Source organism: Gymnodraco acuticeps, unplaced genomic scaffold (genome assembly GCF_902827175.1).
Source record: "Gymnodraco acuticeps unplaced genomic scaffold, fGymAcu1.1, whole genome shotgun sequence".
NCBI classification, from domain to species: domain Eukaryota; kingdom Metazoa; phylum Chordata; class Actinopteri; order Perciformes; family Bathydraconidae; genus Gymnodraco; species Gymnodraco acuticeps.
In genome coordinates, this window is record NW_022991219.1 from 1 (window position 1) to 144179 (window position 144179).

At 40.9% G+C, this 144179-nt stretch overlaps 3 protein-coding genes, 23 non-coding genes and 1 pseudogene across 29 annotated transcripts; 5 read left to right on the forward strand and 22 right to left on the reverse strand.

Moving 5' to 3' along the window:
• Nucleotides 1-67: 67 nt before the first annotated feature.
• On the reverse strand, nt 68-282 carry LOC117561799. The gene has a single exon (XR_004571450.1). It is a non-coding gene; the product is annotated as a small nucleolar RNA U3 (small nucleolar RNA).
• A 718-nt stretch (nt 283-1000) lies between these two features.
• LOC117561800 lies at nt 1001-1215 on the reverse strand. The gene has a single exon (XR_004571451.1). It is a non-coding gene; the product is annotated as a small nucleolar RNA U3 (small nucleolar RNA).
• Nucleotides 1216-1937: 722 nt separating this feature from the next.
• LOC117561798 lies at nt 1938-2151 on the reverse strand. Its single transcript, XR_004571449.1, has one exon. It is a non-coding gene; the product is annotated as a small nucleolar RNA U3 (small nucleolar RNA).
• Nucleotides 2152-2869: 718 nt separating this feature from the next.
• On the reverse strand, nt 2870-3084 carry LOC117561801. The gene has a single exon (XR_004571452.1). It is a non-coding gene; the product is annotated as a small nucleolar RNA U3 (small nucleolar RNA).
• Nucleotides 3085-3802: 718 nt separating this feature from the next.
• On the reverse strand, nt 3803-4017 carry LOC117561779. Its single transcript, XR_004571431.1, has one exon. It is a non-coding gene; the product is annotated as a small nucleolar RNA U3 (small nucleolar RNA).
• A 718-nt stretch (nt 4018-4735) lies between these two features.
• On the reverse strand, nt 4736-4950 carry LOC117561778. Its single transcript, XR_004571430.1, has one exon. It is a non-coding gene; the product is annotated as a small nucleolar RNA U3 (small nucleolar RNA).
• Nucleotides 4951-5668: 718 nt separating this feature from the next.
• Nucleotides 5669-5883, reverse strand: LOC117561780. The gene has a single exon (XR_004571432.1). It is a non-coding gene; the product is annotated as a small nucleolar RNA U3 (small nucleolar RNA).
• A 719-nt stretch (nt 5884-6602) lies between these two features.
• On the reverse strand, nt 6603-6817 carry LOC117561781. Its single transcript, XR_004571433.1, has one exon. It is a non-coding gene; the product is annotated as a small nucleolar RNA U3 (small nucleolar RNA).
• A 718-nt stretch (nt 6818-7535) lies between these two features.
• LOC117561793 lies at nt 7536-7750 on the reverse strand. Its single transcript, XR_004571444.1, has one exon. It is a non-coding gene; the product is annotated as a small nucleolar RNA U3 (small nucleolar RNA).
• A 1176-nt stretch (nt 7751-8926) lies between these two features.
• Nucleotides 8927-9140, reverse strand: LOC117561790. The gene has a single exon (XR_004571441.1). It is a non-coding gene; the product is annotated as a small nucleolar RNA U3 (small nucleolar RNA).
• Nucleotides 9141-9936: 796 nt separating this feature from the next.
• LOC117561797 lies at nt 9937-10151 on the reverse strand. Its single transcript, XR_004571448.1, has one exon. It is a non-coding gene; the product is annotated as a small nucleolar RNA U3 (small nucleolar RNA).
• A 718-nt stretch (nt 10152-10869) lies between these two features.
• On the reverse strand, nt 10870-11084 carry LOC117561782. Its single transcript, XR_004571434.1, has one exon. It is a non-coding gene; the product is annotated as a small nucleolar RNA U3 (small nucleolar RNA).
• A 1186-nt stretch (nt 11085-12270) lies between these two features.
• Nucleotides 12271-12485, reverse strand: LOC117561783. Its single transcript, XR_004571435.1, has one exon. It is a non-coding gene; the product is annotated as a small nucleolar RNA U3 (small nucleolar RNA).
• Nucleotides 12486-13203: 718 nt separating this feature from the next.
• On the reverse strand, nt 13204-13418 carry LOC117561784. The gene has a single exon (XR_004571436.1). It is a non-coding gene; the product is annotated as a small nucleolar RNA U3 (small nucleolar RNA).
• Nucleotides 13419-14136: 718 nt separating this feature from the next.
• On the reverse strand, nt 14137-14351 carry LOC117561785. Its single transcript, XR_004571437.1, has one exon. It is a non-coding gene; the product is annotated as a small nucleolar RNA U3 (small nucleolar RNA).
• Nucleotides 14352-15069: 718 nt separating this feature from the next.
• Nucleotides 15070-15284, reverse strand: LOC117561786. The gene has a single exon (XR_004571438.1). It is a non-coding gene; the product is annotated as a small nucleolar RNA U3 (small nucleolar RNA).
• Nucleotides 15285-16003: 719 nt separating this feature from the next.
• On the reverse strand, nt 16004-16218 carry LOC117561787. The gene has a single exon (XR_004571439.1). It is a non-coding gene; the product is annotated as a small nucleolar RNA U3 (small nucleolar RNA).
• Nucleotides 16219-16937: 719 nt separating this feature from the next.
• On the reverse strand, nt 16938-17152 carry LOC117561789. Its single transcript, XR_004571440.1, has one exon. It is a non-coding gene; the product is annotated as a small nucleolar RNA U3 (small nucleolar RNA).
• A 718-nt stretch (nt 17153-17870) lies between these two features.
• Nucleotides 17871-18085, reverse strand: LOC117561791. Its single transcript, XR_004571442.1, has one exon. It is a non-coding gene; the product is annotated as a small nucleolar RNA U3 (small nucleolar RNA).
• Nucleotides 18086-27396: 9311 nt separating this feature from the next.
• On the reverse strand, nt 27397-27611 carry LOC117561795. Its single transcript, XR_004571446.1, has one exon. It is a non-coding gene; the product is annotated as a small nucleolar RNA U3 (small nucleolar RNA).
• A 723-nt stretch (nt 27612-28334) lies between these two features.
• Nucleotides 28335-28549, reverse strand: LOC117561794. The gene has a single exon (XR_004571445.1). It is a non-coding gene; the product is annotated as a small nucleolar RNA U3 (small nucleolar RNA).
• A 1005-nt stretch (nt 28550-29554) lies between these two features.
• LOC117561792 lies at nt 29555-29769 on the forward strand. Its single transcript, XR_004571443.1, has one exon. It is a non-coding gene; the product is annotated as a small nucleolar RNA U3 (small nucleolar RNA).
• A 1747-nt stretch (nt 29770-31516) lies between these two features.
• Nucleotides 31517-31731, forward strand: LOC117561796. The gene has a single exon (XR_004571447.1). It is a non-coding gene; the product is annotated as a small nucleolar RNA U3 (small nucleolar RNA).
• Nucleotides 31732-40780: 9049 nt separating this feature from the next.
• vps37a (VPS37A subunit of ESCRT-I) lies at nt 40781-49920 on the forward strand. The gene is made up of 12 exons (XM_034239371.1): nt 40781-41226; nt 42526-42600; nt 43024-43141; nt 43879-43982; nt 44320-44533; nt 44845-44915; nt 45096-45223; nt 45332-45390; nt 47611-47679; nt 48073-48216; nt 48333-48421; nt 48641-49920. Exons 1-11 carry the CDS (start codon nt 41120-41122, stop codon nt 48411-48413), a joined length of 1170 nt encoding a protein of 389 aa, XP_034095262.1. The 5' UTR covers nt 40781-41119; the 3' UTR covers nt 48414-48421; nt 48641-49920.
• A 476-nt stretch (nt 49921-50396) lies between these two features.
• Nucleotides 50397-57030, forward strand: nsmce1 (NSE1 homolog, SMC5-SMC6 complex component). The gene is made up of 8 exons (XM_034239109.1): nt 50397-50574; nt 52080-52211; nt 54085-54206; nt 54566-54643; nt 54863-55009; nt 55732-55848; nt 56278-56404; nt 56862-57030. Exons 2-8 carry the CDS (start codon nt 52094-52096, stop codon nt 56894-56896), a joined length of 744 nt encoding a protein of 247 aa, XP_034095000.1. The 5' UTR covers nt 50397-50574; nt 52080-52093; the 3' UTR covers nt 56897-57030.
• Nucleotides 57031-57784: 754 nt separating this feature from the next.
• Nucleotides 57785-58755, reverse strand: LOC117561585 (annotated as a pseudogene).
• An 8792-nt stretch (nt 58756-67547) lies between these two features.
• Nucleotides 67548-74903, forward strand: caly (calcyon neuron-specific vesicular protein). Of its 4 annotated transcripts, none has more exons than XM_034239099.1 (5): nt 67548-67756; nt 70674-70836; nt 71501-71620; nt 72358-72471; nt 74240-74903. In XM_034239099.1, exons 2-5 carry the CDS (start codon nt 70708-70710, stop codon nt 74477-74479), a joined length of 603 nt encoding a protein of 200 aa, XP_034094990.1. In that variant the 5' UTR covers nt 67548-67756; nt 70674-70707; the 3' UTR covers nt 74480-74903. The 4 variants fall into 4 exon arrangements, with proteins under 4 accessions (XP_034094990.1, XP_034094993.1, XP_034094992.1 ...); XM_034239102.1 differs by having other exon boundaries at nt 74243-74903; XM_034239101.1 differs by having other exon boundaries at nt 67565-67756; nt 70567-70836.
• Nucleotides 74904-144179: the final 69276 nt, after the last annotated feature.

Here is a 144179-nt window from a genome sequence, read left to right on the forward strand (position 1 = left end):
TCGAGACATAAAACATGTCACAGTATTTACCTATTTAAGAAGTTTTTATATTGTACTGATACTGACTACCACTCTGATCATATCCCCTTCCTCAATACTCCCGAAGAAGCAAAGAACGATCATCAATGACAGAGAGCATATGAACTGAATCATTACTCTGTGTCCGCTTCACGCTCAGAAGGGAATATCACGTCTCATCATCGTGGGTAGCGAGACCAATCACTTTAGAAACACATTTCTCAAGTCAGAAACTATAGAAATGATCCCTGAAAGTATAGTCTTAGTTTGTTGAAGGGTGAAAACTGCATCTCATTCACAGGAAACGTACTATCACTGAGGGTTCCTGCCTAACAATAATAAACGTGTCCATTTCGTCAAGTCATGTGATTGATGTTATTAACAGCAATGCAAGTTAGCTTGTGGCAAAGCATCAATTATCCTTATGATAAACAGTAAGACCTTTAACGTAAGTTAAACTCTGCCTGTATCAGATTCAAGTTAAAGCCCAGAAACAGTGACCTCTATAGGTGAACACAGCAAATAGCTGCAGGGAAAAACAATCACAGTTCATTCCGCAGCTGCTGAGGACACAGCAACGAGGTGAAATTGACCATGTGACTCTGACTTGAACAACACTGATTTTAGCCTGTATCAAAACTTAAATTACAGCTAAAACATTGGCTTTAAACAGAGCTGACAGAGCTTTAAAGTTGAACATTTGGACAAACAAAAGGCGTACTGACTATGTGTGCTGTGGAGTCTGGAGCTCAAACAATGACTTTTCCTCACAACACTGTTTAAGTGTACCTGTTTTCTAGAATAAGGGCTGCGTTAAGTCAAAGACCAAATCACTAGCGACAACGAGGGCTCCCGCTGACTGGATTAAATAATGTCTGATGAAAATTTTACGAGCTGACGAAATATTTGAACCTATCGAGACATAAAACATGTCACAGTATTTACCTATTTAAGAAGTTTTTATATTGTACTGATACTGACTACCACTCTGATCATATCCCCTTCCTCAATACTCCCGAAGAAGCAAAGAACGATCATCAATGACAGAGAGCATATGAACTGAATCATTACTCTGTGTCCGCTTCACGCTCAGAAGGGAATATCACGTCTCATCATCGTGGGTAGCGAGACCAATCACTTTAGAAACACATTTCTCAAGTCAGAAACTATAGAAATGATCCCTGAAAGTATAGTCTTAGTTTGTTGAAGGGTGAAAACTGCATCTCATTCACAGGAAACGTACTATCACTGAGGGTTCCTGCCTAACAATAATAAACGTGTCCATTTCGTCAAGTCATGTGATTGATGTTATTAACAGCAATGCAAGTTAGCTTGTGGCAAAGCATCAATTATCCTCTTATGATAAACAGTAAGACCTTTAACGTAAGTTAAACTATGCCTGTATCAGATTCAAGTTAAAGCCCAGAAACAGTGACCTCTATAGGTGAACACAGCAAATAGCTGCAGGGAGAAAACAATCACAGTTCATTCCGCAGCTGCTGAGGACACAGCAACGAGGTGAAATTGACCATGTGACTCTGACTTGAACAACACTGATTTTAGCCTGTATCAAAACTTAAATTACAGCTAAAACACTGGCTTTAAACAGAGCTGACAGAGCTTTAAAGTTGAACATTTGGACAAACAAAAGGCGTACTGACTATGTGTGCTGTGGAGTCTGGAGCTCAAACAATGACTTTTCCTCACAACACTGTTTAAGTGTACCTGTTTTCTAGAATAAGGGCTGCGTTAAGTCAAAGACCAAATCACTAGCGACAACGAGGGCTCCCGCTGACTGGATTAAATAATGTCTGATGAAAATTTTACGAGCTGACGAAATATTTGAACCTATCGAGACATAAAACATGTCACAGTATTTAACTATTTAAGAAGTTTTTAATATTGTACTGATACTGACTACCACTCTGATCATATTCCCTTCCTCAATACTCCCGAAGAAGCAAAGAACGATCATCAATGACAGAGAGCATATGAACTGAATCATTACTCTGTGTCCGCTTCACGCTCAGAAGGGAATATCACGTCTCATCATCGTGGGTAGCGAGACCAATCACTTTAGAAACACATTTCTCAAGTCAGAAATATAGAAATGATCCCTGAAAGTATAGTCTTAGTTTGTTGAAGGGTGAAAACTGCATCTCATTCACAGGAAACGTACTATCACTGAGGGTTCCTGCCTAACAATAATAACGTGTCCATTTCGTCAAGTCATGTGATTGATGTTATTAACAGCAATGCAAGTTAGCTTGTGGCAAAGCATCAATTATCCTTATGATAAACAGTAAGACCTTTAACGTAAGTTAAACTATGCCTGTATCAGATTCAAGTTAAAGCCCAGAAACAGTGACCTCTATAGGTGAACACAGCAAATAGCTGCAGGGAAAAACAAGCACAGTTCATTCCGCAGCTGCCTGAGGACACAGCAACAAGGTGAAATTGACCATGTGACTCTGACTTGAACAACACTGATTTTAGCCTGTATCAAAACTTAAATTACAGCTAAAACACTGGCTTTAAACAGAGCTGACAGAGCTTTAAAGTTGAACATTTGGACAAACAAAAGGCGTACTGACTATGTGTGCTGTGGAGTCTGGAGCTCAAACAATGACTTTTCCTCACAACACTGTTTAAGTGTACCTGTTTTCTAGAATAAGGGCTGCGTTAAGTCAAAGACCAAATCACTAGCGACAACGAGGGCTCCCGCTGACTGGATTAAATAATGTCTGATGAAAATCTTACGAGCTGACGAAATATTTGAACCTATCGAGACATAAAACATGTCACAGTATTTACCTATTTAAGAAGTCTTTATATTGTACTGATACTGACTACCACTCTGATCATATCCCCTTCCTCAATACTCCCGAAGAAGCAAAGAACGATCATCAATGACAGAGAGCATATGAACTGAATCATTACTCTGTGTCCGCTTCACGCTCAGAAGGGAATATCACGTCTCATCATCGTGGGTAGCGAGACCAATCACTTTAGAAACACATTTCTCAAGTCAGAAACTATAGAAATGATCCCTGAAAGTATAGTCTTAGTTTGTTGAAGGGTGAAAACTGCATCTCATTCACAGGAAACGTACTATCACTGAGGGTTCCTGCCTAACAATAATAAACGTGTCCATTTCGTCAAGTCATGTGATTGATGTTATTAACAGCAATGCAAGTTAGCTTGTGGCAAAGCATCAATTATCCTTATGATAAACAGTAAGACCTTTAACGTAAGTTAAACTATGCCTGTATCAGATTCAAGTTAAAGCCCAGAAACAGTGACCTCTATAGGTGAACACAGCAAATAGCTGCAGGGAAAAACAATCACAGTTCATTCCGCAGCTGCTGAGGACACAGCAACGAGGTGAAATTGACCATGTGACTCTGACTTGAACAACACTGATTTTAGCCTGTATCAAAACTTAAATTACAGCTAAAACACTGGCTTTAAACAGAGCTGACAGAGCTTTAAAGTTGAACATTTGGACAAACAAAAGGCGTACTGACTATGTGTGCTGTGGAGTCTGGAGCTCAAACAATGACTTTTCCTCACAACACTGTTTAAGTGTACCTGTTTTCTAGAATAAGGGCTGCGTTAAGTCAAAGACCAAATCACTAGCGACAACGAGGGCTCCCGCTGACTGGATTAAATAATGTCTGATGAAATTTTACGAGCTGACGAAATATTTGAACCTATCGAGACATAAAACATGTCACAGTATTTAACTATTTAAGAAGTTTTTAATATTGTACTGATACTGACTACCACTCTGATCATATCCCCTTCCTCAATACTCCCGAAGAAGCAAAGAACGATCATCAATGACAGAGAGCATATGAACTGAATCATTACTCTGTGTCCGCTTCACGCTCAGAAGGGAATATCACGTCTCATCATCGTGGGTAGCGAGACCAATCACTTTAGAAACACATTTCTCAAGTCAGAAACTATAGAAATGATCCCTGAAAGTATAGTCTTAGTTTGTTGAAGGGTGAAAACTGCATCTCATTCACAGGAAACGTACTATCACTGAGGGTTCCTGCCTAACAATAATAAACGTGTCCATTTCGTCAAGTCATGTGATTGATGTTATTAACAGCAATGCAAGTTAGCTTGTGGCAAAGCATCAATTATCCTTATGATAAACAGTAAGACCTTTAACGTAAGTTAAACTATGCCTGTATCAGATTCAAGTTAAAGCCCAGAAACAGTGACCTCTATAGGTGAACACAGCAAATAGCTGCAGGGAAAAACAATCACAGTTCATTCCGCAGCTGCTGAGGACACAGCAACGAGGTGAAATTGACCATGTGACTCTGACTTGAACAACACTGATTTTAGCCTGTATCAAAACTTAAATTACAGCTAAAACACTGGCTTTAAACAGAGCTGACAGAGCTTTAAAGTTGAACATTTGGACAAACAAAAGGCGTACTGACTATGTGTGCTGTGGAGTCTGGAGCTCAAACAATGACTTTTCCTCACAACACTGTTTAAGTGTACCTGTTTTCTAGAATAAGGGCTGCGTTAAGTCAAAGACCAAATCACTAGCGACAACGAGGGCTCCCGCTGACTGGATTAAATAATGTCTGATGAAATTGTTACGAGCTGACGAAATATTTGAACCTATCGAGACATAAAACATGTCACAGTATTTACCTATTTAAGAAGTTTTTATATTGTACTGATACTGACTACCACTCTGATCATATTCCCTTCCTCAATACTCCCGAAGAAGCAAAGAACGATCATCAATGACAGAGAGCATATGAACTGAATCATTACTCTGTGTCCGCTTCACGCTCAGAAGGGAATATCACGTCTCATCATCGTGGGTAGCGAGACCAATCACTTTAGAAACACATTTCTCAAGTCAGAAACTATAGAAATGATCCCTGAAAGTATAGTCTTAGTTTGTTGAAGGGTGAAAACTGCATCTCATTCACAGGAAACGTACTATCACTGAGGGTTCCTGCCTAACAATAATAAACGTGTCCATTTCGTCAAGTCATGTGATTGATGTTATTAACAGCAATGCAAGTTAGCTTGTGGCAAAGCATCAATTATCCTTATGATAAACAGTAAGACCTTTAACGTAAGTTAAACTATGCCTGTATCAGATTCAAGTTAAAGCCCAGAAACAGTGACCTCTATAGGTGAACACAGCAAATAGCTGCAGGGAAAAACAATCACAGTTCATTCCGCAGCTGCTGAGGACACAGCAACGAGGTGAAATTGACCATGTGACTCTGACTTGAACAACACTGATTTTAGCCTGTATCAAAACTTAAATTACAGCTAAAACACTGGCTTTAAACAGAGCTGACAGAGCTTTAAAGTTGAACATTTGGACAAACAAAAGGCGTACTGACTATGTGTGCTGTGGAGTCTGGAGCTCAAACAATGACTTTTCCTCACAACACTGTTTAAGTGTACCTGTTTTCTAGAATAAGGGCTGCGTTAAGTCAAAGACCAAATCACTAGCGACAACGAGGGCTCCCGCTGACTGGATTAAATAATGTTTGATGAAAATGTTACGAGCTGACGAAATATTTGAACCTATCGAGACATAAAACATGTCACAGTATTTACCTATTTAAGAAGTTTTTATATTGTACTGATACTGACTACCACTCTGATCATATCCCCTTCCTCAATACTCCCGAAGAAGCAAAGAACGATCATCAATGACAGAGAGCATATGAACTGAATCATTACTCTGTGTCCGCTTCACGCTCAGAAGGGAATATCACGTCTCATCATCGTGGGTAGCGAGACCAATCACTTTAGAAACACATTTCTCAAGTCAGAAACTATAGAAATGATCCCTGAAAGTATAGTCTTAGTTTGTTGAAGGATGAAAACTGCATCTTATTCACAGGAAACGTACTATCACTGAGGGTTCCTGCCTAACAATAATAAACGTGTCCATTTCGTCAAGTCATGTGATTGATGTTATTAACAGCAATGCAAGTTAGCTTGTGGCAAAGCATCAATTATCCTTATGATAAACAGTAAGACCTTTAACGTAAGTTAAACTCTGCCTGTATCAGATTCAAGTTAAAGCCCAGAAACAGTGACCTCTATAGGTGAACACAGCAAATAGCTGCAGGGAAAAACAAGCACAGTTCATTCCGCAGCTGCTGAGGACACAGCAACGAGGTGAAATTGACCATGTGACTCTGACTTGAACAACACTGATTTTAGCCTGTATCAAAACTTAAATTACAGCTAAAACACTGGCTTTAAACAGAGCTGACAGAGCTTTAAAGTTGAACATTTGGACAAACAAAAGGCGTACTGACTATGTGTGCTGTGGAGTCTGGAGCTCAAACAATGACTTTTCCTCACAACACTGTTTAAGTGTACCTGTTTTCTAGAATAAGGGCTGCGTTAAGTCAAAGACCAAATCACTAGCGACAACGAGGGCTCCCGCTGACTGGATTAAATAATGTCTGATGAAAATTGTTACGAGCTGACGAAATATTTGAACCTATCGAGACATAAAACATGTCACAGTATTTACCTATTTAAGAAGTTTTTATATTGTACTGATACTGACTACCACTCTGATCATATCCCCTTCCTCAATACTCCCGAAGAAGCAAAGAACGATCATCAATGACAGAGAGCATATGAACTGAATCATTACTCTGTGTCCGCTTCACGCTCAGAAGGGAATATCACGTCTCATCATCGTGGGTAGCGAGACCAATCACTTTAGAAACACATTTCTCAAGTCAGAAACTATAGAAATGATCCCTGAAAGTATAGTCTTAGTTTGTTGAAGGGTGAAAACTGCATCTCATTCACAGGAAACGTACTATCACTGAGGGTTCCTGCCTAACAATAATAAACGTGTCCATTTCGTCAAGTCATGTGATTGATGTTATTAACAGCAATGCAAGTTAGCTTGTGGCAAAGCATCAATTATCCTTATGATAAACAGTAAGACCTTTAACGTAAGTTAAACTATGCCTGTATCAGATTCAAGTTAAAGCCCAGAAACAGTGACCTCTATAGGTGAACACAGCAAATAGCTGCAGGGAGAAACAATCACAGTTCATTCCGCAGCTGCTGAGGACACAGCAACGAGGTGAAATTGACCATGTGACTCTGACTTGAACAACACTGATTTTAGCCTGTATCAAAACTTAAATTACAGCTAAAACACTGGCTTTAAACAGAGCTGACAGAGCTTTAAAGTTGAACATTTGGACAAACAAAAGGCGTACTGACTATGTGTGCTGTGGAGTCTGGAGCTCAAACAATGACTTTTCCTCACAACACTGTTTAAGTGTACCTGTTTTCTAGAATAAGGGCTGCGTTAAGTCAAAGACCAAATCACTAGCGACAACGAGGGCTCCCGCTGACTGGATTAAATAATGTCTGATGAAAATGTTACGAGCTGACGAAATATTTGAACCTATCGAGACATAAAACATGTCACAGTATTTACCTATTTAAGAAGTCTTTATATTGTACTGATACTGACTACCACTCTGATCATATCCCCTTCCTCAATACTCCCGAAGAAGCAAAGAACGATCATCAATGACAGCGAGCATATGACCTGAATCATTGCTCTGTGTCCGCTTCACGCTCAGAAGGGAATATCACGTCTCATCATCGTGGGTAGCGAGACCAATCACTTTAGAAACATATTTCTCAAGTCAGAAACTATAGAAATGATCCCTGAAAGTATAGTCTTAGTTTGTTGAAGGATGAAAACTGCATCTCATTCACAGGAAACGTACTATCACTGAGGGTTCCTGCCTAACAATAATAAACGTGTCCATTTCGTCAAGTCATGTGATTGATGTTATTAACAGCAATGCAAGTTAGCTTGTGGCAAAGCATCAATTATCCTTATTACCTTCTTTAAGGACACAGGCTGCTTAGCCAATAATGTTATTGTTCCCATTCTGTGACCGGTCAATACTGGGTCACAGATGGTCTGTGTTGTGGGTACAGTGGGACACTTCCTTCTCTGTATTTGTTGGACTCCAAGGTGAATCTTCGAGGTCATAAGTGTCCGACGCAAGTAGCTCAGTGTTCCCACACTGTTAGGCTATCTTCTCAAATATGTTGTTTACTCTCTGATAAACCAGTTAGATGGCTGGCAAGAGAGAGGCTCCCCAGAATTGACGTGGCAACTCTACCGTGAGTCAGAACCTCTGACTCTTGGACTTGTGATGTGAATCCTCCGGCCGTAACTCCAAATAAACCATCATGTGTTAACATCAAAGCTACTGCTCCTACCGTGTCTCCTTCCTGAGTCGGTGACTCCCACTGCATAGCTACACAGAAGTTTCCTCTACACTTATGATAAACAGTAAGACCTTTAACGTAAGTTAAACTATGCCTGTATCAGATTCAAGTTAAAGCCCAGAAACAGTGACCTCTATAGGTGAACACAGCAAATAGCTGCAGGGAAAAACAATCACAGTTCATTCCGCAGCTGCTGAGGACACAGCAACGAGGTGAAATTGACCATGTGACTCTGACTTGAACAACACTGATTTTAGCCTGTATCAAAACTTAAATTACAGCTAAAACACTGGCTTTAAACAGAGCTGACAGAGCTTTAAAGTTGAACATTTGGACAAACAAAAGGCGTACTGACTATGTGTGCTGTGGAGTCTGGAGCTCAAACAATGACTTTTCCTCACAACACTGTTTAAGTGTACCTGTTTTCTAGAATAAGGGCTGCGTTAAGTCAAAGACCAAATCACTAGCGACAACGAGGGCTCCCGCTGACTGGATTAAATAATGTCTGATGAAATGTTACGAGCTGACGAAATATTTGAACCTATCGAGACATAAACATGTCACAGTACTCAGTATTTACCTATTTAAGAAGTTTTATATTGTACTGATACTGACTACCACTCTGATCATATCCCCTTCCTCAATACTCCCGAAGAAGCAAAGAACGATCATCAATGACAGAGAGCATATGAACTGAATCATTACTCTGTGTCCGCTTCACGCTCAGAAGGGAATATCACGTCTCATCATCGTGGGTAGCGAGACCAATCACTTTAGAAACACATTTCTCAAGTCAGAAACTATAGAAATGATCCTGAAAGTATAGTCTTAGTTTGTTGAAGGGTGAAACTGCATCTCATTCACAGGAAACGTACTATCACTGAGGGTTCCTGCCTAACAATAATAAACGTGTCCATTTCGTCAAGTCATGTGATTGATGTTATTAACAGCAATGCAAGTTAGCTTGTGGCAAAGCATCAATTATCCTTCGTAAAACTCCCAAAAAGTTTTGTGAAGCCGCCATTTTATTATCCTCGCATTAGCATTATTAGCATTAGCCCAGCGCAGAAACGCAGAGAGACTAACTTATGGCAACACAAAATAAAACATGGGAGCGGTGGAGATCAGGAGGTGTCGGCGTTCTGGCGATTTACTCGGATCGGGACAGCAGCTTCTACTGAAGCCAGTCCCCAACTCCGGGGACTTCCGACCGGGGACTTTGGGCGGCAGTATACGCCGTGAAGTGGTTTGCGGCCTGCCAGTAAACCCAAAGCAGAAGAAGAAGAAGTGACGTCAGCGGCTTCATTTGCCTAATCCACCCCCAGGTTCAAAGAGTTCTCATGAACTAAGTTCTCATGAACCTTTGTGGGAAAAGTACTGCGGTGTGAATGCGCCTAATGGTATACTAAAATCCATGTGAAAAAAATTGCTTCTCACTGTTCTTAGGTCAAATATTTATATGTGATTAAAAATGCGATTAATTTCGATTAATTAATTACAAAGCCACTAATTAATTAGATTAATTTTTTTAATCGAGTCCCGGCCCTAATTTGAACCTATCGAGACATAAAACATGTCACAGTATTCACCTATTTAAGAAGTTTTTATATTGTACTGATACTGACTACCACTCTGATCATATCCCCTTCCTCAATACTCCCGAAGAAGCAAAGAACGATCATCAATGACAGAGAGCATATGAACTGAATCATTACTCTGTGTCCGCTTCACGCTCAGAAGGGAATATCACGTCTCATCATCGTGTGTAGCGAGACCAATCACTTTAGAAACACATTTCTCAAGTCAGAAACTATAGAAATGATCCCTGAAAGTATAGTCTTAGTTTGTTGAAGGATGAAAACTGCATCTCATTCACAGGAAACGTACTATCACTGAGGGTTCCTGCCTAACAATAATAAACGTGTCCATTTCGTCAAGTCATGTGATTGATGTTATTAACAGCAATGCAAGTTAGCTTGTGGCAAAGCATCAATTATCCTTATGATAAACAGTAAGACCTTTAACGTAAGTTAAACTATGCCTGTATCAGATTCAAGTTAAAGCCCAGAAACAGTGACCTCTATAGGTGAACACAGCAAATAGCTGCAGGGAAAAACAAGCACAGTTCATTCCGCAGCTGCTGAGGACACAGCAACGAGGTGAAATTGACCATGTGACTCTGACTTGAACAACACTGATTTTAGCCTGTATCAAAACTTAAATTACAGCTAAAACACTGGCTTTAAACAGAGCTGACAGAGCTTTAAAGTTGAACATTTGGACAAACAAAAGGCGTACTGACTATGTGTGCTGTGGAGTCTGGAGCTCAAACAATGACTTTTCCTCACAACACTGTTTAAGTGTACCTGTTTTCTAGAATAAGGGCTGCGTTAAGTCAAAGACCAAACCACTAGCGACAACGAGGGCTCCCGCTGACTGGATTAAATAATGTCTGATGAAAATGTTACGAGCTGACGAAATATTTGAACCTATCGAGACATAAAACATGTCACAGTATTTACCTATTTAAGAAGTTTTTATATTGTACTGATACTGACTACCACTCTGATCATATCCCCTTCCTCAATACTCCCGAAGAAGCAAAGAACGATCATCAATGACAGAGAGCATATGAACTGAATCATTACTCTGTGTCCGCTTCACGCTCAGAAGGGAATATCACGTCTCATCATCGTGGGTAGCGAGACCAATCACTTTAGAAACACATTTCTCAAGTCAGAAACTATAGAAATGATCCCTGAAAGTATAGTCTTAGTTTGTTGAAGGGTGAAAACTGCATCTCATTCACAGGAAACGTACTATCACTGAGGGTTCCTGCCTAACAATAATAAACGTGTCCATTTCGTCAAGTCATGTGATTGATGTTATTAACAGCAATGCAAGTTAGCTTGTGGCAAAGCATCAATTATCCTCTTGATGTCTGTTTACCTTCTTTAAGGACACAGGCTGCTTAGCCAATAATGTTATTGTTCCCATTCTGTGACCGGTCAATACTGGGTCACAGATGGTCTGTGTTGTGGGTACAGTGGGACACTTCCTTCTCTGTATTTGTGGACTCCAAGGTGAAATCTTCGAGGTCATAAGTGTCCGACGCAAGTAGCTCAGTGTTCCCACACTGTTTAGGCTATCTTCTCAAATATGTTGTTTACTCTCTGATAAACCAGTTAGATGGGCTGGCAAGAGAGAGGCTCCCCAGAATTGACGTGGCAACTCTACCGTGAAGTCAGAACCTCTGACTCTTGGACTTGTGATGTGAATCCTCCGGCCGTAACTCCAAATAAACCATCATGTGTTTAACATCAAAGCTACTGCTCCTACCGTGTCTCCTTCCTGAGTCGGTGACTCCCAGTGCATAGCTACACAGAAGTTTCCTCTACACTTATGATAAACAGTAAGACCTTTAACGTAAGTTAAACTATGCCTGTATCAGATTCAAGTTAAAGCCCAGAAACAGTGACCTCTATAGGTGAACACAGCAAATAGCTGCAGGGAAAAACAATCACAGTTCATTCCGCAGCTGCTGAGGACACAGCAACGAGGTGAAATTGACCATGTGACTCTGACTTGAACAACACTGATTTTAGCCTGTATCAAAACTTAAATTACAGCTAAAACACTGGCTTTAAACAGAGCTGACAGAGCTTTAAAGTTGAACATTTGGACAAACAAAAGGCGTACTGACTATGTGTGCTGTGGAGTCTGGAGCTCAAACAATGACTTTTCCTCACAACACTGTTTAAGTGTACCTGTTTTCTAGAATAAGGGCTGCGTTAAGTCAAAGACCAAATCACTAGCGACAACGAGGGCTCCCGCTGACTGGATTAAATAATGTCTGATGAAAATGTTACGAGCTGACGAAATATTTGAACCTATCGAGACATAAAACATGTCACAGTATTTACCTATTTAAGAAGTTTTTATATTGTACTGATACTGACTACCACTCTGATCATATCCCCTTCCTCAATACTCCCGAAGAAGCAAAGAACGATCATCAATGACAGAGAGCATATGAACTGAATCATTACTCTGTGTCCGCTTCACGCTCAGAAGGGAATATCACGTCTCATCATCGTGGGTAGCGAGACCAATCACTTTAGAAACACATTTCTCAAGTCAGAAACTATAGAAATGATCCCTGAAAGTATAGTCTTAGTTTGTTGAAGGATGAAAACTGCATCTCATTCACAGGAAACGTACTATCACTGAGGGTTCCTGCCTAACAATAATAAACGTGTCCATTTCGTCAAGTCATGTGATTGATGTTATTAACAGCAATGCAAGTTAGCTTGTGGCAAAGCATCAATTATCCTTATGATAAACAGTAAGACCTTTAACGTAAGTTAAACTATGCCTGTATCAGATTCAAGTTAAAGCCCAGAAACAGTGACCTCTATAGGTGAACACAGCAAATAGCTGCAGGGAGAAACAATCACAGTTCATTCCGCAGCTGCTGAGGACACAGCAACGAGGTGAAATTGACCATGTGACTCTGACTTGAACAACACTGATTTTAGCCTGTATCAAAACTTAAATTACAGCTAAAACACTGGCTTTAAACAGAGCTGACAGAGCTTTAAAGTTGAACATTTGGACAAACAAAAGGCGTACTGACTATGTGTGCTGTGGAGTCTGGAGCTCAAACAATGACTTTTCCTCACAACACTGTTTAAGTGTACCTGTTTTCTAGAATAAGGGCTGCGTTAAGTCAAAGACCAAATCACTAGCGACAACGAGGGCTCCCACTGACTGGATTAAATAATGTCTGATGAAAATGTTACGAGCTGACGAAATATTTGAACCTATCGAGACATAAAACATGTCACAGTATTTACCTATTTAAGAAGTTTTTATATTGTACTGATACTGACTACCACTCTGATCATATCCCCTTCCTCAATACTCCCGAAGAAGCAAAGAACGATCATCAATGACAGAGAGCATATGAACTGAATCATTACTCTGTGTCCGCTTCACGCTCAGAAGGGAATATCACGTCTCATCATCGTGGGTAGCGAGACCAATCACTTTAGAAACACATTTCTCAAGTCAGAAACTATAGAAATGATCCCTGAAAGTATAGTCTTAGTTTGTTGAAGGGTGAAAACTGCATCTCATTCACAGGAAACGTACTATCACTGAGGGTTCCTGCCTAACAATAATAAACGTGTCCATTTCGTCAAGTCATGTGATTGATGTTATTAACAGCAATGCAAGTTAGCTTGTGGCAAAGCATCAATTATCCTTATGATAAACAGTAAGACCTTTAACGTAAGTTAAACTATGCCTGTATCAGATTCAAGTTAAAGCCCAGAAACAGTGACCTCTATAGGTGAACACAGCAAATAGCTGCAGGGAAAAACAAGCACAGTTCATTCCGCAGCTGCTGAGGACACAGCAACGAGGTGAAATTGACCATGTGACTCTGACTTGAACAACACTGATTTTAGCCTGTATCAAAACTTAAATTACAGCTAAAACACTGGCTTTAAACAGAGCTGACAGAGCTTTAAAGTTGAACATTTGGACAAACAAAAGGCGTACTGACTATGTGTGCTGTGGAGTCTGGAGCTCAAACAATGACTTTTCCTCACAACACTGTTTAAGTGTACCTGTTTTCTAGAATAAGGGCTGCGTTAAGTCAAAGACCAAATCACTAGCGACAACGAGGGCTCCCGCTGACTGGATTAAATAATGTTTGATGAAAATGTTACGAGCTGACGAAATATTTGAACCTATCGAGACATAAAACATGTCACAGTATTTACCTATTTAAGAAGTTTTTATATTGTACTGATACTGACTACCACTCTGATCATATCCCCTTCCTCAATACTCCCGAAGAAGCAAAGAACGATCATCAATGACAGAGAGCATATGAACTGAATCATTACTCTGTGTCCGCTTCACGCTCAGAAGGGAATATCACGTCTCATCATCGTGGGTAGCGAGACCAATCACTTTAGAAACACATTTCTCAAGTCAGAAACTATAGAAATGATCCCTGAAAGTATAGTCTTAGTTTGTTGAAGGGTGAAAACTGCATCTCATTCACAGGAAACGTACTATCACTGAGGGTTCCTGCCTAACAATAATAAACGTGTCCATTTCGTCAAGTCATGTGATTGATGTTATTAACAGCAATGCAAGTTAGCTTGTGGCAAAGCATCAATTATCCTTATGATAAACAGTAAGACCTTTAACGTAAGTTAAACTATGCCTGTATCAGATTCAAGTTAAAGCCCAGAAACAGTGACCTCTATAGGTGAACACAGCAAATAGCTGCAGGGAAAAACAAGCACAGTTCATTCCGCAGCTGCTGAGGACACAGCAACGAGGTGAAATTGACCATGTGACTCTGACTTGAACAACACTGATTTTAGCCTGTATCAAAACTTAAATTACAGCTAAAACACTGGCTTTAAACAGAGCTGACAGAGCTTTAAAGTTGAACATTTGGACAAACAAAAGGCGTACTGACTATGTGTGCTGTGGAGTCTGGAGCTCAAACAATGACTTTTCCTCACAACACTGTTTAAGTGTACCTGTTTTCTAGAATAAGGGCTGCGTTAAGTCAAAGACCAAATCACTAGCGACAACGAGGGCTCCCGCTGACTGGATTAAATAATGTCTGATGAAAATGTTACGAGCTGACGAAATATTTGAACCTATCGAGACATAAAACATGTCACAGTATTCACCTATTTAAGAAGTTTTTATATTGTACTGATACTGACTACCACTCTGATCATATCCCCTTCCTCAATACTCCCGAAGAAGCAAAGAACGATCATCAATGACAGAGAGCATATGAACTGAATCATTACTCTGTGTCCGCTTCACGCTCAGAAGGGAATATCACGTCTCATCATCGTGGGTAGCGAGACCAATCACTTTAGAAACACATTTCTCAAGTCAGAAACTATAGAAATGATCCCTGAAAGTATAGTCTTAGTTTGTTGAAGGATGAAAACTGCATCTCATTCACAGGAAACGTACTATCACTGAGGGTTCCTGCCTAACAATAATAAACGTGTCCATTTCGTCAAGTCATGTGATTGATGTTATTAACAGCAATGCAAGTTAGCTTGTGGCAAAGCATCAATTATCCTTATAGATAAACAGTAAGACCTTTAACGTAAGTTAAACTATGCCTGTATCAGATTCAAGTTAAAGCCCAGAAACAGTGACCTCTATAGGTGAACACAGCAAATAGCTGCAGGGAAAAACAAGCACAGTTCATTCCGCAGCTGCTGAGGACACAGCAACGAGGTGAAATTGACCATGTGACTCTGACTTGAACAACACTGATTTTAGCCTGTATCAAAACTTAAATTACAGCTAAAACACTGGCTTTAAACAGAGCTGACAGAGCTTTAAAGTTGAACATTTGGACAAACAAAAGGCGTACTGACTATGTGTGCTGTGGAGTCTGGAGCTCAAACAATGACTTTTCCTCACAACACTGTTTAAGTGTACCTGTTTTCTAGAATAAGGGCTGCGTTAAGTCAAAGACCAAATCACTAGCGACAACGAGGGCTCCCGCTGACTGGATTAAATAATGTCTGATGAAATTGTTACGAGCTGACGAAATATTTGAACCTATCGAGACATAAAACATGTCACAGTATTTACCTATTTAAGAAGTTTTTATATTGTACTGATACTGACTACCACTCTGATCATATCCCCTTCCTCAATACTCCCGAAGAAGCAAAGAACGATCATCAATGACAGAGAGCATATGAACTGAATCATTACTCTGTGTCCGCTTCACGCTCAGAAGGGAATATCACGTCTCATCATCGTGGGTAGCGAGACCAATCACTTTAGAAACACATTTCTCAAGTCAGAAACTATAGAAATGATCCCTGAAAGTATAGTCTTAGTTTGTTGAAGGGTGAAAACTGCATCTCATTCACAGGAAACGTACTATCACTGAGGGTTCCTGCCTAACAATAATAAACGTGTCCATTTCGTCAAGTCATGTGATTGATGTTATTAACAGCAATGCAAGTTAGCTTGTGGCAAAGCATCAATTATCCTTATGATAAACAGTAAGACCTTTAACGTAAGTTAAACTATGCCTGTATCAGATTCAAGTTAAAGCCCAGAAACAGTGACCTCTATAGGTGAACACAGCAAATAGCTGCAGGGAGAAAACAATCACAGTTCATTCCGCAGCTGCTGAGGACACAGCAACGAGGTGAAATTGACCATGTGACTCTGACTTGAACAACACTGATTTTAGCCTGTATCAAAACTTAAATTACAGCTAAAACACTGGCTTTAAACAGAGCTGACAGAGCTTTAAAGTTGAACATTTGGACAAACAAAAGGCGTACTGACTATGTGTGCTGTGGAGTCTGGAGCTCAAACAATGACTTTTCCTCACAACACTGTTTAAGTGTACCTGTTTTCTAGAATAAGGGCTGCGTTAAGTCAAAGACCAAACCACTAGCGACAACGAGGGCTCCCGCTGACTGGATTAAATAATGTCTGATGAAAATGTTACGAGCTGACGAAATATTTGAACCTATCGAGACATAAAACATGTCACAGTATTTACCTATTTAAGAAGTTTTTATATTGTACTGATACTGACTACCACTCTGATCATATCCCCTTCCTCAATACTCCCGAAGAAGCAAAGAACGATCATCAATGACAGAGAGCATATGAACTGAATCATTACTCTGTGTCCGCTTCACGCTCAGAAGGGAATATCACGTCTCATCATCGTGGGTAGCGAGACCAATCACTTTAGAAACACATTTCTCAAGTCAGAAACTATAGAAATGATCCCTGAAAGTATAGTCTTAGTTTGTTGAAGGGTGAAAACTGCATCTCATTCACAGGAAACGTACTATCACTGAGGGTTCCTGCCTAACAATAATAAACGTGTCCATTTCGTCAAGTCATGTGATTGATGTTATTAACAGCAATGCAAGTTAGCTTGTGGCAAAGCATCAATTATCCTTATGATAAACAGTAAGACCTTTAACGTAAGTTAAACTCTGCCTGTATCAGATTCAAGTTAAAGCCCAGAAACAGTGACCTCTATAGGTGAACACAGCAAATAGCTGCAGGGAAAAACAAGCACAGTTCATTCCGCAGCTGCTGAGGACACAGCAACGAGGTGAAATTGACCATGTGACTCTGACTTGAACAACACTGATTTTAGCCTGTATCAAAACTTAAATTACAGCTAAAACACTGGCTTTAAACAGAGCTGACAGAGCTTTAAAGTTGAACATTTGGACAAACAAAAGGCGTACTGACTATGTGTGCTGTGGAGTCTGGAGCTCAAACAATGACTTTTCCTCACAACACTGTTTAAGTGTACCTGTTTTCTAGAATAAGGGCTGCGTTAAGTCAAAGACCAAATCACTAGCGACAACGAGGGCTCCCGCTGACTGGATTAAATAATGTCTGATGAAAATGTTACGAGCTGACGAAATATTTGAACCTATCGAGACATAAAACATGTCACAGTATTTACCTATTTAAGAAGTTTTTATATTGTACTGATACTGACTACCACTCTGATCATATCCCCTTCCTCAATACTCCCGAAGAAGCAAAGAACGATCATCAATGACAGAGAGCATATGAACTGAATCATTACTCTGTGTCCGCTTCACGCTCAGAAGGGAATATCACGTCTCATCATCGTGGGTAGCGAGACCAATCACTTTAGAAACACATTTCTCAAGTCAGAAACTATAGAAATGATCCCTGAAAGTATAGTCTTAGTTTGTTGAAGGGTGAAAACTGCATCTCATTCACAGGAAACGTACTATCACTGAGGGTTCCTGCCTAACAATAATAAACGTGTCCATTTCGTCAAGTCATGTGATTGATGTTATTAACAGCAATGCAAGTTAGCTTGTGGCAAAGCATCAATTATCCTTATTGTTATGGAAATAATGATCATAGACGCCAATTTGTAACATACAATACTTAAAATCAATAGGCGTCTTCAGAGTTGGGTGGGCTCAGATACATTCATTACATTAAAAATAGAACAAGATTGAAAAACACTTCAATCACCATGATTGAACACAGTCAATCATAATAAAAATCATCTCTCTTCAGTGCTTGGCATCTTTTGTCAAAAGGCACAATAATAAACACATGGGATACAAAATATTATAGGAAAATATATGTTTCAAAAATAAGATATTTTATCATTTATCACTCAGTTAATCTCATTCATCAAACACAAATTCTAAATCAGCTTACATCTCAAAGATTTACTTTAAGGCAATTACTTATTAAAACACAATTAGAATTTAGGATTTATAATAAATCCAATTGAGGTATAAATCAGAATCATGAGAGATCCAGCTAAGGTTCCTAGTTAAGGTATAAATTCACAGTGATGAATCGATCAATCTGTAATCTGTAAAGTCACAGTGTCCTCAATCTTTAACATTACTTTACGTTTACTTCATTACGCTTTATTCAAGAGTAAGGCATGATATTTAATTAATTACATCACTTCAACTATCAATCATTATGTCATTTCAAAATCTGAAGGGAAAGCTAAACAATTCTCAAGATGTTTAACAATCTGAAGAATCAAACATTTTATTGTATAACAACCTGAAAAAGAAAAATCAAAACATCTGTTCTTTTTTCAGAGCATCAACTGTAATCAATATCAAAACATCTGTTCTTTATTCAGAGCATCAACTGTAATCAATATCAAAACATCTGTTTTACCTGGTAATGATTAAGGATAGTAACATTGTCTGTTATAATATTAGAAATATCTTATTGTTCAATACCTTATAAATCTGAAAATATCAATTAATTAATTAGTTTAGTGTGAAAGTGTAATCTGATAAAATATATTTATCACCACTATTTAACACATATCTGTTCATTGGGAATACAAAAACAATCATTAATTGTACATCTGTAATCATCTGGTCATTCAATTCAAATGTTATCTTTGTACGAGAGCTAGAAGACATGTTTTCCTCCTCTCTTTATGACACAGAATGTCTGGTGTGTAAAGGCATCCTGATACTGTAGATTAGCACTGAGGTGCTGATTGGCTCAAAACTCTTCTTCATCAGAGCGCCATATCTCAATCCCCCCCAATTGCTCTGCTTTTGTGGCTCAATTCAGTGAGCACTTTATGATCTCCCAGTGAAACAGAGGCTCATCTGCCTGCATTCCTTCTGCTATCTGCTTGAGAGCAGTGCACCTGCCTATTCCAAGTGGCACATCCAGATGCCCCCCCCGTGATGGGAGAGGTTATGAAAACATCTGCTCCTCCAAGAAACATAGAAACCTTGTATGAAGCCATCGCTCGTCCTGCGAGCGAAAATGAAGAAGCATCCCATCTCATCAGAAAGTTGAAGATTAGAATCCTCTCATCTCGAACGACCTCCTTGCCCGTGGATAAGTTGCTCTCTGCAGCCGCAGAGTGTGATCCTCTCTCCCTGACCCTTGGCCTTCAGAGCTGTCCTAGTTATTGGGTTAACACTTGATAGGGATGTTTTCCTGAGTGCAGACAACTCAAGGTAATGGATTAGCACATTATCATTCAATTACAAAAATAGGATAGGCCCCCTCAGAATGATTTGGGAGCCTTCCTGAGACATGCACATTATAAATGTAAGGTTTGTGTTAGTCATTTAACATGCAAGAATCATATACTCATCAGTCCAAAGCAGAGAAATGTTATTTTAAGTTAAATGTGAGCTAGTCCCTGTGGAATAACCCTTTCTCAATGATTATAAATGTTATATTAATTCACCATTTACCGTTTGATCAAGGATTAGTTTATCAGAAGTACATTTCCTCTTCCATAAAACATAGGTTTGAGAAATGAATGTTCCAATATGAAATCAATTTCTCAATTTCTTAATATAATTTGACTCTTCCCCTCTTTTCTTACATATTGTCACATATGAAATAATAACTCAGGAGTCTATTTAAGCATGGTATTGTCTATATAAGCTATTAATCGAGAAAACTCAGAGTGAGTATGCAACTCGCAAATATCTCTCCTCCTTCCTATCCCTCTTTACTCACTTTCCCATCTCTTTATCTCTTATTTCTGTTAGATATGAAGGAAAAACATACAAGTCCATGTAAGCATCTGAGTTACCACCGTTACCAAACGGTGTGCCGCGGCACACTGGTGTGCCGTGAGGCAAATCCGGGTGTGCCGTGGGATTTTGTGACAACCATACATTATTTTTTCAATATACAACTACACAAAAATAATCATTTATTTTTCAATTTACTATATCAGTACTTTGTAGGTTTATGTACGTAATCTGCGCGACTTGCGCGTCCACATCTCCACGTGCAGTGCTGCATAAACATGGCTGAGTCAGCGATAACTATCGAGGGGTGGAGGTATGCCCATTATTTTTATATCACGCAGTCTATTCTTCTTCTCTGTCTTCCGGTTGTTGCCTGTATTAAATGACAAATACACACTACCGCCATGGATTTGATATGAACGAGGCTGCAGTTAGCAGCTAGCGGCTAGCTAGTAATGATGTAGTGATATCGGTAATATTAACTCCATTTAATACAACATTTACGGTACAAGATTCAATCATACAGCCCATGTAATATGACAATGAATTACAGCAAACATGTGCAATATATCCATTATTACAGCTCCGTGGGATGGCAGTAAGACGATATGGATCCGTTCCCATTGTGCATCCATGGGTAAAGATAAACGCAACTCACATTGGTTCCTCATACAGCATCTCTGTAAACTACGTGTATTCACTGAATTTCACTCTCTGCCTTTAACGCTCGTTGTAGCTCCAAAAGCTCCAGCCAGAGCCTGGCTCCAGCACCCTCCCTGTGAGCACAGTGTGCTCTGATTGGTCGGGACACGTAACATGAACGTGCCGGGCTGCGCGGTCCCGTGGATTAGATGCGCGTTCATAATGCAGAGGGAAATAACTCTCAGAATAACGTTATTAGCAAATGTTTTACAACTTGAGGAACGAATGTTTTTTAATAAGGGCTATACAAGTGTTCATACTGGGTAGTTTATTTAGTTAAAACAATTATCCAACGAGTTACAGACCACTCTTTCCCCATGTAAGTCAATGGGAAAAGTGTTTCCGGGCCTGGCAACCAAACCGGAAGTGTAGTACCGCCGTTTGGCCAGCACGAATATTTTCATCTGAGTCCGGCGCACTACCTGGGGGCTTGACTACCGCCGCCTGCTGGTAAGGAAAGTTATTGCCACTCACGCATGCGCAGTTTGTACGTGCTCGGCGAGGAAAGTAACGAGTAAAGTACCGAGTTACTTTATGTAGATAGTAACGAAGTAGTGTAATATATTACATTTTTTTTTAAAGTAATACATTTATAATTTGTAGTTCCGGACCATGGACAATGCAGCTTCCTTGCATTGACAGTTGTCTGTGCTGAATTTCTGCTGAGTTTCCTTTGCCTCATTTTCTATTTTGTGACCTGTCTGGTGTAAATGAGTGTGTTGCTGCTTTGATGAAGCCTAATTTGATAACGTTTCAAATTAATTTCGGAAATATTTCGTAATATAGTTGTCTTTGTCACATTTTATTTGGCATTAGTAAATAATTATGCACATTTACAGATACTTTACATAATATGAGTGATAACACGTGTTATAAGGGCTATCTTTTCACAATAGGTGTGCCTTGAGATTTTTTTTACTTGTCCTTTGGTGTGCCTTGGGCACAACAAAGTTTGGGAACCACTGGCATAAATGATAGTGGGCGTCTGAGGGTGTCATTACTGAGAAATGTCAAAGAAATTCAAAACCTTACATTTTAAAACAGGTTTGCATTCCTCCACTTAAGGTGACGTTATCATTGGAAACAATAAAAACGAACTATTTTGATGTAGAATTTATAAATTGAATCGTTAGAGCAGAACAAAATGGTTGTATTGTAGCCTGAGTTCCGTGCAGCCCTAGTTTCAACAGGTGTAAACATGGTCCATATAATGTGAATACATGCAGAAGTAGACAGTAAGAGGCCCCTGACATCAGGTCTATTTGTTAAAATAGTAGGGGCTCTTCACTCTGCATAGCAGTATGAATAGCCTTAAAAAAAAAAAAAACCCACTACGAGAGTCATATTTCTGACCCATATGCCCTAAGTGAAGCCGTTAGTCTCATCTAACTGACCCAAGGGTTGGTGCTGGTGTGACAGTTCCGAGAGCAGAATTCCAACTTCCGGTTCATGGCTCGGTGGGGGGGAGCAGACCCACGTGAGACAGTGTCAATGGCTGTATTGTTCAGTGTGAGGAGCGTCATTCTCTCTGGGAGCAGGAAATGGTGTCCATTCTCGGACCAAACCATTAATGTCATGTAGAGCAGCCATAGCATCTCTGTGACTGCACTCAGCCGGACTGTAGCAGGGTAGAACTGGGTGACTCTTAGTGAAGCTGTCCAACGCCATTAGACAAAATGGAACCACGTGCTAACAAAAAGGACACAGGGTCATAAATGTCTCTCTTTACCATTGGCCTAATCATAAACAAATTAGTGGGAAAAATGTGGAACACTAATCCATCATGTGGAATGTTGAGTTAATTTAAATAATTACTTATGGGTTGAAATCAAATTAACATTAACATTAGAACCAAAGTCAGTTAACAAATTTGACTTGCACAGATCAGTAATCAATACACCATTTTTTTTAGCTCCGTGATGAAAACGATAACAGGCAGGGATGCAAACTTGTCATCAATAAAATATTATTGGGGTATGGACAGGGTTGCTAACTTTGGGTACCTGGCTGGAGTGAGATTTTGATATCATGGGTTTAATTACACACATGCGCACGAAGTGACTGCTATCGTGTCCGTAGCGGGACCTTAGCATATATTTAGGATATATATATATAATATATATATACAAATACACAATATTGGACACAGACTATAAAGGGCACACAGTTTCATTAAATAATGAAAGTCAAACACATGTTTGTTTCCACTGTTTTATTGTGTGCCTGTCGCGAAAAGCAATTTATTGACTTATCGGCTCCCGAGTATTTGTGTTAGATAATCTATGGTAGGGCTAACCCATACAGTGGTGGGGCTCAAATCAGTATTTGAAATGTAATTACATACACGCTATATCGCCCCCTTGTCAGTGAAACGCCACGCGTGAGGTTTAGAATATTTCCCTGTCTCAATCCAAATTGAACTGTATGAAATTAAAATAAAATAAAAACATTTGTCTTGTAGTAAATAAAAAGGCGACCTGGAGCCAATCCTGCCATTTCCTCACAAGTGAAAGAGTTCACATGCTGAAAACCCAACCCCCGCAGGGGGTCTGGGGGGATTCTCCCCCAGGAGATTTTTGAAATACTAACATAAAATACACATTCTCTCTTGAGATGAAAAAAATAAATCCATCTATTACTGCACGACATATTTAAATGAAGCTGAACCTGCTGCTCCTCCCATAGGGAAGAGGCTGTGTGAATTACTTCGAATTACTTTGAAATTACCCCATTGTTCTTTGTGTCAAAATGGAAGGTTTCTGGCTAACGTTAGCTTAGGTACTCAGATCTTGTTCTTGAGTACAAGTAGAAGTACCAGAGTGTAGGAATACTAAGTTACAGTAAAAGTACTGCATTCAAAATGTTACTCAAGTAAAAGTATAAAAGTATTGTCATCAAAATATAGTGAAAATAGCGACAGTAAAAGTAGTCGTTGTGCAGATTGGTTTATTCCAGAATACTATATATGATATGTTTTATAATGATTGATCATGAAAGTGTTCTCAAAGCTGGTAAAGGTGCAGCTAGTTTGAATGACTTTGTATACTGCATACGGTAGCTGGTGGATTCACTCCAGGTGGAACTAAAGTCTGATTAAACACTTGATTAGATTTCACATCATTCATCCACATCTGAAAGTAACTAAAGGTATTAAATACATGTAGTGGAGTAAAAGTACACCATTTACCACTGAACTGTAGTGGAGTAGAAAAATAAAGCAGCAAAACATTTTAGATACTCAAATAAAGTACCAGTATCAACAGTACTGGCAAAATTATAAACTGACTGCTGCAATTAGATGTTCCTCTTTGTGCTGTGGTCATAAAACCCCCAATGGGTTGCGCTGTGGTCTGCTTCAGATTATCTTCTCCTTCCAGAGGTCACGCCTGTCTCTGACCCCGTGTCTTGCGTTTTATTTTATTTTCTTCTTCTGCAGCACCAAGCAGAGTATAGAAAAGGATGTTGAACTATATTTAAAACTGTAATTGAAGTTCAACTCATATCCATTATCTGATTCCAGTGGCCAGTTGGAAACAGATAATGACAAAGTTTTCATTTTGCATCAATCGTGCAAAAAGGTTCAATCACCATTGTGTTTAAGTCTTGTCTTATCTGCTTTGTTTCGGAATGTGTTCAATACATTAGGTTATTTTATTTTCATTATTACCATACAATACATAGATTAAGAATAAATGAAACAAATAATACAACATTGACCTATTTGAGCAGACAGATGACCCGCAGTTATGCCTCTGAGGTTCCCGGGTGTAAAACAGAGGCTTTTTTTTTTTTTTAAATGTATTTTCCTTTTGCGGAAATTTAGATACATTTTACCTTGGCTGTGGACTGATTAATTATTAGTTGTTAAAAAACATGCACAAGACGGCAGGTATACAAACAAACACGAAACAATTATACAAACAAACACGAACCCGCAACAAATATCAGGTGACAGCTAAACTCATCCAGTTTAATTTTAATCCGAATTAGGGAAACTTCAGCGGGGGTAGGGAAATATCAGTACTTATTTTTACTTATTGTTTTTTATTTTTATTTTATTTTTTTATTTTTTTATTTTTTTAAACAAAATCCAATTCAATAATCCGTAAGTTTATTAAACACAGTGTGAATGTAATATTCTGCCACCACCCTTCCCATTTAATAGCTCAATTTAGTTCTTGAGCTTATGGTGTGATTAACAGAAAATACAAGTCTGTGTTGTTAAACATTAATTCAGTTGATGAGCAATAAACTACCTTATTCTCAATCAAAACCACTATGCAAATGTAGTGGTAAAACTGCTCAACCGACCGAGAGCAGAGATATTAATTAATTAAATTAATTCTAAGAACGGAATCTGCTGAAGAGTAATAACCACATTATTCTCAATCAACAACCACTATGCTAATTTAGTGGTGCTCTGCCCTCCCCGATCCGGAGAGGCAGAGACTTTTAATGAATTCAGTACCCTTTATTTTAACAACAGCCAAATTCAACAACCCCTCAGTTTATGAAACACAGCGTGACGTAATATTTCGTATCACGTTTCCCGTTAATAAGAGTTCTGTTTAGTTCCAAAACTCATAATGGTGCGATTTAAAAATAATACGACACTATGCTTTGTTTCGTGTGCTGCTCCCCACAGGGGGGGGGGGGGGAATTACCCACACCCTCTTCCTGCAGCAGCAACAGGGTGATTTCGAGGCGAGTTGATTTAACTAGTTAAACCGTTGAAATCTCCAGAATTCGGCGATTCGTTTCAGTACAAATCTTTACATTGCTTTTAAACCGAAGTTCCACATTACTGATGCCCTCTTTAAGGTCTCTCCGAATGTTTGCCGTGCACACACACAGAGGAAACCAAAAATATTGCATCTATCTGTTCCACAGGTAATTTTATACCGTCAATCACAGAGTCTGGCGAGGCAATGTCAAAATATAGATTTGAAATTACACTCACCAGCTCGACGATTTGTTGGTAACCGTTCGCGACGCCAATTGTGAAGTTAAAACTTCTTTGCAGCAATGTTGAGCGCATCATCAAATGAGGGAAACTGGATTCGCCTGTCAATACACTGATATTTATTGAGAGACAGACAATTACATACGGCCGGGAAATCATCCTAGTTTCACACTGTCCTTGTGCTCCACCAAGGTAATCTCTGAACCAAAAGACACAAAACATCTAACCAACACGAGGAGAGGCGGGCTTCCAGAAAGCCCGCGTATAATCAATAGCCGATGCGAGACAATGGTCTGCTTGTCTCAAAGAGATGCTGCTAGGTCAACCCTCGGACATAGGAGAAGCGTTTGACCTGTGACCTCAACCTACAGAGAAGTCTCTGACTGACTACAAGCAGATGTTTGCAGTATCACAGACTCTAAGGAACCATAAAAGACTCTATAAACAGATCAGATGAAAATATTCTCTTACAATAAGTGTCCGACGCAAGTAGCTCAGTGTTCCCACACTGTTTAGGCTATCTTCTCAAATATGTTGTTTACTCTCTGCGAAACCAGTTAGATGGGCTGGCAAGAGAGAGGCTCCCCAGAATTGACGTGGCAACTCTACCGTGAAGTCAGAACCTCTGACTCTTGGACTTGTGATGTGAATCCTCCGGCCGTAACTCCAAATAAACCATCATGTGTTTAACATCAAAGCTACTGCTCCTACCGTGTCTCCTTCCTGAGTCGGTGACTCCCACTGCATAGCTACACAGAAGTTTCCTCTACACTTATGATAAACAGTAAGACCTTTAACATAAGTTAAACTATGCCTGTATCAGATTCAAGTTAAAGCCCAGAAACAGTGACCTCTATAGGTGAACACAGCAAATAGCTGCAGGGAAAAACAAGCACAGTTCATTCCGCAGCTGCTGAGGACACAGCAACGAGGTGAAATTGACCATGTGACTCTGACTTGAACAACACTGATTTTAGCCTGTATCAAAACTTAAATTACAGCTAAAACACTGGCTTTAAACAGAGCTGACAGAGCTTTAAAGTTGAACATTTGGACAAACAAAAGGCGTACTGACTATGTGTGCTGTGGAGTCTGGAGCTCAAACAATGACTTTTCCTCACAACACTGTTTAAGTGTACCTGTTTTCTAGAATGAGGGCTGCGTTAAGTCAAAGACCAAATCACTAGCGACAACGAGGGCTCCCGCTGACTGGATTAAATAATGTCAGATGAAAATGTTACGAGCTGACGAAATATTTGAACCTATCGAGACATAAAACATGTCACAGTATTTACCTATTTAAGAAGTTTTTATATTGTACTGATACTGACTACCACTCTGATCATATCCTCTTCCTCAATACTCCCGAAGAAGCAAAGAACGATCATCAATGACAGAGAGCATATGAACTGAATCATTACTCTGTGTCCGCTTCACGCTCAGAAGGGAATATCACTTCTCATCATCGTGGGTAGCGAGACCAATCACTTTAGAAACACATTTCTCAAGTCAGAAACTATAGAAATGATCCCTGAAAGTATAGTCTTAGTTTGTTGAAGGATGAAAACGGCATCTCATTCACAGGAAACGTACTATCACTGAGGGTTCCTGCCTAACAATAATAAACGTGTCCATTTCGTCAAGTCATGTGATTGATGTTATTAACAGCAATGCAAGTTAGCTTGTGGCAAAGCATCAATTATCCTTATGATAAACAGTAAGACCTTTAACGTAAGTTAAACTATGCCTGTATCAGATTCAAGTTAAAGCCCAGAAACAGTGACCTCTATAGGTGAACACAGCAAATAGCTGCAGGGAGAAACAATCACAGTTCATTCCGCAGCTGCTGAGGACACAGCAACGAGGTGAAATTGACCATGTGACTCTGACTTGAACAACACTGATTTTAGCCTGTATCAAAACTTAAATTACAGCTAAAACACTGGCTTTAAACAGAGCTGACAGAGCTTTAAAGTTGAACATTTGGACAAACAAAAGGCGTACTGACTATGTGTGCTGTGGAGTCTGGAGCTCAAACAATGACTTTTCCTCACAACACTGTTTAAGTGTAGGCTACCTGTTTTCTAGAATAAGGGCTGCGTTAAGTCAAAGACCAAATCACTAGCGACAACGAGGGCTCCCGCTAACTGGATTAAATAATGTTTGATGAAAATTTTACGAGCTGACGAAATATTTGAACCTATCGAGACATAAAACATGTCACAGTATTTACCTATTTAAGAAGTTTTTATATTGTACTGATACTGACTACCACTCTGATCATATTCCCTTCCTCAATACTCCCGAAGAAGCAAAGAACGATCATCAATGACAGAGAGCATATGAACTGAATCATTACTCTGTGTCCGCTTCACGCTCAGAAGGGAATATCACTTCTCATCATCGTGGGTAGCGAGACCAATCACTTTAGAAACACATTTCTCAAGTCAGAAACTATAGAAATTATCCCTGAAAGTATAGTCTTAGTTTGTTGAAGGGTGAAAACTGAATCTCATTCACAGGAAACGTACTATCACTGAGGGGTCCTGCCTAACAATAATAAACGTGTCCATTTCGTCAAGTCATGTGATTGATGTTATTAACAGCAATGCAAGTTAGCTTGTGGGCTCGAACAAATAAGGACGTAATGGTCCATCGTCTGGCTCAATATTGTCACCATCGTCGCTTACTGAACCGGATTCAGATTCAGTTCCTAAAACGACATTTTCGTAGGAAAGCCGAGAGGATGTTTCTGACTCGCTATCATCACTGGATACCTTGTACAATCCTTCTTCTTTGTCTGGTATATTTGCCCTTCCACGTTCATTCTGCATAGACACCATGGTTTGTTATCGTATCGTCTTCCTAAGTTTTCGTCACTTCCGGTTTGGCTGAGTCGAACATTTCGTTTCTAAAAAACTTCGGGGAAGCTGCAATAAAGTGCTTCTAACATGCGTAAGGCAATTATTATATATTTTTAATCAGGTGTGATTGTTTTGGTACGTAATTATGCTTGTATATAAGTTAAAACGAAACTATTTGAGGTTCCATTTCCACTATCCCTTTAAAGCTCTGTCAGCTCTGTTTAAAGCCAGTATTTTAGCTGTAATTTAAGTTTTGATACAGGCTAAAATCAGTGTTGTTCAAGTCAGAGTCACATGGTCAATTTCACCTCGTTGCTGTGTCCTCAGCAGCTGCGGAATGAACTGTGCTTGTTTTTCCCTGCAGCTATTTGCTGTGTTCACCTATAGAGGTCACTGTTTCTGGGCTTTAACTTGAATCTGATACAGGCATAGTTTAACTTACGTTAAAGGTCTTACTGTTTATCATAAGGATAATTGATGCTTTGCCACAAGCTAACTTGCATTGCTGTTAATAACATCAATCACATGACTTGACGAAATGGACACGTTTATTATTGTTAGGCAGGAACCCTCAGTGATAGTACGTTTCCTGTGAATGAGATGCAGTTTTCACCCTTCAACAAACTAAGACTATACTTTCAGGGATCATTTCTATAGTTTCTGACTTGAGAAATGTGTTTCTAAAGTGATTGGTCTCGCTACCCACGATGATGAGACGTGATATTCCCTTCTGAGCGTGAAGCGGACACAGAGTAATGATTCAGTTCATATGCTCTCTGTCATTGATGATCGTTCTTTGCTTCTTCGGGAGTATTGAGGAAGGGGATATGATCAGAGTGGTAGTCAGTATCAGTACAATATAAAAACTTATAGGTGCAACATGCTAAAATACTGTGACATGTTTTATGTCTCGATAGGTTCACATATTTCGTCAGCTCGTAACATTTTCATCAGACATTATTTAATCCAGTCAGTGGGAGCCCTCGTTGTCGCTAGTGATTTGGTCTTTGACTTAATGCAGCCCTTATTCTAGAAAACAGGTACACTTAAACAGTGTTGTGAGGAAAAGTCATTGTTTGAGCTCCAGACTCCACAGCACACATAGTCAGTACGCCTTTTGTTTGTCCAAATGTTCAACTTTAAAGCTCTGTCAGCTCTGTTTAAAGCCAGTGTTTTAGCTGTAATTTAAGTTTTGATCCAGGCTAAAATCAGTGTTGTTCAAGTCAGAGGGTCCTTCTCACTTCGGTTAAATGGATTCCTTGCGTCCCTCACTTGCGTCGTTTCCCTGCGACTAGTCCCTCCCACCAGGGAAGCATGGAGAGACGCAAGGAAACCACGAGAAGCAGGGAAATGAGTTTTAAGAGCAATGGGACGTCCTTTCCTCCGGAGCGTCGCGTGAAGCGACGTCCGTTTGATGACGCCGCACAGTTGTTCGTCTGACAGCAGCTCTGTCCCCGTTATATGTTCACAAACACCCCCGCCTCTGTTAGTACACATTTACTGACAAAAACATATGTATCATCTGTTGTAGACCCCAATAAATAAAATCAAATAAGAACTCATTCTCAAAAAAGATAAACGCCATTCTTAAAATGTATAAACGAACATTAGTTGGATTAATATTGATTAGAGTGCACAATAGAAATAAAATAATTGAGAGAAGAAAAAGAGATTATCTATCAAAACCCAGTTAGATTAACATTCATTGGATTGCACACTTTGTTTGTTTGTGTGGATATGTAGCACATTAACATTTTAATAGCACTTAATGACTGACTGAATGGAAATGACAATAAATGAAAATGTAAAACGAAAAAAGCGATCATGAAAATGTTTCAAATAAATGAATAAAATGATTTTTGACCACTTTGTTGTTCAGATATATCACATATTTGTAACTAAATGAAACATTAATTGAAACAAAACACGGTATAAACTGAGGAGTGACTCCCGTGAGGTTCATGTATTTTCTTCACTCCGCTGGGAAACTGCTCTCATGTCAAGAAGCATCAGATCAGTGCATGCGCTGCATCGTCCAATCAGTGAGCGATACACAGTAAGGGGGCGGGGCGAGTGTCTGAGGATTTCATCGAAGGATGGTCTGGTGGTTCCTCGATTATCGCTCCTCCATTCTCGCTCCTCCGGCAGAAATAAGGCCATTGGGACGCTACTCAAGATGGCGCAGACAAATCAACTTCCGGTGAGACCGAGACCGAGAAGCGAGGAAATGAAAAATAAGAGAAGTGAGAAGGGCCCATGGTCAATTTCACCTCGTTGCTGTGTCCTCAGCAGCTGCGGAATGAACTGTGCTTGTTTTTCCCTGCAGCTATTTGCTGTGTTCACCTATAGAGGTCACTATTTCTGGGCTTTAACTTGAATCTGATACAGGCAGAGTTTAACTTACGTTAAAGGTCTTACTGTTTATCATAAGGATAATTGATGCTTTGCCACAAGCTAACTTGCATTGCTGTCAATAACATCAATCACATGACTTGACGAAATGAACACGTTTATTATTGTTAGGCAGGAACCCTCAGTGATAGTACGTTTCCTGTGAATGAGATGCCGTTTTCACCCTTCAACAAACTAAGACTATACTTTCAGGGATAATTTCTATAGTTTCTGACTTGAGAAATGTGTTTCTAAAGTGATTGGTCTCGCTACCCACGATGATGAGACGTGATATTCCCTTCTGAGCGTGAAGCGGACACAGAGTAATGATTCAGTTCATATGCTCTCTGTCATTGATGATCGTTCTTTGCTTCTTCTGGAGTATTGAGGAAGGGGATATGATCAGAGTGGTAGTCAGTACAATATAAAAACTTCTTAAATATGTAAATACTGTGACATGTTTTATGTCTCAATAGGTTCAAATATTTTGTCCGCTCGTAACATTTTCATCAGACATGATTTAATCCAGTCAGTGGGATCCCTCGTTGTCGCTAGTGATTTGGTCTTTGACTTAACACAGCCCTTATTCTAGAAAACAGGTACACTTAAACAGTGTTGTGAGGAAAAGTCATTGTTTGAGCTCCAGACTCCACAGCACACATAGTCAGTACGCCTTTTGTTTGTCCAAATGTTCAACTTTAAAGACCAGGAAGTTTGTACGAGGTTTCGCTTGCACTGCTGCACCCCTGTTCCAGCTGCTACAGAAGGACAGTGATTTCCTTTGGTCTGAGCAATGTCAAGCAGGGTTTGACAGCCTTCGGCGTGCCTTGAGTGAGGCCCCGGTTCTCGCCCCAGCCAACCCCAGTCTGCCATTCACCCTGGACACAGACGCTAGCTGCGTGGGTGTAGGCGGAGTGCTCTACCAGACTACACCAGAGGGGGAGCGGGTGGTGGCATACTTCAGCCGGGCTTTCAACAAAGCAGAGCGACGATACTGTGTCACTCGCAGTGAACTCTTGGCAGTGGTGCTTTCCATCAGGCACTTTAAATACTACCTGTGTGGCCAGGCGTTCACGGTGAGGACTGATCACTCTGCACTACAGTGGCTCATGACATTCAAGGAGCCAGAAGGGCAGGTCGCCAGGTGGTTAGAAGAGCTCCAAGCTTTCGACTTCAGGGTGGAGCACCGGGCTGGGGTAAGTCACACCAATGCAGACGCTCTCTGCCGCCGCCCGTGTGCCACCGGCGAATGCCACTACTGTGAGAGGAGAGAGACCCGTGAAAAGGAGCTGCTGGAGGAGGACACCGTCTGTGCTGCAGCTCAACAAGTTGAAGAGGTTATTTGCCGGGAGCTCCAGACAGTGGACGTGGCAGAGTGGAAGCAACAGCAAGAGCTGGACACAGACCTACAGCCTGTACTGCAGTGGGTCGAGGCGCAGCAGTGGCCACTGTGGGAGGAAGTGGCAGTGTTCTCCAAAGCAACCAAGGGGCTGTGGTCTCAGTTTGAGGCTCTGCGCCTGTGTCAGGGCGTACTACAGCGTGCGTAGAAGGAGCCAGTAACGGGGGAGACGAGATGGCAGGTGGTGGTCCCGAAGGGTCTGCAGAGGCTGTACTCAAGGCCATGCATGGAACGGCAGGCTCTGGGCACTTTGGCGTCACTAAGACTCTCCGCCGCCTTCGCCAGGGCTGCTACTGGGGGCAGTGCCGGAGGGATGTCGAAGACTTCTGTCGCCGCTGTGACCCTTGTATGGCTCGTAAGGGCCCCGCTGGTCGTTCCCATGCTCTGCTGCAACAGTTTACCGTGGGGGTCCCAATTGAGAGAGTAGCAGTTGATGTGGTGGGAATGCTACTTCTGTCAAACAGGGGTAACCGCTAGACTATTTCACAAAATGGCCAGAGGCGTATGCCCTCCCTGATCAGGAAGCAGTGACAGTCGCAGATGCCCTGGTGGCCGGCATGTTCAACCGGTTTGGAGTGCCGGAGTCCCTGCATAGTGACCAGGGGAGGAACTTCAAGTCCCGGGTGTTCACCTCCAAGTGCACACAACTGGGCATGCACAAAACATGCACCTCCCCCTTGCGGCCTCAGAGCGACGGACTAGTCGAGAGATTCCATCACACCATGGGCCAGCAGCTGGCCATCCTCACGTCTCAGCACCAGCGTGACTGGGACGAGCATCTGCCCCTTGTGCTCATGGCATGTCGCTCTGCAGTCCAGGAGTCCTCAGCCTGTTCTCCTGCTTCGCACCCCTGCCGTTTTGGGGTTTGGTCAGCCGCCGGATTGCCTGGACACTCCTCCAGATTACGCCAGGAGACTTCAGGACCGCCTTGATTCCGCTCACGCCTTTGCCCGCGATCAGCAGAAAAGTGCTGGTGTGAGACAGAAACTGAACTATGCTACCAGGACAAGAGGGCAGCACTTCCGGGCCGGGGAGCTGGTCTGGGTCTACAGCCCACAACGAAAAAAAAGGCCGGTGCCCAAAACTTGACAGCCAGTGGGTTGGTCCCTACAGAGTACTGGAGATGGTGGGGGAAGTTGTCTACAGGGTGCTTCACAAGTTGTGCTTCACAGAGACAGGTTGGCCCCTTACAGAGGAGTCGCTTCTCCACATGCCCAAGGGACACCGGGGTCCACAGCCTCCCCCTTGAAACCCCCACCCAGGTCCCCCGGCGAGCAGAGCAGCAGCCCCCCGTCAGTGACTGAGTCCCCCCCCACTTTCTTCCCCTTTTCCCCGCCTGGACCAGAACCGGCACCCCCTGTTCCCCTGACCCCCCTGCCGAGAAGGCAGACACGACCCCCGAGTCGGTTCAGAGACTTTGTGTGGTAGATAAAGTTAGTAGTGAGACCCCTCGGTTCCTGTAGAGGGCAAGAATGTGCCCTGGTCTCACTGGAAGGGATGGTAGTCCACCCAGACCTTCCTAGTTCAACTACAGGTTTTTGTTCTAGGTTTTATTTGTTCCTCGTGAACTTTTTCCCACACCACGCCGCTCCTCCGCTCCCTTTACTGGCTTCCGGTAACTGCTAGAATCCACTTCAAGACAATGGTACTTGCGTACCATGCTGCGAATGGATCTGGCCCTTCCTACATCCAGGACATGGTTAAACTGTACACCCCAGCACGTGCACTCCGCTCTGCATCAGCCAAACAGCTCGCTGCACCCGCACTGCGAGGGGGACCCAAGTTCCCATCAGCAAAAACACGTGGGTTTGCTATCCTGGCTCCAAAATGGTGGAATGAGCTCCCCATTGAAATCAGGTCAGCAGATAGCTTGCACATCTTCCGGGGGAGACTGAAAACTCATCTCTTTCGACTCCACTTCGATCGATAGAATTACTAACAAAGAATTGCTAAAAAAGCACTTATATAATAATAAAGGGCTGACTTATCTAAAACCTGTTGAGTAGCACTTGAAATGTTTTAGCTCTATGAAACCTGATGTACTTATATGATTCTGTTTTCTTCAAGTGTGTATCTTGTTGGTCGAATGCACTTATTGTAAGTCGCTTTGGATAAAAGCGTCAGCTAAATGCAATGTAATGTAATGTAGGGGGGTAGTGTAGCGACCCTGTATAGGGTGCTGGGTGTGTCACTCAAGCATCCCCCGTCTCTCTGCTAATCACTGAGCTGCAAAATAATGCTGGTCGGTGTGTGGGCCTGTGGTTGGAGGAGTAGAGGGGGAGGGCTGGGAAGTTGTGACGTTGACCCTGTTAGTGTGTGTGAGTTAGGGAGTGGAGTACTGAGTGATGATGAACCTGCGACCTGTAACCTGTGACCTGTAACCTGTGTTACAACCCGGCTCCTGGGCTGCAACAAAAAGCAGGGAGGTGAGACGAGGGGTAAGAATAACACAATAGTTTATTCTTAATAAACAAATAACTCCAATGAACCAGCAACAGGTCCCCGAGGCTGGCATTGCCGGCCCCACAGCACCGGATCCTGTAACAGAGAGACCACGGAACGCCTAGTGGTGTGGAGGGGTCGTCACACTCCCCCCCATAAAGAAAGGAGTTCCATCCGGAACACTGTTAACTACCCAACAGGATCCTCTTCACACCAATACAATACATCTACCGCGGCCTGTCCCTCTAACTGCCTCACAGAAACTAGCTAAACTCCCCAACTAGTCTTCAGGTGCTAGTTACGGCGGCTACTTACGCACTTAATACCGTAAGCTCGGCGAAGTGACCAGCAAACCGGCAACTCCACCTACAGCCTCTGCGTGCTCCCAAGCTAATAGCTCTAACCACTTTCACACCACACTAACAGCCCCCCCTACGACCTCCAAGGAAGTCCATACTAAACCTAACAGGGACAGAAACCACGGTAACTAACATGACTGTGTTCATACTCGCTGCCACACATTCCCCCTGCAATCAAAACTGCAAAACACTTACCCCCGTAACGCTACTCTCAAAAAATCAGCCGCACTCAGCGACAACAGCTGTGCGAAATCCGTCCCCACAACGGACATCCATTATCAAACGTTCCCAGGTTCAAAGCAACGAGCCCCCATATGTTACAACCCGGCTCCTGAGCTGCAACATAATGATCTACTTCCGGTCAATGGAGAGAGAAAACTTATCTTTCAATCCCGTTTGAATTGTGCCATGAATTACACATATGTTTGTCAATCTTAAAAAATATGAAAAATACGCAACTAGAAAGACCACAAATCCCAGAGTCGCGTAAGTGATGTCATAACTGTTCACTTTAACGGCGTGAGAGGACGCTGGCGCTGACTGTTCGCCGCTTCTCTGTCCGAAAGTCTCGTCTATCTTTGTGTTAATCTAAGAGTTTTCTGACCACTTTCTACTGCTATAGTTTTCTAACTATTCTGTGGCTTTTGTGTTCTGATCTGGACATATTTGTTACACCCGATTGCCATTTTTGACGCACGATTTGGTTTTCTACCCTGCTACACCTGCCATTGTAGCCCACCTGCTAACGCTGCTCCATCCATCAAATAACCAGCCCCACTCTTCGTCCTGCCCCTCCCCGTGGGCCCTGACTCCGGTTCTTTAATCCTCCCGCTCCTGCCGGTCCCCCCATCTGCTGTAAAGGACAGCCTGCAACTGACCTCTCATCCTGTCTGACGGCTGCCAACAGCTCCACTTTCACCTTCCGTAATCTACACTCCCTTGACCATAACCATCTCTCCGAACTGCTATCGTCTAATCTCCCCCTGGACGCAACCCTCAGCTCACCTGATGATCTGCTCAACCACCTCAACTCCACCCTACTCACCTCCCTCAACACTTTAGCCCCCCTCAAAAATAAAACTGTTACTTTCAAGACCTCCTCACCCTGGTTCACACCCGCACTGCGTAAAATGAAGCAGCGAGGCCGCCAACTTGAACGTCTTTCAAAGAAATCATCCCTCACAGTCCATTACATAAGCTACAAAATCCATCTCAATGCATACAAAGATGCTCTTATTGCCGCTAAATCTGCCTACCTCTCCAACATCTTCACTGACCCCTCCCGTAACCCCAGGACCCTCTTCTCCACAGTTAACAAGCTCTTCAAAGCATGTGCTGATAACCTCCCTACTTCTACTTCCGCTACTTGCAGCTCATTCCTCCAGTTTTTCGCAGACAAAATGAACGCCATTAACCACTCCTTCTCAGCTCCATCTGATATACAAGCATCTCCCCCAACCTCCACCGCTACCATTTCTCCCCCCATCTCCCTTGACCTCCTGACTCCTCCTCCCCAGCGCCGCCTCTCCCAGTTCAACCTGGTTACCCCACTTGAAATAGTCCATCTGATCGGTTCCTCAAATCCCACAACCTGCTCCCTTGACCCTCTACCCACTCCTCTCCTGAAGTCCTACCTCCCCGTCCTCTGCCCCTATCTTGCTAACCTTTTCAACTCCTCGCTGTCCCATGGAACCGTCCCCTCTGCTTTCAAAACTGCTGCCGTTACTCCAATCCTCAAAAAACCTGGTCTTGATCCCTCCTCCCTCACTAATTACCGCCCCATCTCCAACCTACCATTCCTCTCAAAAACTCTTGAACGCATTGTAGCCAAACAAATTCACTGCCATCTCCAAACCAACCAGCTTTATGAACCCCTTCAGTCTGGATTTCGTCCTCACCACAGTACAGAAACTGCACTCGTCAAAGTCCTCAATGACCTCCTCACCTCTGCTGACACTGGTTCCCTCAATATTCTCATCCTCCTCGACCTGAGTGCAGCCTTCGATACCGTGAGCCACAACATCCTGCTCACCCGACTCAGGGACATTGGTATTGAAGGTATTGCACTCAGATGGCTCCAGTCCTACCTCACTGAACGATCCCACTTCATCTCCCTCCCAAACCACTCCTCTGCCACAGCTTCAGTCACCCAAGGCGTTCCTCAAGGATCAGTACTTGGCCCCCTCCTCTTCATCATTTACATCCTCCCCCTCGGTCAGATACTCCGCCACTTCAACCTCGACTTCCACTGCTATGCTGATGACACTCAGATCTACCTCAGCACCAAATCCCTCCATAACCCACCCCTTACCCACATCGATTCCTGTCGGACAGCTATTAAAACTTGGATGCAACATAACCTCCTCAAACTGAACAGCAACAAAACAGAACTCCTCCTAATCGGCTCCAAATCCACCCTCAGCAAGGTCACTAACATAACTCTCACCATCGATGGCACCATTGTTTCCCCCTCCAATCAGGCACGCAACCTTGGCGTAATCTTTGACCCCACCCTCTCCCTCGAACCTCACATCCGCCAAACAGTCAAAACCTCATTTTTCCACCTCCGCAATATTGCAAAAATCCTACCCTCTCTCACCCGCCCCGCAGCCGAACGACTAATCCATGCCTTAATTTCCTCCCGCCTTGACTACTGCAACTCACTTCTTTATGGGATCAGCACTACATCCCTCAACAGACTCCAACGGGTTCAAAATGCAGCTGCACGTCTCCTCACGCATACCAAATCATGGCATCACATCACCCCAGTCCTCAAAGACCTCCACTGGCTTCCTGTCTCCCATCGCATCAACTACAAAATTCTGGTCCTCACCTACAAAGCACTCCACCATCTGGCCCCCCCTTATCTCACAAACCTTCTCACTCCTTATCAACCCCCACGGTCCCTCAGATCCACCGCAGCCGGACTCATATCCATTCCCACATCCACACTCTGCCGCTTTGGGGACAGAGCCTTCTCAGTGGCAGCTCCTAGGCTCTGGAATTCCCTACCCCAAGATCTCCGTGACTCTGAGTCCCTCACAGTCTTTCAGTCCCGCCTCAAAACACATCCTTTCAACTCTGTCTACCCATAAGCCCCCCCCCTCTCAATCAACTTCCTCTTGACTGCCTTTTTATTTTTTACATACTTGTTTGCCTGTCCTTGTTTGTCTACCCTCCCTCATACTGTAAAGCGTCTTTGAGTTGTGAAAAGCGCTATATAAATAAAATGCATCATCATCATCATCATAACTGATGTCACAATTGTTTTCCTCCATTAAATAAGAGATAGCTAAGATAAGATAACTTTAACAAGATGCCTGTGTGCTTAGTACCAGGTTGTTATCATACCAGCAATGAGTCTTGCTCGTTATTTCGCTTCCCGTCTGATGAAAGGACCAGGAGTGGCTGGATCAAGTTAGCTACCTAGCTAGTAGCAAGCACGTTAGTTAGCATTACAGCCGTGTAATTTGTATTAGCCTTAACATGAAGTAACATTAAGTAATCCAAAATGTTAAACAGTAAGAGTAGTAGTCATATTTCGTGAACCCTTTGAAGAGTACTGTCACACCGGTGTGATAATTCTATAATACACCATTTAAGCCCGGGGGAGAAATGCTCACGCTAGCATCGGCGATCGCCGATCTTTTCTACTTCATGCTATCTGCACAAATGGTTGACATTAAACATTAAAAAGACTAGGCAGTTCAGAGAGAATCAAAGGAAGGCAGGCAGGCAGCTTTGCATGACATTCTTCTGGACGTGTTTCATTGTGGTGATAGTGAGGGTAGTCAATCGTTTTGTTGACAAGACAGTAGTGACAGCCATCTTGGTGGCGTGTGTTGTTCTGCGAGACCAGAGATGTAGTTCATTGAGCATTTCACACAAACAAATGTGTTACTTCACAGTTTTACGACACTTTTTTTTTTTTTTTACTTGCAAAATTATCTTTTAAATTGACAAACATCATATGTGTAATTCGTGGCACAATTCAAACGGGATCGAAAGATAATCTTTCTCTCTCCATTGACTTCAATACATATGTTTTTCGAAATAAGGTCCCATGGAGGTCCACCGGAAGGGGAGGGACTTCGCCACTCTATAGAGCTCCCCCCGGAAAGGGAGGGACTTCGCCACTAAGAGAAGCGAAGTCCCTCCCCTTCCGGTGGGACTCATGGGACCTTATTTCGGAAAAAGTTTGTATTGAAGTCAATGGAGAGAGAAAGATTATCTTTCGATCCCGTTTGAATTGTGCCACGAATTACACATATGACGTTTGTCAATCTTTAAATAATAATTTCCATATTAAAAAAAGTCACAGTTTGTCGTAAAACTGTTGAAATAAAAGACTATGAAAAATACGCAACGAGAAAGACTACAAATCCCAGAATCCCGGTCCCGCATGCTGGCTCTTACGGAACCGACTAACTCCCCTTTTGTGTGCAGCTCTCAACATGCCCAGACTTGTAGTGATTGTAACCTCTTTTAATACTTTTCGCCTCATTCTGAAAGAAAGAAGTGAAATATGCCAACGTGACGGCTGTCTTGGTGTGTGTGGTGCGAGACGGGAGATGTAGTTCATTGAGCGGTTTCACACAAAAAAAGTGTTACTTCACAGTTTTACGACATTTTTTTTTTTTTTTGACTTGTAAAATTATCTTTTAAATTGACAAACATCATATGTGTAATTCGTGGCACAATTCAAACGGGATCGAAAGATAATCTTTCTCTCTCCATTGACTTCAATGCATAACTTTTTCTGAAATAAGGTCCCATGGAGCTCAACCGGAAGGGGAGGGACTTCGCCTCTGAGCTCCCCCGGAGAGGGAGGGATATCGCCTCTCTATATTTTGATTTAGGTCAAAATATAATATTAGTAAACCTGAAGAGACAGTGCCAGTGCCTCGCCAGACATAAACCTCACTGCACGTCGCTGCAGAAGCTTTTATAAACATCTACGTTTTTTGTGCCCCACCACTTTTGTACATATAAAAACGCCACTGATTCTCTTAACAAATAACGTTATCTGCACTATATTTCTGCTGTTGTAATAATGTAAACTTCCCCGTTGCGGGAAAAATAAAGGAATTCAGATTTGTATTATAATAAAACTCCAGAAAGGAATGATTAATAGGGAAACGCTCTTTTAAAATGATGCTCTTTTCGTTTTGAATCATTACATTACGTCATTAAAAAAATGTCAATTTAAATCATGAAAACAGGAAGTGGCGTTTTACGCAGAATTGCTGCGTCACGTAATACGTAAATAAGTTGAACAAGCTTCTGCTACCCGAAGGTTGTTGTCTTCCTTCAGCTTTATTTATCTCTCACCTCAGTACTACTAATGACAACGCTGAACGTATATGAAAACGCTTGGAAATAACACGGAATTGACGTTTTAATCGACAAAAATAAGGACATGCCATCAGACTTTGTAGCGTAACTACAAAGTAAACTCCATTTGGACAACAAACAGAGTCGCCAGTCAGACAGCTAACAGGGGTTAGCGCCACAGATCACCACACTCTCACTTTCTCTTCATCTGTAGCCGGCCTTTACATCCTGTCACCGAGATCAGTCCGTGGTTTCTCCAGAAGAGGATGAACTGGCTCTTCCCCCTGTCCAAAGGCTCCGGACCTCTCCCTCTGAACAGCCTACAGCAACAGAGACAGCGGCAGATCGAGTCTCTCAAAGCCGCTCACCCCAGGTGAAGTGAATGTTACCCTGTCACAACAGACCCCAGTGCTGCTGGTTAGCTTGTTGACTGTGTCGTTATATATGGTCAATATAAGGTTTCCTAGTCACTTTAATAACATTAAAGTTGGTTGATTAAACATGTTAACTAGGTTTACTGCCAGTAGTTGTTTACTTAGCATAGCTAGCCACCGAGCTCATAGTTGAATCGTAAGAAAGACGTTATGCTAACAAATAATAAAGTTTGTAGTCTCGTATTACCCTAAATGTGTCATTGTGAGTATGTTAATGTATCATTATTATACCCAAGAATGTACGTGAAACCACAACCACGGCTTTGACATGCACCGGTGTGGTCTTTGAGCGGCTAATGTTTGCTAACTCAAAGCTAACTAACTAGCTGCAATAGTTCGCTAGCTAATCAAGTCAGGCTGTCACAGTTCCAGTGTCTATATTTAGGGATGATGACACGTGTTGTGGCTCGCTGGTCCTGTGATCATTCCGGTGTTTACAGCGCATGCAGTTTTAGGAGGAGCTCGCTTGTTAGACGTGAAGATTAAAGTCTTAAAGCCTTTGTGTACTCCATATCTTGGTGACAAATAGCTGTGTCTTTCTACTCAGTTGGACAACAACTGCCAGCAAACACTTCTGAGTGCATTTCTTCATCTCAATGTAATCTCACTTCTGATGTAGAGTATGTGTGTGAAATTCATAAATTAGATTAGACACACTTTGTGATGGCTATGTTTCTCATGGCTGTGAGGCTCATGGGATTTCAGAGGCCTTAACAGCTAATGTGTTATTTTAAGTAATACATTGAAAGGTACAGTCTTTTAATCCTTAAAATACAGTGTACTGGTGTGGGTGTAAAGCCACGGCTTCTTAACATACATTTGTCTTATTTCGGGCTAGATTATTTGCTGTAAAGTAGACTATGATGTATAGAATGTTGAAAAATCTGATAGTTATCCTGATACGGATATCAATTTACTAGTCATGATTGCAGTAAACATTAAATCAATAACATAACAGACACTAACAGTGGTTGACTGTTACAGGTGGAACATCCTGTGGTGGTAATACAATGAGACAAATTAATTCTGTGATGAACATTACAATACATTTGATTCTACATTTTGTTACTATGTTGTTTTCCCCAGAAGTAAGTGTTATTGGGGGAGAATGGGCGTTGAAGCCCTCTCTTTATGTATCTATTTGTCACCAAACCAGAGTAATGTTCATAAAAATTGATGGAGGACGTCAATTTTTTATGTACTGATCATGATTACTGATTATTTATTTTTCCCAATAGCCTCGCAGAGATCCAGAAGGATGTGGAGTACAGAATACCATTCACCGTCAACAACTCGACCATTAGTGTCAATGTGTAAGTATAAGTTTTAGATACGTACGACAGGCTTCGGTTAGAGAACTAATCAACAAACTCATCTGTAAATTGAATGGAATATTGAAATAAGCTATGGTTAAAAGTTGTATTACCTTTTATAATAATTGCCCTACTTCGCAACAACCATCTACACTTGCATGCATTGCAACTAATACACATAATGATTTAAGAATGTTGTTTGACAACTCAGTTCTCTTGAGTGGTAGAAGCGAAGGCGAATAAAAGGAAGGATGGTTGGAAAAGAAAGTCAAGTAAAGCAGTAAAGGGCATTTAGCTCTCATTTGCTTTAATCCTCTTACATGATGTTCAGGCTTTTGAATTAAGAACACAGAGCTGGGCAATATACTCACACTTCTAACTTGTTATATATCCTGTTAATATGATTCATTTTGTTTCCTCTAGACTGCTGCCTCCTCAGTTCCCCCAGGAGAAGCCGGTGGTTAGTGTCTACCCCCCTGTTGGTCATCATTTAGTCGATGGTAACAATGGCACCATGATAACCAGCCCCCTCATAGCTAATGTAAGTAGGTATTTTGGTTTCAAGAGATGCTTCCAGGAATGTTTGATCTCTCCTGTTGATTAATTGGTAGTATTAGTAGTACAAGGTTATGTGGGCTGACATTATTTTTGTCAGCTGACACTCAGTAACAATGACCTAATTTAATAGTGGGCAATGTTAATACAAGCCCATTAATGAAACACCGCACAGGGACTGTAAGGAAAAGATAATTACTCAAAGCTGTGTCCCAAATATTTTAATTTGACTTAAACTGAAATGATTGAGTCAAAGGAAAATAGTTTTTGCTGATGAGCAGCAGTTTATGTCTTGTATTTATGATTCCTTCATAATGCAGGTTTTTGATCATCTTTGTCTATCCAGCATTGAGTTGTCCCTTCAACATCTCAGCCACTATCTCTCATTTTGTACCAAAACCAGGAGAAGGGCTAATCCAGGTTCATCAGTGTTTACTCTTGCAAATACAAAACCTGATTTATAAAAGAGATACTTAAAAATATCCTTAAAATATGCCAGCTATAGTTCAAAGCACAGATCAACTGAGAACTCTGATTAGCAGTTACATGTAAACATGGGTTTTCAAGCCCTCTCCTGGTTTATCCCAATAACATCAACTTGTTTTAGTTTTTTCTCTCCGTGCCTCATACTCTCAATAAAGAATATCCACTTTTTTGGGTTTTCATAATTGTTCTTCTTCGTGTCTGTGTTTTTTAATACTCCAAATGTCTTTGTGTGTTTAGTTTGGGATGCACTCAGATCTGGGTAAGGTCATTCAGAGTCTGCTGGACGAGTTCTGGAAGAGTCCTCCTGCCTTGATGTCCAGCGGCACTGCTGGCTTTCCATAGTGAGTTTCCTCTTACATTCATGCACACTTGTCAAGTCTTTTCTCATTACAGACAAATTGTAGTTATGTTTTAATTGGGGCAGTGCAGAAGAAAGCAGCTCTAAAAACCATTTGGTCATCATTAAGGGAAATTTGGCACGATATCGTATGTTTTTTCACTTCCAGAGATATTAATTGAAAGTTGATTTCCAAAAACATGTCTGAGGCATGTGTGCTTCCTCCATAATAATCACAATTAAAACGTTCTGTCCAATGGTTTCCTAATATCCCAAGTTTCTTACAATGATGCTGATGAATCAAATAAAACTGATAATTTCCTCCCGGTTTTGCCCAGCAGTATGTACAAGCAGTCAAGCATGGCACCTTATCCCACTCAGGCTTACCAATATGGGCCCCGCCACGTTGGCCCCAGCCACACTCCGCCTCCCGGCCCAGCTCCAGCTCTTATGCCTCATCCAGGAGTCGATAGTGCCCATGGGCCGCCTCGAGCTCCAGCCCCTTATGGACTGATATCTGACCTGCCATTGCCTGTTCCTACTGGAGACTCAGAGGTATGCTGATAATGAACATTAGTGGGTTGATAACATATGTGTTTAATAGATACAGCGACACTGTAGCTTTTTTTGCAAATGACAATAAACCTTTGATCTTAAATACATTGAAACGAATACTTAAAGTGAGTGGTAAAACAACACTGTCTTAAACATTGACACTCTTAAAACCCATCATTTTCCAAGCAGAGCTTTCAGTTTGGTTATCTTTCCCGGTATCTGATAGGTCTGGTACAGACAAAGCTGGGATCCACATTGACATAAATGCATTGGACAATGAGATTTGCTGATACCACTGCTGTCTGTTTCAGGCTGGACTGAACGGTCACATGTACAGGATGCCTGAGATTCCTGAGTCTTTTCCTGAACTCTGTGACTTGAAGTAAAGTATTCCCAAATATTTTCAAATCAAAACATAGTTTATAATATGAATTGAGTCATTGTGTAAGCAAGTCATCATTTTTGTTTTTGTTGCACCCATACTTAATGTATTTTTTCTTGTCCTCTCACTTCCTGCTCTACATTTACCCATCTTTACCGCCTTTGCTGTATCCCACCCTAGTGGGACACAGTTGTCGGACATGTCTGAAAACGAGGACATGTTACTGGAGTTCTTTGTGACTTTGCCACAACTGAAACAGGTGACCAGTGATAAAGAAGAGCTGGTCACCAATATTGTGGACATGGCTAGTAAGTTCCTCTTCTGGACCTGGACAGGAGGTCTTAATGGTCAATCATGAAAAACTGTTTACATTTAGTTGAGCGTTACAAAGACTTCTGCGTTTCTCTCATTTACAGAGAAAAATCTTCAGATGGAGCCACAGTTGGACGGAAGAAGACAAGAAATGCTCTACAAGGTCAGATATTACATCCAGTCTACTCTGTTCCCTATGTTAAACACAGGGTTCGTACGGGTGCTTGAAATCCTTGAAAATGCTTGAAATTTGAGGTGGTGTTTTCAAGGTTGGGAAAGTGCTTGCATTTTGGGAATGGTGCTTGAAATTGAGATAAAGTGCTTGAAAATGTAAATGCTTTACTTTTACAATAAATTGCTGTCTGACTGAATAGTTCGCTTTTTAGATTAAAAGAAAAATAATTGCTTCACTTCTACATAAAACAGCTCCGCTGCACCTTCCCGCGCTATGCGCGCGACCTGCAAGTGTTTGTGTTACGTGTGATAGATGACTGTGTGCCAGGAGGTTGCAGTTTCAACGAGCGTTGGCTAGCAGAAGACAAATACAAGCTATGGCTAAGACGAGGGTCAAGCCCACGAGTAGCCTCCTGCAAAGTTTGCAACAAATAACGATGCGAGAGTCTGCGCTGACGAGCCACATGAAAGGTACGCCGTAGAAGAGCATTTTAGATTAACGTTGCATGTTACGTTTGTTTAAGCTAACGTTAGCTAGCTGAATAGCGAACTCGATTGAAGGATAATAGTAATAATTGCAGGGGACAATCATTTCAGAGGAGCGTACCTATGTTAATATGTGCGTTACAGTCGCCATCCTGTGGTGTTCAGAGGATGAAGCACTCACGGCATTTCGTGTTATAGTCACGAAATATAATCTATTGATTCGACACAGAGCGATTTTGAAAGCAATGTATTTCTACTGGTGGTATGTTTCGTGCCTAAACCAAATGTGACTTGCTCTATCGAAATCAGTCACATTGACCCGAAGACACATTTTCGTTTGTATTACTGGTCTGGGGGAAGCTCGCGAGTGTGTTTGTGTACCGGGGAAACACTCACAAGAAACACCGGCGGCTGTTATGCTTGCTGTGATGTTACATTAGTCCGTTCTCTGCTTGTAATTATGCCGAAGCTTCAAAGTTGTATTTATCTTCTGAATTTGCCGAAACAAGTTAAATATATTCTGAAAGCCAATACTTTGTTTATTTGAAAACAGATGAAAACAAACTGTCTTTTATATAAAATTGAAGTATTATACAAGTAAAACTACATTTTGCTTTAATGCCATGTAATTATAGAATGAACACAGTCTTCCTTTGAAGATGTATAAGTCAGGTGTCTTGAGTAGTCAGCATTACCTAAAAATCATTGTACACATTTGTAAATATTATTTTCCACTTGTTACCATTGTGAGTCTATTTTTATGCAGCTCTGCGTGATTTTGTGGCTACAATTCAGACTAATACACTACCAGAGGTGGAATAAGTACTCGGATATTGTACTTGAGTAAAAGTACAAGTACTCAGATCTTGTACTTGAGTAAAAGTAGAAGTACCAGAGTGTAGGAATACTCTGTTACAGTAAAAGTCCTGCATTCAAAATGTTCCTCAAGTAAAAGTAGAAAAGTATTATCATCTAAATATAGTGAAAGTAGCGACAGTAAAAGTAGTCGTTGTGCAGATTGGTCCATTTCAGAATAATATATATGATATGTTTTATAATGATTGATCATGAAAGTGTTCTCAAAGCTGGTAAAGGTGCAGCTAGTTTGAATGACTTTGTGTACTGCAGGGTAGCTTGTGAATTTACTCCAGGTGGAACTAAAGTCTGATTTAAGACTTGAATATATTCACATCATTCATCCTGATCTGTGAAGTAACTAAAGGTATTAAATACATGTAGTGGAGTAGAAGAACACCATGTACCTCTGACTTATGTTCACTGCCAACCTAAAAGTACCTCAACAATAGTAATCAATAATGTATTGAAAAGTTATTTGGCTGATTGTTTTATATTGGCTCAGACAGGTTATATGGGAGGCCCAGTCTACGTACAGATCACTCATTTTTAAATATTAAACTTAGTTTTATTTTCTTTAATTTTTCATCCTCGTGTAGAAGGCTATCACGAAACATACATTTGGTTGTTTATAGCATAAAGAACATCTGAGTTAATGTGAGGTAGGGAAATAATCATTTGAGTATGTGTATATAAATATGTAATTTACAACAGCTGCTTGAAAAGCTGGAAAATGCACCTTGAAAATGCTTGAAAGTGCTTGAATTTGACTTTGGAAAAGGTGTAAGAACCCTGTAAACAGACACAAACAAATACCACTTTCATGATATTTTCTTCTATCTTATATATGTTTTGTATCTGTTAACAGTACGAAATGCTGACTCAGATGAAGTCTGCCTTTGAATCAAGGATGCAGAGACAGCATGAACTCAGTGAGGTAAGATCATACTGTGGTTTGATTTATGAAAGCTTTTGAGTGCAGATGCACCTTTTTGTGTTAAATCTGCTCAATTTGTACTATATTGATGACTCAAAACTGAACATTGGGGTTGTTCCTTGAATTGTAAGAGTACTGCTGTTTAGTTTGAACTGAAACCACATGCCAACATCCGTCTTCTACTACACATAAGCACTTGTTCTGAGGATGCTCTTCTGCTCTTTGATGTGATCATGCTCTCCGACCACATTGGTTTTACATTATCAAGAAACTGAAGTAGGGAATATTAAAGATTTTTAAAGAAACGTACCCAAACATTGATGAAAGACTGCCCTGAAAAGTCCCGTCTTTCAGTTTCTTACTTTTGTCTTTTCCTCCTTTATACCCCTTTAGAGTTGCAGTCTAAGTACTCTACAGGCTCGGCTAAAAATTGCAGCCCACCAAGCTGAGGAGGAGTCGGAGGAGACGGCTGAAAACTTCCTGGAGGGACGTACGGAGATAGACGAATTCCTCACCAGCTTTATGGATAAGAGAACGGTGAGAAGTGCACTACGTGTGTCAAAATGGTCCTGATTTATTGTGTATTTGGGTCTGAATGTGATCAGAAGTTCAATATATAAAGTTGTATTGACTGTTTTTGTATTATTCCACAGCTCTGCCACAGCAGAAGGGCCAAAGAGGAAAAGCTGCAACATTCGCTTAACACACATGGACAGTTTCCTACCAGCCACTAGAACACAAGGTACAACACAAACACATGCTCACCAATTACAAGTGTTATCACTGAACAAAACACTGTACCAAGACTATAACACCACAACAGTAATTTGTGTCTTTGTGAAGGGGAACTGGGGATTTTCAGCTGACAGTTTCAGAACAGACAGCCATCTTGCTTTCCTCCATTTTTATGAGAAACAACTTGTTGTCATTATTTCGTAACATCTTTTCTTTTTCTCCTCAGGTTGAAGATTCCTCAGCTAACTGCTGCCAACTTGAGGGATAAAGACATTGTAGGGGGAAAAGCACACTAAGTCAACAATGGGCAATTGAGAAATAGGAATACGGTGATGGCAGGAGTGGGCTAAAAAACAAGAAATTGACTGTGCCCAAGACTTGGGCTTAAAATGCTGTTCAAGTTGGATTGTGTGAAAACAAGATGGAGACGCTATTGAGTCACCACCAGAAGACAAAACTGGGAGTGACACTTGCCTCGCTTTTCCAACCACATTACTAAGGATTGATTTCTATTGCACATGCTGTTCGTCAAGTTTTGACTTGACCGTTATGACGAAGAGTTTATTTTTCTGATTTTCTATCACCTGCAACTGACTAGAGTGGTTGGTGATGTGAAAACGGGAATTCCAATCTGGCATTTGTTTTTTTTCTTGCAGTGAGCAAGTAAAAGTCACTATAAAATGATTCTTAAAATTATAATGTTGGTGTCTGTACTTCCTCTCTGAGATCATTGTCAAGTCCTTGCTTTGATATCACAGAAAGGTCCTTCTGGACAGAGAGAAGAACAACCTGTGATCTACTGTTTACATTGGATTGGTGGTTTTAGACATTTAAATGAAACTCAAAGGTGGCATTGTCACTTTAACATCAGCAGTTCCTGGCATTCCTCATTTTGTAACTTGACAAAACAATTTAAGATTGTTCAACAAAAAAAGTAGCAAGGACTGGGCAGTGTTGTCAGAAGAGCTTACAAGTTTAAAATGCGTAGGAATTTTAGACTGTTTGATTCTTTATCCGGTTGTGGGGTCCCCTCAAGTAATGCACACAGCCATGATATCAGTGTGCTTGCACAAACATTAATACTTTGATTAAACTTTCCAAGGCAATACTCTGATTTACATATTATTAACATCATAACCGTTTTAAGCTGAGGCTGAAATTCAGAGAACAGTAAACCATATAAACGGTTTGATTACACGTCTACCTTCTGTGCTCTTACAATGAATCGAGTTATTTGTGTTCATGTAAACATACTGATCATGACGGGCACCATGATGATAACCCAACAATTTTGGCGATCTTTTGGACATGACATTTTTTGGGAAAAGCCTCAGATTTTGGAAAATGCTGTGGAATATTAGGTTAAATGCTGCAGTAAAATGCAATGACATTGGATACTGTATTTAAATAATGTTAATAATAGGCTTTATTGTAATCAAAGACTTGGACACCTTGTATTATATGTTCTTATTTAATTTGTTAGAGTAATAAAGCATTTAGAATAAATCGTGTTTCTTTTTCTTGCTGTTTTACAAGTGTTAATGAACATTTCCCAGTTTAAATGTATGAAGCTACCACATCACAATGACCTGATTTCTCAACATCACTAAATCACAAATAGTCACTTTTTAAAAAAAATGGCATTCCTATCTGTTGCAATAATTTGTATTAGAATCCAATAATATCCTTATGGATTAACTCAACGACCTTACTTTACTTCTTACTCTAACAACTGGAAGCTAACACAACCTATCCAAAGTGACATAGTGGTGTGTGTGTATGACAGGACACAGCATTACTGCAATTAGTTAAACACATACAAGTACAGCTCTGTCCTCATTACTTATATCTTGCATCTGTGGCAGAGTCAGAGCTTTAAAAGGGAAGCAGCATAAAGAGATTAAGTAATTGTATTTTATTTTCATTTCCTTTGTTCATTTTCCGGAGCTGTAGGTGGCGCTAATATACCAGCCGTCCGTACCGGTAGTTGAATGAAGAGTAGAAGAAGAAAGGTCAACACAAAACAAGAGAGGAGGCGCGCATTGCAGGAGTGCAGTCACTACTTTCTTAACTTCAGAGGCTCGTATCTTCTAAATATTTAACATTTGAGCCGTTGTTTAGACAAACCGGAAAAACGACGAAGTCTCTGCCCTGTTACCGGTAAGCAAACAGCTAACGGTGGAACAGTTTGAATTAGCATTAACATTAGCTAGCTACTGTAGCTACTAACGCTTCCTATAAAACTGTTAGACGTTTACAGCCTCATTCATTCAGATAAGATGGAACGGGAGACATTAAAACAGAGGTGGAAAAAGCACTCCGATCTTGTACTTCAGTAAAGTATCAGAGTGTAGGAATACTTTGTTACAAGTGAAAATCCTGTATTCAGAATGTTACTCAACTAAAAGTACAAAAGTAGTGGCATCAAATATACTTAAAGTACCCAAAGTAAAAGTACCCATTCTGCAGATTGGCCCATTTCAGAAATAATATGTTTGATTATAATTATTGATGCATTAAAGGGTTATCAAAGCTGGTAAAGTTGCAGTTACTTTGTATACTGCAGTGTAGATTGTGATTGTTAGTCCAGGACAGGTGTAACTAAAGTCTGATTTAAGTTTTTATCTTTCACATCTTTAATCAACATCGTCACTTAAAACACCACATAGATGAAGTAGAGTAAAAGTATTCTATTTTCCTTTTGAATTGTAGTGGAGTAGAATTACAAAGTAGCATAACATAGGGCTGCACGATTTTGGGAACAAATCTAATTGCGATTTATCTGATACATTTTGCGATTACGATTCGAATTGCGATATTTATTTTTAAGCGACCCAACGGAAGTTTATTGTAAAATGCGGCCATAACTCCGACTAGGAAGGTCGCATCAACGTGCTCCCGTCTCTAGCACCCCTGCAGCCCGAGCTACGAGTGAAAGAACTACATTTACATGAAAGTTCCGTTGGGTTGCTTTAAAGTCAAGCTTCAGTTTAAGACTCACCCTGTCATAGATGTAGAACATGTGATGGAGCATTACTAACCTGACTCAGATGCTTTGTTTCACCAAACCATCTAGGAAAGCTCCATTGGAAGCCATTGGAAAAGGGCAGGCACTTTCAAAAATAAATGGCAGGTGATTTGATCAATCTGATCTATCACCTTCTATCATGGGCCACTTCTGATTGATTAACAATGGCTGGTACAAGTGGAGCACAGCACTTCTGATTGGTGTGGATGACTGACACACAAGAAGACAAAACATTTTTTGTAAAAAGTTTTAAAAAATCGCAGGCTTTGCGATTTGATAATCGCATCATTTCAAATCGCGATTTCGATTTAAAATCGATTAATCGTTCAGCCCTAGCATAACATGGAACTACTCAAGTAAAGTACAAGTACTGCATAATTTGACTTAAGTAGAGTACTTGAGAAAATCTCCGTAGTTACTTCACACCAATGCATTAAACCATAGTTACACTTGTTTATGCCTTAGCCAAATATTTGTATAGCTGTCACCAAAGATAGGGATTTATTGAGGGGGTATTTGTTGTGTCAGTGTGATTTGGATAACCATGTGATTGTTTGGTTTGAAAGTACTTTAATAACTATTTTCAAATATATTGTAGGTTGGAGACAGTACAAGCATCTGTGTTCTGTGTCTCCAGATCAGTCTAGAGTCATGTCACGACAGATGGGAGACAGCCATCGACGGTTCCTGCAGACCATGATGGCCAATGGCATTGTTGATGAACAGGGGGCGAGGAAGCTCATCGCACATTGTTGTGAAGCCTCCAACAGTGAGTCAATTTGATTTGTACACTCATAAAGAGTTACTGATCATCTACAATCGGTTACAAGAGTTTAGCTTTGTATCAGGATACAGGAGTTTTGTCTTAAGGACTATAATACAATTCTCGTATTGGTGAGAATCAGGATAAAAAATAATATATATATATATTAGGGCCGGGACTCGATTAAAAAAATTAATCTAATTAATTAGAGGCTTTGTAATTAATTAATCGAAATTAATCGCATTTTTAATCGCATATAAATATTTGACCTAAGAACAGTGAGAAGCAATTTTTTTCACATGGATTTTAGTATACCATTAGGCGCATTCACACCGCAGTACTTTTCCCACAAAGGTTCATGAGAACTCTTTGAACCTGGGGGTGGATTAGGCAAATGAAGCCGCTGACGTCACTTCTTCTTCTTCTGCTTTGGGTTTACTGGCAGGCCGCAAACCACTTCACGGCGTATACTGCCGCCCAAAGTCCCCGGCCGGAAGTGCCCGGAGTTGGGGACTGGCTTCAGTAGAAGCTGCTGGGAGTCCCAGCAGCCTTCCGAGTAAATCGCCAGAACGCCGACACCTCCTCATCTCCACCGCTCCCATGTTTTATTTTGTGTTGCCATAAGTTAGTCTCTCTGCGTTTCTGCGCTGGGCTAATGCTGATAATGCTAATGCGAGGATAATAAAATGGCGGCTTCACCAAACTTTTTGGGAGTTTTACGGGGCGTGGTTTGCAATCCGCCCAGCCAATCAGAAATATAGCTATTTTCTCACAAGAGAGCCGTACGAAAGTCCCTGCTCTCTAGCAGGGACTTTCGTGGGGGTAAAAAGGTTCTCATGAACTAATTTTAGTACCGGCACTTTTTGGTGTGAACGCGATAAAAGAGGCTAACGTCCACGCTAGCTGCTATATGTTTTGCATTGAGGTGATACTTGAGGCTTGATGTGCTGCGGTGATATGCGAATTCCTTTTTGCATAATTTGCACACAACCGTGCTCTTATCAACGCTTCCATCCGTCCGTTTTTTAAAACAACATTTCCCACTGTTGTTCACTGTGGTTTGTTGTTGTCTGAAGTCATGAACGTTAGTTGGTGCTCCAGTATAATCGGTACGCCTGAAACTCATCCAGTGAGAAACGTTCCGCGGTGCAAAAATAATTGCGATTAAAATGCGTTAATTTTTTTAACGCGTTAATTTTTGTGTAATTAATTAATCTTAATTAACGCGTTAAAGTCCCGGCCCTAATATATATATATTATAAATGTGGTGATCTTTTTTGATTGCTTAAATATTTTTATAAAAAAATGTTTAAAGTGTTTTTCAATAGCTTCCATGTCATATGACCTGTTGATTTCCAATCCATTCCTTAAGACACACATTACAACACTGGACAAGTAGAACACAAAAAGATCTGGAAGCGGCAAAAATAAGATTTTGAAAGTGAAAAACATTCTGAACGAGAAAGAAAAAGATTTTAGACGAGAACAATTTGCTCTGAATCTGTAAACATCACATCTGCATCTGAAAAAACGAATTACTTAAATCTGTATGTAAAAAAATATTTTATTTTGAATGATCAGGATCAAAACTTTGACTTCCAAATTCATTTTTATTTTTGTCAAATGATCAAAACTTTTGGCCCAGATTTAGCTCCATAGTCACATCCTTTTTTTTGTATTGGAATTGAGTTTACCTTAATTTTATGATGAATATTTTATGTAAACATCAGCAGCTTTTCATTGAAATCTCTTGGATTTTTTTCAACAGCTTCCATCTCGTGACAAATTGACTCCCAGTCAGTGCAGAATTGTATACCCACAGTAAACAAGTTTGACAAACATATTTTTGTAGAACTTACAGTATTTGTCTTGTTTTCAGCCCAGCACAATCCTGACAAACTGGATGATTTCATTGAGACCATCAACTTGAAGCTGCAGCCCATGTTCATGCAGATTACAAAAGGGATGTCTGAAGATAGCGGTCATCAATTCTACGCATTGGTGAGTCGGTTCAATTCCTGTCCTTGGTTTTCATTGTCAGGCCTGTTTTCCTTATTAGTAACTATTTTATTATCACAAGAATGTTGGTTTATCTTCTTATAGATTGTTGCTACAGTATATGACAGATTTTTCAATCAATAAATACATCTAAATCTGTTGTGGAATCGATTTGAAAGCCACATTATATTTGTATATCTTTCTGTATCGACTATCAATATGATGTAATTATATGTGAAGAAAAGTGGCAGTGATAAATAGATTTATCAACATCTAATGTCAAAAGAGAGATGTCTTTATTAGAAGTATGTTAAACCACAAGGAGGCATTGTTGACCACTGTTTTACTTTAATCCTGTCCAGGTGAACATGGCGGAGACTGATGTCACACGTATGTCGTCAGATTATGCCGACAATGAGCTAGAGCTGTTCAGGAAAACGGTGAGTTAAAGGGAAATCCTGCATAATTGTGTATATACTCTTTTGTCCAACACCTTTTTCAACACAGTTCTAATACAATACTTAGTTTGTAGTATGATATGAACAGTTAAAATATAGTTTTAATCTCCAAGAGGTATAGCTTCACTGCAATAAGGAAAAAAGGTTTGCTTCTCCAGTGTGCAAAGAATGTCATGTCTAACCTGAGCTGTTGTGATTCAGATGGACTTGATCGTTTGTTCCGAGAAGGGCAATGCCTCATCCACTGATATCCTGAACAGCGCTGACACCATGACCACCAAAAAGCTGAAGAAGAGCGAGACAGAGCACCTCTTGAACCGTCTCGTGCATGACAAATGGCTCAATGAGGTAAAACAGTCTCCACAGGATGTACAAAAAAAAATTCTCGTTGCGGTGTCCTGTTTTTGGAGGCAGACACTTTTATCAAAAGTAATTTGATTTAGTCTGGCTATCTTTTAGTTTGCCATTTTCACCAAAATTGATGTTGTTGATATCTATTATTAACTGGTTGTACTGATTTAATGTTGGAAAATCTAGTTAATAATAATAGATTTAATTTGTTAGCGCTTTTACAGGTGCTCAAAGACGCTTTATAGATATAGTGAAGATAAAATAAAGGAACAACAAATAAATATATAGTTAAAGTCAAATAATACAAAAACAATCACACATTAAAAGCCAGATTGAAGAGGTGAGTTTTTGTAAGTTTTTTGAAGGTGGTTACTGAAGATGAGAGATTTTGTGGGGGTATTATATATATATATATATAGAATAATATGAAATATAATTGAAGATGGATGCATTACAAGAATATGAGGCATGATAACGGAAATAAACAATACTATCTTATGCTGGGTTATCATGAATGTATCTTTGATAGACTTGTTCAGGTTCCCATAACCACATTTCACTTTTCAAATTGTGGAAAAGCAATAAAAAAAGGTTAACACAAGTCGCCATCCTAGATTAGAAATATAGATTTATTTTTCCAAATAAAATAGAAATAACATCCACTCCTACTTACCATATAAAATGTGACCAGTCTCTTTGATTTATTTCCATTGCTGTAGAAACGGGGTGAGTACACTTTGTCCACCAGATGCATTATCGAGATGGAGCCATACATTCGCACAATGTATCAGGATCAAGTCAAAGTGTGCCACATCTGTCGCAACATCGCTTTCCAGGTAAATGTTTGCTTTGTTTCTCTTTTGTGCATACACACTACACTGTGATCAATAGCTAAATGAATCCGATCCTTCCTTAAGAATCATATTTTCATTGCTACTCTATGTACTCTGTAATCATTTAATTATTATTAATGTATTATTAAATCTATGCATTACTGGGAGAAATATATTTTATTATTTGTAGGCAGGTTTCTTTTGCAAAATAATCACACATTCATTATTTTGACAAAGAATATAATCCCTACCAGTATTTTAGTTCTAGTTCTTTAGTTTTGTTTTGGCGTTTGTTTTTTTCCTTTCACTGAAATGGATTTTCTTTCTAAACAGTCTTCATTGTGGCTTTACTTCAGCTAAAATGTGTCAAACCTGATATTTACAAAATGAGTTCACCCACAGTATTAATCTGATCTGAATTTATTTTTTCAGTGCCAAATTTGTGAGAACCCTACATGTGGTATAAAAATACACAACCCATGTGTTGCCCGATACTACAAAGGGAGAGCAGAGCCAAGGTGTCCAGCATGTGATGACTTTTGGCCACATGAAATCCCGGGTATTTATTGTTTATTTATTGATGTTGTTTACTCGGATATTAGTCCTAAATACATATATAGATACACTTTAAAATACCTACATACATTTTTTCTAAAAAACCTTGAAAAATATATATATTTTCCCAGGATGTTTTGCCTTTCAAAAATGTCATTATGCTTCATTAAGATTTTTGGTAAAAACATAGAATGATGTGTTTCATTATACTTACATACTGCTTTACTTATCTGAATTGTTTATATAACATGAATACATGAAAAAGGACAACACTATCTACCATACAAATATGTTGGACTTAGTGTTCTTTTTATTTTTATCATTTCAAACCACATAGCATATTAGGCTTCTTTAATATGTATTAATAACAACATTTAAAATGAAGTTATGTATGAACAACTAAAAGTAACTAGAACAAGAAAGTAGTCAGATTGACAGTTTATTTGTTCTGTTCATTGCAGAAGTCAGGCGGCCCAAGTCTCAGTCCAGAAAATAAGGAGTTCAACTTCAAATGTGTTTTTGTTTTTTATACTTGTTTAACATTTCTATGTATCTATGTACAGTTTTTTTAACTGTTAATTTAAATTACTTTATAGTTATATTTAATAAAATACAATTGTTTCACAACAATGTCTTTAACATGTTTATTTCGCACAAATATAATTTCTTATAGTGGTAGTTGTGGACACACTATATCTGCTTTGAGATGCATACTAATTTTCTTACAGATTGTTTCCTATACTTTCAAAACCAAAATAAGACAATGTTTTCTTAACATTTTCTTTTGCTTAGCATTTGAAACAATGTGTTATCTCTATTATAGTACCATCTTGATATATTTATCACACAATCCTTGCGCAGTAACAATGTTGTGACTGATACATAAACCATGTCCAAAAATCAAAAGAAAATGAAACCTATGGGAGCCCATCAAGTTTAGTCTGTTCAGGTCCTTATAGTTAAACATGTAAAGTCATTAAACATGCTGTATGAATAGACCTGATGTTTTTTAAAAAGTCCCATTTTCATAATTACTAGCTGATTATGTTATGGTTTAATTGACTAATAGTTTGGTCTTTAAAATATCAGAAAATAACCATGACACTCTTCTCATGCCTAAGGTGATCTATTTTAAGCCTTTGACCAAAACCCAAAGATATACAGTTCACTAAAATATAAGACTAGGAGAAGCAGACGATGATCACATTTAAGAGGCTGAAAACATCAAACTTTAAGCGTCATTGATTCATAAAAGACTGATTGCTTTTCCAATATGATGTCACATGCTGCATTTCTGTTGTTAACATATACTTTACTGGCACATATGACCCAAACATTTTTACTTTCACATTTATATCAGTCATTTAAAATGTGTGTAGTGACTTTAAAGCATATTTGCATGAGAGGAGTTCTGCTCAAGTATCTTCAGGGTCACAATAAACTTGATAGCTTTTTTGAACCAAGGATATAAAAAAACATACATGAGTTGGTTCAAACAAGAATTCAAATACAACAGCCAGGTCACAATACCCAAAACTTGTAAATTATCCTCTCCTGCTAGAGAAGGATAATAATATGGACAGAAAGTAAACAAATACACAAGTATGACAATACCCAGAATCCCGGCTGCTTTTCGCTGCGATTTCGTTGCCTTTACTTTACCGCCGGTACCAGCTGTAATATGAGAATTCATGGAACGAGTCTGAGACACCACCACAGTAAACACTCTCGTGTACAGAACAATAATGACTGAGCAGGGGCCGATGAATGTGACCACAATATCCACAGCTTCAGAGACATAGTTAATCACCACTATACACTCACCATCGCAGTGTCTGTCCTTTAGACTGAAATTGTCCTTTAAAATCAGCCCGTTGTAGAGAAATGAGCAGCCCCAGCACACACACACACACACACAGACATCTCAGTTCTTCTGCGAGTTATCTTGTTGATGTACTGCAGAGGATAATTGATTGCTACAATTCGATCAATCGAGATGAGCACTATGATGCCGACCGAAGCTGAGGTGAGAGTAAAGCTAAGAAAGAATGACAGACTGCACATGATATCACCTAGCAACCAACAGGATTCGATGATTTGCATACTTTCAACAGGCATCACAAGCAGTCCAACGAGGAGGTCTGATATAGCCAGGGCGAGAAGGAGCAGGTTGGGTGGGATTTGAAGATGTCTGAAGTGGGAGATGGAGATGATCACCAGCAGGTTGAGAGCAACAGTGATCACGGCGATGGAGGAGAACAGTGTGTAGAGGAGGACAGCCTCAGAGTGAGGATGCTCTAATCCCCTGCAGGACCAGTTCAGGAGCTGAGGGTAGCAGAGCTCTAGACTGCTCATCTTCCAAACCTGAGGAGAGATGATGATCTGAACCTTCACTAAACTCACAGGACATCATACAGCTTTCTTATCTCTGACGTCACTCTTTACACCTCCTCTGAGCTGATAGGCTGGTGTTGACAACCTATTCCTTGTTTCTTACATTTCTCATTATCTATCATCCTCTTGGTCACCCCTCCTTTCTCATCCCACTGTTACATGATGCAACATTTGAGTTGTATGCAATTGCCAAAACAATTTACTCTTTAGATTTGGTCATTTGTAATAAAGTCACACACTTGTTCTGACAGAGACATTTCGAGCTTGTTTAATTACTTGTGATGTCTTTTTTTTTAGGGCACAACAACCTCTGTTGTGGTTTTGTGCGAGAAAATGCTTCAGATGTACAAGCACAGGCACAAATCATTTGTGTAAGGAATGAGAGCCAATGAGATCCAATTGCAGTTTGTACGGTAGTGATTTCAGCCAGATTAGTCTCTAAACTGTTCTCTGCAGTTCTATGTGGGTATCATTGAAAGAGTATTTAGGATAAATCAACAATCATTTAAATGTAATCAACAATGATTTGTATTACTCTAAAGCTAATCACTTAAATTGTTAACAGGATTCCCATGCTTTTTCCTGCAGTTTTTTTGTTTGTTTTCATAGTGTTTCACTTTTAGATTATTAATAAGGCACATTGACAAGGACTGAACTTGTGGCCTGGGAAATTGCAATTGGAATGTATGAAACTTGTTTATGCTCTGAGCAGTTCAAAGTTTACGGCCTTCTTAGATTCTCTGAGAAGGGTCCTAGAGAGGTTACTGCCTAAAGACTTGGTGGATTGGAAGTCTCAGAATTGCTTCACTGCTAGTGGGATCTGTTTTGGTTTTCTTCATCAAACTGTGAATTTCTGCACACACTGGAGCAGTTTGCAGTTGAGCGTGTGAAGTGGATAAAATGAGTCAAACACTTTCTGAGGCCGTGGTCTCTGCATAAACAAGATTGATTGCTCCCTCCGGGTTCTGGGTGAATTTCTGCCTTGTGAAGGAGTTCAAGTATCTTGTGGTGTTGTTCATTGGTGAGGTTATGTGTTGTACAGTTGAGGCCTAAATTATTAGCCCCCCAGGAGTTATGGAACATTTTCCTAAAATTCTTCCCAATGTTTCCAGCATTGATAAAACTTGATATAATCAAACATTCACCAGTGCTATTTAGTAGCTTTTGGTACATTTTGGAAAATAAAATAAGTTTTTAGGCTCGCTTTATATCAAATATAGTGAAAAATTGGTTGGTCAAAAAATATTAGCCCCCATGTGAATTTTTGCTTTCAAAACACACCTGAGCAACCAATCAGCTTTCAAGACACACCTGAGCATTCAATCATCATAAAAGGACTCCAAGAAACAGGCACTTGAATACCTTATTGAGAGGGACTATACTCCTACTCACCATGCCAAAGACAAAGGAAATCAGTCTTGAGCTCAGAAAGAAGATAGTAGAGGCTCATGATAAGGGGGAAGGCTATACTGCTATGTCCAAGCACTTCACAGTGTCTAGAACTGCTGTACGTTGCATCATTGCGAAGTACAAGGAGACACATTCTGTAAGAAACAAACCTAGGCGTGGTCGAAAGCGCAATATTTCAAGAACTCTGGAGAGGAAAATAGTCAGAGATGTCTGCAAGAATCCCCGGACATCTGCCAAGATGATTGTTGCTGACCTGGCCTCTTCTGGAGTTGATGTTTCAAGGAACACAGTGGTGAGGGCTCTTCATCGTGGTGGGCTTCAGGGCCATCGTCCCAGAAGAACCCCTTTACTCAAGGAGTGGCACATCAGAGCCAGACTGAGGTTTGCCCGTGAACATTTGAAAGGTAAAGATGAGTTTTGTAAGTCTGTGCTTTGGTCTGATGAGACTAAACTGGAACTGTTTGGGCACATGGATGTTGCTTATGTTTGTCGAAGAAAGGGAGAGGCCTTCAACCCTAAGAACACATCATGCTGTGGGGCTGTTTTGCAGCCTCAGGCACAGGGAGTCTTGTTTGGGTGCAAGGCATCATGACAAATTAAAATTATGTTGACATTTTGAGGGATAATATGAAAAGATCTGCTCTTAGTCTTCGCTTAGGTCATCGCTGGGTCTTCCAACAAGACAATGACCCAAAGCACACGTCAAAATTGGTCCAACAGTTCCTAAAGGACACCAAAATCAAGGTGCTGGAGTGGCCCGCACAGAGCCCAGATCTGAATCCTATTGAGAATCTGGCGTGTGCTCAGAGTGAATGTCCATGCTCGGAAACCACGCAATTTGGACCAGCTGGAACAATATTCAATGGAAGAATGGGCCAAAATCCCTCAAGAGACCTGTGGCAACCTAGTAAATAACTACTCTAAGAGGTTGTTGTCAGTTGTGGCTCAGAAAGGGTACACTATTGACTATTAATGGCCTGGGGGCTAATATTTTTTGACCAACCCATTTTTCACTATATTTGATATAAAGCAAGCCTAAAAACTTATTTTATTTTCCAAAATATACCAAAAGCTACTAAATAGCACTGGTGAATGTTTGATTACATCAAGTGTTATCAATGCTGGAAACATTGGGAAGAATTTTAGGAGAATGTTCAATAACTCCTGGGGGGGTAATAATCCTCAACTGTATGAACAGGTGGATTGGTGCAGCGTTGCATCGGCCTGTTTTTGTGAATAAGGCCGTGAGCTGGAAGGCATATGAATAGTATTCCTCCATGGCAGTATTTTGGGGTACAAGTTAACAACCCATCCCCACATCAGTGGATTAAAAAAGATAATTGACAAAAAAGTATTGATTAGTTGAAGCCCTTGATTTTAATCTCTAGAATATTTATTCAAAGTGCTTTGAAATTCACACATGTTTATACACAGACACTATTTAACTGAATGGCGCTTTTGAAATTTGAACAAGACCGAACTGTTAACCCTTCAAATAACGGATGACCCATTCAACGACCTGTGACCTGGGCATACGCCAATAGTAGTTTGCTGTAGATATGCCACTTTAACGTCACTGAATCCAAACATCTACGTGTGCTGGCCACTGGTTAAGGTGGCACTTTACAGCATCCATTGCCGCTTCCCAAGGCAGACTGTCTTAAGGTCTGCGGTGATGTTGCCACCCCACCTGACTGGAAACACAGTCTCATCTTGTTTAACATGCAACTAATGAGTTTATTAAGTTAGATGTTTAGAAAACAAAATGAGTTCAAGCCTTTCATAGATCTGGCCTTTTTTGCTTTCTAAGTGCACCAAAAGCACATAACTTTCAAATGTAGGTTACGTATTATTTCTATGAAAAAGATTTTTTGCATAATAGTGTTTTCATCATTCAAGATCATCGCTGACTTTTGTAACGGGAATACTGTTGCATCATGTGTTGATGTTTAAATATGTTTATTAACACCTTTGAATGGAATTCTCCTGTGGTTAACGTGTTATCAGACATTATTACTAGGAGTGCGCTGTGTTGAAGTCCCACTAGTACACAACACAGCAATCAACCATAACAAGTTATTTTTGTTTGAATAGGGTCAAATTGTGTCATAATGGTTCAACAGTACAGTCTGTTTCTATCTGGCAAAACAGAGTTATTTATTTGGTTGCACTTACAGAGTATGTATACTGTGTAAGCCCTTAGTACATATTAATTACTAAATTAAGGATTTAATACCTAATTAATCAATTCTCTCCTTGATGAAGGCTTTGAATTTATATCAATGTGTGTGTCTGCATCAATAATATATCCTTGCCTTAACGACTATATAGTAAAGATTAGGAGACGTTTTGCTAAGACATAAGTCATTGACCCTTTTCTTTGTAGTGCATTACAATATCTTTGATAACAATAAATCCATTACATGTATTATTAAACATGGATTAAAAAACTAAAAACTAAACCCTCAAGCAATAACTCACAATTGAGAATTTGATTCTTAATTATTTGTTTGAAATGAAACCATTAAAGCAAGCAAACATTTTTGGTGTTACATTCATTAAACATGTATTAATTGTAATACATTTCTTCACATCAACAGACTCATATTTGCATATTATTAATGTCTAATGAAAAACGATATCAGTACCATATCAGATAATCTTCCTCAATAATGTAGTGCTGCCATCTACTGATTATGATACCAACTGATCCATAAATGGTCATATTTTGAACGTGTTCAGAAGTGAACTTAAAACTCTCATTGAGATCTGAGCAGTGTTGTCTTTCAGCATTCATCTGAAAAAATCTGCTCCCAGTCAGGAAACGTACTATTTCCAAAAAGGATGTCATACTGCACCAATTGCATTTTTCTGTCAGCAGTTTGCAAGCCAGCATGTTTTTTTGCCTTTTCTGAACCACAATCCTGTGTACAGCAGATACATGAGCAAGGCAGTCAAAGTTTGAGATGTGATGACAAAATAGTCTTGTAAGGGCAGCTGCAGTATTAAAGGTAAAAAAGAATGCGTCTCTGTTGTTGGCCTGTAACACTACTGTGGTGTTAATGTGGCTAACCAGTCACTAGATGGCCCCGTTGGTGAAGAAGTAGACTTCTGCAATAGTTTTGACAAATACAAAAGAGCATGTTTAAAAACGTCATAGTATTTAAAAAATAAACAGAAAAACAATGCAAACTAATTAGGATTTTCAGACATATGATATGTTTTTTATTGGTTTTGTTCAGGATTCTGAAATCTATATTACGTAATATAGCACAATTTTTGTATTAATCTACATGAGGAATCCCACTGTTACTGTTGTATTTAGAATTTTGACTGCTATAAAATAAGATTAAGCCACAAAATAACAAAATATTTTTAAATATTGGTGTTACCACACTATAGAACGAGGAGTGGGGAAGAAACATGAAGAAACTTGGAGACAGATGAGATATTCCCAGAGAGCATGGATAGCTTACATTATTCAGTGGGAAGAGGGCGACATTGTTTAGAAAATGAGTTTTCTTTGTAGGAGGGAGGAGAGTTGGTGCTCTGTTGAACCAGAGGAGAAATATATGAAGGTCAGATGGCAGAGGAGAGCTGAGCGGCACGGCCCACTGCAGATCTCCTTTCTGCATCTCTATCCTGAAGGTGTGGATTGTGTGAGACCTTTTGCCTTAGGTTCCCTCTGTTGTATAATTCACTGGCCTTTACTTCTCCAGCATAGTACTGTACTATGCTTATAATATTATAATTATTTATTTGTTTCCCTTAGCTTTTCCTTCTAACTTAAGTGTTGAAAATGCCTTCAAAGACCACGATAACTGGGTATTTTGATAACGCTAAATCTCGTAAAAAATGTGTAGTAATGTGTTTAAAAATCTATACATACATCTTTAACATCCAATATTTTTGGAGACTAGCAGACATGTAAAGTTTAAAAAGAATAACAGTAACTCAAATATTCTAACGTATTCATTAAACTGAAATAGTAAATTCCAAGATTTGAAGTTGTAATAACAATATCTAAACTTGTAGTAAAAGTAAAACAAATAAATTAAGGGTTGTCAATTTTTTTATTTTATGAATAGTTGTGGTCCTCGTACATTTTCTATCAAGGAAGTATACTTGCTTTGTAAATTGTTAGGAAATACCATTGTCTTTTTTTTACGACATTGTTACCAGTTAAGTTAAAATTGAGACATATTTTTTCAAATGTCATTTTTGTTTTCCATGACATATTTCTTTCAATGTGATACTTTGATCACCTTCAAATGTCAGAACTCACTTTGCCAATTGGAACCAATTTACTCCAAACAGTAAGGTGCTCTCGGTTAATGTACAATACTTGTTTCTCTTATAGTACGTTTTACCTATATTAGAGCTCTAAAAAAGGTAATTTAATTAGCACAAATTACAATATCTGAATCAGCTATAATGAATGAGGTTAAGATTATTGGTTGATATGCTTTTAATCCATGCTGTGTCAGCTGATTTTACAGTTTAATATATAAACAAGAATAATATCATAAACAGAATAATAAAAAACAAACAAATAAAAAAAACCATGTTTCACAATATATAATATAAGAATGATTTATAGAGTGGAGTGATTGCGATTGTTTAAGATTGAAGTATTTAGTATGTAAATCTAAAATAAACCAATTTGTAAAATATCCATTCTTCTAAACATCTCATAGGTTTATAAACACATAAACAAACATGCCCATTGCCCACACATTGACACACCTGGTTCCACACAGTTTTTCTTCCATAGACTAATTGATTCTCATTTTAATTATATTGACCGAGACTCTGTCTCTCCTCTTCACTGACAACAAAACCAGCGCAGGCTGGCAGTCTGCCTCTCACACTGTGAGGATGACACCTCTGTCTCCTTACAGAGGAACTAGTCAACAATCCACTTTGATGTCACTCCCCCCGTAAAGGAAAGGTCAAAATAATAAATGTAGGCCCAATTGATGGGTTGGCAGGGGGGCGCGGGGGGGGTTCAGTGCTGATTTTTGGACGAGTGCTCCCCTAAAGGCATAATGAATTCATACAGTCAGGCACGGCCAAAGAGGAAAACAGCATGGGGCCTCTTTCCATGAAAAGGTTGATCTAAATCTGCAGACGAGTCTGGCTTCTTCTTCCCACTCATTCTTCACACACATTACTCTTTTCTCTCACTCTCAAACACTGGTCTGTCTCACACTCACATGCACACAAGTATAAATACTCCAAAAATATCTCTGTCTTTTACTTCTCTTTGACACACACCTATGCATTATGCATCACCTCCTCCTTACCTCACTGACAGAGGTGAACCACATCCCCTTGGAACAAAAAACTCTCAGTTAGCTGCTCCACCTAACGCCTCCTCACAGCAAGACAACTTTGAATAAAGAGACAATAACCCAGTAATACACAAATTCTTGAATATGCCTTTGAAGATTACTCAGGTCACCAGGGTCGCGGGATATCTGATATAGGTCAAAGGCAACTGAGCTACACGATGCCTGATAGCCGTCCGTACATTGTCACAAATTCATGTTTTTAAAGTGAGGTTAAGATCCCAACTTTCACAAACCGAAATATTGGCAGGCTGAATTACAACTTGTATCTAAAAGTTTCACTTTTACAAATTTGCAGCAGCTTTGGCGAGATTATTTCACTCAGATGAAGCAGTTTGTGCTGAATTATCTATCTTTCACTTAAGTTAAAGAAGCAATAACCCAATGTAAAATTCTCTATTATTAGCAAAGTACTAATTTCTTAATGGTATACTTCGGGAAAGATACCACGGTATATGAAGCAATATAAGAATCAAATGCTTCCTATGCGGAATGGACCCTTATAGAGAGTTCTATCATATTGTTGCAATATTTTTAGTAATGCACAAATATGTAGGTAGAATTGTATTGTTAATTTTTAACATACTTACATTGTTGGAGGGTTAAAATTACATTTCACAAGTTAATAAATATTTTGTACAATCTAAAATTGTAACATAGCCAGGGCAACACATTATTTCAAGTCCCCTGCATGTATTAGCAGTATAATAATTGGTTTATCAGACACTATAATGTAGTGGTAAGCAGATATAAATGATAGGCGTGGAGGCTGTTGCCAAGGATTGTACATTAATAAACAAAATGCACTTAAAAACACACTTTGGTTTGTTTTAGACTATTTGTTAACTGTATCATTATGATTGTTAAATAGAGGGCCTTACAGTGTTATCATAAAGCTATCAAATAAATGTTGTGTGGGAAAGCACAAACATTTGCAAACAGAGATGTGGCATAGAAGAGAACAGTGTCTACTTAAATGCTGCTACTCATTTTTTAGACATGGATCAGTACTTAGTTGCCTTTATTTTTATTTAAATGTGTTATGTACTGCTTTTTCGGTACCACTTTACAATAAGACTACCCTTATAAAGGATGCATAAAGGGTTTCTAATTAGGTTATAATTAGGTTGTAAACACTTTATTTATCATTAAGAACCATTTATAAACCAGTTCTAACATAGTTTTCATACATCAACACAGGCTCATTATTTGGCAAGACGACTAAGCCTTACTTAGCGAGAATCACCTCAGTGAACAACAGATACCAAGGATGCTGGCTGAAGAAGACGAAGTAAGCTAAGCCAATATAAGGCTTAGCAGTACAGATAAATGTGGGCTCACTATTTGGCAAGCAACCGGTCACAGTTGCCCTGTTTATCTCATGTCTTGTAAAAGCTTATTAATGATTATAAAGTGTTCACAACCTAATCAATCAATGAATTACAAACTATTCGCAAACCCTCTAATCTTATAGTAAAGTGGTATCGCTTTTTCTCTATATTTAACATGTTAGCATATTTTATTATTGCTTGCCTTATATCTTCTATATGTCACTTTTGTTGGAATGCTGTACATTTCCCCACTGTATAAAGGCTAACTTGCATTTTAATGATCCAGTCAGCCCTTTTAACAAAGAAACCTTTAGTAAGCAAAACAAATATAGCCTTTTTGTTAAACCAAAGTAAGCAGAAGTTGTGGCATGTGTCCTTTTTTTATTTGGTTGACCGACCATACATTATTAGCATAAACAATTATTATTATTATAGCACCATTTTAATGTTGTTTTGTAACTTATAATTGCGTCATTGGCTTGATCCTATCACTTTTCATGTGAACACACATTACAATAGGCTATGTGCTTAAACTCTTTGCAGCTATTTAATAACTGGTTTATAAAATGTGTTTTCGCACCGTAATATATACAGTCTAACTGCATTAATAACACACATTACACCGAGATATGATTATTTCCCACGGACAAAGACGCAATTTCCTGCTCAGCCACAGTCCCTGTGAGTCGCGTGAAGATGCGCATTCAGAGCTGTTTCCACCGGAGCACCGAGCAGCGCGAGGCGGAACTACGTGCGCAGTCCTGCCGTGAATCACACATCACCACGGCAACCGGCGGTCACACCAAGTCCCCGTCAGCATCACCGGGGTCCGATCACATCCAGAGCCCACCGGAGAGCACAGGACACACAGTAAGTTTATATTATATTTCATAAATCAATGTTTCTGAGTGCGTATACGTTTATTTGCGTATCAAACACACGTGTTTGCGGGTCCAGAGAGCGTGCACTGCTGCAGTAAACCTCCCGATAGGAGAGCTGTTTCTACATGACGTGATTTAGTGCAGGTGATTCATGAATTTTCATCTGCTTTAGTGAATGAATGGAAAAACATAGCATCAGGTTAAATATAAGGCTGTATTTCTCTGTGGCAGGCGGAATTGTGTTGTAATAGGCGCTCCACGTTGAGGCTTCAGATAAATAGCCTACGCATGTATTGTCCTTTTTGCTTTAGACTACATATGCATTATGTCAGCAACTCATCAAACATGCCTTTTATATCGTTCAAGACTTAATATATAGAACATTTACAGTGGGTGATTGAAGATCGTAAAAGTATGCAGCTGGACAAATATGTAATTAATATCTATAGGCCCTAATTATATCGTAGCCTATATTTGTATCAACCTTCCATATTTCCTGTGCTGCTGCTACATCTCTGCTTCCTGATTCCTGGTTACACAGCCTGTACATCTTGTTGCAGCAGTCTTCAATGCAGCAAGTTCAGATATGCATGACCAGTGAACCCTGAATAACTTGAAAGACATAGACAGCCCACTCTTACTTATTCATAACACAGTACGTCTTCACCTTTAGATACCTCTCTCCCCCCTGCCCTGTTTTTAGCTCCTAAACATATGCCATAATCATGCCATCATTTGAATATTAACAGGATTTTACTAATCTGTATTTAAAATATGTAATTTTTCTTATTTTCTGGACTAATTTCCTGTGTGTGGGAGCACTGAGTGTCTGACAGCCGGCTCATTTGTTAATCACAGATTCAGGATGATTCACAATACCCACACTTCCCTCCAACTGTGGAGAGGAAAAACGGTGGTCACCACAGATGACCACTTAAGCCACCCACACAAGGACACACCAAGCAGTACTGTAGTGTTGAATCATTTTCTCACTTAGCATCCTTTTGGTCACTTGACAAAAGCTGCTCTTTAACTTCTTGAAAATGAAAAAATATGAACAAATTCTGAATCAGAGAATACGCCTTCATCATTTACGCCATTCTGAATTATTCTCTTATAATCATTTAGAATGTCTTATTATCAACCATGTAATAATGGGTAGTAACCTGGATAATAGTTAGATTTTAAACTCCAAATTTCCAGAATCAAATTTGTTAATTTGGTTTACGCGTTTCCAGTTCATGACAACATACTTCCTTCATTAGCAGATCATTTATTTACATTGGTTGTGTCTGGAGTCCTTAGTTAATGATCCTGTATCTCCTTTGTAACAAACACATTTCCTGTGCATCAGGGATGTCTCCCGCAGCATAAACTGTAGCACTTTGCCTCCCGGTGAGTGGATCATCATTGTGAGTCACCGGCGTCAGTGGGGCCTGTGGGGTCCTTGGCTGTGGGAAGGTGTTGTGTTGCACTGTGTGAATGAGATAAGTGGATCCTCTCCTCTCCTCTCCACATTTAGGTGATCAGTTGATCGAGAGAAAATATAAATATTATCAGCACATAGAGGCGTTCAGTGCCGTGTTGGTGGAGCGCTAGATTTACACATTGATTTTGAAACTCTAGATACAAGTTTTTAGAAGAGAGATTGGGCTGAAGTTTACAAAATAAATAATTCACAGTGGTTATGAAACATGTTAACTTTAAATGGTTGGATTGTATAGCAGGAGAGCATATGGTTGAAAATAGAAATCTTTGAAGTTGTTTTTGTTCTCCACTTAGTTATAATTTTACTTAGCATAACCTCACTCAATTACGCAGTTATTAAGGGTGATATCATACCCTTTTTTTAAGGTTAATACAGGTATTTTGGGTTTCTACTTCAACATGTTTACAAGGAATGCTTTGACATTTTAGGTCATATAACCCTTATTTTGTTGCTAAAAGTGAGAAGAGAGCTCTATATTGTTATCATATCTTTACAATATGAAGCTACTGCAAGAAGCTAGTAACTTAGCTTAGCATAAAGACTTTAAACAGCTAGCCTAGCTCAGTCCAAACTTAACTACATCCACTTACAAACACCTCTCATATAGATGTTGTACTGTAAAATCACATGTGGTGGTTTTACAGTGGGTTTTCTGCTGGACAATGTAATGGCTCTCAGCAGTTGCCAGGCAACGATTCAAGACCCCAGGAGGTCGCAGCTTCCAGCCAACAAATAATCCAGAACATAACCGAACAGCAAACTGTTGTTTTTACTATTTATATGTATTGATAGTGTTTTATTTGCTTTACCTAACTAAAAACATAACGTCTATAGTTATGCGGGTGGTTCTGTGAGGCTGTACTTCAGCACAGTTGTGCTTTGTGTTAAATGTTACCATCAACATGCTCATCTTTACAATGACATTTCAAAAATAATATTGTTGTGTCTTGGTTAAGAATGATAGTATGCTAATATATGCACTTTATTTACACTAAACATTCCATGATGGGAAGGCCATAGGTTTAGCAAATTCCTATTTATAAATTAAAAATATTGGACAAATCCAAATGTTGACCACTAAAATAAGAACTATTCTTTCTGAGGGGGGAGATCATTTAGATTTGAGATACAATCCATACAATAGTTGGTGAGATATGTCAGTCTGCACCAAAAGGCTGACTAATCAAACTCATTTCTTGTAGTATAAGAATTGTCTTTTTATTCGGGTCTTACTTTTGTGTGGCCTATACTCTAGTCCTGTCCAGTTTTTTCAGTACACTGTCCTCTTTTCACCTTCTTTTGTGTCCTAGCAGCAGCATCTCGGATTTGAGCTTCAAGCAGCTGTCGCATTTGTTTATAGAGCACACAATCTGAGTCAGTCTGACCTGAGCTGCCTGTCCCCCTGCCATCTATCCAGATCAATCCCGGCATTTTCAGGCAGCTAAGCAGCCATGGTGAAGTTAGGCAGCAATCTGTCTGATAAACTGGAGAAGCAGCCGTCTGCTGACGACGGATTTGATAACATCCCGCTGATCACACCCCTGGAGGTCAGCCAGCTCCAGAGGTCGTACGCAGACAGGGTAAGTAAGGCTTATTGGGTCAGTGTTTGTTTGTTTATGTGTATTTCTACGTATGTTTGTTTTCTCTCAAAGGCTCATTTCTGATTTGCATGCCGACCACAACAAACCCTTTACAGCTCACAGAAATAGCTAAGAGATTACAATTTAGAACTCCCCTGGACAAACACCATTAAAATTCATGTGGGCGTACTTACCTTCCAAGCATGAGCAAGCATCACAACACTGAGACTGCTGTATTTACCCTTCATAACGTACAGTACCAGGTTAAACCCTTGGCATCAGCCCATTCAAGTACCTCTTTGAATGCGTAATGCAAGAAGAAAGCCCTCGCGATTATATTTAAGTTTGACGATGCAGTCAGCAGCACCCAATCTTCCACAGGCTGATTAGATGTTGCTGAAACATTAACATAAAAAACACTTTGCAGCTCCCAGATGTATTTTTAAGGCATCAATTAAAGCAGGCTGCTTTTGCAAATCATGTTTGTGTATTTCTAGACATGCTAAATTGCCTTTTTAGTGGATACACAAACTGAACCAGCACTGAACACCGAGCACAACATCATCCATCATCAACCATAATGTGAAATTAAACACAGCTTACAAGTAGTTCTCAGTTTTGTTTCCACAGGAGTCACAGTAACAGTGGATTGTTTCTTCTGCAGGTCATTGTGAAGACATCAACACAATATCAGCTGCAGCAGAAGAAAAAGAACAAGCCTTACGTTCCCAATATCAAGAAGCTGAATATCAACTTCTACAGTGATGTTACAGAGAAAGCCAAGGTACCTACAACAGCCTGATGTTCTGATTAAAAGATAAGCCTGGCAATATTGTATGATTTCCAACAAGTCTCATGATAAGACCATGACCAACAATTGATGGATCACACCTACATGTATTCACTTTCCAAACACTGATGTTGTTTACTCCTCTGTACCATAGAGCTCCATTGTTGTCCAAATACGATTATGGTCACATGACAGCATAGAACTGACAGCATCTGGCAGGCTGACATAGTGAGTGCAATACACTACTAAACAGGACACAAAATAACCAACCTGTCGTGTTACCTTCTTGTCAGGGGAAGACAGTGTGTTGTTGGTTAGTTGTGCAGGGTAAGAACACACCATGATCCAACCTGATCGTAGTGACACATTTCAGGAATGTGCTGCAGCTGAGCGGATCAATAGCTAACTCTAACATGCAAACTGACCCCAGTGCACTTTCCCCCAATGACTTTCGATCTGTTCCCTTTTTGAACAAGCTAAGATCCAGGAAAAGTTGTGTGTCCATGATAGTAGGTTAGTTCATTGGGAAAATGTAACAGGACAGCTTTTACCTGTCCTCAGTAGGAAGGAACAGAGTGGTGGTCACAGACACAAAGCCAGGACGTGTTAGGAGACTACGCAGGTCTTTTTATGACATTTTCTGACAATAAAATATATTACCAACCCTATTCTTTAACTATTAATGACACTTGTTGCTAAACTGATGTCTATGCGTGTGTGTTGTTGCTCAGGTCACAGGTCTGATCCTCATCACTTTGGCCTTCCTGACCAGCTTGCTCCTCCTGCTCATGTACAAAGCTATGTGGTATGACCAACTTACCTGCCCAGAGGGATTCATCCTGAAGGTTTGCAACACACACACACACACACACACACACACACACACACACACACACACACACACACACACACACACACACACACACACACACACACCATGTATACATCACTTCAGGGGACATTACATTGACTTACATGCATTTCCTGGAGATTTATCCTAACCTTAACCATAACCAACACATGCCTAACCCTTAACCTAACCCTTACCCTAACCCTAATCCTAACCAAGTCTTCACCCTAAAATGAACGATTCCCCTCATGGGGACCTCCAATTTGTCCCCATAAGGGAGGCCAGTCCCCACACGTGACTATGTAAACAGATTTAGGTCCCCACAAGTATAGTAATGCTAGACCGACCATACACACACACACACACACACACACACACACACACACACACACACACACACACACACACACACACACACACACTGATGAGAACACATGACATTTAACACTGATTAGAATATGCCATTTTTTATTTCATGTTTATTGTCCTTGCAGAAATTAATTGTGCATAAACACACATTGTCCTTTATACACACCCACACTACACAAATATTAGTGGATTCATATGATTTAGGTAGAGAAAAAAATCTTAATGGCCATCATCATCCTGCAGTTTAGCACAGATGAGCAGAAGCATCTTCTGTAATATTCTTGTCCTCAGTTATTACAAACTTTGTATTTGATTATCCAGGCTGAAGTGGTCCGTGCGACTCCCACTCAAAGAGTCCTTACACAGTCTACAATGCAGCGGGTGCTTTGTTTCTCAGCACACCCTCTCCTCAGTCAATCAGAAAACTGGAGCTGGGAACTCAAACTCATTATCTCCAAACAACACCTTGGAGGCATCGTGTAGCGAGCCGCCGCTGCCACGCATGTTAGTTAAAGAGGCCGTCTCGCAGAGGAAAATGAGAGAGACAGAGGGAGCTTCAGAGCCAGCTTTCTGCTCAGGCAGAGATTGGGACGCCCGCCTGTGAATCGGAGGGGTCTTTAATTAGGGCTGAGCGTGACTAAACTGTGATTAAAGGCTTAACAGTGAGGGGGGCAGCAAGGAAGGGAAGGGGGAGGGGGGACCTTCCGGGCAAGGCTTTTGAAGTTTTTGTCGGTTACAGTTGCTTTCAGCATTTTTTCCTGCTAATGGGTTGTTGGAGACATAAGAGGAGCGAGGATCGAGGAAGGCGAAGTCTCTGCTGTGCTTTTGGGAAGGTTCGAGTCCTTGCTGAGAGGGAAGGTCAGGTAGTGGATCCTCAACGATGGAAACACTCATGAGGTCAAGTTATTCACACGCATTGTCTTGTACATAATCACCCACTTTAAAAACAAACAGGCCAGGCCCCAAAACTCTGAAATGACTTACCTGCTGACCTCAGGTTTGGTAAATTAGCTTTGAAATCTCTTCTCAAAACATTCCTCCTTAAAAAAGCTTTTATCTCTATAGGCAAATGTTTAAAGATACACAGGATGCTTTGTCCTCTAACGAAGGATTATCTGAGATGGACATGGCAACCTGTGATAACATTATTTTACATGAGGTATTTTAAACACCTCTAATCTGATTTGTAGGAAAATGTGCGGTGCATAAAAAACAACGAAAAAAACAACATTTGTTCTCATTTTTTTCCCCTGACAAAGAGTTGAGCCTTATAAATAAATGTGTCTTTTTTATTTATGTATATTCTACTGGGATAAACTTGTGTTGTTATGTTCAGCGCAGTGTGTCCCCTACGTGAAACCAACAAAGACGTGTTTGTGTTTCTGTTCCAACAGCAGAAGCACTGCACCCCGGCCGCTCTGGAGATGTACTACACTGAGCAGCAGCAGCAGCAGGAGGAGCCGGGGGTGCACGGCGGCGCTGGGCTGTATGCTGCGCTCAGCCACCTCAACCAGGTGAAGAGGACCGGACCTGAACTGCCATCGGCATGGTTACCAGTCCCCAGTGCCCTGAACGAGGCAGAGGTGACCAACCAACGCAGCGAGCTGCTGACAGGCGAGCAGGAGGGAGAGTAGTGAGGGGCGGACAGGTGTTACAGCAGGAAATGATGATGGGGAGGCAGCGTAGGTTATTTTTTGACCCTGTGTTTAGGATTTGTTTCTTTCCTCGTACAGACCATTAAATCAGTTGTTTATACTGGTGCTCCAAAACCTTTAGGTACAATAGCATGTTAGGGCCAAGTCAGAGATTTTACTAACAGTAATTAAGTTGTTAATTCAATAGAATATATATTTAGATTATAATGTCATCTATTTGAGTGAAGTAAATATACAACTTTATTCACTCAAAGATGTATCCACGTTTTTTTATTTTCTTTGTAAATGTATTTAAAGTAGGCCTATTACCCTTCTCACTGACTCCGTATTAGCCCTGATATGCCGTTGTACAAAGGTGTCTGTATAACAAATTAAAGTTCAACCATCAGCTATGTAAACCACACAGTTCCCCAGTTACTTTCTTTTAATACTCAATTCAAGCTAATACCCAACTGTGTGTGTGTGTGTGTGTGTGTGTGTGTGTGTGTGTGTGTGTGTGTGTGTGTGTGTGTGTGTGTGTGTGTGTGTGTGTGTGTGTGTGTGTGTGTGTGTGTGTGTGTGTGTGTGTGTGTGTGTGTGTGGCCTAGCATTACTATACTTGTGGGGACCTAAATCTGTTTACACAGTCACGTGTGGGGACTCACCTCCCTTATGGAGGTGAGTCCCCACACGTGACTCATAAGGGGAATCATTCATTTTAGGGTGAAGACTTGGTTAGGTTTAGGGTTAGGGTAAGGGTTAGGGTTAGGCATGTGTTAGTTATGGTTAAGGTTAGGATAAGTCTCCAGGAAATGCATGTAAGTCAATGTAATGTCCCCTGAAGTGATGTATACTTGGTATGTGTGTGTGTGTGTGCGCATGCGTGCGTGCGTAGGTGCGTGCGTGTGAGTGTGTGCGCTTGTGTGTGTGTGTGTGTTAGTGGTGAGTTGTTGTGGTTGGAGGCAGGAATGTTATTAAAGTGTTGGAGAATGTGCCTGACTTTTACAGTGTTACTGAGGCATGAGAAAATCTCAGACATCTGCATTCAGTGTGTGTGTATACCCTCGCGTTCATACTTCACATGGGCACATATACAGTATGTATCATCTTTATATATGTATTCATGTGTGTATGCGTAGGCTGTAGGATTTGTGGAGTTGTTGGAGGTGAGAGAAGCGAGGCAAGAGCTCAGAGTGAGAAGATAACACGTTTTTAATGACATACAGCGAGTTTCTCCCCATCACTGCGACTCGTTATCTCACACTATTCATTTCGTTTTAGAGGGGAACGTATGAAATCAGAATTGAATGTGCTCACAGGCAAGGAACTATAATTGACGATTTACATTTTCTGTCGAAATGAGTCAATTTTTCATCTTATCATCTGGAGATTGTAAATTGCAGTTCAGTGTGCATCTACAGTTGAAAACAGACTAAATGTATTTTAAATCGTTTTACACATTGGCTTTGGATAGTCTCAGAATAGTAAAAATCACCAACTACAACCTCCAATATGAGTATAAAGTGAATGAGCCTGAAAACTTTCTGTACAACTTTTCAATTGATAACTGTTATTATTCTACATGATTGTGTGAGCTACTTTCTGTTATAATGACAACAAATTGAGATATTTTTATGTAAAACTGAAATGACAGCATACTGGAAGATTATTGTAAAAACTGGAAAATTATTTGTTTTGTTACTAAATTGTGTTTTTGGTTAATGTTGCTGCCGCTGTAAATGAGCATGTACAGTTTACCCACAGGTTTGACTCGTCATGATCCTTATATGAATGTATGAAGCAGTGGCTCTAATCTTGCAATAGATGTAATTAGTGCTAATGATGTACTACCTAAAAACTTCAATTGTCTTCACATGTTTCTATTTATTCCATGAACAGTGTTATGTTGTTAGTTTTTTTCAATCCATTGTACATCCATTTATTTGTGTATCTCAAAATATTCTGACAAATCTTGTAATTTGTCCAAATGATCTTCTGTCACATGTTTGAACCTGCTTTCTCTCTTTCATTATTTTGGAGAAAAGTAAAACTCTTCGTGAGATCGCAGCACAGCTTGTTCTTTGGAGCTGAAGTGTCAAACGTTTGCATCAGCGCCATCTGCCCGAGTGTCACCGTCTGAACAGAAATAAAAGTAATTATTGATCCCTCTCATACACCAATAATATATTTTCTCAACTGTACTTGAGTACAACTTTGAGGTACTTAAATTCAATGCTTATATTTCAAGTTAGAACTAGTACTAAAGTAAAAGCAGTACCTGAATGTAGTAAAAAATCATAATGATGTAATATAGAGTAACTCAAATAGTGATACTGTAAGAATGTGTGCGGGTTGTAGTTACTGCGTACAGTACTTGAAGATACATAGGTCAAAATATCAAATATCATTTATTGTTGTATATTCAATAACATTGAATACAAATGTTTAAATCATCTACACCCCTATCAGCCACAGCAGTCAAATGCTGCTTACATATTAAAACATCAATAGAAATAATCAAACACTATAATATTTCTAAAAGACAGGGAATGAGTGAGGAAAATATTTGGATGAATAGGTACAAATTATTTCCAGTTGAATTAAAGCACACTTTCTTATTTTAAGATTGTATCTAAAGATATTATCAACTTTCTTCAAAAGTCATTCCTCACTTCAGCAGCTGAGGTGCACACAATTAATTCAATCTTATGAAACGATTCATTTGTACCTAATTAATTATGAACAAAGCACCCTTCTACAAAACTAACACAGAGTTGCAAATCACAATTAGCTGAGTATAATTAAACACTTCATTGTCAGTTATTCCCATATTTGTCCCTCCAACGCTCTCTACTAACGTTTGTATATGTATTGCTTTGTGTCTGACCGGGGGGCTGTTCTGCATAGGAATACATTTGAATTTTCACACTTACATTTTTCTTTTGAAAAAAATATAGATCTCCTTTTACAGTCTGTTGCTAAAAAATGCTCACTATGCATAGCATTCAAAATATGATTCCTTCCTCCTCAAATTTAAGTTTAGCAATTCAAAGCCAAGCCACATCCTCTCCCCCCCCTCTCTCTCTCTCTCTCTCTCTCTCTCTCTCTCTCTCTCTCTCTCTCTCTCTCTCTCTCTCTCTCTCTCCTCTCTCTCTCTCTCTCTCTCTCTCTCTCTCTCTCTCTCTCTCTCTCTCTCTCTCTCTCTCTCTCTCTCTCTCTCTCTCTCTCTCCACTGCTGTGAGCCTGTCTGCATCTCATTTACACTCACATATTTTCACACCATCTAAACCCAGGGATGTGTGGCTCAAATGTTGTGTGTGTGTGTTGCCTTGTTAGAACCGTGCCTGGTGCGTGTGACTCTGAAATCATTAACCTTCTGCTATGTATGTTTTTGCTATAGCATTATACTTTGTGTGTGTGTGTGTGTGCCCATGCTTAGCTTGTTAATTAAATCTACATTACGCCCTGTTTAGCCTGTAGGGTCTTTTTTCTCCCCTCTGTTGCTGGGTGACATACTTTAGGTGCTGCTGGCCTAGGGCATGGAACTAAATAAAGTGCTAAAACATATTTATTGGGGCATTTACAGATCCCATGCTTAGTCAAGGCATAACATGTTGTGCCAAAAAGGCTTAGATTCAGTGCCGGGGGAAAATCACGTAAAATCAGCCGAGTAGTCACGTAAAGGCCGCCAAGCCCCATTTTCCTGCTTTATAGCATCAACAGATCTGAACAGTAAAATAGCAGGTTGGCTTTTTAATTTGTCCTGACCGTTCAGAGCTCCCCCTTTCAACTCCTCCCTGAAGACTGCGAGGGAAGGCCTTGCCAAGAGTCATTTAGCTGTTAACATCACATTACTCCTAGACCTGATCTAACTTTCCTGAAGAGGACACACAAAGCTGTGTGGTGATCTTAAAACTGTTCTGTTCACCTGAAGCTGATCAGACTGGAGGCGTTATGATGCAGCTCGCTCCCGAGCACTTTCAGAATATCACTAAGAGTTGATATACAATAACAAGCTGAGTAGATTTGGATCAAAGGCAGAAGACGTTGACATGGAGAGCTTAACAAACAGTTCGAAGTGACATTTCTTTACTTTTACTCTTAATCTCTAATCCTTTTGGGAAATATGCTTATTTGCGTTCTAGCGGAGCATTACATGAGCAGAATGATACCACTCTTGTACATTAAAGGGGGCAAATTATGCTCTTTTTCAGTTTCATCATTTTTGGCAGGGGGTTTTTATAAGAACATGTTTACATGCATTTAAGCTATAAAAAAACACTTTGTTCGTACTCTCTATTTGTTAATACCTGTACTTATCCAAAGTCTGAAACGCTCTGTCTCTTTACGGCCCTTCGTAGAAGTCTGCTCTGATTGGTCACTGTTTCCGTGTCTTCCTTATCTGCACTTTTGCCATCCCAATTCCATCATTACCGGCAAATGTCTATAACGTCACTGTAGCAGAAATTAAAGTATATAACATATTTTTAAATTGTACTTTAAAAAACTTTTCTGTGTGTATTTCTAAGTTAATTAGACGTATTGATACCTTCACAGTATTGATATAAAACTTAGAGCTGCTTTATGATCAAAAACACATGAAAATCTAACTTTTTATTATATGGGACCTTTAAATATGAGTCAACCTAAAGACTTGAAATAGCATCATGTCAATAGAGAATGACATTCATATTGTCGTCTGACTCAATAAGAAAGTTAATTACGAATAGTTCCCATAATGTAGAGCTTTTGTTGGAAATGTAAAAGCTTTTAAACTTATAATTAAAAATATTTTAGTTTGCAATCACTAGATACATTTTCATTCTCTGAAATGATGTCACTGTAGAATTATATTCTCTGTATTATGTTTTTTTTTTTTAAATGCAGCTGCAAATTCCCAGGGTTTATTCCAGCTCTGGGACCTTTGACCCTCTCTCCCTCTCAATTCTACACTGTCCACTGTCATAAAGAAGAAAATGGCTCAAAAAGGTGATCTTACACTTCACTATAAAGTATATTGATAACTGTGTCTTTTTCTTCACGCTCACACAAAGACCCTTTTTAATCCTAAATTGCCATTAAAGCATTTTTAAGTGTATCATGCCATTAAAGTGTAAGTTTGATAAATAGGAGAAAAAGGAACAGCAGAGAGATGGAAGGAAGGAAAACCAAAAGAAAAGATGAACAAGAGAGAAAGAGCAGACGAGAGGCGGCCAGGCCTGGGAAGAGAAGGCGGGGGGTGAGGGGGTTTTGGGTAGAAGAAGAGGAGGCGGTGGAGGCCAAGAGGCACGGAGGTGGAGGAGGGTGAATCCAGGCTGACCCCTGTGTCTGTGTGTGTTGTTGTGTGTCTCAGTGGGTTTCCTCTGCCCTGGCGCCAGCTGGAAATGCCTCCACTAAGCAGAGGCAGTACACACATCATCCTCCATTCACCCCCATTCAGTCCCCTTTGATGAGAGTAACACTATACATGCCCAGCGCGCCTCACAGATCCTATCAAGCTGCTGTTTAAAGGGCAGCAGCGAGGGCCGGGGCAGCTGATCATAACTTATCGAGGTTTCTCTGCCCTGCGGAGCAAATAAAAGAGAGGACAATTGAGGAGGTTTTGTAATTGGAGTGATGTTTGTTTTTACAGTGGTGGAGGTTTCAGGAGGTACGCTGCCACCTAGGGGTCATCTCCCATGGTTGCAGAGAGGAATGTGTCCCGTTGTGCTTTGAACCTCTAGTTTGATGAACATCATTTAAGTGGATTATTCTTTCATAAAGACCTTTAAAGTCACTTAAAAGCTGACATTGAGACATCTTAATACACTTTTCTTTGTACTCTACAAGGGAATTATATGTTGTTGACCATAAGAGTGCCTGCTGTCAGATTAGTCACAGTGGCTCTTTAAAGTTGATCCTTGTGATGGCCTTTTTAAAATGACTCAACAGCCATGAAATTAGTCATTAGTTTGTTATCCTGCCGTGTTGTTGCCCTCATGCATCAAAAACCTTGCCAGTAAACAATTACCCGACTGATGCGGCGAGGTAAAGGCCCAAATCTGCAGCCCAGACATGGCGTGAGAAAGAAAAACAACCGGCTTCACTTAACTTAGCTTTACTTTGCTTTGTTCTGGTCATTACGCAGCTGAAATATTGTCATTACTCATAGACCAAATCATTTTACAACATCCTGCAATTAAACTTTAAGCTAATAGGTTAATGAGACAAATGGAGTTTGAACGCTGGAAGTTGGTTTCTATTAGGGATGGTAAAGCATGGAGAAGTGCATTGTTGCATGATCTTTCCCCGTTTTTTTCTCTCTACCCACACAAACTCACAAACACACGCAAACACAAACAGAGAACAGACTGGTTTGATTTAGGTTTGTGGTCCCCTCCCGGTGCAGCCTCAGACAGGCAGAGAGGACCAGAGCGCAGTGAACTCCAGTTCAGCCTGAGCCCCGGCTGTCTCTGCTAAGCTTCAAGTTGAAATCCTCCAAATTGGGTTTAATCTGTGTTTTGCTTTGCCAATTATCGACCCGCAGAGCTGCATGGCAAATGGGGATGAATGTGCTTTATATGGGCCTGGTTGAGAGGAAGGTCACGGTGTGATTAATGGTGATCTGTTGAATCCATGACTGCTAAGACGTAGCACGAGATGAGTTATCAGAAAAATCAGCGGGAAAAATGCAGAGCATGACGCAGCAGAAATTTGAAATGTTGTGAGTATAAAAATGTCAAACTGTTGCTAAAACCAAAGTGGGTTTACCATACACTGAATTTGTCTTTCAATCAACATGGTTTCTAAATGTATCCGGACAAGGACTCTAGTTTCTGTGTCAACACTAGTTTTATGAAGATGAATATAGTGCCTGCGAGCGTACTGTTCATTATAATCGCTGGTGAATATACCCCAATCACATCTTAGGCAAAAAATTGAGTGACATCTTGTTTCTTCTAAGTTGTTGGAAAGGGCATATTCTGTATTTTTTTTTTCAAAATGTACCTAAATGGCACTCCACTGATTAACAGATTACTCATCTAGGAGTTATTCTCTCTTTTCTTATTCTCTCCTGTCTTCTCTGGAGCAAGTTTACTAAAGACGGAATGAATGTTTTCAAGGTTATGTCAGTTTGAGGTGTAGAGTTAGAAAGAGGTTGCCATTGAGGAGGAAAGGGAGGAAGGAAGCATGCTATTAGGTTGCATTATGGTTAATGTATGATCCACTGTATTTGGAGACACATACAATAAAAGGCAGGATATCTCACCCTGCTTTGATTTGGACCACTCTTTTTAAAAACAACATGTATGTCCCTCAAGTTTATGGAAGTGCAATACCTTAATGGCCAGTCGCTTTAAATTACCAACTGAATCCATTACTGTGTATATAATTAGGGCTGCAACTAAGGTTTGCTGTTGTTATTGCAGACTATTATGTAGATTATTTCGGTGACTACAGCATGTCAGATCAGGGACATATGCTAATAACAGTTTTCTAACCATAAAGATTTACAGATAACGTTTGCATAAAACACAAGATAATGCAGGATCTGCAACTATGGAATATTTGGCAGATGATCTTAAAAAACGCCTTATATATTTCATTTCAATACTATTATTTTGAATTATTAAACAGATTTGCTCAGGTTTCATACAGAAAGGCTATACTGTTTTGCTTCTTCTTTGCTGTAATCTGTTTGGGGTATTTAGCTGTGTCTGTCTCTTTCTTTATATCAGGATGTCCTCACTGACCTGTCTTTGTCTCCATAGGGGTCTTCCTCTCTCTCTGCTGGTGTCATTGTTGACACACAAAGCATATTTGGGATTCCATTTTTTTTTGGAACACAATGTTGATATTGGATTACTCCTTTTAACAGAGGTGAGAGAAGTACCCAGATCTGAATGTACAAGTAGAAGTACCAGAGTGTAGTAAAAGCCCAATTCAAAATGATACTCAAGTAAAAGTACAAAAGTCTTGGCAACAAAATATACTTAAAGTACCACAAGTAAAAGTACTCATTATGCAAATAGGTCCATTTCAGAATAATATACATTATATGTTTAGATTATAATTACTGATGCAATAAAGTGTTATTACAGCTGGTGAAGGTGCAGCTAGTTTTGATGACTTTGTATACTGCAGGGTAGCTTGAATGTACCCTTGGTGTAACTAAAGTCTGATTTAAGAGTTGATATATTTCACATCATTTATCCAAATGTAGTGGATTAAAAGTATATGATTTACCTCTGATTTATAGTACAAAGTAACATAAAATGGAAATACTCAAGTTAGGTACAAATATCTCAAAATTGTACTTAAGTACATGTACTTAGTTACTTCCCACCTCTCTGTTTTACGTAACTTCAAGCCGAACATTGAGTGTTCATTCTCATCTATTTCTCTTTTAAATTCCAAAAATCTTTCCTTAAGGTGAGAAGCTGCATTTGAGAGCACTATTAATACTTTCTGCCAATTGAGTTTCCAAATTCTGTGAAATATTTGCATTATATCTTTATTCTATGCAAAATCAATATTATGTGCTATATATATCACATGTGCTATCATTTTATTCAAATATTCAGTGATACATCTTGCTTTTCTTATCTTTCACCTGGTGTTGTACCGTCCCTTTGCTGCTGTAAGGCTTCAAAACCCTAAGACCTAACCCTGTTGTGGTAATTATAGGGAGTTATCTTATCTTATTTTATCTTATCTTAGGGGGCCTTAAAAAGTACCACAATAAAAAAGCAGCATTGACACCGTGCCATATTACGCCTTATAATCATAGTTTTTTTAATCCACTGAATTGTCAAAAGGAAATGGAAAATGCAAGTTGAATCCCCTTTTACTTGTCACACACATGTACACAGAAATATATTAATTTAAACCTTCCCACTCTAAGGAAGGCAGTAAACAGCTGCTAAAGCACCTGGGAGGAAGTGTGGGGATACTGTGCTTTACTCCCTGGAGTCTGAATCTGAATTAATAACAAGGAAAGTCTTCACAGTCCTTCCAAAGGAAAGTTCCCATACCGGGAGTCAAACCCGGGCCGCCTGGGTGAAAACCAGGAATCCTAACCGCTAGACCAGGGGTGGGGAACCTTTTTCCTCTCAAGGGCCATTTCAATTTTTACAATATCCTCAGAGGGCCGTACAAATTATTGACCTCTGCTTAAAAAAACTAAAATCACAGCCCATTCATTTCATTCTGTGCAAAGCAACCTCTTAATCCAGATATCTCACCATGACTCGCGCATGCATGCACGTGCACGGTGTGGCGTGACCACCAAAACAGAAAGATATGGACACAAGATGTGTGCAAATGTATTTAGTTTCCTATCCATGTGAACATGATTTAAGTGGGGGGGGGACCTAACCTCCTCTAGGGGGGTCCGGGGGACATGCTCCCCCGGGAAGATTTTTTTTAAAATGTTGAAGTTAAAAGCATCAATCTGGTGCACTTTGAGAGCAACATTAGATCTATGGATACATCTCTCAACACCCATATGAAACAGAACTGGAAGCAGATTTATTTTTCTTTATGGATATTTTACAAATCACCCCCCTTTTAAACTGTATTCTTCTTTATTAATAACAACTTTTTTTTACTGTCATATAGTATTTTATACCTGTTTACTTTATTCTCTTATTTTTTTATAACTATAATGATCATATAAAGATGTGCCTTTACCTCACTGGTTGTAGAAAAAGCTTCTTATATTCGTTAGCATAGCTAGCTAACCAGATGCTAATAACAACAAAGTTATTGACTGTATGATCAGTATGACAGATCGCCACTGGGCTTACAACTAAAGACACAGACACGCAGAAACTGCAGCATGTGTACGGCTCCTTATCGGTACTGCAATTTCTGAAGTGCCGGAGTGGCGTTCTGGTGCTCTCCGTCAGAACTGCACCCCTGTCAGTCGAGACGGTCGAGACCGGTCGAGACATATACCACGTGATGACACGTTAGACTCGTGTTGTGTTCAAGGACCCTGACCTTGGCCAGGAAAAACAGGCACTCGCTTGTTTAATTTTTTGCGGACTAGATTTCTTACATTTTTTTCTTTTTTGCGTGTGTTTCTAAATTACCTCGAGGGCCGTACCAAATTGTCTCGCGGGCCGTATGCGGCCCGGAGGCCGGAGGTTCCCCACCCCTGCGCTAGACCATATGGGACCTGAACTGATCACCAACTAACAACAAGTAGAATAATTTATTCTTAATGTTTCTTTTAACAGTGTGTTTTGAACAAAGCTCAGAAACACAGGAAATTAACATACAGTTGATCTACAACTATGCATGACAAAACTGACTAAGGACTCATCAATAAACCTTTAATTTAAAGCAAATCCAATGTCCCTTGTTGTTCCCATGACCATCTATCTGACCAGTTTGCCAAGTCTGACCAGGAAACACGGGTGTGGCTATAAATTCTGGGACCCCGGCCTGACAACATCTCCCAACCCCCAACAGATTTCTGACCTAACAAGTCCCAGGGACCTCGTCTAGCATCTGGGCTTCCCGAAAAAGGCGTCACTAGCCGAGAACCATGATGTGCTCCAAAACCAAATGGCCTTTTATTTATGTCACATTTGTGTACGTCACTTGTAATGATAGAACCACCAAATGTCATCTCAAAACTCAAAAATGTTTCAATTTCAAGGCTGCAGAATGCATTGTTTTCTAGCTGTAACAAGTTACTATGAGTTATGTATCAGCGCATGACAGCGATATCATTATTTGGCAAGGACATAGATTTATGTCAGTGTGACTGTAAAATATTTTCTTATTAAAAGTTAACACTGTGTATTTGAGGAAGCTTCAAAATAATCCTAGTGTATAGTGTTAGCTAACATAATTCCAGATATTTTAAACACAACTTGCTTTCATATTAACAAAGGTTTTATTTGTAAAACCAAACATGCTTTGCAACAGAACATAGGTGTCGTCATTTGGTGTTTTTGTGTTCCTGTTTTATTTTGAAATGCCTTTTCTCCTTGTGTCTTGTCCTGTTTTACTTCCTTTGTTTTCCCTCCTGTGCCTGATTGTTTGAGTGTGTTCACCTGTTGCCCCTGTGTTTCAACCCCCCCTCCCCCCTCTCCAGCTGTGTCTTGTCTCTATTAGTCTTGTGTTTGTAGGCCTGTCTTCCCTTGTGTTCTTTGTCAGTTTTTGCTCGTTGTTCCCGCCAGTGGCAGCGCCAGAGATTTTATTTTGGGGGTGCTGTGGGGTAGCTTGACATTTCATAGAAGGTGCTCAAACATTTAGGGTTTTTCATTAATGTCCCGGGCGCTACAGTGGAATTTTCTACTGCAACACTCCCCAAGCAAATACACAGTGTACCCGCGACTGTTACAATGAAGGCTCGATAATCAGCTCACGGCATATACGTAATATATAATAATAATATACGTAAGCAGAGGTAAAATGCTATTTTTCATAAGTGGGGTGTGGACCTAACCTCCTCTAGGGGGGTCCGGGGGCATGCTCCCCCGGGAAGATTTTTTTTTTTAAATGTTGAAGTTAAAAGCATCAATCTGGTGCATTTTGAGAGCAAAATGAAGAGATCTATGGATACATCTCTCAATACCCATATGAAACAGAACTGTAAACAGATGTTCTATTTCTTTATGGATATTTTACAAATCACTCCCTAAAACTCCCTTAAACTATAATGATCATGTGCCTCGGAAAATACTTATTTACATTAATCGTGACCAAACCGTTTGAGACCCACTGATAACTTACAGTGGACCTATCATGCTATATTTGAATAATATATTGTAGGGCCATACCTATATAAAACATGTCTGTGAAGTTCTTTTTTTCAAAATAGCAAACAGATCATGCATTTTAGGCATGCCTCATTGTGACGAAGGTTTGCGTCACTATGGACTGACGGCTTCAGGCCGGGTAATATGGCACTTTATTAGCGTGATTGCACAGTACAGTTGAGGTCTGTGGCTGATGATTGTGTGCACCTGGTGTCCTGTGTTGTCTCCTCCCCCCTCACCTGTGTCTTGTTGTGCTGATTTGAGTGTGTGTATTTAGGCTCTGTTCCCTGTCTGATTGAGAGGCTGGTAGTGTGTGTGAGATCCTGGTGGCGGCAGGATGTGTGCAAGGAGAACAGCAGGATTGAGGCTGTGAACTTTGTGCACATTATTTTAATAAATGCCCACGTCGGGTTATATTTTTGGACGTTCTGCCTCTGCCTCCTTGCTTGGTCTGGGCCGCTCAACGGTCAGCTTCACACTCATTTTGCTCTATTTGCTCTATTCCAGCTCTATTTTTGCAAGGGCTGATTCTGTGGCAAATGAGCTGCAGCTGACCACGGCGAGGCACGAGCGTCATGTTACCATGCTGTTACCATGCTGTTACCATGCCACGGCAACCTCTCATTCCCCTGATAGGTGGAGAGTTGCCCATATAGGCGGGGCTCCCCGTTTCTGACGTCAGAACAATTTCAAATCTGTATCCAGGGCCGGCCCTTGGCATAGGCAGTATAGGCGAATGCTAAGGCATTCATCAACCCATCGGGGGCGCCAAAAATTGGGGAGAAAAAAAATCAAAAAAGTCAGAAATAAAAAATATATATTTACACAATTTCCCGATTTTGGATCAACAAAGTAAATATTATTATCTTATACTAACAGAACTACGCCTATATTGCGTACAGCGCCCATAAACTATGGCGGACCCCCCCCCAAAAATCTGCCCCAGCCCGAGTAAAAACCAGAGGTTTATGTGAAATTGTTATTTTTTTAAATAATGGTTTTAGTGTGCAATTATAGGTTTTAATTATGTATTAGTGTTCATTTAAAATAAATCAAACTCCCAAAAAACGTATACAGCTTCTGTGTGCTTTTATTAACATTGGAATTTACTGTGTAAGCGGCCGCGGGGGGGAGAGCTTTAGAGAGCTCTCTCCTGAAAGACTCTGATAACCTCAGCTCAGTGAGGTAAAGGCACACCTTTATATGATCATTATAGTTATAAAAAAATAAGAGAACAGATGAAAAACAGGTATGAAATACTATATGACAGTAAAAAAAATCGTTATTAATAAACAAGAATACAGTTTGAAAGGGGAGTGATTTGTAAAATATCCATAAAGAAAAATAAAATCTGCTTACAGTTCCGTTTCATATGGGTGTTGAGAGATCTATCCATAGATCTCCTAATGTTGCTCTCAAAGTGCACCAGATTGATGCTCTAGAGGAGGTTAGGTCCACCCCCACTTAAATCATGTTCAAATGGATAGGATACTAAATAAATTTGCACACATCTTGTGTCCATATCTTTCTGTTTTGGTGGTCATGCCACAACCGTGCATGCATATGCGAGTCATAGTGAGTGTCTGCATTTGGGGGGGGGGCACAAGCTAAAATCTTGCCTTGGGCAGCAAATTGGTCAGGGCCAGCCCTGTCTGTATCAGTTTGTATCAGATCCGTTGCAGCCCCGTTTTTTTAGAGATTTGGGTATGGAGGAAAAGAGAGAAGGTTATGTTTTCTGACACTTGGTGACTTCCCTGACACACCGGGGACACATATTCCAACCTGATCTCACCAGAATGCGTGACTCCACCACGACTCCTTAACACCGCACGAACTTTGCTACATTTACGTGTCTGCACCACGCAAACAACCCCAATGTAAAGTGAATGAGGCTCCTTTGTCGTGGTGCACACATGCATTTCTACAACGTCCTGCAGTGAGCTTTTATTCTATAAAACCTTTTTAAAATCTACTTTATAGCTTGTAGTAACTCACGGGAGGCTTCTTTTATTTTATTTGTAGTCATAATCATTTGTATTTTTCGTCAGAATGTATTATGGCAACCCTGTCTACTAAAAAATACGTTCCCACAGAACTAAACTGCATTCTCAATTACGTTTAGCCAGCGACTGCGTTTAGCTAGAGACTTATTTTCTCCCACGTTACGTTCGTTATGAACGTATCTCAAATACGTTTATTTTCTACATATCTTCTAGAAACATATTTTCTCCCACGTTACGTTTCTTATGAACGTATCTTAAATACATTTATTTTCTACATATCTTTGCCATTTATTGTCTTGCTTATAATAATGATAATAGTCATTTATAAATGTCATTTTAGAGCACACATTTGAAATCAGTAGGCGAGGCTGTAATTTCGCCAGCTGTTACTCTCATGAGCGAGGCAGAAAATAATAGTTTTAACATGCCAAAAAGCTGTTGTGTCGTTTATTGCACCTCAAATATTAAAACAAATCCAGAGTTACGTGTTTCTGTACTTCCTCTAAGAAGAAAGGACAGTAACAGAAGATCTCTATGACGCCAGATGCGGTGTTGTTAATCCGAAAAAAAAATTCAGTTTAGGATGGCTGAAGACACTACACTACCCACAATCCCCAGCTATCGTTTGGGACTACAGTCCCGTTGACAAACCCCGTGATTAATCTTCAAACTCTGGGATTGGATGTTGGAGTGAAAGTGTGCCAAGGTTACGCCGAGCGTCAAGCTCTTTGAAATGGAACGAAACCACGGCAGACTATTCAAAACTGGACTCGAACGCCCCCCGAGAACTACACATACTGGCTATTGTGTTTCTCAACATGTTCTCTATGGCACGTCTCTACTGGGAATTGTAGTTTTAAAAGACGTTTTCCCCAAAATTAGAAGTTGACAGTATTAAACTGTGTACAGCCCTGGAGGTTTAGGCGATAGGAAACACATTGGTGTGTACAAATTTAAAACATGTAATTACTAAATGGGGGGAAATCGCTTGTATCCATAATGGGCAGCGTTAATATATACCAGGGGCGTGCACAGACATTTGGAGGGGCTATTGCTCTAAACTGGAAAAAGGGCCTCCCCCCTTGTTTTTAATGTAAAAGGTTCATGAAATAAAATGGGCTGGCTGTGGCTCAGTGGGTAGTGTGCTGGACTTCGAATCTGGGGATAGCAAGTTCGAGTCCCACTGCAGTCAGCATGTCGTTGTGTCCCTGGTGACACTTCACCCAAAATTGCTCCTGTGGGGATTGTCCACAGTACTGAATGTATGTAAGTCACTATGGATAAAAGTGTCTAACAAATGACATGTAATAAAAGCACAACCATGTCATTGCAAGCGACACTCAGTTGACTTTCATGTCCAACTGCTAAATTCGTTGTTCAGGCACATTTTTTGCAGTCCATATCTCATTAAAATATATAATGTTAGTAACTATTAAAGAAAAATGGGGACAATTCTGTTTTAATGTAGTTTGACCATTGTAACTGCTGGGCTACTGATAAAATAGGGCTTCTAACTAATTACCTTAAATAAACTCACTAATTAATTAAACCAGTGCAATACGCATTATTCTTATCATTCTTTATGAGCGCAGTAACGGTAAGGTATTTCATTACTTATTTATTTAGAATTCCATAACAGAGATGGTCAAATTAAAGTAGAGACATGGCAGAAATCCTACAATAAAGCGGGACAGTGAAGTGTTCTCCCCTGAGAGGGCAATCAAGAAAAGAGAGTGATCTGCCCAGTTGAGGGAGTTCACGGAGCAGATGAAAAGACACAGAAAGACAAAAGCACAATAAAAAGTATATTTAGGTGTTTTTCTTTTTTGTAAATAACCGACGGTGTCAAGAGGTAGTAAAGTCCCCTGGTTTGTCCCCTATACTATAACGCCATTTGGTGTGATCACCATAGCCATATGAGGCCGGACTCGGAGGGCTTTCCTTTGCTTTCAGCTGTCAGATTGTAAACAAAGTCACATGACTGGGGGCAGATGAAAGCGCTGACAAGTTGTGTTTTTATCGCAGTGAGACGCTATAATACTAAATGTGGGCTTATCATGTTGATTCGGACAGAATAGAAAACAAAAAAAACTCCAGAGGGGCAGGTCAGACAAAAATGGCAAACGGGCTGTTGCCCGGGCAACATTAGCCTGTACCTGTGCATGTCACTGATATATACCCACATGACAGCTCATTGTTACTTTGTAATTCTACTCCACTACAATTCAGAGGTTAACCTGGTATTTTGACTCCACTACATTTATTTTAGTTAGTTTGCAGACTCTCATTAACGATGTGAAATATAAACAACCTTTAAATCAGACTTTAGTTACACCTGAGTACAATTCAGGGAGAGTGCCAACAATCAGGAGAGATATTTGATAGTTGGTGCTAGAGAAGACTAAACAGTTATCTGCAGATCTCTATAAAGTATATTCATTAATCGTTATTCTCTACTAATAGTTAATTAAAAACTGTATATAATTGCTATTTTGCACATCCCTTTCAAGATTTCAAGATTTTCAAAGGTTTATTGACATATCATACACAACTATAGGTGTTATGCAATGAATGAAAAACTTGGGTCACAGGTTCCTCAACAGCGCATTACAAGACATCTATCAATATGTGTGTATACCTCCACCATTAAACTGTCAAATTCTGCATACATAAGAGTATAATTCATGTGTATAATATCAGTTAAAATAAGTGCTTCAACATAGTTAACATTGCAGGAAAGCAATATATTAGACGTTAAGTACTTTGTCAGGCTTAATATTTATCTGTAGATAGATACCCCCAAAGCTTTCTTATTTGAAAGAAGACCTTAACCTAAAGTATTCTTTAATGTGTTAATAAAGGTTAATTCGTTTGTCTGTTTTGCACATCCTCATATTAATATCTTTGTACATCCAGCACTAAACTGTTGTAGAGATTGTTAGGGAAATAATTGTCCTAGACTCCTAGATATGACGTACGGGACCAACCCTGACGTCTGTTTACCTCCTTTAAGGACACAGGCTGTTTCAGACAATAATGTTATTGTTCCCATTCTGTGACCGGTCAATACTGGGTCACAGATGGTCTGTATTGTGGGTACACTGGGACACTTCCTTCTCTGTTGTCTGAGGACTCCAGGGCATGACATATCCAAGGCCATAAGTGGCGGAAGCTGGTAACTTAGTGTGCCCAAACTATCTAAAGCTATCTTATCAAAACATGTTGATGACTCTCTGTGGAACCAGTTAAATGGGCTGGCAAGAGAGAGGCTCTCCAGAATTGACGTGGCAACTCTACCGTGAAGTCAGAACCTCTGGCTCTTGGACTTGTGATGTGAATCCTCCGGCCGTAACTCCAAATAAACCATCAGTGTTTGACATCAAAGCTACTGCTCCTACCGTGTCTCCTTCCTGAGTCGGTGACTCCCACTGCATAGCTACACAGACGTTTCCTCTACAGAGATCACTTACAATATCTTCTTGATTTGTTATATTCTATATTTCTATCATTGACCTTCTACTTTCCCCCTATGAAAGTATGTACTCTTAATATTTTTTTCATCAAATAACATTATTCAACAAAAATAACATTATTCAACAAAAATAATTCAATAACGTGCTTTAACCACTAGGCGGTGCACACAAGGTACACACAGCATACTAATAATAACTTTGTATTATTAGTGTAGGACACTTATGTATGTATAACATCTGAAGATGTGTAATTTTATTCATGCTTTTACATAATTTTACAGGATATTGCTATACTATTTCTCATGTTTTACTTCTACACATTTATCTGATTTGTAAAACATCACAGACAGAAAGGTATATCCATCATTTAATGGTAAGCTATTGAAATTGTGATTCCATAGATGTGTCTCCCATCACCCAAATCCCCTGACTATTCTCTCAACTCAGTATTTACATTGTTATTGTTGTGGAATATTTTCCAAGGCCCATAACTTTGACCCAGTGTATCAGTTCAAACTGTCCTGACTGAGCACACGCACCTCGTAACCTTGGCTGCTGTGCTCTCAGTGTTTTGTCTCCCTGTTCCTGCCTGTTGGCGTCAGCTGATAGAGGTGTTATCATTCTATCTTGTTATGCAGCATGTTGATGATGCTCTCTGAACTAGCTAAATACATGGGTCTGGGGTAGAGTTCTTCAGAATTGACGTGGCAACTCTACCGTGAAGTCAGAACCTCTGACTCTTGGACTTGTGATGTGAATCCTCCGGCCGTAACTCCAAATAAACCATCATGTGTTTGACATCAAAGCTACTGCTCCTACCGTGTCTCCTTCCTGAGTCGGTGACTCCCACTGCATAGCTACACAGAAGTTTCCTCTACAAATTGGCGTTGTCGGCAGGATGCCAATAAATCTACAGAGCTGGTAAGTGTGATTTTCAAATCTACATTTGGACATTGCCTTACCAGAATCTGTGATTGACGGTATCCTAAAATTACCTGTGAAACTGATCGGCTGCGTTTCCTTTTGGTTAATGAACATTTGGGGATGATAAACCCAGGGAATCAGTGTCTGGGGACTCAGTCCTGGCTGATTTCCTCTGTGTATGCTGCTCGGGACGGAAGTGCCATACAGGCATGCACAGCTCATGTTTAGAGATACCTTAAAGAAGGGGCATCAGTGAAGTGGAGCTTCTGTGTGAATTGAAAGCAATGTAAAAGATTTGTACTGGACAAATCGCCGGATTTTGAGGGTCTTAGCGGCCAAACATAGCAGTTGAAAATAAGCAGCCAGAGATATTTACTGCTATCACCTCTCTGTAAAAACACGGCTCCAGCTGCAGCCTTGCGTGTGTGTGTAAAACCTCCCCGCGTGTGTGTGGGGCTGGAGCAGTGCAGGCTGAGAGGGAGAAAGTCACAGCTTATTGCCTATAGGTTTTAACTCACGGCACCGCCGTCCTTCAAACGGGACGGTCTAAAAGCACTCGTTGTTTAGGACCGCTTTTCTCATGGTTAGACGGGCCAGCGCGATGTGCGTGCATCACCCGATGTGCTACGGCTCTCTGGAGCAGGTGGCGGTCAGGAGTGCATACATAAAATTATAGGCTAATTGATCAGAGGTGTGTAGTGGCAAGCAAGCATAGGCAAACTGTGTTTCACCTTGAGGTGAACTCGATGGCGAGTAGATATAGGCTGGTCGTACGGACTACAGTCAACTGAGCTGTTGTTTGGAGAGAAAGGGCAGGGGAAAAGTCTGTGGGCTCCGATCGGGGGGACACAGCGCCACTAGAAACAGATAGCCTAGTGGTTGTCGCAAGAGGATAAGCTTAGTTATCGCTCTTGGACGGCTTTCAGGCACCGACCAATAACTTGTATACAAGGGTGAGGCGTGAGAAGACGCCGCACTAATTCCCCACCCCCTCTAAGATCTCTCTAAAATCCGGACTAAATTGAGCTGGATGAGCTTTGCTGACGCGCTGGTGTTTATTACGAGTTCATGTTTTGTTTGTCTGATTGTTTGTATGGGGGGTCTATATTGGTTTGTCCCGCCGTCTTGTGTATGTTTTGTAACAACTAATAATTAATCAGTCCATAGAAAGGGTAAAATGAACTAAACATTAGTTATCTCACCAAAAGTAAATGACCTGAGAAAAATAAAAAGTGTTTTTATGTCCTGCCTCTGAGTGTGCAGGGGAAAATGTAAACAAGAAGCACACTGTTCAGGGTGAGCGCTAGGTGTAAAAAGAAAATAAGATTATATTGCTTTAAGAATCCATTCTTAAATGGTATTGCTGGTATGTTAAGATATCTTTGTGACCTTGTATAAACCCTATGCCCGTCTTGCGCCCCGAGACCCTCAGAGACCTGCCTGAGGAGATCAGGGTTGCAAAATCTGTTTTTTTAGGTCAATGTTGTATTAGTTGTTTCATTTATTCTTAATCTATGTATTGTATAGTAATAATGAATAAAAACGTAATGTATTGAACACATTCCGAAACAAAGCAGATAAGACAGAACTAGACTCAGACATAATACTAATTGTTGTTGAAACCTTTTGCGCTGTTGCAGCAAAATGGAAACTGTGTTAATTATTCTGTTCCAACTGGCCACTGGAATCAGGTAATTAATATAAGTTGAAGTTCAATTACAGTTTTAAAAATTGTTTAACATTCTTTATTAAACTGCTTCAAATTATTTCTAGTATCAACCAATTGCTCTCTATAGACAATACTAAAATTAAAATAGTTGTTAAACTACTGACAAGTTTTCTGAAACCGAGCTTATGAACAACAGAGTAAAGGTTGCTCGTTAAGCCAGGATCAATGTATTTGTTGAAGTTTTTATTGTGTGCATAATAAATGTGTTAAATTAATTGAGCAATTCTTTAAAAGTATAATGTTGCAATTTCTTTAAAATAAGTAATCACAGTTACAAAATAGGTGTTGTTTTCCAAGGGCCTCTCTTTCACAGGCACTTTGAATCATAACACTTCCAAGTCCTACAGAGATCAGTATCACTTTGTGTTGCAAGCCAAATCCAGGGGTTCTACTCGAGCCCAATTTTAAATACCATAAAGAAAAGTATTGAACCCAGCTCGAGCTAAATGTGAAATGTATTTAATTAATGTGCAAGTGTTTTGATTTATTTAAAATGTTCCAGTCTAGCTTCCTTCGAGTTTAGTGTAAACAACAGATTGGTTCTCATAACATTCTCACTGCTGTGCTGTCCCAAATGTTTTAAACCTTGGGCAGATAAGCACACACACACACACACTTTGGATGAGTAATCACTTCATCCAAATTGTAAATTGTTGCCTTCTTTAAAGTTATTAGTAATTCAAGATTAATTATTCAATTAAATGTGGTACATAACATATAATAAACAAAATAACTTTGACTTGATCATTTTGTTCACAACATTAGACCTTGTCCTCTAATATTTACTAGAATAAGATACGTGTGCATGTTTGGGTGTATTAACACTCCTGTAATGTACCTAATCTTGTTATCCTTTTCATTACAGAGCTGGGAAAATGGTGTATTGATTAGATTCTGATCCGTGCAAAGTCCAATTTTGACTGACTTTAGTTCTAATATTAATTTGATTTCAACCCATAAGTAATTATTTAGATTAACTCAACATTTCACATGATGGATTAGTGATCCACATTTTTCCCACTAATTTGTTGTGCAATTAGGCCAATGGTAAAGAGAGACATTGATGACCTTGTGTCCCTTTTGTTGGTACGTGGTTCCATTCTGTCTATGGCCTTGGACGGCTTCACTAAGAATCACCCAGTTCTGACACAGTTCTGAGTGCAGTCACAGAGATGCTATGGCTGCTCTACATGAAATGACATTAATGGTCTGGTCTGAGAATGGACACCATTCCCTGCTCCCAGAGACAATGACGCTCCTCAAACTGAACAATACTGTCTCACGTGGGCCACTCCCCCCACCAAGCCATGAACTGAAAGCTTGACATCTGCTTTGAACACCTGGAAGCCTCCCGGTCACACCAGCACCAACCCTTGGGTCAGTCAGATGGGACTAACGGCTTAATTTAGGGCATTTGGTTCAGAAATATGACTCTTGTTACCGCAGAGTGGGTTGTTTTTTTTAAGGCTATTCATACTGCTATGCAGAGGATGCCTGTAGGTTGGCAAGCTGTTAAAAGCCCCTACTATTTTTTTAAATAGGCCTCTTAATGTCTAGTTCTACATGTATTCACATGATATGGACAATGTTTCCACCTGGTGAAACTGAAGGCTGCACAGTACTCAGGCTACAATACGACCATTCTGTTCTGCTCTAACGATTCAATTGATAGATTCTATATCAAAACAATTAGCTTTTATTGTTTCCAATGATAACGTCATTTTAAGAGAAGGAATGCAAACCTGTTTTCAAATGTAAGGTTTTGAATGTGTTTGACATTTGTCAGTAATAACACCCTCAGACACCCACTATCATTTATGCTATGCTTTCAGTAATAACTCAGATGTTAAGGGGGATGAAGCTTTTCCTCCCAAATCAGATATGCTTTGTTTTTCAACAAAGGTATACATTTCCTGCATAATATATGTTTCTCACAATTGTTTTTTTTGTAAGCTGCACACAGGTGATACTGAGTCTTCTCGAGTAATAGATTACACCATGCTTAAATAGACTCCTAAGTTATTATTTCATATGAGACATATGTAAGAAAAGGGAGGGAAGAGTCAATTATATTGAGTAATTGATTTTATATTGGAACATTTATTTCTCAAACCTGTTTTATGGAAGAGGAAAATATTTCTGATAAACTAATATGTTATCAAACGGTAAATTAATATAACATTTAGAATCATTGAGAAGGGGTGATATCCGCAGGGACTAGCTCACCTTTAAATTACAATAACATTTCTCTACTTTGGACTGATGAGTTTATGATTCTTGCATGTTAAATGACTAACACAAACCTTACATTTATGCATGTGCATGTCTCAGGAAAGCTCCCAAATAATTCTGAGGGGCCTATCCTATTTTTGTATTTAAATGATAATGTGCTAATCCATTACCTTGAGTTGTCTGCACTCAGGAAAACATCCCTATCAAGTGTTAACCCAATAACTAGGACAGCTCTGAAGGCCAAGGGTCAGAGAGAGAGGGTCACACTCTCCGGCTGCAGAGGGCACCCCATCTACGGGCAAGGAGGCACGAGGTCGTTCGAGATGAGAGGATTCTAATCTTCAACTATCTGAGGAGATGGGATGCTTCTTCACCTTTCTGCGCGGTGGGCTCAGGCAGACAACCCTGCGGGACGAGCAAGGACTTCAGAGGCTTCATACCAGGTTCCTTGTTTCTTGGAGGATCAGATGTCTTCCTAACCTCTCCCATCACGGGGGGAGACCTGGATGCGCCACTTGGAATACGCAGTTTTGTCTGGCACTGCTCTCAAGCAGATAGCAGAAGGAATGCAGGCGGATGAGCCTCCGTTTCACTGGGGGGATCAACTACAGTGCTCACTGAATGAGCCACACAAAAGCAGAGCAATTGGGGGCTTTAAATATGGCGCTCTGAGGAAGAGTTTGAGCCAATCAGCACCTCCGTGCTAATCTACAGTATCAGGATGCCTTTACACACACCAGACACTCGTTGTCATAAAGAGAGGAGGAGAACGAGTCAGAAGGACTGAAGGACACGTTTTTCCAGCTCTCGTACAAAGATGAACTTTGAATTGATTTTATATCTTGGATGTTTACAAATGTACAATTAATGACTGTTTTTATATTTCCAATGACCAGACATGTGTTGAATAGTGGTGATTAATATATTTTTGCCGGATCAGATTACACTTTCGCACTAAACAAAATTAATTCAGATTATAAAGTATTGAATCATAAGATATTTCTACTATTATCACAGATAATGTTAATATCCTTAATCGTCCAGCAATCAGGCTTAACAACACTACAATGATGTTTCAAGTACTGGGTTAATTTCAGTTTTGGCCCAAAACAAATATTTATAATATTTCATATAACAATTATGTAGCATATTTGATCCTCAAATTAGAGAAGTATAATTTAAAGAAATTGATATTATACATTCAACATTAGATAAACACAGAAGAATCCTTTCCAAGTACCATAAGTAGCTCAGGTAAGTATGGCTAATAGGAATAATTGATAGACTTAATTTGGTACAGATCAGTGGTAGCATTCACAAAATGTAATAATTCACATTTTAAGAATGTTTAATCCTTCCTTTCCAGGTTTTTTACAAAAGTCTTTGAATATTTGCCTAACTTTTCCTTTTCAGATTTTGAACAATGTACTTGACTACAATGAATGTATTGATTTCACTAAGTGCCTTACTCTTGACTAAAGCGTATTTAAGTAAACGTAAAAGTAATCCTAAAATTGAGGACACTGCACTTTTGCAGATTACAGATTGATCAAATCACCATTGTGAATTCTATACTCTAACTGTGAATGTTTAGCTGGATCTCTTACGATCCTGAGTTTTAAAATGCTTTTGACTAGTGATTGCCTTGAAGTAAATCTTTAAAGCGGCAAGCTGGTTTTGATTTTATAGTTTGATGAATGAAATTAACTAATGGTAAATGATAAAAGATATTAGTTTAAAAACAAATATTTAGCCATTGTGCACCTGTGTTTTATGTGTGTTCATTATTATGCTTTTGACAAAAGATGATCAAACACTGATGAGAGATGATTTTTCCTATTATGATTGGCTGTATCAATCATTGTGATTGAATGTTTCAATCTTAATGTGATTGTTATTGATGTAATTGATGTTGTGTAAGTCCACACTCAAATCTGAAGATTCCCATTGATTTAAGTATTGAACTAAATATTATTAGACTAAGGGTTTTAGATTATCAAAATTGATAAAAAGAAAGAAACTTTAGATTATCAAAATTGATAAAAAGGAAGAAACTGTTGTGGAATATTTTCCAAGGCACATAACTTTGACCCAGTGTATCAGTTCAAACTGTCCTGACTGAGCACACGCACCTCGTAACCTTGGCTGCTGTGCTCTCAGTGTTTTGTCTCCCTGTTCCTGCCTGTTGGCGTCAGCTGATAGAGGTGTTATCATTCTATCTTGTTATGCAGCATGTTGATGATGCTCTCTGAACTAGCTAAATACATGGGTCTGGGGTAGAGTTCTTCAGAATTGACGTGGCAACTCTACCGTGAAGTCAGAACCTCTGACTCTTGGACTTGTGATGTGAATCCTCCGGCCGTAACTCCAAATAAACCATCATGTGTTTGACATCAAAGCTACTGCTCTTCCCGTGTCTCCTTCCTGAGTCGGTGACTCCCACTGCATAGCTACACAGAAGTTTCCTCTACAGTTATATTCAAAGAAAATCAGTAATATCTTTAAAAACGTGCATTGCGGCTAAAACATCCAATCAGCGAGCTGAGGATCTTTCCTACGTCTGTTTCCGGCAGTGACGTGCGGTGAGGTTCATGGCTGGTGAGGCACTGACTCTTTCAGAGTCAGATTTACAAATATTATATTTTGACCTTAATCGAAATATTCGGTTATTTTCAAAAGCTTTTTTAGTCTGATGCTTCAATTCATTTTAAACAGACCGTTCAACAAAGGGATAGGCCTACCCACAATTTAAATATTGGATTGTTCTTTCTTAGTAAGATTCCATTTGCATTACAATTGTGGTCTTACCTTGACTTGAAGATGAAGTCCATGCTATCCTTCTGGACAACAATCTCTATTACTTTTTTGTAAAAGTCCTCCTTATCTTCCTCTAGTTTCAAAAGTCTAGTTTGTTGTTTGCGTTCCGTCTCTGCGTAGAATAACAGTAGCAACAAGAACCTGTGGGCTCACTTGCGCCCCCTTCAGTGCGGCAGAGGTTATGGCTGCCTCCCCTGGTGCTTTTTTCATTGCCGTTGTATGATGAGACCAGCGAGCCTAAATATCATATATACGTGAAATGAGTTATTTAGAGACTATGGATGGCGAGGATAAATGTAATAAAGGGATCTACAAACATTACATTGGTGACATACAGTGAGATGGTGCAGGCATGCGCTTAGGGCCCGCTTTCCAGCCAGTTTCTGTGGGGTGACGCATTCTGAGGTGAGGCAGATCTCATCTGTGCCTCACCTCACCACACAGTAACTGGCTTGAGCGCGCTCACAAAATAAGTGCCCGCGCTAAATTAGTGCCCGCGCTCCAGCCAGTTACTGTGGGCTAACGAGAGGCAGAGCTCGTCCCTGCCTCACTTCTCATCGCGCCCCGTAGTTGTAGCGGAGCTCGGCAAATTTGCTGATTTTGACTATAAAAAGCGATTGGAATCATACATAAATCACATTTACAAAACAGATCAGTGGAGACATTTTATTATTATTACTATTTAGTTTTTCTTTAGTTGTTTTTCCCCTGCCTCCCCTGACTGCACGTCGCTGGTTTCCGGTATTGTTCCTGTAATGAGAGTGCACATTTATGCTACATTGAAGGGTGGAATTGACTACACATCTTCAGAAACATAATTTGCTTCAGATATAACTCTAAAGTAAGTATAAGTATAAAAATACAAGTAATAAAAAGTTAATAAAACATTTACGAATAAATAGAATGGTTTTGAATAATAGATGAGAGTAAAATCTACGTCACTTTACAGCCCCGCCCACTTTTGGGGAAACCAACGCTGTAATTTGAACGGCGATCAAGCGTGAAGCCACAGAGATCAGTACTAAAGTGCATTTTGCATGATAGGTCCCCTTTAACTAACAATATGGTACACAGTATTACATGGAGTCATACAATATACATATGTCTGTATGTTATACCTCAACAGTCTCAAACAGCAGTGGCGTTTTCTCCTGGAGGCCAAGGGAAGCCAGGCTTCCCCTGTTTTTTCGGATTGTAGTTATAATTTTAATAAATAAATAAAAAACACTTTGTTTAGTTTCGGAAATTCTTTGCTGTGTGTTGCTGCCGGACCGTCTCTCCCCCATTCTCATTGAGTATTTTACAAAGAGTGAAACAGCGCCCCTCTAGATGTTATGGTGAAATAGTAGGTTGCCCTCTCTGTTGCGAGGAGGCCAGCCGAAATTGGCTTCCCTTGGTGAAAAAAAATGGAGGGATTGACCAATCAGATGAGGTCCACGTGATGCCCCTGCCAACCTGTGATTAGTCAGGGCCATGCCAAGGGAAGCCAGAGGCGGCTGGCTTCCCTTGCCTCACAATCCAATCAAATCGCATCAATTTAGTGTTGCAGTGATGCGTCCTAAAACCCGGAAGTAAGCTGCGCTCAGTTTCCCTCGACAAAAAAGCAATGGGATTTCTCCATAGGATTTTGGAAAATAGCTCGAAATAAGGTCTGTGGAAAACGAACCTGTTAGTAGTGATGGCAAAATGAAGCTTTGAATGAAGCATCGAACCACTTGGACAATTGTGTCGGAAATAGGTTCATTTCTCGAAGCTTCAGTTACAGCGACCTCTCCTGGCGAAGTGCAAGGCTGCAGTGGGTTTAACGTATCTTTGCCTTGAAAAATATTCGATGCACACACACACTAAGACTGAATATCATGTTCTATTTGCAATTAAAGATTGATAATTGTGTGTATTGGGTTATTGAGAAGAGACTAGAGAGTGCTGGAAAAATGTTTGGGAGGAGAGGGCCTTTTATCAGTTATTAAAGTATTAAAGTTGAAAAGCAATGATTAAAAGTACGTCCATTCCGGGCTTTGAACCAGCTGCGCTGAGGACATCGCTGCATTCGGGCCGCCGGCTGTACCCACTGGGCTATCTATTCCTTAAAATATTGAACTGTTTTTATATTACTGATAATTGTCTTTTTGTTCACAACCTCTGCATATTTCGAAGTGTTTCCCGAGCCAGAACGACCTATCTTTCTTCCTGGCTTGCTCTATAATGATACTACAATTCAAATGCAATACCAACAACAACTCAACAGCAACAACGCAAACTACGACAACCCACACATTGCGCATTGTTTAGAGCGGTCATAAAGTGTTGAAGCGCTCACATTTGAAACTGTTTCAACCTGTCACCTGTCAGAATCGAGACGAGGCAGTGCATTGAATTGCGTGAATGGACCGCGAACCAGTCAAGTGATTCATTCACGAAATGAAGCAGTTGCTGGTTCTGACGTCACACGTCACGTGATTTGAAGCAGTTGCTGCTTCTGACGTCATATGTCACGTGATTTGAAGCAAGCTTCGAAGCACTGCTTCTATGGAATAAGAAGTCCAGGGTTGAAGCTCCGTTCGAAGCTTCAGTGTCAAACTGCCATCTCTACCTGTTAGATAAATGTACGTTTTATTCAGTCGGATAATATCCACATGTCTACCCTACTTTTATAATTTTTGAATCATAAATCTAATCGATAGAAGATAGATAGCGTCACCGCCATTAGAAAGTAGCAAGCAACTGAAGCAAGTGCAATTATGGAGGGTGGAGATTTGGAGTATTTAATCAAAAACAATTGTACTAAACTTCCGCTACAGCAGCAACAACAAATAAAATCTGATGACAGGCCAATTTCCAAACTGGAGCTGTGTACAGCGAGGAACAAAGGAGCGAATCGGACATAAAACGTTAAAGGTCTCCTGATTTAGTTTGCAAATGAATGCTTATTAGAGTTTCGGCTGGAGAGTGCGTTCGGACCTGTCGGTTAGATAACAGGCGTGTGCAAGTCCTGCATCTGTATGATACAAATGTGTGTAAAATGATACCAGGTGCTGTAATCACTCATCTGGTTACGTTATTACATTGACCACCACACCCCCGACCCAAAAGAAAGGACGTATTATTGGCTTTCCCTAATTATTTCCCCACGTCACGCTACTGTCAAACAGGCGTTTGTTTAATCATTTTAAGATTGGCTTTAATCCATTTGTGGACATGAAGTCTTCATATGATAGGCCTACATGAGAGGTAACATTTTATTTATGCTATTAATTCCACATATTTCTCTCAATTGTTCCTTCTGCGAACGGTGTCTCTCCCGTTTTTGTGCTTAGTGCGTACGCAAGGGTCAGAGTTTGCGTGGAGGACCGCACATTTTCCTGTCAATAATCACAATCAACTCGAAATGCGGTGCAGCGCAGCTTCATAACGGCCATATTTGCCTATAAATAGTCAAAGAAACGCCCATTCATTCATTCATTTTGACTAACTGCATGAAGAAGATCGCAGGAAATGACGACAGAACAGCTAAAAAAGACATCTCACACCGTGTCAGATTTTGGTTATTTTGGGGAGGTCGAGATAAATCATATTGTTTGGTGGAAGCAGTTTGAACCAGAGTAGCAGCATGGAGGTCGGATCGTCACCAAAATAAATAAATAAGTGGTCTGAAAAAGGTTAATGACAAAAAAATACACATAGCCTTCCTCAGGCAGTGTGTTTGTACCGGGGACAGGAGACACCCCCTTGACGAGAAACTGTAAGAAATGATCGGGGAATCCCTCCGGAGTGGAGTCATGACGACTGGATCTAAATTATTTTGTTGTATTTGGTGGTTTGTGTTCCAGCTGTCGATCAGCAACTATATATCCATAATCCACCAGTTAAAGGAAATAAAACGAATGTGTTGTGTTATATTAGCAGTACAATTTACCACATGGTGTTCTTAGTTTCCATACCTCCTGTGTTTTACGAGCGACTTATCAAGTATTGGCAAACGGCATAAAACATGATTAAACATGATATAAAACCAGGCTCCTATATACAACCATATAGAAATGCAAAACGGCGTCAGTTTAAAGTAATTATATCTGTTTACCGCATCATTTATGAGAATACATTTCTTAACAAGAGAACATAATCGAGGGGTGATCAATGACATTTCCGTATTTATTTATTTCTCCAAGTTATGTTTTTGTGTGCACTGAGGAGTCGCAAACAGGCGTTTGTTTAATCATTTTAAGATTGGGTTTAATCAATGTTTGCAAATGAATTATTCATATATGATACATGAGAGGTAAAATTGTATTTATGGTATTATTTCCACATATTTCTCTCCATTCTTCCTTCTGCCAACGGTGTCGCAGTTTCTCGTCTCTCCCGTTGTTGTGCTTAGTACGTACGCATGGGTTAGAGTTTGTGTGGAGGACCGCAAGGTATGCAATGTTTGGTGAATTGGAAAATTTCGGAAAATGTCTGTACCTATTGTTTAGATTTCTACTACGTAAGCAACCTTCCCACGTGAATCCTACGCACAGCGTTATAAATGAGGCCCCTGGGCTGCAGTCGAATAGTCCATTTAGCTTAGGAACCTTCCTAACGGAGTGAAATGACCCGGAAGTCCATCAGTGGCAGCCATGATAAGTGCCGTTGTCAGTACCAGGTTGCGTTCCGATAATCCAAAAATTAGCTCCTAAATTCTAATCCTATCTCCTATTCCTTGACCTCTGAGTGAAACGTCACGGGGTTAAGGGATAGTGGATAGGAGAATTCAAAAGGATTTAGGAGAAGAGACTGTGGTACTAGAGAATCCGAATGCACTTTCACTATCCGACGTGTTTATGATGCGCCAGCGGACGTCATGAATGTGCGTCTGCTGCTGTGGGGAAACTATGGAAACTACAGTTGTCTATACAGCGGACTACAACATGGATGTTTAATAAGAACGAGGGACTACTGTAAACTCATCTAGAGACTCTGCACCGTGCTCTGATGCTGTTGTTTTATGCTTTATGAATGTGGACAACAGAGAAACATATTCTTCATGACCAAAGTTGGAATTGAAATAAAAAAGGAAAGTGAAACTTCTGCTCGTCACCCTCTCCCTCCGGTCCACATTAATACAAATGATCCCAATACGTATGATTGTATGAACTATTAAAAGATCTTAAAATAAATACAAATGTATTTATTATAAACGTTAGTCCTTAACATCTATCACTGTGTATATCACCATTCAAACATCTTTTAAAAGTTGAACAACCCCACACAGCTCAGTGAAATGTTGACTTTATTTGATCATTTCAGTAAAAACTAACGTTCATATTTCTCTTTTTGATTATAATACTGATGAACGTTCAAAACAAAGCACTTTGGCAACTTACCACATACGTTTTAAAATGCTTAATAAGCACCGTAACTTTCATGATATCATTTCTCCCATTATCGTTTGTGTCCGTGAACGGCCGACTGTTGAGTGACGGCAAATGCTGCGGCTGCAATGCATTGTGGGGCAGCATTTTCTCCTCTCCTTTAGGCTAGGGAGGTCCAGTGGTTCCTAAGCTAAAGGAGGTTATAAAGGAAGTTTGAAACCTCCTTTCCTTTCATTTGGAGAATTTGAACGGCACTTATCATGGCTGCCACTGACGTACTTCCGGGTCATTTCACTTGGTTAGGAAGGTTCCTAAACTAAATGGACTATTGGAATGGGCCCCAGATATGTTCAGGATACCAGATATGTTCGGGTGTATTTCCGTCGCATCCGTCATCCGTCATATCCGTCATATACTCACCTCCCTCTGCTCCCAGCGCTCTGCTGCCACACACCGGCCGTCTGCGGAACTGCAGCCGGAGGAACTCGGGACAGCTTGTTATGTGTGGGGTGCTATGGTGGGGTCCCATGTACTTGTGCACATAAATAATGTTTCTAATTATTTACAATTAAAAAATATATATATTCTGCGTTACTTTAGCCAACACTTTTATAAGGCCACTAGATTAGATAATTACGGAATGTGTAGATAGAATACATATATTTCAGGTTGTTATTTTGTCATTATGTTTAATGTTTTATTGACCTTTTAGTATTTTTATATAGTATCTGAACTTTGGAGAGGAGTTGGGAGACACACGACACATCAAATCCAGTGGCGGCGGGTCATTAGGGGCAGGTGGGGCACAGCCCCACCTAGTGTCAGAAGAAAGTATTACAAATAATGATTACAAAAAAATACTAAAAAATAAATAAAAAAACATATAAAATATATTTTAAGGTCATGTTTAATAATCTGATTCGTCTGTACATTTCTGTTTTAGTCTGTGTTCTTCTAATTAGTGTCTAGAGTGCCGTTTTGAGCTGTTTAGAGCCATGTGGGACAAAACCCGATCCTGCCCCTCCCTCTCACAGTCTAAGTGAACGGTGATTGTAAAAACTACACTGCACATGCTCAGAGTATTTTTCTATTTAATGTGTGTGGCAAAAAAATAATGACCGTAGGGGCATAGTGCTCCCATCCCCACCATACGTCATCTCACATAATTCAGAATTGATTGGTTGTAAGTACTCACGTGTGCAGTGCTGCGAAACGTCACGTGTAGTTTGAAGAGGAGACGAGAGAGCAGCATATAGCTAACATCACCAGCGATTAAAAGAAGTAAAAAACTGAAAGAAAATGAATGAAGTTGACCATTTACTGGAGCACACATTTGAGACACTTAGTCTCGGAGAGAAACTGGAGGTAAAGCGCCTCGGTGCCCACCATCCACCGGATTTCCAAATGGTCCAGACTGCGGGCAAAGTTAAACGTGGGTTTAACGCTGAGTGGTTTGCTAAAAAGAAATTGCTAACGGCGAGCATCCAGAAGAATTCCCTCTTTTGCTTTCCTTGCCTGCTTTTTGGTGAAGATCAAGGTACTTGGTCGAGGACAGGTTACAAGGACTTAAAGCATCTTTCGGAGAGGACAATGAAGCATGAGAGCAGCAACAGTCATTTGGAAAATGCCGTAAAATTGGGATTACTTGGAAGGGTGAATGTTGCAGCTCAGATTGACAGCGCCTACAGACGCGGCATTGATTCTCATAATAGGAAGGTGGAAGAAAACAGGTACGTGCTTGGTCGGATCATCACCTGTATTAAACTGTGTGGGAAATGTGAGACAGCACTGCGGGGCCACAACGAGTCGGCGGACTCTCGGAATCCAGGGATATTCAGGTCAATTTTCGAGACAATGTGTGAGGGCGATTCCAGGCTTCAACGGCACTACGAAGCTCAGCTTGTTTTCAAAGGGACATCAAGCACCATACAGAATGAACTCTTGGACTGCATGTATGATGTGTACAGGGAGGAAATAGCCAAGCAAGTGGACAACACATCATTTGTTGCCGTTCAGGCCGACGAGACAACCGATGTCTCCTGTAAATCGCAAATGGTGATTGTGCTGCGATACATTATGCCTGACCTCACAGTTACAGAGCGTTTTTTGGAGTTTGTGGAAGTAAAGGACAAAACTGGTGTAGGTCTCTCTAACAGCATCAATGCTGTTCTGGAACCCCTGAAGCTGAAAGAAAAGCTAATCGCTCAGATCTATGACGGGGCGGACGTCATGAGCGGTAACGTGCGCGGGGTACAGACGGTGATGAAAGAGACGTACCCAAACGCTCAGTTTGTTCACTGCTACGCCCACCAACTGAACCTGACCCTGCAGCAACTGTGTTCAGCAAGGATGAGCATCCTGAAGGTGTTTTTTGCAGATCTAACTGCTTTTTCCACTTTTTTCTCCGGTGCTCCAAAACGTGTTGCAGAGGCAACACAGAGACGCATCCCACGGCCACCGGCTGTGAGATGGAACTTTAAAAGCAGAACTGTGAACGCGGTTTGGGAGACCCGAGATGCACTACTTCAGTGTATGAAGCATATACGCGCACAACCAGGATGGGATGCGGTCACCATAAGTGAGGCATACGGCCTGTCAAAGAAACTGCGGGACCGAGCATTTATGCAGCTCCTGGAGTTTTTTTCGTTGCTTATGCCAGAAGTGGATGTTCTATACAACACTCTGCAAAAACGAAGCATCGATGCACCTGGGATCAACAGCGCGCTCTGCCGTTTCAAGGAAAATGTTCAGAAAATGAGGCAGAAAACTGATGCATTGGCCGCCACTGCTCATGATGGAACAGACGAGCCAGGCCGACGAGTCAGCAGCACAGCGCCGGTGATGAAGGAGGCTTGTGACACAGTCATCTCACAGGTGGAACAGAGGTTCTCACAGAGTGACCATTTGATCGCTGCAAAGCTTGTTGACAGCTCATTCTTCCCACAGCATGTCCTGTCATTTCCTACACCTGAGCTTGACTGCGCCGTGAAACTGTGGCCTGCGTTGGGAAACAAGGAGAAGTTGAAGTCTGAGCTGACCACGCTCTACCGCCACAGTGAGCTTCACACTGGAAACACTGCCCTGTCTCTGTTGAAATCCATTCACGAGAACAACTTGGAGGAAACGTTTGCTGAGACTGTTATTTTGGTCAAAATAATAGTGACAACTCCGATGACGACATCCGAGTCAGAGAGGAACTTTTCCACCCTCAAAAGGATAAAGACTTTCACTCGCAACACCATGGGACAGCCGCGACTTAACGCATTGGCCATGCTTTCAATTGAAAGCCAGTTGATCCAGCAACTACAGGACTTCATCCCCAAAGTGATAGACACATTCTGTCAGAGGAAGGACCGCCGTGCCGCGTTTCTTTTCAAGTGAGCCTTCAGCTTTGGTAAGTTCATTTATGTCATATATTTTGTTGATCTTCTGTGTTTTGCCTCTGCTGGATCGATTGATATTGTGACCTCGATGATGAGTGTCTGTGTTTTCCTTATATTTACAGTCTATGGTGTTTTATTGCTAAAGCATTACGGTTGTTGTTATTGTTAAGAATTACTTTGTGATGGTGACCTTTACTCCATGTATGAAGGTGCATTACTATGACATCCCCACGCTGTGTACATAAATGTATGCGCTCACAGTGTTGCTCCTGTGGTCTTCAGTATGTAATTTGACACTCCCCCTCTCTCTCTCCTCCCCCCCTCTCTCTGTCCCCCCTCTCTCTCTCCTCCCTCTCTCTGTCCCCCCCCTCTCTCTCTCTCTCTCTCTCCCCCGACCTCTTTCTGCCCCCCCAGTTTTGTACACCTAGAAACGCCACTGATCAAATCACATCTACAGATCAAGGCGAAGCGAATGGAAGTACTCCCATACTCCTAGCGTGAAAATGTTTGTGAAAACGTGTGCAAAGTCTCCGAAAATCCTAAAAATAAGCTCATATTTGAATTCCCCATAAAAAAACACATCATTCAGTAAAAACAAGGCCCCACTGATCATCTACTCTCTGAGACGATTCCAGGGATGTCTGGCTTGAGTTTCGACCACCAGGGAAAGTGGACAAAAGTGCCCGAGATCAACCTCTTAATTTACCCAGGGCCTAGTGCTTGGCTTTGGGCATGAAAATTCAGGAAACTCCCCTGAGTATTTTATTAAATATCTGAACTTTGGAGAGGAGTTGGGGGACACACGACACATCAAATCACATCTACAGATCAAGACGAAGCTAGTGGGAGTACTGCTAGCGTGTGAAAATGTTTGTGAAAAACGTGTGCAAAGTCTCCGAAAACGGAGCAGTGGCTGTGATGCTAGCTTTGCGGCTAGCGGTTAGTTGTTATTGTTTGAAGTTGTTGCTATGGAAACAACATGACGGAGAAAAATGTATATATTCTACATATAATAACGGACAAAGTAAAGAATGAAGTGTAGGCTATGTTTAAATGTTCGGAATTTGACCGTGATGGCCCTCTTGAGTTGCCGTAAAATATGACGAATATGACGTAATTACAGCCGTAACCAGGGGCGGACTGGCCATCTGTAGAATCTGGAGAACCACAGAACGGCCGGTCGTCAAGCGCCGTTGACGGCCGGCACTTTTAAAAAAAAAGGTTTAACGTCATCATTTAAATTGCGCTGACAGCCGACAGAGGGCGACAGCGGCCGCTAATGCAGTTGTGTGGTTTTTATGTCAAATAATCACACACGAAGAAGAAAAAAGACCGGCCACATGAAGAGAAGGGATTAGACGCCACGGCAGACAGGGAGAATGAAAAAACATGGTTAAAAATCAAAGAAAACGAAAAGAAAAAGGTGGGGCCGAGAAGGCAAGAGAAAAAAAGATGAAGTCACTCGCAGGTGCTAAGCATATAAATGTGGCAAATTGACAGACCTTTTTGGCAGCAGCGCTGCTACAAGCACTATCAGCAGCAGCAGTTTAGAACAAGTGCAAGATGATGAAGAGAATGATGTGGGCGCGAGTTCAGATATACAGCCAGCCTCCTGCGTTCATGATGAGGGACAGAGTTGAGCTGGTGGAAGAACCAGCTCAACTGGCACGTATACAAGTGCAGGGCAAGAGCAAGAGGTGGGTGAGAATTATCCCTTGAACTCAGTGGCGTTTTCTCCTGGAGGCCAAGGGATGCCAGGCTTCCCCTTTTTTTTTGTATTGTAGTTATAATATTAATAAATACATAAAAACACTTCGTTTAGTTTCGGTAATTATGCTGCCGGCCCGTCTCTCCCCCATTCTCATTGAGTATTTTACAAAGAGTGAAACAGCGCCCCTCTAGATGTTATGGTGAAACAGTAGATTGCACTCTGTTGTGAGAGGAGGCCAGCCGAAATTGGCTTCCCTTGGTGAAAAAAAATGGAGGGATTGACCAATCAGATGAGGCTCACGTCATGCCTCACAATCCAACCAAATCGCATCAACTTCAGTTCGTACTGTAACTGTCATCACTGCCCTTAAAAAGTAGCAAGCAACTGAAGCAAGTGCAATTATGGAGGGTGGAGTATTTCATCAAAAATAATTTTACTAAACTTCCGCTACAGCAGCAACTAAAAATGAAATCTGATGACAGGCCAATGCCCAAACTGGAGCTGTGTACTGAGATGAAAAAAGGAGCAAATCGGACGTAAAACTTTAAATAATAAACAGCGGATTTCTAACATTTGACATTTCATGTGGCCGGACTGGGTCAGTTTCCAGGGCTGAATTTTAGTCCCAGTCCGCCCCTGGCCGTAACTATCGTTCTATTTCGTCCCTACTGACCGCCAGAGGCGGTGCTTTTAGCACTGGATGACTATACCAACCATGTCATGAAGAATCCGAACACTTGCTTACCTAGCTGGAAGCAGCGGAGGTCGGCAACAGGACCACGCCCAAAGGATGGGGAGTGGCGACATTGACCCGGTAGAACCTGGAGAATGTGCCAGACGATGCCCACGACGCCGCAGCGCAGATGGTCTCCAGGGACACCCCTCTCAGGGCAGCCCAAGACGTTGAGATGCTCCTTGTAGAGTGACATCTCACCCCTGATGGTGGGGGGCGGCCACTGGCCCCACAGGCATGTGAGATTGTATCCACAACCCAGTGGGACAGCCGCTGCTTGGAGAGAGCACAGCCCCTTCTCGTGCCGTCATGGCAAATGAAGAGCTGCTCTGACTGTCGTATTAATTTCAAACCTTTATTTATACAGATAAATCCCATTGAGATCATTGATCTCTTTTTCAAGGGAGACCTGCTCAAGTAGTTCCACATGAAACATAAAAACATAAATAGAACAACAAAAGGACATCATACAGCATCATTTACATAATTATCCACATAAACAGGTACCAATAGCTTCCGATTGAGTAGCATCCAACCGAGCTTTAAAAACATTTAGTGGCACCAGATTGTTCAGTTTCCATTTAATTTGCAGACTATTCCAAGACAGAGGAGCTGCGCATCTAAAAGCTGTCTTCCCTAAGACAGTCCTAGCAGTTGGCACATTTAATAAAACCACAGCATTCGATCTCAGGCAGTAGCCACTTACAATTTTCCGTGAGATCAGGGAGCAGATATAAGATGGAAGTTTCCCTATCATGGCTTTGTATATAAAAATGTATCAGTGACTGAGCCTCCGTACAGTTAGTGAAAGCAAACCAGCCCTTGCATACAGGGTACAGTGATGGGTTAATGCTTTACAGTTAGTCACAAATCTTAGTGCACTGTGATATACAGCATCTAACTTGACCAGGCAATTGGCAGGCGCATTCATATACATCAAATCACCATGGTCCAGCACAGGTAAAAAGGTCACAGTGACTAGCCTTTTCCTTGCCTCAAGCGAGAAACAGGACTTGTTCATGTAGAAGAAACCTAGCCTAACCCTCAGCTTTTTAAGCAGGTTATTGACATGAAGTTTAAAAGTGAGACAATCATCAAGCCAGATACCAAGGTATTTGTAACAGGTAACCACTTCAAGTTGTATTCCTTGCGTAGTTACAATATCTAAAACAGGCTCTGGTGTCTTTTTAGCTTTAGAAAAGAGCATTACCTTGGTTTTCTCAAAATTTAAAAGAAGCTTTAGTTCAGAGAGCTGAGTCTGAATAATGTTAAAAACAGCCTGTAATTTAACACCAGCCTCCTTAATGGAGGGACCTGCACAGTACATTACGGTATCATCCGCATACAAATGTAAAGTAGCTTCATCCACATTTTCACCTAAACTGTTGATGTAGATGGAGAATAAAAGTGGACCTAAAACAGAACCTTGGGGAACACCATTTGCAATGTTCAACCACTCAGAAGACAGCCCATCAAAATGAACACATTGGGACCTTTCAGAGAGGTAGTTTACAAACCACCCCACTGCATGGCTGGACATGCCTATACTGGTTAGCCTCTGCTTTAAAATGTGATGATCGACGGTGTCAAACGCTTTTGAAAGGTCAATAAATAGAGCTGCACAACTCTGCTTATTATCTAAAATACTCGCCACATCATTCACCACTTTCATTGTGGCAGTGATGGTGCTATGTTGCTTTCTGAAGCCTGACTGATGTTTAGACAGGATGTCATTTGTACATAAAAACATCTTTACTTACGTATATGGGCCGTAGCACCAATATACGCCTCTAGGGCACGCACAGGGCACAGCAACTCAGGCGTGCCGTTCTCCTGTGGGACGTTAAAGCGCGCCAGCTGGATAGGCCGATTGGAGTGGGCTAGTGGAAGCACCTTGGGCAGGAACGCCACGTTCGGCCAGAGGGCAACACCCGAGCCATCGGAGTTCCACCTCAGGCATGTATCGCTCACGGAGAGGGCATGTAGCTCTCCAACTTGTTTCGCTGAGGTCGTGGAAAGCAGAAATGCTGCCTTTAAGGACAGCCACTTAAGCTCCACCTGGGCCAGGGGCTCGAAGGGAGGAGATGATGGGGCATCCGGTAGCAGGGGCAGGTCCCAAGCCGGAGCCCTCGGGGTGCTAGGGGGATGTTGCCGTAAAGCCCCTCTCAGGAAGAGGGACACCGACCTGTGGCACCCCGCCGTGGCACAGTCGACCCGAATATGTCGGGCAGAAATAGCAGCCACATAAATTCAGAGTGGAGTGAGAACGCCCTGAAGGGACTGCTGTCTGGGCAACAGCGTACCTGCTGTCCCAAGGAACACGCACATTCTTGCCCCCCAGTAGGGGTAGAAAGTGCACACTCTAAAAAATGCTGGGTTATTTCTATAAACACATTGCTGGGTTGATTTGGCTGGGTCATAATTATGTGTTATTTGGGTACTGTAAACACACTGGTGGGTTGTTCATGCTGGGTCAAAGGGGTTATTAGGGCTTCAATTGCAGTTGAATACCTGCCTGGGTTATTTTTAACCCAGAGGTTGCTTTATTCATTTTCCCACTTCTGAATAATTCTGGAACCATCTTTTTGTCATTTCTCACAACACAAGGTATGTAACCTATATTTTATCACTATATTTTACCTATATTTATATAATAATACAATTCTGTAACTTATTGAATCACTAGTAAGTGATTTTGAAAAACCACTACAACCACAACAGTGATTTTGCAAAACCACTAATCAGCCAGTGATTTCACAGAATCACCAGTGTTCTTGCACACTGTAAGACCGAACATTACAAGCTTCTGAAAGAAAATGTATTGTTTTAACTCAAACATTTAAAAAAGTTAATTCACCGCTAATTTTCTGATGACTATGAACTGATTTATTATTGTGTATACAGTGTTCAACCACCACTTTGGGTCATATTGGTAATAGTACTCAAACATTTTTACTGAATCTGTCTGACGCTGGTCTGACGTCATCACGTATGTGCTCCGCCCCCGACGTGCCTAGACGTTCTATCACACATGCCTTCACCAGAGTCCGCCATAAATAGCTCCTCGCCTCGGTTGAAATCGCTCAGACTTTCAAGAATACTTTGCCCACCGTGCTCTCACTGCCCGAATCGTGATCCTTTTTTGGCCGCACTACTCTGGTGAGTTACGTCTTGCCTTTGCACAGTATTTAAATGATGTGTTATACATTTCTGCATCTAATGCACTTTGTGTCGCATGGTGTGTTAGTTTGATTTGAGCTCTTGTTAGCTAGCCTACATTTAATATCTGCCTCACTTGAAAAACGATTTAACTTACGTGTAAGACAGTATTTTTTTATTGTTTTAAGTTATATCTCAAAGTGGAACGTTTATGTTGCAATAGTTTTCTGGAAAAGTCGAACCTAAAATGGCGGCAGGCGGCGCGTTTTCTTTCTTTTTGTTACCGCATGTTTTATTAACTTAGAGGCATAGAGGATTTACGTTCATTTGATCCACTACAATGTACCATAACCGTGCGTTCTGCATGTTTGTAAAAGCAAGCTAACTTGAAACACTAGACTATTCATTTTACAAGTTAATTTATACCCCCCAGCGTTTTCAAATACATGTAACTCAGCAAAGTTATTGATCGCACAGTGATGATACTAATACTTCTATAATATGTGGAATTTCAGCTTTAATCTGATATCTTATCTTGGTTTTTAAATGTTAAGAAGCCCTGAACAAAGTTTCGTGAACAAGAACCCCTCGGTACCGACGGCTGTGTAGCTAGTGTTTAAGGTGTTAGAACAATTGTTTAATACTGTTGGGACTTGTTTAAAGCTGCAGCCACACGAGGACGATAACGGTTGTATCCGCTACAGTTCTCTATCTCAGATAGATGGTTCGGCCACACGAGGCCGACAGGGAGTCTAGTGTTTCAAGTTAGCTTGCTTTTACAAACATGCAGAACGCACGGTTATGGTATAACGTTAGTGGATAAAATGAACGTAAATCCTCTATGCCTCTAGACTAGTCTAAGTTAAAGGGATAGTGGAAATCCGCGAATTTTGGGTTTAACTTATGTATTTTTATTAAAAATAAGCATAATAAACCATTTTTTTAATTTCATGCCCCTAGTTTCATTTTATTTTCAATTTTACTGCGCCCTCTCAATGAAACGAAATACTTCGGGAATCTTCGGGTGATGACGAGAGCATAGGAAGACGGGCACAAACAATGGCGGACATTCAATAGCATTTGCATGTGAATAGCCGACCTTTATTATGGTGAATAGAAGTGTTTTGTATGGCTGTAGTGCGACAGCAAATGCAGAGAATGGCGTATCGACGCATGCGTTTCCAAGAAACCCAGCCATTCGTCGTCAGTGGGTGAAATTTGTTCAGATAACACGGGCAAACTTCACGGAGCCGAAGCTGACGAGTAATTCGGCAGTCGTGTGCTCCCGTCATTTTACTGACGATTGTTTCGAGAATATGATGATTGATTATCAGTAAAAAATTCTACGTGACACAACGACATTGGATTAACCTTGAGATGCGTTTTTATTCCGTTGAACACAACTTTTGATCACAAATCAAAAAAGGTAAGACGTAATTATTGTAATATTTTTGGAACCGGATGTTGTTTACTTTCTCTTTTCTGGCTGATAGCTCCAGGAATTCGAGGTCTTACAGTGATGACATTACACCTGTGGAGTCTCAGCTTTAAATCGTATATCTTGTTTGTGCAGTTAAGATAGTAATAAGGGCATTTCTACCATGTGATGTGTAAAAAAGCGTTGGCATTAGTTAGCATTGTTTCGCTCAATGCTAATTCAAAGGCTTGGTATTACTCTTGTGTTTTTTCTAGCTAACAATTGTTCTTATTGTCAGTTAGCGGAGTTTCTTACCTTTTTAAAAGGGTATGAAACATTAATAATTTCATAAATGTTAAGAAGCCCTGAGACATGTGAGAGAAAAAAAACTGTGGGAGGGGTCCACTGGGGGGACCTTCGGGCTTAACTGGTTAACAATGATTAATATTTGTAAAGGCTACAGGTGATCTTAAGATGCGTGAGCTATGCTTAGGGACCTACCAGTCAAGATTATTTGTGCGTAGGGGTGCATCATCTGGCGCCTGGTCCTGGTCATCCTCGCCATTGCCCATGCCGTGAATCATCACCTCGGGCTCGAACAAATAAGGACGTAATGGTCCATCGTCTGGCTCAATATTGTCACCATCGTCGCTTACTGAACAGGATTCAGATTCAGTTCCTAAAACGACATTTTCGTAGGAAAGCCGAGAGGATGTTTCTGACTCGCTATCATCACTGGATACCTCGTACAATCCTTCTTCTTTGTCTGGTATATTTGCCCTTCCACGTTCATTCTGCATAGACGCCATGGTTTGTTATCGGATCGTCTTCCTAAGTTTTCGTCACTTCCGGTTTGGCTGAGTCGAACATTTCGTTTCTAAAAAACTTCGGGGAAGCTGCAATAAAGTGCTTCTAACATGCGTAAGGCAATTATTATATTTTTTTAATCAGGTGTGATTGTTTTGGTACGTAATTATGCTTGTATATAAGTTAAAACGAAACTATTTGAGGTTCCATTTCCACTATCCCTTTAATAAAACATGCACAGACATGCATGCTGTAACAAAAAAGAAGAAAAGCACCTCTTGCCGCCATTTTAGGTTCGAAAATAGTGTTTCTCAGATCATTTTGTGAAAACTTTGCAACCCAGCTAACCTTCAATGTTTTTTCTCTTAAGGAAACTGAAGCAACTGGCAGATATATGGCTTCTTCAATCTGGTAAGCCTCACAGTGGAGAAACTGTGACGTGCTGGGGGGGGGGGGGGTGCGAGTGGAGCCTCGCAGCTGCGCAACTGGCCCCTACACACATGGCAGCGGGCTTGTCTGAGACCAACAACCACTCACATGAATATCCCGTCCTGGACACACAAGCACGCGGTTTGATTGGCTAGAGCTTGTACTGGCATATGATTTGATTGCAGTTTGGCATAGCGTGATGTTACGGCCCCCTACACACAGCGGCGTGCGTTGACGCTTCTGCCCATTCACTTTGAATGGGGTGACGTTACGCTTAGCCGAACTGCATTGTGGGAGCAAAGCATAGCTTTCATGTGATTGGTTGTTGGTCTAGCTTCAGACATGCCCGCCGGCAAGCGTCAAAGCACGCCGCCGTTTGTAGGGGCTGTTACACTGTAGGTGCGCCGCGTTTGGGGGTGCTGCAGCCCCTTCCCGCGTTTATTGTTTATGTTTATTCCACATGGTTACTAAAATGCAAATGAATATTTAGTGCTTAATACTGAAATTATATTTGTGTTGGTGCCTGTGAATATTGTTACGTTTTCAAATGGCTTGGAGATGCAAACTTTGTGCTGCTGTCTTTGATACAAGGGCAGAGTTACTTGAACATTATAACATTATTATTCCCTTGATTTAAAAGTTAATGCAGACAACCTTTGCCCTGCGGCGCAATGAGATCATCAATGATGAACTACCTGTTGGAGAGATCCTGGAACGCTGACCTGCCTTGAAAATGGAGTCACAGGTGAAAATATTTTATTTATTACAACTATATAATTATTTTGTGTGCCTTTGTCACTGATAACTTTGACATGTTTACTCAGATTTAGCATGTTATGTTTCTGTTTATCTCTGCTGACTTCAGTCCACATATACATTGTACTGTGAATTAAATAGTCATTTTATATTTTAGCAGAGTTTCACAGGATAACAAATCTCAACCTGAAGAACCACTTCTATGCGGAGTTGGATAGACATGTCCCCCGTCTTCAGAGCCTATTCAGGAAGAAGGCGGCAAGGAAAGGAAACTGAACTTCTGGATCAGCTATTCGCTTCCTATGACCTCCAGGTGAGTCTGTTATGCCTCTTGGTGTTTTATTCTCATACTAGAGTGGATTATCTTTGTCAAAATGTTAATCTCTTCAGTCATGGAAGAGCCCTTTCTTGTGATATCAATTGTTGTGTGGTTATACTGTTAAGCATCCAAAGTAAAACAAATATATGTTCTCACACTCAAGGAACAAGGTGACGTCCATGTCCGACGTGCTGCTGTCCTCCGTGCTCTGCCTGCATATCTGCATGAAGATGACTCCACGTTTCTGAGGCTGTGGCATGTAAGTCAGCATAATAACTGTTTTGAATGTATGTGACAGATCATCCAAAAATATAGTTTATCTTGTTACATTGTTTCAGGAGCTCCATCACAGGAAGACAATTATTTGAATTTTTATAGTGAAAAAATTATAATAAATGATGGATTTAGTTTGAAAAAGTATGAACTGTCCTGGTCTCATCAAAGCTTGATTCTGTCACTGAGGTGTTGTTAATCACACATTATATCTTGTGCTGTTCACATCCCATTCAGGTTCTAGTTCCAAGATTTGAATATTGCCATAAGAATTGTAATTATTGTAAGGTACACAATGGACATGTTGAACACAATCTCCCTTTACTTCAACACTTCAGAGGTGTTGAATATGATTTCTACTTTAGGATTTATTTGAAATTAAGCTCTAGGTTTCAGTGTATAAAATGGGCTAACGTGATTTAATAAAATACACAATCAAGAGAGGGCTTTCTTTCCTGCAGCATCAGTGTTCAATACAAAATAATCTCTAGTGTTCCCCATATTTGTTTGTATGTGTAGTAGGGAGAGATTATACTGTAAATACATATTCAGTTGCCAGTTTATTAGGTACAACTAGCTAATAGTAACAGTCTAATGCAGTGATAAAATAAATCCTACCCTTATGAAGGTTATACATGTTTTTTTGTTGAAAGCATTTATGTCAACTGATTGGTTATTTTGGAGGCTGACGTTTCTGGTGCTGTAACATTATGTTGTGCAATGCTAATGGGCGTTTCCTTAAACCCACATTATGCACAAAACATAAGGTTATTTCATGTGATATGTCACTGATGTATTTTTCAGAAAACACATTTCTGAGAGGCAATTTGGGTAACGTTTATCTGTTCTTGTCATCAGGTGGAGCAGTCTGATGATCCAGACACAGAGGGCATCGCGGTCGGACTTCTCATGATCAGTGCCAGGTCAACAGATACCACGCACTTCTGCCCAGAGAGGATCGCTGTTGTCATTGAGGGTAACGGAGTTATGGAACTCCCCACACTGGCTGACGCATTCATCCTGCTTTTTGCACTGACCTTCGCCCTTCATCTGAGCTACCCAAAAGACTTGGCCAACACTTTCAACTTCACCCAGAAAGTGTTGATGGGCCTGGATGAGGGGAACTTGAAGCCCTTGAAGCCCAGGGTGTTGAGCCTGAAAAAGCTTTTGGCAGTTTAATCCTACCAACAAAGTTGCACTTCAACAATCACACACACACACACACACACACACACACACACACACACACATACACACACACACACACACACACACACACACACAGTTCTCCTCCGTTTACATCCTGCTGCTTTACATCTGTGTTCTGTTGTGTATATTGACAGATTTGTTACTGTTCAAGTTGAAGAACTGTTCGTAGATGTTGTTTTATACTTTTATATGTATTGGGTCTTTATGGTCCATGTGTTAAATTAATACGCAGAACTGTTCCTGAAAATTGTGTTCACTCATAAGTGATGGTTAAAATACACAAGGATATTTCTCAAGGCCCTAGCACTATTTTTAAGGTGTTTTTTTAATTTATTTAAGAGTTACATTTATTGACTTTGTATTGTGCTAAAATGCATTGTTCTTTTATAGTGGAAATTGAATGTTGCCGATTTTCCAAAGCTGTTCAAATTATCAATAAATGCATTTTTATATATATATTTACGGTGTGTTTGGAGATAATTCAATACACTATTATACATTATTATTATATTCTATTTAGCCCAACAATATAGTTAATTTCAATCACTAGCTTGGGTCAAATAAACAACCCCGCACATGGGTTCAAATTATCCAGCCCAGCATATGGGTTAAGACAACCCAGCGTGTGTTCTGTCCTATAGTGACTCAGCAGGTGGTTTATGATTGGGTTATTTTTTAACCCAGTAGTTTTAAGAGTGCAGTGCAAGCTGCACAGCCCGAAGCTCTAGCACGTTGGCATGGCATGCAGACTACTGACCCTGAACGGTCCTGCCCTGCCATACTGCACCCCACCCTGAGAGACCTGCACCTATGGTGACAGTCTCCTGGCGGGATGGGCACGCCCATCAGGAGATAGGCCCTGCCCCTCCAGTGTGACCGAGAGTGGAGCCAACGCTGCGACACCCTGACTTCCCTGCGCCTGTGCCACTTGGCGTCCAAGTGAAGGCTGTTCAGCCACATCTGCATGTAGCGCAACGCCAGCGGGCCCAATGGCCGAGGCAGCCTGCCCAAGGGCCGAAGGAACTGAATATAAGGCACCATGTTGCCCGGCCCACGTGGAAGTAGGCATCCCTCAATTCCACGGCTGTGCGTGTGCTGTGGTCAGCATATAGAGTGGCAGCACCTTCAGGAATCTGTTGATTCCTCTGAGGTCCAAGATCAGGCGAAATCCGCCGACTTTCTTGCTCACGAGAAAGTACACCGAGTAGAACCCCCTGGGCTAAGCAGAGGGTCTACTGAGATTGCGTCCTTGGACAGAAGGACGGACAACTCTTGGGCCAGAGCTAGGGCCTCTGCCGGATCGCTGACGACTGTCATTTTGGCCCGGCCGAAGGCTAGGGGCCGGAACTGCGGTTCGTATCCCTAGGTTAAGGTGAAAACCACCCAAGGGTCGGAAGTACAGACAGCCCAGTAACTGAGCTGCTGCTGGGAAAGCAGCCGACGACCGTCCCCGAGAGTCTTGGGGACGGTCGTAGGCCAGACCTGGCGACGAGTCTGCACCAATAAGGACATAACTCGTCCCTAGACATTAGAGCAAAGGCTTACAGTGATGCATCACTGAGGCCCAGCAAAGAAGGCTCAGCCGGCGCCTGCTGCAGAGAGGTAGAGAAAGCCAGTATCAGATGGGAGAGGGAGTTTGCGTGCCGCTGTGTCGTAGGCCCTACAGAGCAGCTCGTTTGTGACCCGGCGCCGAGGGCACCTGGCATCAGGAGCCCGAATCGGGGAGGCGATGGCAGGCTCAATGGATGGCAAGCGACCCAGCCCCACCCTCGCCGGATCCTGCCTGGCAGCAGAGTGGGAGAGGGCCCTGGTGTCTCTCCAGCCTGCATGGAGCTCCCTCAGGTACTCCTCTGAAGGAGGAACAGTGGGAGTGAAAAGGGGCAGGGTTATGCCTGAAAAAGGCGCTAGCCTGAGCCGAGTCGGCCTGCGGAACCTGAAGCTGCAAGCGTACCAGGGCTGCACGAATAATGGCCGCCATGAAGGCGTCCTCCGTGCCCTGCAGAGAGCTCTGAGCAGAGGAGTGGGAAGCCTCCTTGGGGTGAGCGGGGCCCCGCCCCCCCCTTCATAGAAGAGGTTTGTCCGGAGCCGCTAGCAACATGGCATCCTCAAGTAGAGGTGTGGCACCCGAAGGAGGGCCAAGCGGCAAGCTATACTCTTAAAACTACTGGGTTTAAAAACCACCCAATCTGGGTAGTTTCCCAACCCAGCGCTGGTTAAATATTGGACAGCACACACGCTGGGTTAATTTAACCCAACAAATTGGGTTGGTTATTAGGGATGCACCGAATATTCGGCCACCGAAAATTATCGGCCGAAAATGGTTAAAAAGGCCCTTTCGGCCGAAAGGGTTTTAGCACCGAAAAAATATCACCGAATGTCAGAACAGACTTACTTACGTACATTCCTCCGTCTGCATGCGGTGCACTTTTGCTAAATGTTTAGACAAATTGCTCGTGCTTACATGCTAAACTCTTATTGCACTTATGGTAACAAGTATTCTCCATATCGAGACGGGTAAAGTTTAACCACACCTCGGAGCGCGTTCTCTCCGCCATCTCCGCAGTGTGCTCCGCTGCATGTAGCAGCTGCGTGTGTGTAAACTGCCCCGCCCCCTCGCACACAGACGGGACAGAGATCTCGTCTGATCGAAAATACATCATAGACGCATTTGTTGTCTTTGCATATTAGAAACGAGTTGGCGACACTAAGACTGCGATATAATGTTTTTTAGCAATAATACATGACATATATAAATGTACTGTATGCATTCAAAAGTGCTGAATAAATGTTTTATGGACCCATAATAGTGATTATTATTTAAGTTTTGCCATAATCATGTCTATTTCCATAATCAGGTAGCTGAACAACATTGGTAAAAAATGTATACATTATATATATATATTTCTATTAATCATTTTCGGCCTTTCGGCATTCGGTTTTCGGCCAACTGTTTCCTATTTTCGGTATCGGTTTCGGCCAATAATTTTCCATTCGGTGCACCCCTATTGGTTATATAACCCAATGAAGGGTTCACATTGACTACACTGCTGGGTTTAGTTAATGTATAATTAATTATGAATTATTACTAATTATAATGGGTTGGTACTATTATAATAGTAGCCCCTGCACCGGCCCCTGGCTGAAGGGCCAACAGGAGCGACTTTGTTTGCTCCATGACGGCAGCTAACCGACCCACCTTAAAGGACAGCCTGTTTCTAGCCCTCTACCTGGGGGGTGAACCCATAGCCATCCCTCCATCAAGTCGCCGGGAAAGGTCAGACTGAGCTGGAGGAAGTTGTGACGAGGAGAGGTGCCATCTCTGCGACTCTAGCCACTCTGAGTGCCTGAGGCATGAATCTACAGCTCATGCGGGCGCTTTGCGTGAGACCCTCCCTCAAATGCTCGAGGCCAAGGCAGAGGGGGGCAGCGGTCATGGCCGTCCTCGGGCTCAAGAGAAGCCATACAGGCGCTACATGAATGAGCCAGTCTATAGGTAGCCGGATGCAGCGTAGCCGGGAGTGGGCGCGAGAACACAGCCTTCCCCAGCTATCTGCTGAACGGAAAGAGTAGAGCAATGCTCCTACTCGCCGAAAACAAAGAGGGATGTAACTACACCCACGTTACCGGCAGAGGGAGCGAGAGCACTGCCTTCACCTAGCTGGATTAAATAAAGACGTTTAACAGGACAGCTTAGCCGGGCGGCTGCTGCTAGAATCAAGCAACACATCTACCAGGAGCGGGGGCAAGAACACTGCCTTCACTGGTTGAGTTCATAACGAATGCCAGGTGCAGCGTACCCGGGAGCGGGTGCGAGAACACACACTTTCATATGATCATTATCGTTATAAACAAAATAAGAGAATAAAGGAAAAACAGTTATGAAATACTATATGGCAGTAAAACAAGAATACAGTTTGAAAGGGGAGTGATTTGTAAAATATCCATAAAGAAAAAGAACATCTGCTTACAGTTGTGTTTCATCTGGGTGTTGAGAGATGTATCCATAGATCTCTTAATGTTGCTCTCGAAGTGCACCAGATTGATGCTTTCAACTTCAATATTTTAAAAAAATCTTCCCGGGGGAGCATCCCCCGGACCCCCCTAGAGGAGGTGGGGTCCGCTCCACAAAAATAGCACTTTACCCCTGCCTATATGCCGTGAGCTGATTATCGAGCCTTCTATTGTAACAGTCGCGGGTGTACTGTGTATTTGCGTGTGGGGAGTGCTTTTGTGCGTGCTCTATAGTGCCCGTAAAAGTGTTCACTGGAGTCCAGCACCTCAGCACCCCCACTCAAAATACCTTCCCGCGCCTCTCCCGGCTACCTGCTGAACGGAAAGAGTAGAGCAATGCTCCTACTCGCCGAACACAGAGAGGGATGTAACTACACCCACGTTACCGGCAGAGGGAGCGAGAGCACTGCCTTCACCTAGCTGGATTAAATAAAGAAGCTTAACGGGGCAGCTTAGCCAGGCGGCTGCTGCTAAGAATCAAGCAGTACGTCTACCAGGAGCGGGGCGAAAAACACTGCCTTCACTGGATGAGTTAAACAGTAGTTACAGTAGTAACTGTGGCCAGTACTTACACGGTTTGGAACCGTAGTTACAGTAGTAACTATGGCCAGTACTTACACGACTTAGAAGCGTAGTTACAGTAGTAACTGTGGCCGGTGCCTAAAAGTGTCAGCCAACGGCTGCACCCTAGATAATATAATATTGGGAGGATGAAATCCTCTTTAATGGCCACACATGCAGAGCACACAGCACACACAGTGAAGATTGTTCTCTGCATATCTTCCTAGTACAGTAGTAGTAGACTAGAGTCTAGTAGGAGCAGTAAATACCACGATATAGCGCTACTGCAATCAAAACCATACGTTACCAGGAGCGAGTTAAATGATGAAGCTTAACAGTACATGCAAGGTGTTAGCCAAGCGGCTGCTGCTAACAATCAAGTAACCAAGTCAAAACACAATGTTAAGACCAGATAATTAGCTTCTATGGAATAGAACAGCCCGCATAAAACCGTAGTCCATGGTCACAGTAGTAACCATGGCCAGTGCTTACATGGCCTAGGACCGTAGTTACAGTAGTAACTATGGCCAGTACTTACCTTACTCTCTGCATCTAAACAAAAAACGGGCAAAATATGGCACACTGGGCTTTCTATACTAAATTGAATGAGAGACGCAGCTAAAGCTTGGACTCAAATGCTAATGATAGCTCGGGCACAACGCCACAAGCAGAACTTTCAAAAGAGCATAATAAGGGCAACTTTATGGGAGAGGAAGCGGGAACATTGTCGTCACCAGAAAGTCTAAGCCAAACAATAAATAAGACAGCAATCGGGACAACTTAGCTGGGAGAGGGTGCGGGGACACAGCCATCACCAGCAACAAGTTGACACAAACCTGTCCGTCGAGGCTCTGCACAGCGCACAGCCGGCCACAGCTCCTGGAGGACACGTTAACAACCCGTAGCTCCGACTGTCAGTCGCGAAGCTGCAGGCGGCCAGCTGCTTGCAGAGAAATCCCTCAGATCAAACGTTCAAACCTGAACGCTGTAGGCTACAAGAATGTAGCCGCGGTACTCTCGCGAAGCGAGAAGATGAAAAGGAACTGATCCACTAGTGACGCCGGCCTATGTAGCCGTAGTCACGTGGGTCACAGGTGACTTTGTTGTTATTAGGTACTCGAACTGCACTGGACATATCCAGTGCTAAAAGCACCGCCTCTGGCGGTCAGTAGGGACGAAATAGAACTGTAGTTTCTATAGTTTGCCCACAGCAGCAGATGCACATTTATGCTGGCGCATCATAAACACGTCGGATAGTGAAAGTGCATTCGGATTCTCTAAAGCAGTGCTTCTCAAACTTTTTTCAGTAATGTACCCCCTTTGAAACATTTTCTCAGCCAAGTACCCCCTGACCGACCCCGAACATCTTTGATAGAAAAAGCCTATATATATTTATATGTATTTTTTTAATCAACGTTTTTTTTAATCTCACGTACCCCCTGCAGTACCCCAACGTACCCCCAGGGGTCCGCGTACCCCCATTTGAGAATCACTGCTCTAAAGTACCACAGTCTCTTCTCCTAAGTCCTTTTGAATTCTCCTATCCACTATCCCTTAACCCTGTGACGTTTCACTCAGAGGTCAAGGAATAGGAGATAGGGTTAGAACTTAGGAGCTGATTTTTAAACTATCCGACCGCAACCCGGGTCTGTCAGACTCAGTAGTTTCAACATTCACAGGTTCATATTCCACTTCACTTTCAAATGTACATTAAGAATTCACTTTATTGCCGAGAACGATTTTACTTTGGTGTAAACACGAGCAGAAATATACGTTAAAAAAAAACAATAAATAAACTAAAATGTTTTATTCTAAAATGTAAAAAATAAATACAATAAGAATATGACATTAATGTTGACAAATATTAACATGGCATCTTAATAAAATCCGTGCCGCCTCCGACAAAAGTACTCATGTTATATGGCCTAATTCTTGTCATGTTTTCACCCCTCACTTAATTTGACAGTGGTCATAACTGCAGAGAAAACAAAGAAATACTCTCAAGAAAGCACAATACATTTGGAAACTATGATCAACAACCGTCAACAAATGATGACAGTCGCTACTAAAAACCGAAGCGACCCTCTTGCCACAAGCCACTCTCGAGGGGGAGACGCGGGAAGCCAAGAATAAATTGCCTGTCTGTAGTCATTTGAATGCAACATTTAGCTGTGATTTATGTGAAGTCAGAAAAGCATTATGAGGAAACATTTTCCAAGTGCAACAGCTTGCAGCAATTTACATTATATGGGGGGAAAACCGCAGAAACAAATATTTGACTGGCCTCCGTAATGAAATGGATATATTTATACACACAGAATTGAGTCAATGGCTCCGTAACAAACGCATGGCTTCACCAAAAGACGTCTCTTCGATCTTGTAGTAAACATTTTACTGATGCTACAGGGGCCTCGGATGAAAGTTATTAGAGCCATAATTCTCCCAGTGGGCCAAGAGATATGAAGATAATCCGCATGAAGATACGATAAAATGAAATCAATGCTGTGTTTGTATAAGTACAGAAAGAGATTCAGAGATTTACTAATTTAATTTCAATTAGTTTTAAGATGATATAGATCTGCTTTCGCTCTACTAATTACTGTGCAGACTGTGTTACCCTTTAATGTCCAACATGTTACTTTTCTGCAGAAAAAGTTGCCCCGAAAAAAAGGAAAATACATTTGCAGGTAACCTGGTGAACTTAGTGTAGCATTCAGCAGCTGACACACATATTTCTCTCAGTGGTGGGTGGAGAACAAAGCAGAGCTAAAAGGAGAGTCAATTTGTATACCTTGTTTCCACTGAGGATGTTGTTGTTGTGGAACGGCTCTTCTTGACTAAACTCATTTTTTCGTACCAGGACCTCGCTTTATTTTGTCAGATTTTCAATATTACATTTTTAATTAAAATGTTATAATAATATAGATTGTTTTGAGACCCACAGTGTCTATCAATTTGGCTACATTAATTGTGCTTGTGTCGTCTCTGTCCAATCAGAGGTCTGTATATTTCATTTCCACTTTCCAGTGTCAGCTTAGCTCACTTGACACTACCAAATAAAAATAACGGGTGTTGAGTACTATACTCAACCTTTGCTAATGTAAAACAAAGGAAAGAGCAAGTCCAGTTGAGTAGTGCCATGCCGTATATTGCAGTGTAAATGCAGCATTACATTCATCAGGTTTGCAGCTTGTTTCACTCCCCCCAAGGGAGACATAAATGAATACAGTGTGGCAATTTCATTCCTAGTAGAAAACCCTTTGAAACAACATTTAGACCAACTTGGGGAATACAAACTCAAATAAAGTATTTTCTAACAACAAAATAAATAAATAAAATATTTACATAATGACATGTTTTTTTATTCTGGCCATTGTTGGCTGTTGGGATTGTATCATGACCTCAGTGTTTGTTCCTCAGTGCCACTGCCCTGTTTGATTTAGTTAGGAAGTAAACTTCCAATGTTAGTTATTGTAAGACATCTGTGTCTTTAAATGATGAGTTGATGAGTTACAGATGGTTGAAATATGTGTTCAGCTATCTTGTCCTTGTTCAGCACATATTGTAGCATGAATGAAGACATACACACACAAACACACACAAAATTGCACATTTGCAATCAAGCATGCAGAACTTCAACACTCTTTGTGCACAGGCGAGAAAACATGAACGCAGCACTCTAATTAATGTCACAGAGAAAATATTTTAATGACTTACAAATGGGGGTGACTGCACACTGCCCTGTGCCATTTATTTACAGTGAGGCTGAGACTTACTGGCATGAGGCAGCACATACAGCAAATTCTTAGACATCTAAATTAGAGGGGCCCGAAGTGTCGTGGCTTCGGATACATGTGTGTAACCCCTGTGGTCTCTAAGCCCCCTCCTTCAAATTTGCGTCTTCCCTAATCAGTGCCAAATGGACATTTTTCCCAGCTTGGGCAATTCAGCGAGAGAGAGGAAGGAAATGATTGTATTCAATGAGAGCCTTCCATTTTTATTTTTTACAGCCGCGTCACATTGGGTCCCCCCCTACACATAAACGCAGCAACTCATACAATTACCAACGCTTTCATGTGTCTCAGGCAGCGGTCTGTGGGGAAGGAGGGCCAATTGCTTATAATTAAGAGGTATTTGTTTGGGAGCTGCGGGGTGCTAAATTCTTCATACATATGGCCCTTTTTTTGTCATATTAGCAGCAGGACAGAATCTCCAGCGCATGTAGTACAACAGCAGAGCCCAAGGGTTAATCAAAATACTGTTACGGAGAGCTTTGTTTTCTTGTTTATCTTCCTATTGGTTTTCTCTTCTTATATTTATGTGTATGTTTACTGAAATGTTAGAAGCAAGCTGTCAGAGGTGCTTTTTAAAGTAAACATGTTGGATTGAAAACCATTACTTTTTATCTCATTTGCACCTAATGCCACAGTAAAAGATGTCCACTCTTCACCCAGCATATGCTAGTGATTATTAATTAGTGTTTTGCCTGCATTTTAGGTAATAAGAGAGAGAACCAGTAAAATTGTGAGTCCTCATACCCAAGGCAAATGCCTACAATTAAAGTTTACTATGTGTTTGTTTTTCAATAGGTCCTTAACGTTCGGCTGATGCAACAACTTGGCAGACGCAGGCAGCTAAAGTTCCTCCTGTGAGATAAACAGAGCTGCAGTGAGTTTGAACGAGGGAGAAACAAGTTAAAGGACGAGTTCACTGCATCTGTAACTTGGCAAGGTGAGCAGGAGGAGCGAACAATTCTGACAGAAATGTCCTTTATCGATGAAAAATGACTTGTCTGATTTATAATGTCTTGTATATTATGGCCTCTCTGTCCTGTGTTGCACTATTAGCTCAAGTTCCTGAAACCTCTTTATGATTTTGATAAAGTTACGATAACTTAATCAACTCTTAATACAACCAAATGTTGAGGAGGAACAAGTGATCTCCTAGGGTGACTGATAACATATAATCATTTACAGTAAAAGGCTGAAGTCTCTATTTTTGATCATGTCTTTATATAGGTTATAACTTTTGAGAATTCAAGTAGAAATTATTTATAACTAACAGCACAACCTAACAAAAACACATTGTATGTGTAGCTTTAGCTCTATTATTGTTCCTTTATTACCATTAACACACACACTTGAATATATTTTTGATTCAATCTCATATTCATTGTCCTTGTCCACCGAATATGAATTAATCTGCATCTAAAATGAGCCCCGTCAAATATAGAGATGTCTCCTTCTTAAGTAACTATAATGACCAGCTGTTTAAGGGGAAAAAAATAAAGTATATTTCTGACCTGCTGTTAACAATTTACATCTCCTAATTGCGCTGAGATCTGCAGACAAGCTGCAGAGGCTGGGAAATATGTTGGATTTGAAATTTTTGACAGTAAGAAAAATATCCAGCTTTATCCCTTTTAACATAAAAATCAGACTGTGGAGTCTTGCTGAATCAGTTTTGTTGTCATTTGAAATATTACACCTGCATGCACACATGTTTATCCTGTTGAGAAGTGTGTTGCTGCAAACAAAGAACAGGTTTGGTGCACTGTACAAACAGGGGGGTGACTTTCTCTCTGCTCACCTCCGGGGGGGGGGGGGGGGGTTTCTAATTCTCCAAAGTGACATTCGGTCCAGCACTCGTGTACTTGTGTGTGTGGGGGTATTACTACCATAGCACTGTCATTGGGCCCTGCTGACATGGCAGAAAACCGTCTGGGTCACAGAGTCAGCTGGCACCAGAGCGTGTGTGTGTGTGTGTGTGTGTGTGTGTGTGTGTGTGTGTGTGTGTGTGTGTGTGTGTGTGTGTGTGTGTGTGTGTGTGTGTGTGTGTGTGTGTGTGTGTGTGTGTGTGTGTGTGTGTGTGTGTGTGTGTGTGTGTGTGTGTGTGTGTGTGTGTGTGTGTGTGTGTGTGTGTGTGTGTGTGTGTGTGTGTGTGTGTGTGTGTGTGTGTGTGTGTGTGTGTGTGTGTGTGTGTGTGTGTGTGTGTGTGTGTGTGTGTGTGTGTGTGTGTGTGTGTGTGTGTGTGTGTGTGTGTGTGTGTGTGTGTGTGTGTGTGTGTGTGTGTGTGTGTGTGTGTGTGTGTGTGTGTGTGTGTCTACCGGTGGGCACATTAATGGTTTTGCTGTGGGCATGTCTATTCAATTTAATCGCTCTGTGTGCATGCAGATACACATTAAGGGAAGTGTGTGTGTGCATGCGTGCGTGTGTCCCTCCCATTGCACCCCCCCAGCTCTGCTCTCCGTTCACAATCAGCCGTGCTCTGAAACATGGAGCCGGGTGATGACAGGCCGATCGGTGGGGGACAATACGCTGTAATTTGTGAGGGGCCTTACCGCGAGAGGAATGATGGGTAATTAAGAGGAAGACACTGAGAGACACGGCGGGGGCTCGGTGACAGGCGACAGGCCATTGGCTGTGAGTGCCGACAAGCCAACAAACCCTCTCCAATAACAGGCTGGTCCCCTGCTCGATTTCACACACACACACACACACACACACACACACACACACACACACACACACACACACACACACACACACACACACACTACTGTCCCGAATACATACCACTGGCTGTGTTTTGAGAAGGCCTTTGTAAGAAAGTTTAAAAATATGACACAATTTAAAGGTGACTTATCATGCAAAATGCACTTTTTTATGTCTTTTATACATAAATATGTGTCCCCGGTGTGTCACGGAACTCACAAAGTGTCAGAAAATAAAACCCTCTCTCTTTTCCTCTTTGCGCAAATCTCTAAAAACGGGGATACAACGGAGCTGATTCAGATTTGCCATCCGATATCCAGTGGTTCCTAAGCTAAAGGAGGTTATAAAGGAAGTTTGAAACCTCCTTTCCTATCATCTAGAGCAGTGGTTCCCAACCTTTTTTCCCAAGAGCCCCCCCCGCCCACACACACACAAGGGGGGGGGGCGCGCGCAACAGCGGTAATTAAAGTTTAAAAGTCTCAAAAAAGCTACAACTACTGTCACAAACTGGATGAATGTTAAGTATTTTGTTAAAGGAGGATGAAAGCATAATTAAGGTGCACTATTGGAGTGACTTTGATGGTTATTGGACTCAGGATTAATTCATTTGGATTCCCACTGTATGAAGAAATTAAAGGATGGCGCAAGTGGAAACAATTCACAAAGGGATTAAACTGTTTAAAACACATGCTCAAAGTAAGCCGGATTTTGCCGATGTGTTTATGTGGATTCGAAAGTCGTAAATAATCTACAAAATGGAGGAGACCGATCTGATCGGAGCAACTGTGACAAATAATCCGGCATGGACAATGACTATGTTTTAAAATGCGCTTATCCAGACAAGCCTGGTTTGGACACTTTATGGGCAGAAGAAACATTTATATTAAAGAAAGAATTATACATTTCTGTCTTTTTATGCCTTTAATACTAACTTGAATTTTTATTAAAATTAATTAGTCAATTATTTTTTATATTTTATTGTAATGTAGGGACAAGGCTTTTAGTGACAATCATGTATTGCCTTACAGTTATATGTATACAAAATAAATTTAAAAAAAAGTCTAAATATCATCTGAGGCCTGGTGCCCCCCCTGCGATCTTTGCCCCCCCCCCCCAGGTTGGGGACCACTGATCTAGAGAATTTGAACAGCACTTGTCATGGCTGCCACTGAGGGACTTCCGGGTCATTTCACTCCGTTAGGAAGGTTCCTAAGCTAAATGGACTATTCGACTTCAGCCAAGGTCTTTGTTTACATTAGCAAGCATCGCTAACACTCAGAGCTAACCTGTACTGGAGAGAGTATGTGTACAGAAGCAGGTTATAAAAAGGAACTCACCTTGTGGTAAACCAGAGAAAAACATTTGAGCTCCATACTGTTTCAAAAATTATCCTTGATGTGGTTTTGAACATGATATGGCGTTTCATCACTGCAGCATTTAGAAAGTATCTGCCAGGTCCCGCAAGAGCAGGCATAAGCTCTGCCCCCTCTTTTAAAATTGTTTTTAAAACCTTTATACCCCGAATCAGCACTTTATTAACATAGCTGGAACGGTTACTTTTGTCACAGGAAGTGAAATAGAGGGATATGAGCAGGGGTGCACATAACTTTTTTGCCCTGGTTCTCAAAGGAGCACCTGGAGATGTTGCTTGGTGCTCATCCTTAAAATGAAATAAACCGTAACTTTTGAGGGGCTCTTGACTTTATTTGCCAGACACACGGCACTGAACACACATGCAGAGGTGAACACAAGACAACATTAGCACGACCAGTAATCTTACAAGCTGTCATCACTTCCCTCCTGACTGTTCTCCTCACTGTCTTTCTCTCTGTCAGACATGGTAGCTGATGATGTAGGCCTACTACTTTCTCTCTGGTTGAGTCTGCGATTAGCTGCTTGCATCCACAAGTCAACAGCTGGTTTTGGGTCGAAAGTCTCTGTTGTCATCTTAGACAAGTGGATGTAATCAAATAAGTATGTGAACATAACCAATAACCTACCATAGCCAATAACAAATGAATGTAACTTATTTTATTTGTGTTGTTCATTCATATCTTATTTTACCTTAACATTTATTTATTTATGCATTTTTTTTTATCTCCAGTTTTAAAGGATATTTTTGGTTACTGTCCTATAGTATATACATTGGAATGATTTCAAACCTGTTTATCCCAATAATTATAAAGGAGTGCCTTGGAAATATGTGTTTACATAAATTGTGACCAAACCGTTTGAACTTAGACTAAAGTGAACTATCTAAACACTCAAGAGTACTTTACCTCACTGAGCTGTAGTATCAGCCTCTCAGTCTGACTGGAGAGGACTCTCCCTCCACATTATTGTAGAAACATCTTCTTCTTATATCCGTTAGAGCAGCTAGCACGGCACCAGATTCTAATAACAACAGCGCCGGTACCGGTGCACCCTCCCTCTCTCCCTCGCATTTTGGCTGTGAGCTGCGGGCGCCAGATAAGCCAACATCCTCCATTTTCATCACTTACAGCGCCCATCGTACAGGGCAAATGAAACGTGTAACCGGGGTGAAAAGGGTGTTACATTTACTTACTTATGAATATTGTTACATCAAGGCCGAAAATTAGGATGAGCCCCAACGGTCAAAATGTTTTTTTCCCTCCCAGAGCTGCCAGCGCAGCGACTCCCCAGGTCTGGCGCCCTAGGAGAACATCTAGCCAGTGCTACGGGCCGGCCCTGAGTTCATATCATGGTTCATATGCAACTCGCAAATATCTCTCTCTCTCTCTCTCCTCTCATCTCTATCTCTCCTCTCTCGTCTCTCATCTCTCTCTCCTCTCTCTCTCGTCTCTCGTCGTCTGCTCTCTCCTCTCTCTCATCTTCCTGCTCTCATCTACCTGTCTCTCTCGCTCCTCCTCGTCTCATCCCTCATCTCTCCTCTCTCTCTCTCTCTCTCTGCGCTCTCTGCTCGTCATGGCGTTAGCATCCGCGAGTCAATCTCTTCTTCCTCTCGGGTCTTCTCTCTCTCATCTCGGGCTAGTCCTCTCTCTCTCTCGTCATACTAGTCCTCTATTTTCTCGTTTCCCTTCCTCGTTCCTTCTCTCTTCTGTCTCTCTCTCAATGTTGGTACGCAAATGCGGCTTTGTTTCAAATGACCCGTGTGCTCCTTTTTTTGGCGGAGGTGCGCATGCGCACCTGCGCACCAGTTATGTGCAGCCCTGGATATGAGGCATGGCTAGAATTGGTGATCTGTTTCGTATTTTGAGCAAAACACTTCATAGACATGTTTTTTATATATTTTTATATATCTGAGACCTATGCTATTGCCTAAAAATAGCATGATAGGTGACCTCTAAGGATAAATCGTGTTTAATACAACATGGATATTATTTTTGATAGATTTCGCCATCAGTTATGATAAGATTGTATTTACCGCATCATGGGGACAATGACAAAAACTGTGATGAATATTTCCAAAGTTAGCCAGTTATGTTTTAGTTTGCCGAACGTAAGATAGACATTAGCATCAAAACAATGCTACTTGGTTATGTTCAGGAAAAGATCAGGTTGTGATTTTAATAAGTACATTTGTCATGTAACTTCTTCTCTTCAATAATGGATATCCGCCTTAACAATCGGTGCAAAAACGGTGAGTTACAACATCAAAGCATCATATCTCCATTTTACATCACATCATCTCCATTTGGGAAAAAATTACCAAACAGACAAGTTATATAATTCTCAACAGTGTCGTGGTGATTTAAGTCGCATTTCTACTTTGAAATCCAAAGCCAAAATCAACATATATACCTTCTGTTTTTTATCTTGAAGCATTTCCATAGCATATCACAAGAATGTGGCTCCTGCACAAAAAAATATGTGGTTGAAATTTAATACACATGAAAAGAGGCTTTTAGCCTTTCAGAAAATGTCTAACATTTTCTCTTTCCTTTGCATTTCTTCTCTTCCTCTGCAAACGTTTTCATCTTATGGAGGTTTCACCACATTACTACAGGGACCTTAAACCGCAGGACCAAATCCTTGAGGTACACGGTACACAGGCTCTGTTCCCACAGACCTCAAAAACCCATATCAGCCTCATGTCTGCACATCCCTCCCTTACATCTCCCTCACAGCCTGTAAATCACCAAAGCTCACTACCGGCCCCATTGAATAAATGTGCTGGAGTCGCTGACTAATTGATAGCGTTACAATCTGAACTGGTTCATAGTGCCGCCAAATTGAAAACATCAGGGGAGGAAGGCATGGGATGATGGTAGTAAAGACTGGGAGGAGGGAGACGGAGCACATGGTGATGTCGGGAGTAGACAGAGGGAGGGAGAGGAAGAGGTTTTGATGATAAAGAAAGAGGAGGAAGAGAGAGAGAAAATGAGGTAAATAGGATGCTGATAGGAGAAAGGGAGGGATGGCTGCTGAGGGGGAAGTTCAAGGAGAAAACAGAGATAGAGTTAAATAGAGGGTTAGGCAAAGAGGAGGCGCAGTATCAGCAAGATAGAGCAGGAAATGGCATCTTAAAGTCGCATTCACGAGTACCTCACACGGCAAACCACAGAACCACAGACTATTGAACTGTCTTTAAGTCTTCAAATCACCCACAGTCTAGTTTCAACATTAGTTGTCCTAATTTGTATATTTTTGACAATTGAATTAGTAGTTTTCATTTGTTGTCATTGAGTGGAAGTACAACACCAATTTGACATACAACCGCCAACCCTACTTGTGTTTTCTATCTATCCCCTGTAGGTATGTATTAAATCACTGTTTGCTCATTTTAATATTGATTGAAAACATGGACTTTGTATGGAGGGCAAAAGCAGAGAGAAAAAGAGAAACTTTCAAACTTAAAATGTAGGCATACTCTTAGATATAGACAGAGGAACAGAAATAGATAGAGAGGCAGAAAGCTGGATGGTGAGGGGGGGGGTGTCTTTGATCTCAGTGTCTGCCATGCTGTTTTCCTTCAAGGCTTCCTGGTAAGTTTCAGTGGACACCAGCGAGTCCACTCTCAGGGATCGGACGCTAATGGATCAGTTAAAGGGGCCTATGCTTTATGGCCGGGCTAAGTGTTATCATCTGGGGTTAAAGACACTGACCATGGAGCAAACCCCTTCCAGATAGCCGCTCCTCTGGGGGATTACAGTAGGCCCTTTGCCAAAGTAAGGAGGCAATTGAGGGAAAGTGGTGCTCATTCTTTGTTTTGTTTTGGTTCATTTATCTCACTTAAATCTCTTTCTTCTATCTCACTTTTTTCTCCTTCTCTCTGTTTCTCTCTACTTTTCCCTTATTCTCTCTACAGACGTCAGGGAATGCCTCTTTGTAGCTTCCCGAGCGCTGTTTGAAACCATTTGTCAGTTGTGCAAGACAGAAAGCTGACGATGGATTCCAGAGGTCGGGGTGACCCCTTTCATACAGCAGTTTATCCGTGGGACCTGTCAGGGCCGACTGCTTCAAATACGACGCAGGGCTCGTCAGATAAGGATCACAGAGACAGAGACATGCCTCCTAAAGTGATCGTTCCCCGTCTGTGTTTTTGTTTAATGAGCGGGCAGAGGGCTGGATTGACAGCACAGAGTCTCGCTGTAATTGAATGTGATAGATTCAGTCATTAAGTTAATTGGCAGCTGGTTTTGATCAAGACCTGTCACAGTCACTCAGAGATGTTATGCTATAATTTTTTGAGTCAATTGGGTAAGTGAATACCAGGTCTGTGAGAGCGCACCAGTCTCTTCAGTTGTGGCTTTTCATCACGTCATGTTAACAGCATGTGCAGGGCTAATGTGTCGCTATTGACGCAAAGGCAACATGGATCGCGGACGCAGAGGTTATTTACAGTGTCAACTTATTGTGTTGTATCTTTATTCCACATAAGTTGCTCTTTGTCGAGTTTTGTTAATGTCATTCAACTTTCAACATTCCCTTTAAAAAAAGTGAATGCCACTAATTATTTTCAAGGTATATCTTTGAGACACATTAAAAAACAAAACTGTTGCTTTGATTTTCAAACTGTAAATCACACAAGTTTCTGTCTAAACCTGAAAAAGTCCTTGTTATTACCCTCAAACATCTTGGTCAGGTAGGAGAGGGGACCTCTCGTAAAATAGGCAATAACACGTGTTTCAAATTGGCCATTGGTTATAGATTGGTTTACAAGGCTGGCTGGTTATCGGCCCAGTGGCATTTCCCCGTGTTGATAAAGCACCAGGGACTTGTGGGTCAATTAGTTTGCCACAGCAGAAATTCCTGCAGACAGCCAATTAAAGCTCTTGGCCTGCAGTCATGAAGCCCTTCCTGTTGACGGCTCACGCAGTTATTCTGAGCCCCGGCAGCTCCTCACTCCTGCCGGTGTACATACTTATTCTACGTACAGTGCTGTAAAGAGAGCGCTTTAGGAGATCCCCATAGTTAGCTGACATTTCTTTGAAAAAAAAGCCAAAGTATGTGCCGGTCATTCGGTGCAATGCAGTGATTGAGTTCCTAATTGTCTTGCTTTTAAGTCACAGGAATGCGTATGCAAAAACATAAACACAACGTATAAAGAAATAAACAAAATCAAAACGGGTAAAAACAAGTGCATCTGTTCAAAGGAGCAGTCAGAGCTCAGGGATGATTGGAGTGAGGGCCAATGTGGTGCGGAGAGTAGACAAAAGACGACGGGAGATGATTGCAGGGAATCAATTTTCCATTCTGCCTCAGAGCAAACCTAACCTTGAGGAGGATAAACTTTTATCTTTTAAAACAAAAGTGCTCTCTGTCACAAGCTTTTATTATGAGGGCTTTTGTTCACGAACGGGCTGCAAATGGTTGTTTTTCTGACGTGACGCAAACAGAGCATAACAGTAAACACTGATCCATTGTGGGATGTCAGCGGTGAGGATACTTTTGAAGAGCAGCAGCTGAGTCATAAGTGGCGTGTGTGTGTGTGTGTGTGTGTGTGTGTGTGTCATCTTTGTAAAGTCCTGCAAATAAAGACACATGCATACATGTACACATTTAAAATTCTATGGCCACATTTTGTTAAAAATAAAAGAATACTTTTCCCAATCATCCATTTTGCAAAAAGCATAAAACTTCAAAGATGATCCATATAATGTGATCAGATTCAGTCACACGCAGGATGGCTTCATGTCTGTCTGTGTGCCAGGGGCCTCAAACAAAACAGAGTTGGTTCCTGGGATCACTTCACTATCATCCTCGCGGCTACGACTACATGCACAACCACTTATAATCACTTATAACAACTCTATAGACACGCCGGGCCTCAGCTGATCCACGCCGACAGGCCCAAGCAGCGGCACCCCGGGAGAATCACCCTTTAAAGCTCAATTATCTCATGGAGCCAGTGTCGTTTCAAAAAGGCCAACAGTAGAAGATGTTGGCCCCTGATAAGGGACACATGGGTTCCATCACTCTTAATTGAAGCAACGTTTCCTTGAAAAGAAACAACCCTGGAGCAATATGACAAAACAAACAGATTTAAGGACATAACAACTGTATTTGTAATAGAAACTTTTTTCATGGTGCATGGAAATTGCTTTTTGTGGGGCATATTTCTTTTTGAAAAAGTCATAGTTCAGAACAGCATGGTGAATGTATTTTTCTTTCTTTTTAACGAACATCATTCTGTCTTGGAGAGCGCACCATGACGATAGGTTTCCAAACCTTCTCAAATGTGATTACTGGTCTGCAAAAACCTCAAACAATGCCGTGGAAAGCATGTCACTTAGCCAAAGTCCTTCTGGTTTTTTTCCTTCTCTTCTCTTTCTTTTCATCCTTATGATCTGAAGTCAGGAATAAAGACTTAAGTTATGTGTTTTAACAGAAGACACGCAGAACAAATTTACAGTAAAAAAAAATAGCTGAGCTGCATAAAGAAAATAATAAATCTTGATTTGTGTATCATGCAAACAAAAAGCAGCCTCTCTGCTTTAATGTTGGGAAGAGTTGGTTAAATCCCTACAATAACATCTTCATTTATTCAATTAAATTCAAAACCTTTATTTATCCAGGTAAAATCCCATTGAGATCAATGATCTCTTTTTCAAGGGAGACCTGCTTTATGTCTGCATGCATGTATAAAAGTTTCAACTCAACAGAAAGAAACTCAGAAAAAGAAGGCTTGTTGATGCGGTCAATCTCAGCTTTCGTATTCCAATGCACAGCTATGCCCAAGTTTACTCCCAGGATCTCTAGGATGTATTTAGCATTTACAATTTCTCATTTACGGGGATATTATTACCTCTCTGGCACCGAGCCCCGTTTTCGGAATCCCTCCCTTTAATGTTAAATCATGTGGACATTAAAGTCTTTCCTTGACTTACAAGACATGACATCTCTGGAAACATACAACCAGGTCAAAGATGGAGCTCGTTAAAGGATTGCACACGACCACAAATTCACAGAGAGAAAAGGGGATAAAGAGAAAAAAATGTTTAGTTAACTCAGACTTCAGTCGTCGGGGAAGCGCGGCTTTGTAGCTGCTCGCTGGAGATGAGAGACAAAGACAGTTTTGTGCAAACTACTAAATATGGCTCCCCTGTCGTACTCATTTTAACTCGGGAAAATTGTGTTTGTTATCGACAATGGCTTTTAACAAGCGCCACAAGCAAGAAGGGGATATGACTATAAGGAGATAAAACCTCAGAATAACGTACACTGTACTTTTCTCCCTCTGATGTTAAATCAAGACCACGTTTTAAAAAAGGTCAGATATGATTAAAAGCTGCTGCGTGCAGCTATTTGATCACAAACTGTTTTTCCCTGTTCTCAGTGGCACCTAAGTGATGCAACATTGGCTCTTTTCTCAAATCATCCCTTCTTCATCATGACTTAGGTATTCATACTCCAGGTTTAATCATCATTAAACAAATAATCTAAAACACACTCATTCTCCCAGTTGTTCTCACCTACAGAGTACAAAGAAATCTCCAATTGAGTTATTTAGTCTTCATAGCCAACAGTCAGCCAGGCATACAGCTAACTATTTGTCTCATTAACTGCAGTTTGTATCCCATTAAACCAAGCCAGAAGGACACTTAATGCCCCCACAGACAAGCAAATTACAGAGTTTATATTGCAATCTTTAATTAGACTTTACTAGCCGCTTTAGATTTGGAAAAGTTATTTTAAAGTCTTATTTTTCCGTAGAAATCCAACAGATGAAGCAATGCCTGCATGCGAGAGAAGTTTACACATCCCATAACTGGTCGATAATCCCATTCACTTCATTCTGAGCACTTTTACCCCCCTCTTACTGCTAAATTGCCCAACATCATGTTGCAATTTAGGTTTTTTAATCACCGTTTTAGCAGTTACAGTGCGACTGTCCGATTTCCTGCAACAAAAGTGTGTAGCACCATTAGCGCGAGTAATTCCACACAGCAGGCCTCCAGTTGTGCATGTGATCAGACGAGAAGAAAACAACAAGCTTCACAATGGAAAACGTGAGCTAATGTCCTCGACCGTCCTACCTTGTTGTGGTTTTTCTCTGGGGCATTTACATTCTGTAGACATTATGGGGGAGAAATACCTGCAGCTGGGATACAATCCCTCGCCTCGGTTGTTTTGTGTGTTTGTGCTCAAGCTCACCCTGGTTTTCAGGTGTGTTTAAAGATATACCATCTCATATGCAATGCTGAAATGTGTGACTGTCCCACAAGATTTCCCTAAGTGGGTCTGGATGAGAGCTGGAAAGTTGTTGCAAGGTCAGCGGTGAGTCATGGAGCTGAAGGCAGACCACTGGGGAGTTTGGTGCAGCGCTGGGATACTTTGCTACTGTGTCATCGTTACATTAAGGGATGTCAAGGTCGGCCTTTAAAGTGTTCCCACAAAGGATCCCCTCTTCTCCCCGCGCTGGCCTGCACAAGTCATTTTGTGGACAACCACGCACCTATGAAAAGTGTATTTTCACATAAACCCAGGACCATATGCTTGACAACACAGAGGCTAACCTCCGCGTTTTGGCTTAAGCCGCCTTTCAGTCCAACAAGTCAAACAAGCAAAGCCACGCAGCGGGTCAGATATTGAAATTCTTGCACTTATACAGTGAAAAGCAAAACAGAGAGAATTCTTATCCTGTTTTAAACTTTGTCTTATATAAACGTAGCCAGGGCTGTGGTGATATCTGATAAAATAGATCAAAATTACATTATTGGCTTTTATAGCCCACTGAAAACATAGCCCTAAGGTATGCTATTTGGCACAGAGCAGCTCGTAATATGTCTAAGAATTGTTACCATCTGGCTTGACTGCAGGGAATGCTTCTCTCCTAAAAACCTCAAAGTCAAAATGATACAAGTAAAACGCAGTATTCATAACCAGGTTGGCTTTTTATGGATGCCTGTCCACATCAATTTGGCTCCACAGAGTCTTGAAGATAACCCGCGCTATTTAGAAGCAATCATTTTCTTCCTTCCAAAACGTTTATTTCACTATTTCTCTCTAATGCTACGGCATCTGAATACAGTATTATTTTTAAAGCCGGATGTTTTCTGCCTTTGACAAAAACAGCAATGTTCATACAGTACAGCATGCCGTAGTGACAAGGAAGAAAAAACATCATCAGTATTTGGTTTGCCCGGTTAGTTTCATCAATACAACCCAAAAACATAACTAGAATATGCAACCTCTCTGTGTGGACACAAATATGTTATCCCCCGACATTTTAACCCCTTTTTTTCTGAGCTACACCCTTCTAATCGCACTCCTGTACACAGTTTCAGCCCCCATTACCTTATTATGAGATTACAATGTCAATGTGCTCAGAATTGTGACAATTACAGTAAGTGGTGGAGTAATTTTGAGCATTAAATGGGGTCTTTGTGTGCTATTTTGCTGTATATTTCCACGGCCTGTCATAGGTTGAAAGAATGCATTCAGGCGTATAGTCTAATACTTTCTCATGGGAGCATTATGGTAATATAAATGCAGAGTTACATACTCAAATTTGCAAACACATTTAGAGTCACACTGACAAGCTGTGTGTGTGTGTGTGTGTGTGTGTGTGTGTGTGTGTGTGTGTGTGTGTGTGTGTGGTGTGTGTGTGTGTGTGTGTGTGTGTGTGTGTGTGTGTGTGTGTGTGTGTGTGTGTGTGTGTGTGTGTGTGTGTGTGTGTGTGTGTGTGTGTGTGTGTGTGTGTGTGTGTGTGTGTGTGTGTGTGTGTGTGTGTGTGTGAGCACTGAGGCCTGTGGCATATGAAACATGAGTCCCTGTTTAGCAGTGTGAACCGTGGGGGAGAGAGGAGGGCGGGAGGCTGTTTTCTCAATGCCTCCTTGACCTGTCACTATTGATGATGTGTGTATATGCGTGGATCTGTGTGTATGTGTGTGCGTGTGAGTGTGTGAGAATCCAGCAGACATCTACAGGGGGACAGCGAACCCCTCACCCTCCTCCCCTGCTGCCGATATCCTCTCATGCCACCACCACCCCCCCTCCCTCCCTTCCCACCTCTCTGCCTCCTCTCCTCCCCTCTCCTGGCGCCCCGGTATGAGAGAGAAAGCTGTTGTTAATAAAAAGTTTTCAAAGAATGGGATGAAAAGGGAGGTGAAATTGAGCGGCCCTGGCCGTATTATTTCTTCTCCGTATGGGAGCTGGCCTCTCGCGGTCTCTCCGACGCTCTCGGACCGGGAGGGGGTCGCTGGCTCAGTGACCATTACTGCCCCGGGGCCAAAGCAAATGATTTGCCTCTCTGAGGCTTCAAAGGGGAGCAATTACACTTAAGTAACCAAATGAAAAGATAGCCCAGCTTGGCAGCAGTTTGGGGGAAACAGTGGAGGCCTTTGAGGGAAGAGGCACCACACCTCAGGAGTAATATGTAACAGCTCGCATCACAGAGAGAGAAAAAAGAAGAGGAAGAAAATAAACAACAGAATATTCTGCCACTGAAATGAAAAGAAAAAAGGTGCTGAAACCTGCCCAAACCAAAACAACAACATAATTTAGAGCGGTTTACCAATCCAGCTGATCTTTTAGAGTAATTGTGGCCATATAGAAACACAAACCCGACCGCTGGCCACTTTGGCATAGATTATCACATAAACACACACTGCATGCAACAGTATCATGGCAAATTTGAGAGAAATTAGATATGAAATCTGTTTTGTTGTCTTCAAATGTGCTCCACATTATTGTCACTGCTATGTGTTTACGGTCAATTGCTTGAGAACAAGGTTCAATCTCTGTGCCACAGACAGAAACACAGTGCATTCCTTCAATGCTGTGTTTCTTTGTTTACTTGTTGATATAAATATGGCTGTGTACACACACTTCCAAAAGACATGAACATCTTGCATCCCATCGAGCTTGAGAGGACGATGCTAAAACAAGCGTGCGTGACACAATGAATAACATTAATTGCGATCTCAAGAGGCATGAGTTGCGTTTCTGTGAGTGGCATACATAAAGTCAACCTCTCCCCGCTGATAAAAGACTTGAAAAAGGCCCTATTGACTGAAGTGGAGACTGTGAGTTTGGCAGGGGAGCTCACCTGTGGAGAGGAGTCTATAGCTGCATAGAAGGCCCAACAGCTGCCAGGGTTGTAAGTCTAGGCACCTAGCAGAGCCGCAGAATGGGAAATGCAAGGGACTCTTACAATGCACTGCCACTTAGTAACAGAAGGCATGTGCCAAACTTGCAGAATGAGAATACAAAACTCCCCCTTTGGAGTTCACTAAATATCAGCAGCGACTCTCTTTTTATCCCCACCCCTCCTCTCCCCCTCCTCTCTTTCTCTTTGCTCCCTCTCCTTTAGTCTATTATAATTCCTCCATAAAAGAACAATGGTTGACTGAAAGACCCCCAAACCACAGAGATATACCAACAATCGGCAGGGTGAAGGAAAAGGGGGGGGGGTCTCAGCTGAAGTGTGGAAGCCATCAATTACTGAGGGCCTAAAGTTAACATCCCAGCAGGATATGAGCATTAGAATGCAGATATGGGCAGGCCATGGGCAGCAGATGCCTAGCGGAGCGGTCAAAAGAGCACGCCGAGCTCATGAGAGGACATATGCAATGTGGGAGACTCTCGCCTCTCGCTTTGGAATCCAAAGAAGAATAGAAAATTAAATTGAATGATGATTGTTGTAGCAGTTCAAAAGAGCCCATTGTGCGGAACAAACTGGAATTATGGGTTTGAAATGGGACAAACAACGGACATTGCACATAATGGAAGCCAATACACATGGCTGTGGTGCAGCCTCAATAAATCTCACACATCAGCAGTGAGATCGCCTTGGATCTGGGGTTTGCCGCTCCAACAAGTGGCCCTATGGTCTCCAGTCGGGTCTCAAATGCACCGTGATTCCTCCACACACTGTCCTAACAGGATTTTCCCCTCTCACCACATCTCTCTATTCTGACCGCTCAGCAAGAATCAGCCCTCTGGGCTTCCTCGCACAGCTAATTTACACTAGCCTGCAGGCTACCTTCACAGTGAGAACAGTGCAATTGTATTTTCAGGCTCATTAAGCAATAGCACAAAAAAGGGGGAGCTCTTACCCCCCATCTACTTTCCCGTTCACACTCTGTTCAGCGGGAGAGAAAGGGGGAGTATAGAATAGATAAAAGGTGGGATAAAGAAATGTGGCTAAATTATAGTTGTGAGGCTTTATCAGGTTGTTTGTGTTTACATCATCAGTTAGTTTGGGAGCTGGGTTGAGGAGGAGGAGGAGGAGGTGGAGGAGGAAGAAGAAGAAGAGAGCCGGCACAGTTGCTACTCTCGATCTTCTGAGAACCAATCCGGCTGCTCGGTAGCAGCCCTATTCAGGATCAACCCATGCTTGTTTATTTGAAAGAGACCCCGCTTTTTAAACTTCCCACCCTCTCCATTGTTCCACTTCTCATGGGGAGGACTTTGAAATTGTAATCTCAGGATATTCAAACACACATTTGTTCTGACCTTTGGTGACTGCAATAACATTATTACTATAAGACAGGCATTGCCAATTTGGATCTGCGCTGCATTCAACCACTTTGACTTCAACGCTTTGTAGACATATAAAGTATTTCTATGGTGAGTTAGATTAAGAAATTAGGGGTGATTCTTGTTAGTCATTAAAACTATATAAAATTAAGTTATGGCCTAAGCTGATTCAAATGTACCGTTGAGTTAAAAAAAAATTAAGGAGACCTAAAGTCTTTTAAAATGTGAAGAAACATCAATTT

Excerpts from the sequence above, each read along its gene's own strand:
- vps37a (XM_034239371.1), top strand. The coding sequence starts at position 41,120 with ATGAACTGGCTCTTCCCCCTGTCCAAAGGCTCCGGACCTCTCCCTCTG. Across the intron at positions 45,224-45,331 it reads CAATATTGTGGACATGGCTA|AGAAAAATCTTCAGATGGAG; the intron begins GTAAGTTCCTCT and ends TCTCATTTACAG. Across the intron at positions 48,217-48,332 it reads GCTTTATGGATAAGAGAACG|CTCTGCCACAGCAGAAGGGC; the intron begins GTGAGAAGTGCA and ends ATTATTCCACAG.
- caly (XM_034239099.1), top strand. The coding sequence starts at position 70,708 with ATGGTGAAGTTAGGCAGCAATCTGTCTGATAAACTGGAGAAGCAGCCG. Across the intron at positions 71,621-72,357 it reads ATGTTACAGAGAAAGCCAAG|GTCACAGGTCTGATCCTCAT; the intron begins GTACCTACAACA and ends GTTGTTGCTCAG. Across the intron at positions 72,472-74,239 it reads CAGAGGGATTCATCCTGAAG|CAGAAGCACTGCACCCCGGC; the intron begins GTTTGCAACACA and ends CTGTTCCAACAG.
- nsmce1 (XM_034239109.1), top strand. The coding sequence starts at position 52,094 with ATGTCACGACAGATGGGAGACAGCCATCGACGGTTCCTGCAGACCATG. Across the intron at positions 52,212-54,084 it reads TTGTTGTGAAGCCTCCAACA|CCCAGCACAATCCTGACAAA; the intron begins GTGAGTCAATTT and ends TCTTGTTTTCAG. Across the intron at positions 54,207-54,565 it reads GTCATCAATTCTACGCATTG|GTGAACATGGCGGAGACTGA; the intron begins GTGAGTCGGTTC and ends AATCCTGTCCAG.